Source organism: Hyperolius riggenbachi, chromosome 12 (assembly GCF_040937935.1).
Source record: "Hyperolius riggenbachi isolate aHypRig1 chromosome 12, aHypRig1.pri, whole genome shotgun sequence".
Lineage (NCBI taxonomy): Eukaryota > Metazoa > Chordata > Amphibia > Anura > Hyperoliidae > Hyperolius > Hyperolius riggenbachi.
Window position 1 is genome coordinate 147,915,651 of NC_090657.1, and position 144,179 is coordinate 148,059,829.

Sequence of the window (144,179 nt, forward strand, 5' to 3'; positions counted from 1 at the left end):
TTAGCAGCTTCCAACTTCCAGAGGAACTGAATACAGACTCAAAGTACTTCATACTGTCATACAGACAATCACAGCTTCCCCCGAAGCCAGACAGACATACACATGATACAGTCAGAAAAATGAAAAATATGGCTTCCACGAGATACAATATGGCTGCTATGTTCTGCATATTACCATGCATATCATCATCACCAAATAGATCCTCACAGGTTTTATCTACAGTAGCATCTTTATTAACTATATTGGCTGAAAATGGAGAAATAATTCATTGTTTCACTTTTTTCTTCTTATTCCCTTGGAAACGAATATAAAATGAAATAAAATAATTTTTACCGGTAGCAAAAAATAATTATTGGCAAACAAAAACAAAAACAATGTATAGCTCATTTATGTGTCATAAAGTTATTGCTGAGTTGAAGCAGCAATGACATGTAAAAATTGAAGTCAAGTGAGGGGAAGTGATTAAGAAATGAGTGAGCAAAAAACGGAGATAAAGTTATCAACTTCCCCCTCGGACACAACAGGAACATTTCTACCTGGTTTACACAGTCCATTACACTTCCAAAACAATCAGATATTGCTGGTTGGTAAAGAGGAGATTATAGGCTGTTTCCTGTAGCGTGGATCGGGGGGTTGGCCCTAGAGCTGCGCAGCCGCACTATGCGGACTGCGCAGCCGCGGCTAGCTCCGGCAGCCATCTTTGTGCAGGCAGGAGTGCGCGACCCGGGCCGTGCAGTCGGGAGCCGTTCGGGGGGCTATTGAGCGGCGGGGATCCGGCGGAACGGCACGGAGGGCGCACCCGTTTTGTAGATTTGGCCTCGGAAGTCCTTTAATGCTTTTGACCATAGCTTAAATTTGAGTTTAATACCAATTTAAATTAGTGAAATCCTTTTTTGTAAGTTTTGTATAAACATGACCTAAAACACGATCTGTTTTTCAACCTGTCTTGAAACTAGACAACGAGAACCAAACTCAGCAGATGACTCAAAAACAGTATACTTCATTTTTACAAAACATTTTATACATAATTCATTTTAAATTATTGTCTATTAAAGGCATATAAAAAGTGTGCCTGAACTTGGGCATTAAGCACCTGGCTGTCAGCTCAGAGCTGCAGTCAAGCTCTCTTACAGCTGTCTTTTACAACCTGGCACTGGTCTCACTCATGATCCTGCCATTGTTAAATAACAGCTGGAGTAATAGCACAATGTAGCGAGCAATACTGAAAACCTATAATGTCTATGGAAAGCCTTATGGATATCCTGCCTTCTTTTCAGTCCCTATGGCCCAATCTCCACAGCAGTCTTCATTCTGTGTGGCCCAACTCCGCTAAGCCTCAGAAACTTTATGTGTCATCCCAGCACTCGGTATTAATGAGATATTCTGGGATTACAGAGGAGCGATCAGAGTTGTAGGGACAATAAAGAATTGGTGGTGCTGCTCTTTTGATCTGTGTGTTAGGTGGCTGAGAAACATAAAAGACAAATATAAGTTGGCCAGCTGTAGAATCTCACCTGGTGGAGATGCTGGTAGACCCATAAGGGCAGTGGCGTACCTAAGAAGCCGTTGGCCCCAGTGCAAGTTTAGCATTGGGGGCCCCCAAGCATGCTATAGATAACAATTGATACAACACACCAAAACCAATCAAGGACAACCAGAGGTGTCAGAGGTGCAAGAAGGGGGTGGGAAACTGTGTGTTAATGACCACTACTATTCAAATCAACTATAGAAGTGAATATTATCAGCACAGGACAGGACCAATAAAGAGCTAATGCTGTGTTAGAGGGGTGGGCCCCTCAGGGCCCCTCTGGCCCAAAGGCACCGATGCGGTCGCAACCTCTGCACCCCCTATTGCTACGCCACTGCATACAGGTTTTCTATTATGTGAGCTTGTAACCCACTAGATTAGGGACTGGGCATACAAGCAGGTCTCTTTCTTCAGGTCTGTGTCGGCAAAGCTCCCTCGTTGCTTCTACTATCTGCACAAACCAACACTGCAGACTGCAGGCATTCTGCAGATAGGAGGGTGGGCTTGGGAAGTGAGTAAGGGGAAAACACTAGCACACTGTGTATGTCAATATAATACATTTTATTAGTCTTTGCAATGCATTTTGAGGGGTTCTCACCCCCACTTCATCAGGTAAATGATTCACCATTACCCATTTCTTTACACTAAAATTCCACATGCAGAGTGCACATAAGGGGGCAGGGAGGGTTGGTATTGCTATCTTTCTCCTGCAGTTGCATGGCTCATGTGACCTGGCTGACCTATGTTAGAGCTGGAGTCATAGTTGCAATTCACAGCTGGGGTTAACTGAGCCCTGCTTGACTCTAGGCCATTGGCATCCTTAGGGCTTCCTCACGCTTGTGACATTGGGCAGATTAAGTCTAGGATAAAAATGCCTTCCCCATCCTAAATTTGGCAAGATCAATTCTCTACAAATTAGCATCCAATCCAAATGAATGGCAGCTTTCAAAGATGCTCAGTGTCTCCAAGAACTCCAACTAGTGAAGAATTATTCAAGACTGGGGAACAACGAAAGAAACAGAACCAATAGTACATATAGGTAATGCCGGGAAAGTGGCATATTTAAGTAAAATGGTACCCATGGCAAACACTGGAATTGCCGCCCCCTCCCGACACACACACACAGTCGTTTATTTGGTTTTGTTTTCATCACTTGCAGTACAGGTGAATAGAAAGGGACTTTGACTTTATGAACCCATGTTTATCATTGCGGTGCAAATGTCAAGTGCAGGAAGGGACTTATGACATCACTTTCTGCATTTGAAATTCTCTGATCACTGTTGGCTGCTCTTCTGCCCTCTGGTCGCCGCTGATCTGAGGTCTGCCACTGCGAGTATGTTTGGGAGATGGGCTTTGCAGCACAGAGGGTGAAAAAAGTTGCAGGCAAGGCACCCATGGCACTACATTGCACAAGGCATGAGCCATGCCTGACTTCTATAGATACGCCACTGGTGGCTGGCCACATTCCTGTCCATGTACGAGCATGGTCATACAGCGCAGGGGAAAGTATGGCCCATGCCATGCGTGGTAGCACAAAGCCACTTCTGCTTGGCTTTTCCCTCTGTGGATGAGCAGCTTTGTGCTACTGCACCTGCGTAGTAAGACAGCACCCATACATGGTTGGGAGCATGGCACAAAGAAGAAGAGGATCCTGTCTAGCAGCGGTGGGGTGTACAAGGATATGGTAAGGCTCTGGATCATCCAAAGGTTCGCCTCTATAGATGTATTTGCCCAGACAAGCACATGACCAAGCACTGTTCTAGCGTAAAACAGCCGTTGTGCCCATCCTGTAATCCCTGCACCCAATTCTTCCCACCTGCCACTCCATGTTTATGCCGATGTGTACCCGAATTGCTTTTCCATTTGTCCAGAAAAAATGCACGTACAGACTGTGTACTATTACCAGAATACTATATTAAATAAGTCTAACAGACTTGCATTAAATATTTTTTTAAATCTCTAAAGAATCGCATAAAGAATATTTTTCCAACACTCCAATTCTTGGCAATTACAGCTGTGATCACGCTGTCTGAAACTTTTCCTTGTTGAAGCAATAGGAATGATTTCATGTATGAGTCGCTCTAGCTGGCATGTCCCCAGACAGGCTCTCCCTATTGAAGCTGAAGGTGTAGCTGACTTAGCCAACCCCAGTTCATGTGCTTACTGTAAAAGAAATTGAAAACCTCTCCCAGGTGCTTTGCATATAAAACCTAATATTAGAAGAGACAAATCGCAGTGTGGGATAATCAATCCAAGGGAAGCACAACAGAGAGCATCTGAAAGGAACCAATATGACAACTAATACAGCAAGTAAGTGTGTATATTTGGATGACAGCGTGTGTTACTTGTAATTGTAACACAGTGCATGAGGGTGGATGGATGGCGATGACTGACAAAAATGTTGTCTAGTCAGAGTATATATATATATATATATATATATATATATATATATATATATATATATACACACACACACACATATATACATATACACATATATATTTATATATATATACATATACATACATATATATACACATATATATATATATATATATATATATATATATATATATATATATATATACACACACACACACTATATATATATATATATATATATATATATATATATATATATATATATATATATATATATATATATATATATATATATATATATATACACACCATGTTTCCCCTAAAGTAAGAGATCCCCGAGAATAAGCCCTAGCAGGAATTCTTGCAGCATGCTTGAAATATAAGACTTCCCCTGAATATCAGCCCTAGGAGCAGCCCGCATGACACCAGCAAGTCATGCTCAATACAAAGCCTGGATACTGGAGAGCAGCAGTATAATGTGATTTCTACAGTCCTGTATATGTGTGGCAGGCAATTTGTGATCTTGTTGGAGCCAGCCCTCCTGATCTGTCGTGATAAGCAGCACTTCACCTTTTCCCCTTTTCCCAGGACCCACAGCTGAGCCTGACAGAGGCTCTAACCAACATGATCCGCAGAATCAATTTCTTGTAAGTGAGAGCTTATATCTGCAAACCACAAGCTCTGCGTTTCAGCATGGCATGCAGTATATACATTTTGTATAGGAAATACTACTTGATATGGCGCACCACAACCTACCAAGGACAGCTGCAGTATCAGAGAGGTATAAGCAGGGAGAGGAACAGTTTGTTAAGATTACTAATATTCAAAGTACACATAGACGTGATCATTACCAGCATAGCACCAATGGAAAGCTAATACAGCAGTTGAAGGCGGCCCCTGATGGGCAACTCTTGTCCAAGGGCTCTGGTGTGGTCGCAACCCCTGCATCCCCTATTGCTACACCACTCATTGTCCAATGACCAGTAAATCCAGAAAGGATGCCACTGTAATAGACCACAGGAAAGAAGACCAGAGCCTGGACCAGGAGTTTGGTGGTGTTGGGGGATAGATATGGGGCATAATTTGGTGATATTGTGGAGACGGAAGTTGCAGGATCTGGAGACATTTGAAGAAATGTGGGAGGGCATGACCCAAAGTCACAGGCAAAAGAGTGAAGGCGGCCTTAGGCTAAGATGCATGCATCGTTCCTTATGCACACGTCGGTGCCTTTCCACTTCGGCGCCTATGCTGGCGCCCAATTAGTCCACTTGTTGCATGTTACCCTTTTTTACTGCGACTGCACCCAAAGAGTTAAAACATGGTCAAGTGACCATACTGAGCTGCATTATGCATATTATAAGCCTGAGGCACTGCTTATACAAATCAGGGCTCCACCAAACTGAACCTGCACTGATATCAGTCTATTCAGCATGCCCCCTGCCTCATGTGACCATGAGATAACTTTAGTTTTTATTGGAAGGGCAGTACAGTATATGGAAAGGGGTGTGGTATGTGAAAAGGGGTGTGGTCTGTTCTTTCCTTGCCCAAAGAGTAGACACTGTCATACCTCCCATCTTTTTGCGATAAGAAAGAGGGACACTTAAGCCACACCCTTGTCACGCCCCTAATCACACCACCAGGACACCACTAATGATGCATACCATAAATATTTCATATGAAAAATGTGTTGTTGTAATTCAAACCACACTGGTTCTTTTTTTCCTGGCTCATTTGCCTTTATACTAACATCTGAATATGGTATACAGTATATCAATTTTAAGGATGAGAATAAAGTTTATAGTCAATTAAACACATTTTTTCCAGTAGAAACAAATACATGCAGGTATATTTACATAGATCTGTATATCAGTCCTGAAAGAGGGACAAATGAGAAAGAAATAGGGACAGAGGTACTGGGATCCCAAAGAGGGACTGTCCCTCCAAAAGGGGGACAATTGGGAGCCATGCCCTGTAGCGCTGTTTTGCAAGAGGAGAGGCTCAAGCAAGTGAGAACAGACTCAGATTGCTTAACCAAAATGTTGGCACATCACCCTGAGAAAAAGCACTTTACTTAGGACTAAAAATAAAATATTGTTGATATGTTTTAGGCAAGCTTGCTATTACTAATAACAAATATTCACCTTGTCTATCATTTACAAGCACAGCATTGCTTAAAACAACAATGGTATGTTTTTCTTGTGCACCATAAAGCACTATGCTACAGGCTGATGTGCTAATAGCATACCTCCCAACTATCCCTTTTTCAGCGGGACAGTCCCTCTTTTTAAACTGAATCGCTCTCTCCCTCTCTTTCTCATGTGTCCCTTTTTCAGGACGAATGTACAGATCTATGTACAGTGTTGCCCATAATTATTCATAGCCCTGGCAAATTGTGACTTAAAGTTACTTTTATTCAACCAGCAAGTCATTTTTTGACAGGAAATGACATAAGTGTCTCCCAAAAGATAATAAGACCATGTACAAGAGGCATTATTGTGGCAAAAAAAACATTTCTCAGCTTTTATTTAAATTGGAGCAAAGAGTGTCCAGTCCAAAACATTTTTAAACCCTTCACAAACTGTCACAGTCTGTGGGAAAATCCAAAATTCTATACCATTCCAAATAGTCCAAGCTGTTCTAAAGCATCATAATTACTCCAATTAATTGGAAACAGCTGTTTTAATCAATTCAACAGGTGAAAAACAGCAGTTCTTTGCAGTTGGTTTGTGGGCAGTCATGGCTAAGACAAAGGAGCTCATTGAGGACCTGCGGCTGAGCATTGTGGCTGCTCATACGTCAGGAAAGGGCTGCAAGGCCATTTCTAAATGTTTTCCAATTCCAGTGGCTACAGTGCAAAGTATAATTAAAAAATACAAGATGTTCTGCACTGTGTAAAATCTCAGAGGTCGTGGTCTGAAGCCAAAGGTGACAACTGTGCTGGTCAGAAGAGTAGTGAGAGAGGTTATAAAGAATCTGTCACCACCAATTGGTGAATCTGGGCTCTGCTAGTGGCAAATTCTCAAGGCAGACAATCCAACTGACACTATACACTGCTGGGTTCCACTGATACAGAGCAAGGAGGACACCACTTCTCCAAATAAGGCACACAAAAGCTTGCTTGGCCTTTGCAAATGCTCATCTGGACAAAGAAGAAGACTTCTGGTCTTCTGTGAAACAAAAAAAATGAATTGTTTGGTCACAATGATGTTTCCTTCATTTGGTGTAAAAAAGGAGAAACATTCAACCAAAAGAACACCATCCCCACTGTCAAACATGGTGGTAGGAACCTAATGCTTTGGGGTTGTTTTTTCAGCCAATGGACCAGGGAACCTAATCATAGTAAACAGCACTATGAAAAAAAGAGTAATACATAAGGATGCTCAACGACAACATCAGGCAGTCTGCGGAGAAACTTGGCCTTGGACACCAATGGACATTTCAGCATGACAATGACCCAAAACACATAGCAAAAGTGGTGAAGAAATAGTTAGCAAACAACAACATTAACGCTTTGGAGTGGCCCAGCCAGAGTCCTGACTTGAATCCAATTGAGAATCTGTGGAGAGAGCTAAAGATCAGGGTGATGGCAAGAAGACCCTCCAACCTGAAAGATTTGGAGCTCATTGCTAAAGATGAATGGGCATAAATACCTGTGGAGACATGTAAAAAGCTGGTCTGCAATTATAGGAAGCGTTTGATTGCTGTAATAACCAATAAAGGCTTTTCTATTGATTATTGAGAAGGGTATGAATAATTTTGGACTGGACACTTTTTGCTCAAATGTAAATAAGAGCTGAGAAATGTTTTTTTTTCAACAATAATTCCTCTTGTATATCGTGTTATTATCTTTTGGGAGACACCCATGTAATTTCCAGTCAAAAAAATACTTGCTGGTTGAATAAAAGTAACTCAGAATCAGAAATCATTTGAATCGCCACGCACGACTGAGTCGTGCCTGGAATTGGGTTTGGCACATACAATTGCTCAGAGAGAGATTGAGAGTAGTATCAACATAAGAAAATAGCATAGTCATGCAATCATACAGCATAAGGGCATAGTCATACAAAACACACAGTATAATCAGTACTACATATTAATATAGTTAGATGTGCAGCGGTATAGCGGTAGTCTGCAGGGTGCAGTTTAAACAGTTTTACACTAGACAGTCCATCAGTTGGCAACTGCAGCATTTGGGGCTGGGGGGGGGGGCAAAATTTGCCAGGGATCTCAATAATTATGGGCAGCACTGTAGATATATGTATTTTTCTACTGAAAAATATGTTTAATATACTGTACGATAAATGTTATTTCAATCATTTAAGTAGATACATTATTTATCTTTAAATGTTTAACCACTTCAGGACTCAGCCTTTATCCCCCCTTAAGGACCAGCACTAATTTCTAAGATCTGTGCTGGGTGGGCTCTACAGCCCCCAGCACAGATCAAATACCAGGCAGAGCGACCAGATCGCCCCCCTTTTTTCCCCCACTAGGGGGATGATGTGCTGGGGGAAGGGGTCTGATCGCTTCTGCCTGCGTGTGGCTGGTGGGGGGGGGCACCTAAAAGCCCCCTCCACCGCAGGATTCCCCCTCTCCCTCTCCTCCCTCCCTGCCCCGGAGATCAGAGGCTGCACAGGAACGGATCTGTCCTGTGCAGCCTCTAACAGGCTTCTGCCTGTCATGTGACAGCGATCCCCGGCCGCTGATTGGCCGGGGATCGCTGATCTAGTACAACGCTGCTACTGTTAGCAGCGTTGTAAAAATGTAAACAAAGCGGATTATTTCCGCTTGTGTTTACATTTAGCCTGCGAGCTGCGATCGGCAGCCCGCAGGCTATTCACGGAGCCCCCCGCCGTGAATTGACAGGAAGCAACCACTCGCGCGATCGGCTGTTTCCTGATTAATTAGCCTGCAGCCGGCGATGCAGATGTGCGTCGCTGGTCCTGCAGCTACCACTTTTCCGACGCGTGTTATGAGTGCGCGGTCGGAAAGTGGTTAAAGGATACCAGAAGTGACGTGACATGATGAGATAGGCATGTGTATGTACAGTGCCTAGCACACAAATAACTATGCTGTGTTCCTTTTTTTATTTCTCTGCCTGAAATAGTTAAATATCAGGTATGGAAGTGGCTGACTCAGTCCTGACTCAGACAGGAAGTGACTACAGTGTGACCCTCACTGATAATAAATTCCCCTTTTTATCTCTTTCTTGCTCTCAGAAGTCATTTTTTGCTAGGAAAGTGTTTTTAGTTGGAATTTCTTATCAGTGAGGGTCACACTGTAGTCACTTCCTGTCTGAGTCAGGACCGAGTCATCCACTTGCATACCTGATATTTAACTCTTTCAGCCAGAGAAAGAAAAAAAGGAACACAGCATAGTTATTTGTGTGCTTGGCACTGTACATGCACATGTCTATCTCATCATGTCACATGTCACTTCTGGTATCCTTTAAATGGAGAACTAAAGATGAGAGAGAGGATCAATGTGCTCTGAATTTTAAAGCTTTGTCTTTCGATATCAGGTATCAGTGATTAGGGGTGTGTCCTAAAGTGTCCATCTGTCCTAACTCAAAAAGTTGGGAGGTACATTGTGTAATAGTTGTGTCCAGAATGCTACATTTGGTTAAAGGACACCTATTACAAAAGTGTGTAAACATTGTATTAACTGTACTTTTCCCCCAGATAACACTTGGGCACTTTTCAGCACTTTGCTGATCGCCTGTGACCAGCAAAGTGCTGTTGCCAATGTATCCCTGTGGAATCTGTCTGTTCGGTTGTGATTGCGATTTGCATTTTACGTTCGTAGTGTGAACTTGAACTAGCCCTGAAAGATTTTTGGCTAACTCATCTCCTCATGGGAGATTCTCTGGGTTTTCTTTATGTTTTTTAAAAGCTCTCTCTCTGGAAAGGACTGACTGTACCACTTCCAGAGAGTGCATTTAAAAATGAACGATTTCCTGAGAATCCCCTGGGAGAAGGTGCTTTAGTGCAAAAATCTGTCACATCTGTCACATCACTACTGCCTACTGTAAGTAACAGGTACATAGGACAAAGTAATTTTTAGTGCATTTTACTCTGGGACAAATGTGCTACTAATACTAATATTTAAAATTTTACATATTTCCAACAAAGTCCTTTAAATGTCGGTTCACGCTGTATTTTTAAACCAAACTGATTCGGTAAAGCGGATCCAGTCTCTGCTTCACCGTATCCGTATGGCTTGGTCCACTCTGGCAAACTGATCCTTGAAAAACAGATCTGATTACCGGTTAATCGGATCCAATTTCCCTCCGTTTGCCACAAAAAAAAAAAAAAAAAAAAAAAAAAAAAAAACTTACCCAGGCATCTTCTTCATTGCAGCCAGGCGGTAGAGGGGGTTTCTTTCAGGCTTCTGTCTTTTTCCGTGTCATATGACTACACGCGTCATTTGACTAGTCACATGACATGTAGTCACATGATTCAGAAGGGAGCCTGGAAGAAACCCTTTCTACCACCCGGCTGCAATAAACACCTGGGTAGGTTTTAACCCTCCGTCACCTGCTCGCACCCTCCTGCTCAGCTACAGCCCGGTGCGGGTCCCCACATCCCCCAGACCCCCAACCCCAGTGGATTTTGCGCTCCGAACCGTCCGTTTCTTCACTGGTGTATGTTCCGTTCTCCTATTGCCCCCAATGCAGGGCTTCATCTTCCATTTCCGGTCAGCTGGGCTCAGCGGTCCGGAAAAATTGGTGCTTCAGCAAAGTTGCGTTCAGCTCAGTGGAATGTATGCAATGGATCCATATGAACAGATGCATGTGAACGGTTCCATAGTTTAACATTGGATCCGTTCGCATCTGTTCCGTTCTGTCCCGTTTACGGTCCACTTTTTAACGCTAGTGTGAATCGGGCCTAAAAGAATGAGTGTACTTATAAAATTATTACAGTACATCACTCTTAAAAGGAACCGGAAGTGTAATAAAAGTGGGAAGTTAAACTTAACTGGGGCTTCTTCCAGCCCCCTGACGTCCTTCTGGTGCTCCGCTGTCATTCCATGCTGCTCCATTCATCTGCTGGCCCCCTCCGAAAGCAGCGATGTTCTTCTCCCAGTAATGCTCCTCCTCTATCGCGCTTCCACGGCCAAGAGCTCTTTGTGCTTGTGTGGTAAGCTTGCAATTGCACAAGCACAGAACCCTCCCAGCTATGAGAGCGGGATCGAGAAGGCACGTGGCAATATAACAACCTACCAGACCATCACAAGGCTGAGTGGGGGCGGTACTTCCCCACATGTGCAGAAGGTGGTTGCTTGGATAGCAACCCCGACTTTTGAGTATCTCTATTACTATTTAAAACCTTTACCTTGGTTCCTCGACATACTACATTATTTTGGGCTCCCGGTGTCCCTGTGGTTTTCTTTTTTCTACATAACCCCAGGTAATGTATAGCTCCACCCCTGCCTACTCTCACACTACCTCTATCTATGTCTAACCCTTAGACACCTGGGCCCATATGCAATTCACTTTTTCTCCTGAGTTTTCTACTAGGTGATATTTTTCATGTTCGATTTATAATACTTTTTTTAGTACTTTGCAATGGAAAAATTACCAAAAAGTAGATGAAAAAGTACTATCAAAATTATTATGAGTATTTGCATATGGGCCCTAGCCCCTAAGACTTAACCACTCGAATCCCGCTGTCTAATCTTAACTAATCCACCCCCGCTGCCTAACCTCAACCACTTTACCCCTGCTGCCTAACACTTAACCATTCCACCCCCGCTGCTTAACATTAACCACTCCACCCTGTGCCATCCTCAAGAACTCCACCTCCATGCCTAATCTTATTCACCTGCTGCCTAAAGTTAACTACCCCCTGCCTAACCTTAACCCCCTCCACACACACAAACCAAATTTATCTCCCTAAACTACCTCCTGCCGCCTTAGGCAGCAACAGTAAAATCTGTGATTAACAACAATAAAGTGCCCGGTAAATAGTGGGTGCTAGGTGGCCGCTATTTATCGGGCGTCATTACTGAAATTCCGTGCCGCTAATCGCGGCTTTTACTAGTGCCGCCTATGGCAGCGCCATTTTTATCAGCATTTGTCCTGCGCCATTTTTATCTTCTCCACTAGATAGAGCTAAATTGCAGACCTCTTCAATACATATTGGGTGAAGGGTTTAATACTTTCCATTTATGTATTAGAGAGAAACAAATTCTATAGTCCTACCAGTTTCCACTAGAGCGAATCCGCATGCGAATTCGCATAACCAATACAAGTGGGTGGCCCTGTTTCCACTTGTCAGTTTTCATCTGCGTTTTTCTGTGCAGGCAGGGGCGTAGCAATAGGGGTTGCAGAGGTAGCCACTGCATCGGGGCCCTTGGGCCAGAGGGGCCCTGAGGGGCCCACCCTCAACTACAATATTAGCTCTCTATTGGTCCTGTGCTCATAATAATCACTTCTATAGATATTTTGAATAGTGGTAATCATTAACAAGCTGTTCCCCATTCCCTTCCTGCACCTCTGACACTGTGGTTGCCGTTGGCAGGTTTTGGTGTGCCGTATCAATTACTATGTATAGAGTGCTGGGGGGGGGGGGCCCCGTTGTAAAACTTGCATCGGGGCCCACAACTCCTTAGCTACGCCACTGTGTGCAGGATTTTTCTGCACGGCAGAGCCCGCAGAATTCGCCTGCGTGTGGAATGCAGGCGAATCGCAGGCAATGTATTTAATAGGGAAATCGTATGCGTTTGTTGCATGCGTTTTTTTCCCGCGATTTCGCATTGAAAGTAATGTAAATTGACACAGGCAGTGACATGGTTAAAATCGCATATACCCTGCCTATGCGAAATCGCGGCAAAAACCGCATGCGGAATCGCATCAACATACGATTTCGCCAGCGGTGATATGCGGCGATTCTGCACCGCAATAGTGGAAACGAGCCTATAAAGTGGCACTATGGAGAAGTGAGAAGAAAAGGAACGTTAAATTCAAATATCATGTTAAAATCTTCATTTCCCAGCACCCACGAGACCTGCATAGCAATGTTCCTCTGAAATATTCCTATTCACCTGTAGGGCAGCTGTAGTATATCACATAGACACATTTTTGGCAGAACTTTAGGCATCGCCTACATGAGTCTGTAAGTCGACTCCCTCTCTGTATCTATTTGCACATCACAAGAGCAGCCTTTCTCTCCTTTGTAAGACAAATTACACCAAGCATTGCTTTTTAGTAAGAGGACTTTTCGGTCCCTTTTAGCCCCTTATACATTCCTAGTGGTTTGGGTCACCGCCAGCGGCTTGGTTACTCTGTTGTACTGGTCCAAGCCCTATCCCATACAGCCATATCAATCCATACCGTGTACTGAGGAGGAGCAAAATTACAAAGCAGGCTGTCTACATGTGGGGTTGATGTGGCTGTGTCAAATTTAAAGAGAACCCGAGGTGGGTTCTTAGAATCCTATTAGCACACAGAGGCTGGGTCTGCATATAATGCCCAGCCTCTGTTGCTATACTGTCTCCCCCAGACTCCCCCCTGCGCCCTGCTATGGCCGCCAAACTAAACCGCCGTACTAGCGACACACAGCATGTCGCCAGCAGACTGTTTACATGTGCAGTGTCACTCTTGCCACTCCCCGCCTGCGTCCCTTCCCTCCCTGGTGATTGGAGGGAAGGAATGTGGGGGGGGGGAGCGGCGCAATACAGGAGGCGGGGGAGCGGAGAGAGTGACACTGCACATGGAAACAGCCTGCTGGCAACACACTGTGTGCCGCTAGCATGGCGGTTTAGTTTGGGGGGCATAGCATGGCGCAGGGTGGAGACTGGGGGAGACAGTATAGCAATAGAGGCTGGGCATTATATGCAGACCCAGCCTCTGTGTGCTAATAGGATTCTAAGAACCCACCTCGGGTTCTCTTTAAGGCTATAGGCTCAGGGTCGGACTGGGACACTAAGGGCCCACCAAGGAAGTTTCAGCCTGGGGCCCACCCCCCTCTCCTCCTCCCCCCCCCTTCCTCCCTCCCCCCTGCTCTTCTTCCCCCTCTTCCTCCCCCCTTCCTCCTCTCCCCCTCTTCCTCCCCCCTTCCTCCTCCCCTCCCCCCCCTCCTCTTCCTCCCCCCCTCCTCTTCCTCCCCCCTCCTCTTCCTCCCCCCTCCTCTTCCTCCCCCCCTCCTCTTCCTCCCCTTCCTCCCCCCCCTCCTCCCCCTCCTCCTCCTCCTCCCCTCCTCTTCCTCCCCCCCTCCTCCTCCTCCTCCCCCCCTCAAAATGCCCCCACAAAATGCAATCAGGTTGGTGGCAGATACCCCCACAAAATGCAATCAGATTGGTGGCAGATATCCCCACAAAATGCAATCAGGTTGGCTGCAAATACCCCTACAAAATGCAATCAGGTTGGCTGCAGATACCCCCACAAAATGCAATCAGGTTGGTGGCAGATACCCCCACAAAATGAAATCAGGTTGGCTGCAGATACCCCCACAAAATGCGATCAGGTTGGTGGCAGATACCCCCACAAAATGCAATTAGGTTGGTGGCAGATACCCCCACAAAATGCAATCAGGTTGGTGGCAGATACCCCCACAAAATGCATACAGATTGGTGGCAGATATCCCCACAAAATGCAATCAGGTTGGCTGCAAATACCCCTACAAAATGCAATCAGGTTGGCTGCAGATACCCCCACAAAATGCAATCAGGTTGGTGGCAGATACCCCCACAAAATGCAATCAGGTTGGTGGCAGATACCCCCACAAAATGCAATCAGGTTGGTGGCAGATACCCCCACAAAATGCAATCAGATTGGTGGCAGATATCCCCACAAAATGCAATCAGGCTGGCTGCAGATACCCCTACAAAATGCAATCAGGTTGGCTGCAGATACTCCCAAAAAATGCAATCAGGTTGGTGGCAGATACCCCCACAAAAAGCAATCAGGTTGGTGGCAGATACCCCCACAAAATGCAATCAGGTTGGTGGCAGATACCCCCACAAAATGCAATCAGGTTGGTGGCAGATACCCCCACAAAATGCAATCAGGTTGGTGGCAGATACCCCCACAAAATGCAATCAGGTTGGTGGCAGATACCCCCACAAAATGCAAGTCCCCCCCAGCTTGGAAGGGGGGGGAAGCGGGCACAGATCAGTGGGGAAGCCTCCCTCACTCCCTCACCTAGGGTCCCCCCCTTCCGCGCAGCCCCCTCCTCCAGAAGTGCAGCCAGCAGCGAGCGGAAAATAGCTTACCGAGCTTCAGATGATGCTAGCTCCACATGCCGCTGCTGCCCTGCTGGTCTCCGCTTCTGGAGGAGGGGGGTGCGCGGAAGGGGGGCCCCTGGGTGCCCCTCCCCGCCGCTCTGTGCCCAATTTCCCCCCTTCCAAGCTGTGTCCCCCTCCCTCTCAGCTCTGGGGCCCCCAGGAGGCGGGGCAGCCGGGGCCTACCGATGGGACCATCGGTGGTTCGGTGGCTCAGTACAAGCCTGTATAGGCTTGCTATACACCAGCGGTTCTAGATGCTAGCCTGGCTTACATGGACGAAAAGAGATAATTTGCATATTCAGTAGTGGTGCATTGTGTGTACCCACAAATGTTCACTCAGGCCTCGTCCCCATTGCAATCCGATAGCGTGTCCATTTGCGTTGGGCGCTTTTTGACGCAGTCTTTTTTCAAGTGCTGTGTGCTGGGCGTTTTTGCTAAGCGTTTTTTGTAAGCGGTTTTCCAGAGTGGGTTTTTAATTCACTCCCTGACACAAGTAAGGAAGTGAACTCTTTGATCCAGAACAGAATAAATACAATGTAAGAATTTATACAATGTAGTTATTCTTAACCACTTGAGGACCATGGTGTTAAACCCACCTAGTGACCAGGACATTTTTTATTAATATGGCCACTGCAGCTTTAAGGCCAAGCTGCAGGGCCGCACAATTCAGCACACACGTGATTTTAGCCCCCTTTTCCCCCAATAACAGAGCTCTGATCAGCTGTCATAGGCTTCAGCCTATGACAGCCGATCACTCGCCGGCCTATGGAGGGGACAGCCATGTCACATGACTGTCCCCTGTACAGCGCTGCTGCTGATCGCAGCGCTGTAGGGGGTAATTAGACAGCGGTTTCACCGTCTAACCATCTCCCGAGCAGTGATTGCCGCTCGGAGACTGAAGGCGGAGCGGAGTTCCGCCTTCTAAGCAGGAGATGTGCGCGCAGCGTGCGCGCGATATCCTGCTAGCCCCATAGACAGCCGTTCACTCCAATGGGTGTGGAGCGGCCCTGGGGCTGCCGCACTGATCACGCCAATTGGCGTGGAGCAGTCGGCAACAGGTTAAAAACATGAACACAATCGCTGCACAAAGCCATTTTGTGAGCGTTTTTCCTATACCTTCCATTCAGGATGAATCGTGCTGAAAATGGTCCATGCCATGCCACACGTACAGTATGTCAGCGGAAAGCAAACAGAACGCCCCAATGAGAACTATCTCATTGGAAAGCATAGTGTAAGCGCTTTTAGGGCGATTTGTACAAATCACCTGCGCTTAAAAAAAAATCCCAAAACCGCCTCTAGTGTGAACAAGCCATTATAGCTTAATTATTGCAAGTTTCCTTCTACTTTAAGAAGGCAAATTACACCAAGCATTGCTTTTTAGTAAGAGAGCTTTTTGGTCTCTTTTAGCCACCTGTACTTTCCTAGTGGTTTGTGTCACCCCGCGCTGCTTGGTTACTCGGTTGTATTAAAGTCTGATCATATGCGCTCTAAATTATGAGAAACCCCTGGAGATATGTAAAAGCTGACTCAGAATTTAAATTTTTTTTTTTTTTTTTTTTGCAAATGATGCAGAATAATATCCAGGTATTATTCTGCATTAACAAGCGAATGAAGCCTGTTGTCTACTGGGCCTGGGCCTCTAAGTTCCCTTGTTAATGTTTATAGAAAAATAAAAGTATTAACCCCTTCTCTACCACTGCTACGCTCATCTATGCCCCTTAATACCTCACTTGCACACCCGGGGCGTAAATATGCGTATTTGTACCTGTCCGCTTATGATCGCAACCAAGCTCCTCTTCATTTCTGTTGCCATCCTGCCAGTCCGTGATCGGTGAATGGGAACAACTGCCTGTAATGAATGATAGCTAGAATCAGCGAGATGCCGGTATTCATTCACAAGGTGAAACTAAACAACTCATACACAACACTTCCTGTGTACTGTTCACAGTACACAAAAGTTAAGTGTGGCGACATCTTGTGACCTAAAACTACACCAAAATACACTGTTCTATATAAAAATAAATACATTTTATTTTTTTCCCCTTTCACCCCTACCCCATTGTTACCAAAATAAAACTCTTGAAAAAAATTACATCATTTAAAAAAAATACATAAATATTTACCATAAAAACTTTTTAATATGTATGTCATGAGGGTAGATTACTGTTTTTGCAAATAAAGATTTGTAATTATTGATATAGCATAACACTAAATGGTAAAAAACAGACCTTTGTTTCCGAATAAAATATTATCGCCATACATGTCAGCTTTCTTGATTGATTATATTGGTTGAAAAATCAAATCAATCCACCGCACACCATTCAACCTTTCTAATAAGAGATCAGATATTTCCGTAGAGGCTGACCAAATGTTATTGAAAAACTTGATAAAATCTATCATTTTTTTTCTAGTTTCAAAAAAAATCTCTACAATTCTTTTATCGACAAAATAAAAAGTCAAACACTTTGTTTTAATCATTCATGGCCACCGCAAGGGTCCTTTCTCACTATGTTCATTCTGATGCAATCATATTTTAATGGGGCTTCCACACTGGGGATCTTGCATTGCTATGCGACAATTTCAGTTGAAATAATGCACAGCAAGCTGTGCGTTACTGGCATACACATGTGGTGTAAGCATGGCAGTGGCCCATCTGTACACGTGCACTCTATGCTGCTTGCAGCGCCCATCTCCGCGACCCCAACATACTCACAGCAGCAGTGGCAGACCTTAGATCACTGCCCCCTTCCTCTTCTCCCTTCCAGAGGGGAGATCAGTGAATGGGAACGGGAATGGGAGTTCCCATTCAAGTCCCCATGTCAATGCATCAATGAGATGCCTATGGTCATTGTAACAAACTGAATTACACTTGCACTCATTACTTCCTGATTGAGTACTGTTTGCACGCAGCAGGAAGAACATGTGTGAGGACATCTTGTGGCCAAATAGTAAAATTACACCTACATACATTTATTTCAATAAAAAGACCTACATATTTAAAATTAACTCCTAACTTCCCACACTCTCCAATAATCACCCAAATAAAAGTTTTGCATACATAAAATAAATAAATACAATCACAATTAATAAAAATTACATAAATAGTTATCTTAGGGACTGAACTTTTTTAATATGTATATTACTGTTTTTGAAAATATGGGCTTGTAAATAGTGATGGCCACAAAACCTAAAAAATGCACCTTTATTTCCAAATAAAATATTGCCATACATTGTGATAGGGACATAATTTAAATGGTGTAATAACCGGGACAAATGGGCAAATACAATATGTGAGTTTTTATTATGGTAACATGTTTTTTAAAAATATAATGGCCAAAAATGAAGAAAATGAATTTGTTCCATTTTTTCTTATTTTTTCCCACTAAATTGCATTTAGAATAAAATAATTATTTGCCAAAGGTATCATCCAAAGAAAGCCTAATTGATGGAGGAAAAAAAACAAGATATACCTGTAGATCATTTTGTTGTGATAAGTATTTATTTATTTATTGTATTTATAAAGCACAAACATTATGCAGCGCTGGACATTAGTTAAGGTTACAGGCAATATTTAGGGGTGACATACAGCAATAAGACAATACAGGAATACATGCAAACCAGGTCACCAAGCACAGTATGAATAAAAGTAATGCTTAGTAGTCACTGGATGGGAGCATGGAGATTAGGCAAGTTGAGCTCACTCCGTTCCATAGGATGGGTGTTCGGTAATGGAGGTGTGTGGACAGGTAGGAGACAAGGAGGAGGACCTTGCCGAAGGCTTACAATCTAGGGGGAGAGGTAGGGACACAAAAGGTAGGGGACAGGAGTTCAGCTATGGGTTTAGAGCACCAGTGAGGTGGGGTAGGCCAGAGTGAAAATGTGTGTTTTGAGGGCCGTTTTGAAGATTTTAAAGGAGGGGGGGAGGTAGGTAGTTCCATAGTGTTGGAGCAGCTCTTGAGAAGTCCTGGAGTTGTGCAGGCAAAGTTTATTGGAGGAGCAGAGTGAGTGGCTAGGTGTGTACCCCTGAGTAAGATTGGAAATGTAGGTTTGGCAGGTTTTGAGCCCAGATTTGTAGGCCAGACACAGTATCTGTAATCTGATTCTGTACTGGATAGGAAGCCAGTGGAGGGATCCCCAGAGGGGACTGCAGCGAGGCAATTCAAGTCATAGGGAGTTCAGACAGAAGGGCATTGCAGTACTCAAGGCGGGATATTATATGGGCATGGATGAGACGTTTGGTAGTGACAGAGGTCATGAAAGGGCGGATCTTGCAGATGTTACAGAGGTGGAAGTTGCAGGACTTTGTGAGGTTTTCAATGTGGGGAGTGAAATGGGGTGAAGGAGAGTGCGGAGTCCAGGGTGACACCAAGACAGCAGGCTTGAGAGGTAGGGTGAATGGCAATATGGTTAACAGTGACATGCACATCTGGGAGGGTCAGGGATGGCCAGAGTGGGAAGATCATAAATTCCGTTTTGTCCATGTTTAGTTTCAGGTACCTAGCAGACATCCAGGAGGAAATGGCTGATAGGCAGGAGGAGACCTTGTCCATGGTGGTGGTGGATAGGTCAGGGGTGTGGTAGTGAAAGTTATTGGCGAATGAAAGGGAGGAGTGCTGGAAAGGGAAAATTGCTCTGGTCCATAAAGGGAAAAACCCATCAGTGGTAAAGTGGTTAAAGCAAACCAACTAAAAATTAAAAGTCAAAACAAACATACACACACGTCAAACTTGCTTCCTGTGTAGTCTACTCATCCATCTCTTTCTCCTCTCCTGCCCTGTGTGCTGTTTGTCCACTGTGATCAATGGCATTTTTCATCTTTCATTTTGAAAGTGGCCATTACCCCATAACATCTTCCTGGTCAGCACACTGTTAAACTGTCATATCGCCCACTTGAGCCATAGGGAAGCATGGACATTACTTTGCTCATCAGTTTGATCTTTCAGTTGTAACTGACAGCCACTGATATATAACTGAAAGCAACCGATATATTTCAGTTCTAACAAAATCTTAAACTGGAAGGAATAATTGTAAGAAGAAAATGGTGAGGAACTGATGGTGAGGTATGTAAAATTCACTTGCAGAATATGGTGTTCATTTTAAATCCTTTTACTTGGTTCAGGTTCCTTTTAAGGGCTTTGACCTTTTTGTTTGGCCTAAAAGTCCATATGTGACAAAGTTTGAGTATGCATCTGCTTATTTATTGTAGCAACAATGCTCAGGCTAAATGCTACGCTAATAGCATTGTGTGAACTGGAACAAAGCCCATTCATTGATGTCACACCTGCTTTTATTCCAAGAACAATAAAACATTTTCAATTAAACCAGTCCGTCCTATTCTGCACTCCACAGTATAATTTCAAGGAGTTGTCCACTTTTAAATGAATACTTTTTGTATTGCCTGCTAGGAAAAGCTTGGCAAAGCTCATGGTTCCAATTATTCTTAAATACTTACTGACTTGATTCACACCTTTTACAAAGCCATAGAAGGCTACTGCCACAACTTTTAACCTATACGGTTCTTTGTTTTAGGACTACAGCTGAACAGAGTGGACTTCCAGCAAGGAAAAAATGCACCAGTTCACAGGACCGCAGACTACGACACTAGTGAGCTGGTCGTCAGGAGGGGTCAGGCCTTTGAAATTATTTTTGGATTCAACAGAGCAGTATGGACTGGGGATTTACTAAAAGTAATTGTACAAGCAGGTAAGTTAATTCAGTTTTGACTGTGCTAGTAATACCTACTGCTTTGTATTAGTATTAAAACATTACTATGGTGTTACCAAATATGGTGCTAACTCCTAGCACGGCAGCGCTAGCGTTTTGCACGCGTTATAACACGCATAATGTTTTTTGCGCGCAATCGCGAATTTTCATGCGCAATTGCAAATATTTGTATGCAAAAAATTTCACTATTGCGCACAAAATTTCACTATTGCGCACGAAAACCGTTGCGCATGTTATAACACGCGCAAAACGCTAGCACGCCCGGGCTATAAGTTACCACGGTTTAGTGAATCAACCCCATTGGCCTCAGTTCACTATGGGCAGTTTGGTAAAATCATTTAGGTGAGTAAAATACTGCATTTGGGTTTTTTACACTTTTAATCCAAATTCACTAAAGATTTTCCGCATGATGTACAAGTTTGGCAATTTACCAAACAAACAAACAAAATTAAATTCACCAAGCCCTGCTTGGTAAGTGTCACCAGTTGTGGAGCAAGTCAGCAGTCAGGAAGGAAGCTGTGTGCATGAGTTGGGGTTTTCTGTCAGTTGCTTCCCCAACATCTCTTTAGATGTGCTGCAGCCACCAGGGGGAGCTCTTCTGTAAAAGAGTATACAGATTTTCACATCTAAAGGGATGCACAAACGCCTCATAAAATGTCTCCTTCCCCCGCTCTGCCAGAATGAAGTCCAGCCTTCCAGGGTGTCGGAACAAGTCAGGATGAGAAGCAGGGCTGTATGGCTCTCCCTATTGGCTGCCTGTCAATGTTACGACATGGAGAGACCATGGTGAGAGTGGGTTATTAGCTGGTCAGAAGGAGAAAATGCTGAAAACTTTTGCTTGATTTACCAAATGCGTTAATCTTTGTGAATTGCAATTTCTTGACATTTCTTGAGGTAATTACTGCACAAGTCGGTAATATTAATTTTCTGTGTGGTAATAGGCTTAGTGAATTGGAATTTGGGAAGGTGATAAGTAAAATCAGCTGTTTGAATGCAGCAATGCTTAGTAAATTGAGGCCAAAGTACTAATTATTATTTTTATTTATGTAGCGCCAACATCTTCCGTAGCACTGTACAATGTACAAAAACATACAAAAAAGCTGGACGACAATAGGATCTCTAGCGAGGAGCGATGGTTCCGGGAGGCATGATACTGGAGATTAATAAGAAAATGTATGGTGGGGATAGCCTATGTAGAGATTTGAATGATAATGTTAGGAGTTTGAACAGGATCCTTGGGTGATTGACAGCAGGGCCGTTTCTACGGCCGTGCGGCCCGTGCCGCCGCACTGAGCGCTGCTGGGAGAGGGGCGCTGTGATGGAGGGGGGAGCCGCAGCCGCGGGGAGGGCAGCCCGACCTCTCCCTCCCTCTTCCCGGGCCGCCCTCCATGCGATCTCCCCTCGGACTGCAGAGTAATGCAGCAGGGAAGCGCTGTGCATAACTACTCACCTCGCTGGCTCCAAGCGCTGCTCTCTCGCCGCCAGTCTCATCTCTCCATACACGCTGATACACGCTGCTTCCTGTTTAGCCGGAAGCAGCGTGTATGTGTATCAGCGTGTATGGAGAGATGAGACTGGCGGCGAGAGAGCAGCGCTTGGAGCCAGTGAGGTGAATAGTTATGCACAGCGCTTCCCTGCTGCATTACTCTGCAGTCCGAGGGGAGATCGCATGGAGGGCGGCCCGGGGAGAGGGAGGGAGAGGTCGGGCTGCCCTCCCCGCGGCTGCGGCTCCCCCCTCCATCATGGGGGGCACCTACCTAATCTATACTGGGGCAGCTACCTATCTAACCTATACCGGGGGACACCTACCTAACTAACCTATACTGGGGGGCAGCTACCTATCTAACCTATACTGGGGGGCACCTACCTAACCTATACTGGGGCAGCTACCTATCTAACCTATCCTGGGGGGCACCTACCTATCTAACCTATACTCGGGGGCAGCTACCTATCTAACCTATACTGGGGCAGCTACCTATCTAACCTATCCTGGGGGCACCTACCTATCTAACCTATCCTGGGGGGCACCTACCTATCTAACCTATCCTGGGGGGCACCTACCTATCTAACCTATCCTGGGGGGCACCTACCTATCTAACCTATCCTGGGGGGCACCTACCTATCTAACCTATCCTGGGGGGCAGCTACCTATCTAACCTATACTGGGGGGCACCTACCTAACCTATATTGGGGCACCTACCTATCTAACCTATCCTGGGGGGCACCTACCTATCTAACCTATCCTGGGGGGGGGCACCTACCTATCTAACCTATACTGGGGGCCAGCTACCTATCTAACCTATCCTGGGGGGCACCTACCTATCTAACCTATCCTGGGGGGCACCTACCTATCTAACCTATCCTGGGGGGCAGCTACCTATCTAACCTATACTGGGGGGCAGCTACCTAACCTATATTGGGGCACCTACCTATCTAACCTATCCTGGCGGGCACTTACCTATCTAACCTATCCTGGGGGGCACCTACCTATCTAACCTATACTGGGGGGCAGCTACCTATCTAACCTATACTGGGGGGCAGCTACCTAACCTATATTGGGGCAGCTACCTATCTAACCTATCCTGGGGGGCACCTACCTATCTAACCTATCCTGGGGGGCACCTACCTATCTAACCTATCCTGGGGGGCACCTACCTATCTAACCTATATACTGGGGGGCACCTACCTAACCTATATTGGGGCAGCTACCTATTAAACCTATCCTGGGGGGCACCTACCTAACCTATCCTGGGGGGCAGCTACCTATCTAACCTATACTGGGGGCACCTACCTATCTAACCTATACTGGGGGGCAGCTACCTATCTAACCTATCCTGGGGGGCACCTACCTAACCTATACTGGGGGGCAGCTACCTATCTAACCTATACTGGGGGGCACCTACCTAACCTATATTGGGGCAGCTACCTATCTAACCTATCCTGGGGGGCACCTACCTATCTAACCTATACTGGGGGGCAGCTACCTATCTAACCTGGGGGGCAGCTACCTAATCTAACCTATACTGAGGGGGCAGCTACCTAATCTAACCTATACAGGGGGGCACCTGCCTATCTAACCTATACTGGGGAGCAGCTACCTATCTAACCTATAGTGGGAGAATTAACTTATCCAACCTGTATTGGGGGCACCTACCTACCTAGCAAGCCTATACAGGTAACAACTATACTGGCTACCTATATTGGAGGCACCTACCTAACTAACCTATACTGGGGGCATCTACCTATCTAACCTATGCTGGGGGCAACTGTTCTGGCTACCTATATTAGAGGCACCCACCTAGCTAACCTGTACTGGGGGCACCTACTACCTATCTATCTAATTTATACCGGGGACGCCTGCCTATCTAACCTATACTGGGGGCAACTATACTGGCTACCTATACTGGAGGCACCTACCTGGCTAATCTATACCGGAGGCAACTATACTAGCTCACCTATTCCTGGCTACCTATACTGGGGGGACCTATAGCTGGCTACCTATACTGAGGTACTTATTCTGGGGGAATCTATACTTCGTGCAACTAGACCTGGCTAACCTATACTGCGGGCACCCATACCTTGCTGCGGGGGGGGGGGGGGGGGTCGCAATTTTTACACCCTCGCCCTGGGTGCATTTTATCCTAGAAACTGCACTGATTGACAGTCATTGGAGGGATTGGCAAAGAGAGGTGGCATCAGAGGAGCCGGAGGAGAGATGGATGAGATAAGCAGCAGAGTTCAGTAGGGACTGGAGAGTTGCCAGTCTACTTTTTTGGTAGACCACAGAGGAAGGTGTTACAGTAATCAAGATGGGGAAATGATTAGAGCATGTACAAGGATTTTAGGAGCCACTTTTGTAAGGAAGGGACGAATTCTGGAGATATATTTGAGATGGAAGTAGCAGGAGGTTGTTAATGTGTAAATGTATGGTTTAAATGATAGCTCAGAGTCCAGAGTTACCCCCAGATGGTGAGTTTTAGGAGTTGAGGTTATAGGGGAAATTTATACATTGATGTTCACTATGGGTGGAGGAGCAGATAGAGTTTGAGGAAATATCACAATCTCCATTTTGCGCATGTTGAGTTTGAGAAAACGAGATGACATGACTGCAGACACAGCAGAGAGACAGCCAGGAACTCAAGATAATAGTGTAGAAAGGTCAGGAGCTGAGAGATAGCTTTGAGTGTCATCAGCATAGAGGTAATACTGGAAACCAAGAGAGGGTATTAATTGTCCCAGGCCAGATGACATATAGATGGAGAAAAGAAGCAGTCTTAGAGCATTGTGGTACACCAACAGATGGTAGGCCTGAAGAGCAGTTAGTGTTGGAATAGGAGACAGTGAAAAATTGTCCAGACAGGTAGGGACTAATCCAAGAATGTGCTAGGCCCTTGACACAAAGCAACGAAAGTGTGTGGAGAAGTAGAGAGTGATGTGATCGACAGTGTCAAAGGCAGAGGAAAGGTTGAGGAGTATTAGTACAGAAAATTGACCTTTGAATTTTGCAATGAGGAGGTCCTTTGCAACTTTGGTGAGGATTGTTTTAATGGAATGGAAAGATTAGAAGCCAGACTGAAGGGTGTCTAGCAAGGAGTTAGTAGACAGGAAGTTAGACAGTTCCTAATGGATGTGTCGTTCCAGCAGTTTGTAAGCAAAAGGAAGTTAGACTGGGTGATAGAGAGAACTGTAGGGTCCAAAGAAAGTTTTTTGATTAGCAGTGATATGATTGCTTGTTTAAATGAGGAAGAAAAAATGCCAGTAGAGATAGTGTGTGACACCCATAATACAACATTATACTAATAAAATATACATATTATACTAATATAGTAATACCAATTAAAAATAATCATTACAATTACACTAATCTAGCTAAATTCTCTTCAAAACACACAAAAATATGCTGATCCCACTTTCTGCCTTATAAGTTGGAGCTTAGTATCGTACTAGGTAAATATTGTGCTCATCTCTAAAGATTACCCATTAAAAGGTACAATGCCATGGCAGCACTGCCACACTTCACAACTGTGAATAATGTTTTATCGTATGAAGTCGGCTCTCTTGCTTTTAATGTTGAATCCCATCCAGGGCAGCGAGGGCACTATCTGCACAGAGTTTGTATGCTCACCCTGCGTCTGTATCCTTTGCACACTCCTGCTTCCTCCCACATCCCAAAAAACGTGTTAATCAGCTTACCTCTAAATTGGCACTAGACTACGATGGACGTATGACTACTGTAAGGATTAGTACACAGAAGATGCTGGTTGCCCGGCACTCAGTGATGGGGGGGGATGAATGGGTCTGCTGCACCATATAGTAGTATACAACCCCGTCCTGTTCCTTGCTGCAACTTGATTCTTGGTGTGCGGAAGCGTGCAAACAGGCTATTTAAATCATCAGTTCACATACAGTACACACAAGACAGTCCATGCACTGCTTCCTTAAGACACGTTTATTTTTCATTGGTTATCATCAGCAGGTGGATTGGCACATATGCAGTAACAGCTTATGTTCATATACACATATATTGAAATGATCTGACCTGTGTCATGGACGGGTGCGGGAGGGTGACCAGGGGGTGATAGGACTGCGCGACAGCCGTTTCGCGCCGGTGTGACGCTTGTTTACGTGCAGATGTCCTAGGGCAAATGGCGGCGTGCACGGGCTTCCGTATGTTACTCGGAAGCCCCGCCCAACACGCACGCCATTGGCCCATGAGTGCTGGATAGTGATTGTGCGAGAGGCTAAGGGGGAGGAGACCGGCCTGTGATGTTATATTGATTCAGTGGTTGCTATGCCAATAAGACACGCGTGTGCCATAATGACAGATCGCCGTAACTTGGCGAATTGAAACTAACGTGCATATTATAACATAGTCCTGTGTGAGTGCTCAAATTCATAACATTATTCGTGCATGTCACATTCAATTTAAAACTTTGGGAACTGGTGCGTTCATTGTGTCTTATAGAGGGACCCGCATCTCACTGGGCCAACGTGACTGTCTGTGCTGTGCCTCAATCTCCGCCTGCTTTCTATCTAAAAAACAACTTTATTAAGATATTCATCTAAAAACACCCTTACATTAAAATCACTATGAGGTTGGAAGGGGGGGTAAGGAGTGTCTTGTGTGTACTGACTGTAAGGATTAGACTGTAGGCCCCTCTGAGGGACAGTCCATGACAAGACTATATACTTTGTAAAGCGCTGTGTAAGATGTCAGCACTACTGTATATTAATAATAATAATAAAACTACTGCTATATAGCAATACTGTGCTAGTAAACATATGAAAAAGTACAACATTATATTATTATGCTAGCATTTAATAAGGTACCAAAACACTAGTATGGTAGTAAATCACCCGGTGTCAACAATTCTTCATTGACCAGTCACAAGTAAATAAAAGGCTTACCAGCCCACAATAGCCCCTAAAGACACCATTAGGTGAAACTAGTTGGGAAGGAGAGGGGCGGCACCATACTATCTCTATTTAGATAGAGTCCCACATGTAAGTTTTTATTTTTATTTCTTCATTGGTTTATGGACGATTTATCGAAATTAAACAGTCTGTACGTAGATCGGACTATTTTGTTTGTTTTATCCTCTACTGTTGTCCTAAACGGAATGATCTACTGGGAGATTATTTTCACCCTATGAGGTTCTTGAGGACCCCTACCTCTGCCAATGGAGATTTGGCGGAGCCATATAAAGCCTTGTAGTTCAGACTATTGTGGGCTAGTAAGCCTTTTATTTACTTGTCACTGGTGACTGAAGAATTGTTGACACTGGGTGATTTATTGCCTTGAAATGAACTTTAAGCGCTGATTGTTTCTTTACTATTCAATTTGGGACTTTGGACAGACCTATTTATCAGCAGATTTTACAAATCTATGCAGGCACTGGTTTTATACATTTTTAACACTAGTATGGTAAAACCTAATAATGTACAACACTTTGGTAGTATGGCAACATACAGGTGCAACGCTAGTGTCCAGGCCCGGATTTACATCACAGGAGCCTCTAGGCACAGATATCCTGGCACCCTAGACTTCTATGAACTTACAAACCCTAACGAACAGCACCAGAAGTGTGCTGTGTGGTCCAGCTGTCACTGTGGTGAACATTACGGAAAGTCGTGCGTAATCGCCAACGATTTTCGTATGGTCCAGCACCATTACTGTCAGTCCTGTGTAAATGTACAAAAGATGTCTTTTTCCCTCTCTTCTCTTAAAAGCAGAGCCCCTCACCCCCTCCACTTCCTACAGCTTTTCACACGTAGCTGGTGCCACATAGGTGTTACAAGCTAGGACCAAATGGTGGCCATGGAGTAGCTTCAGCTGACTCAGCAGATAACAATCAGTCCCTTTGCTTCCCGCCAAAAACTGTTAACAGACAATAGACCAATTTCATTTATTAATAATTCTTGATGTGATTATCGCAGTCAAAAGACAAATATATTTTCGGGTTCCTAAAAATCAGCTTAATAATTCATCCAATTTCTAACCTGTTAGCTGCCAGGGGGACTCAACTACTCCTTACTAGCAGACCACACGTGCTAATCTAACGGTATTTGGTGTCATCGGATCACACATCGGCTGCAGGTTACGAATCTGCCCTCGAATTTGCTGTGCGCCAATCCAGACAGAAATGGCGCAGGTTATTGGTAAATTGTGTCATTTTAGGCTTGCACAGAAATCCTGCCCCTTTTGCTGACCAGGAGGTAACTCCGCCCTAAACACACCTAGTTTAGAGGTAACCCAGCCCCAATTCTAAGATTGTATAAATCTGGGGCCGGCAGAGCCCGCCTTGTCCTTCGTCATTTCATCTGCTAAAGAAGAGCTTGGAGCATGCGTTCCACAGAGGGACCGACGCATGCATTTTTCCAAGGACTCTTAAAGCTCATTTAAACTAGACTCTTCGTTCTCCAAATGGACTGCACAGCCGTAACTAAGTAAGAACTTTCTAATTTTATCCCTTTTATTTTTAGCTATGCGTCTATGTGTTAATCTGTGTAAATGTATCTAATGCATTTTTGTATGAAACGTTTAAAAAATCGTGTAGCGGTTGTGACCTGTTACTGAACATACACAATCGTACCTATTCTCCTGAAACCGCTACCCTGTGTTTAATAGAAGTGTACCTCCGCCCCTCCGCTAGTCAGTTCATCAAATTGCGAAGTCACCCTTCCTGATGAGCAAAATTACAGTGTGAGAGGATTCTGACTGATTGATTGACCCCATCCACAGACCGGCCCTTGCGGTATGTGACAGTCACTTCTCCCTTACTTCCCTTGCCTATCATAGGTAGGCTGGTAGCTACAGGTGCCCCTTAGTATTAGGTAGCCAGAGCTATTCTCAGTATGAGGTAGCTAGAGGTGTCCCCAAGTATTAGGTAGATAGAGGTGCTCCCGACTGAAGGGAGATCTGGTCAGTGGAATCTCGAGAGCTGGGTGAATAACCTCTCATTTACACTCAGCTCGGGATTCTGCATAGGTAAGCAGGAGGGAAGCATTTGGGGAGGGAAGGGAGACGCTTTTCCATCAACAGGCGCCTGTAGGCATTCAGTACTATGGTTTTATAATTACATTAAGATAAACTTGACCTGAACTCTTGCACAGGACAGAAGGAAAACAGAGAAATGCATCCTGTATGAGTTTAGAGAATTTAGCCTATTTAATTCCCCCTCATTTGTGTCTAATCACAAGTTGTAATTTGATCTCTCCCCTGTGTCACATGACTGCCATGGCAGAGATGAAAGATAAGCTCATTTGAAAGCACAGAATGTTAATATGTCTGCTTTCGTGAATCAGGAAGTAGATACACTGCAAATTTATTGCAGGATTTGTATAAGCTGTAACAAAGAAATGTTTTTTTTTTCGTTTTTTAGGTTATTATGCCGCCCGTTGCTTATTTTTTAGAGCGGAGAGTTCTGAGTTCAGGTCCACTTTAAAACAAGTGTTAAAGCCTCTATAGAGATGCAGCTAAGCACCAGTGCTGAAACTGCTTTACAATAGTGGCCTTCAGAGAAGTCCCGATTATTTAGTGCTTCCTGTACCATGCTCGTTGAACACGAGCTTCCAGTCTGTCTTTCCATGTAAATTTCCACTGACTTCTGCTAACCAAGCCCAGTAGAAGCTGAATAGTTACCCTGTCAGCAGGTTTAACCCATTCCCGACCGCCTAACGCCGAAAGGTGGCAGCCCCAGGACCACCTAACGCTAAAAGGTGTCAAGAACGGTGGCCTGAGATTAGCGGGGAGCACGTGCTCCAATGTATGTGCATCCCCACTTTAGTTATGGAGGGCCTGCTAGCCCGTGATCGCAGCTAGCCAGCTAATAGAAAAAAATAAGATAAAAAAAAATGGCAGCAGCAATCAGACGCCACCAACAGAAAGCTCTGTTGGTGGCAACAAAAGGGGAGCAGATTCATTTGTGTGCGAAGGTGTATGGCTCTGCAGCGAGCTATTAACCATTTCTGCCCTCAGTCATTTTTCACTTTATGCATCCGAGCAATTTTCACCTCCCATTCATTTGCTCCCTTTCACTCCCCCCCTCAGACTCGTTCCTTCCTTCAACACCTTCAAGCAAGCCCTCAAAACACATTTCTTTAAAATAGCCAACCCCACATCTACCACACTCTAACTCTCTGTCAATCACCCTTTCCACAGTCCTACCTTATGTGTCCCCCCACCCTTTAGATTGTAAGCCTTGGCAGGGCCTCCCCCTTCCCTTAGTGTGTCCTTCTTAATTTTACTACCCCAGCAATTACACCATTCTCATGGACTAACTCGTACTTGTTTTGCCGGGTCTCTGTAAACCGCATTTTATACCCTGATTGTATGTATAACCTTGTGCTATGTTGTATAACCGTTTGCTACCTCTCTGTCTGTCACCCCTTGTTGCAATGTATGTATCCCTATTTATTGTCCAGCACTGCGTAGTATGTTGGCGCTTTATAAATACAATAAATAATAATAATAATTTGCCAATAACTTTATCACTACTTATCAGATGGATTGATCTATAATTTATTTTTTTCCGCCACCAATTAGGCTTTCTTTGGGTGGTACATTTTGCTAAGAATTATTTTTTTCTTAATATTCATGTTAAAATGCAACAAATTCATTATTTCTCAGTTTTTAGCCATTATAGCTTTAACCACTTAAGCCCTCAGTCGTTCACTTTATGCATCCGAGCAATGTTCACCTCCCATTCATTAGTCTAGAACTTTATCACTACTTATCACAGTGAACTGATCTAGATCTTGTTTTTTCCGCCACCAATTAGGCTTTCTTTGGGGGGTACATTTTGCTAAGAGCTACCTTACAGTAAATGCATTAACAGTAAGAATAAGAAAAAAACTGAAAAAATGCATTATTTCTCAGTTTTTGGCCATTATAGTTTTAAAATAATACATGCCTCCATAATTAAAACCAACGTATTGTATTTGCCCATTTGTCACAGCTACTTCACCATTTAAATTCTGTCCCTATTACAATGTATCGTGACAATATTTTATTTGGAAATAAGAGCATTTTTTCCGTTTTGCATCCATCACTATTTATAAGCTTAACAAACTTAATTGTAATGTTTTTGGTTTTTTTTTATTAAACATTTTATGTGGGTATTTTTGGGAGGGTGGGATGTAACTAGTGTTTTATTTGGGGAAATATTTGTGTATTGTAATTTATTTTTTTTTTACTTTTAGATGTAGTTTTACTTTTTGGGTTTATTTGAGTTTACATGACGTCACTTTAACCGTACAGGGTACGCTTAGAGGGACAGAGTCAGAAAATGCGAAGCTTCCGAGAGAAGCTGTCGCTTTTTCTGCGGGGGAGAGGAATCAGTGATCGGGCACCATAGCCCGATTCATTGATTCCTGGGCTAACGAATCCACGGCCGGGAGTGCGCGTGCACGATCAGCTGTGGGAGCGCGCATGTCCTCCTTGACGTTTTTATACGTCAAGGAGGACAAAGTGGTTAAAATAATACATGCTACCATAATTAAAACCCACATATTTTATTTGCCCATTTGTCCCGGTTATTACACCATTTAAATTTTGTCCCTATCACAATGTATGGCGCCAATATATTTGGAAATAAAGGTGATTTTTTTTAGTTTTGTGTCCATCACTATTTACAAGCTTATAATTTAAAAATATTATGCATTTTAACCTCCTGATCGTTACGCCGCTCCAGTGGCGTATCTAGGTAAGACAGCGCCTGTGGCAAATACTAAAATTGCGCCCCCCCCCCCCCCCCCCCACACACACACACACACACACACACACCTACAATCAACAGCATCCTGTCTAACCTTTTTGGACAGGCTAACTCCATCATGCACAAAGAACACCTGTGCACACACAAATACCAGAATGTAACAGTCACTATGAAATAAATTAGGCTATCCTTGATCCTCTGCCTCGAGTACTTTAAAGAGAGCCTGAACTGAAAATAAAAAGTCAAAATAACAATACACAGGCCATACTTACCTCCTGTGTAGTCTACTACTCAATCTCTTTCTCCTCTCCTGCGTCCCATTGTCCACTGTGATCAATGGAATTCTTCCGTCCTCCATTTTAAAAATGGCCATTGCCCCCTAACAGCTTGCTGGTCAACACACTGTTAAACTGTAATATCACCCACTTGAGCCATAGGGAAACATGGACATTACCTTGCACATTCAGTTGTAACTGACAGCTGCTGATATATAACTGACAGCAACTGGTATATTTCAGTCTTGAAGGGATCACTGTAAGAAGAAAATGGTGAGCTTCTGAGAGGAACTGATGGTGAGGTTAGTATGTAATCTTCATTTGCAGCTACTGTACGTCGTGTTTATTTTAAATATTTTTACTCACTTCATGTTCCCTTTAAGGCAGGGAACATACTTGACTGTTTTCATTCGCGGCAAGTTCCCACTTAGGCCTAGTGCACACCGAGCGGCTTTTTCAGCGTTTCTGCAGCCGCTTGCAGCTGCGGATCCGCTTGGTCAATGTATCTCAATGGGGTGGTGCACACCAGAGTGGGAGGCGTTTTGCAGAAACGAAAAATGCCGGGGTGAGGCATTTTTTGGATTTCGGATGCATTTCTGCCTCAATGTTAAGTATAGGAAAAACGCAAACCGCTCTGAAAAACGCCTGTTCAGAGCGGTTTTGCCGGCGTTTTTGTTACAGAAGCTGTTCAGTAACAGCTTTACTGTAACAATATATGAAATGTACTATACTGAAATCCGCTGCAGCAATCCGCAAAACGCTAGCAAAACGCCATAGAAAAATAAGAAAGGCGTTTCAAAATCTGCTAGCATTTTGCGGATCTGCTAGCGGTTTTTGGTGTGCACCAGGCCACAATGTGTTTTTCTTGCACAGAAAAACTGACATTCTGCATGATAATTCTGCTCATTGTGTCAGTTTTCTGTATCAATTACATTAGCTGTTGTCAAAAAAACGCATATGTTTTTCTGCATAGAAACACACTTGGTATGCAGAAAAACATGAGCTGAAAACTGAAAGGCAAGTGTGTTCCCTGCCTTAGCCATAGAGCCTGAACAAGCATGCAGATCAAAGGTCTATAACGCATCTGACAAGATTAGCTGCATGCTTGTTTCAGGTGACCAGAAAGATCAGCATGATTTCCATGCAACTGGTTTTATTTAAAAGGAAATAAATATGGCAGCCACCACTCTCATATGAATGAAAGCAATGAAACATTTGCAGTGACGATTACGGTATAACATAATAAAAGCCTGACAACCTATTAAATATCAGTAGATAGATACTGAGCTAGAAATATAATGAATTTTAACTATTGAGGGACACTGTATAAGAGAGACGTTGTTAAAACTAGTCACAGATATTCCAGCAGGGTAATGGTTAAAGTGCAGAGAGTGTCATGAATAAAAGTAAGTAAACAGCACAGTGAGATAAGGCTAAGGAATGTGTGAATGCCAGAGGAGAATTAATAGGAGACCTTGTAACCTCTCCAGACTGGGAGAATCTGCTGCTATCTCAGGGGACTGAGACATGATCTGTATTAGGGAGAGTGGTAAAAGTTCGGAGCTCACCTCTCAATAGCCTCTAATGTAGATATATGACAAAAACTGAGGCGGCCAGGCTGCTGGATGATTGTTACTCCCTTAGGGGGTGGGGCCCCCCTGTTTGAAGAGGGAGGTCGCCTGGGGCACATGGCATGCCTGCACCCTTCTAGATCAGCGTCTGCGCCGCTCAGGAGGTTTTGCAGCCTCAGAGTCCCCTAGTATAATTTTAAAAGATCGCACGCTTGTAAAACATTTAGATAGCACTAGGCTAGTTAGTACATGTGCCCGGCATCCCCCGGGTTGCTGCTGATCCCCCCCGATCCCGCACTAATACATTACCCAGCCTGGATCCAGCGATCAGCGCAGCCTCTCCGAACAGCTTCGCTCTTCTCAATGGGGAGAATTGTACAGGACGTCATGACGTCATGCGCAAACCCGATCCTCCCCATAGAGGGGACCAAAGATGTGCCGGAAGGCTGCGCAATCGCTGGAACCAGGCTGGGTAATGTATTACCGGGGGATCGGGGAGGGGATCAGCAGTAATCAGGGGGATTCCGGCCACATGTACTAGCTAGCCTAGTGCTAGCTAAAGGTTTTACAAGTGTGCGATCTTTTAAAATTATACTGAGGGACTCCTGGGGCCAGCGAGCGGTATGCCCGACACAATGTCAAGCATACTGCTAAGGAGGTAAAAGCGGAATGAAACCCAGCATTTCTTCTTTGCTCTAAATTATTTACAGCATATTATATACTACCACCAATTTTTTTTTTACTATAACAGCATTCAAACGGTTAAACACAGGATTTAAAAGCTCCCTGCCAGGAAAGCTGAACGCATCCGAATTGGAGATAATGTTATCTTGTATTTAATTGTATCAAGTGAGGAATGTAAACAAACACTTATCTGACACTGCAGACTCTCCTGAACACAGACAAAGTCTAAAGTCAAAAAGCATTTCAGCTTATATTTCAAGATGAAAAAAAAAACAGTTATAAATAAAATGCAAAGTCAGCTCTCAGAGCAAAAAAAGTGTACTTTGGGAACATAATTTCTAAATGAATAATAATACTTATGCACAAAAGCAAATTTGATAACCGTATGGCATATAAAAAGTAGGAAAACATGTTTTTATTGAATATTATGTCAGGGTTTTATACAGTTTTAAAGAAAAAAAAAATGGGAAAAAAATAATTTTTCAGTTTTCAGCCATTATAGCTTTAAAATAATACATGCTGCCATAATTAAAACCCACACATTTTATTTGCCCATATGTCCCGGTTATTACACCATTTAAATTATGTCCCTATCACAATGTATAGCACCAATATTTAGTTTGGAAATAAAGGTGCTTTTTTTCAGTCTTGCATCCATCACTATTTACAAGCTTATAATTTAAAACATATTAGTAATATAATCTCTTGACATGCATATTAAAAAAGTTTAGACCCTTAGGAAACTATTTAAGTTTTGTTTTTGTTTTTTCAAAATTAAAATTTTTAAAAATTTTTTTGTTAAATTTGATTTGGGTATTTTTTGAGTGTGGGGGGTAAACAGTTAATTTTAATTGTAATTTATTGTGTTTTATGTGAAAACAATGTATGTACATGTAGTTGTACTGTTTATCCACAGGATGGCCACAGTGATTTTTTTTTAAATTTCCCATCCTGTAAGCAAGCACTCTCACTTACAGGAAGTATAAGTAGGATGAGATTTTTTTGTGGGGGTGGGGTAGCTTACACCCCCCCCCTCTCCCGCCCTTTCTACCCACCAACAGAGCTTTCTGTTGGTGGGTTCTGAATGCTGTTGCAGAGTTGTTGTTTTTAAATTATTTTATTTTTAACTTAATTTTAAATACATTTGTCTATTTGTTTTATTTTCCTCCAACCCCCCCTCCCCCCCCCATCAGCCAATCAGGGCGATCCTTTCTCATAGGCATCAGCCTATGAGAGGGGATCGTGATTAGAGCCTCTCAAGGGGACAGCCGAGTGACATGGTTGTCCCCAGTACAGCACTGCATTAGATCGCACCGCTGTACAATGTAAATAGACGGTTTCGCCAGCCAACAGTCTGCTAGAGTCCCCTTTTTAAAGGGGACTCCCAGATGCCACCATGAACCCCTCCAGGGAGTCGTCGCCTCCATCTCCTCCTGGGACACCGGAGGTGGGGAAGTGCCCCTCCCCATGGAGCGCCCCATACCATAGACCATGCGGGCTGGTATAGCTAAGGGTGGAAAGCCCCACTCAGACGGGTTTCCGCATTCTGGCTATCCCAGCCTGCATGGGAGACAAGGGGTTAAAGAGGCTCATCTTTTTAAATTAAATTTTCCACACTCCCATCATAAAAAAAAGTGTAAAGAAAAATAGGAAAGTTGCCAGGGATCTTCATACAGCCATATTGCGGCTGTACAGCGATCCCTGGCCAAAGGGTTGCTGCTCTGGAGGGGCTTCCAGGGGGTCCCTATGCACTGCGTACGAACCCCTTGGAAATCACATGAAATTCATTGCTCTTTCTTTTGATATATATAAATTTACAGTACCGTTAGGTTTGCTACACTATCTGTCATTTACCACATTTAAATGTATACTTTTTTCCTATGAAATTTTAAAAATCGATTTTCTCAAAAACTATTGGATCTTTTTGAAAAAAAAAAATACTCATGCATCCACTGTCCTTATCCACATACCCTGCAAATTTGGTGTTTCTAGCATGTAAGAGGGCTGTGCTATTAACCGCTAAAGCCAGCGGCCGCTCACCTGCCTTTAAAGTGTATGGGAAAAATGCAAACGCTAATGTTTTTCAAAAAAATTAGTGTTCAACATGAATGGCGAACAGGCCAATATTTGCAGAATACTTCCCACTGGCGAACTGTTCGGGGCATTTTGTTTTATATTCTCATGCAATCTACACAGCATATAGTCCATGGACACTGATAGAGGCTGGAGGAACAAGAAAGTTAAAGAGAGTCTGAAGCGAGAATAAATCTCGCTTCAGACCTCATAGATAGCACGGGGCATGTGTGCCCCTACTAAACCGCCGCTATCCCGCGGCTTACCGGGGGTCCCTTCACCCCCCAAACCCACCCCGTACAGAGCGGAATCTCTTCCGCATCGAGGCAGGGCTAACCGCCGCAGCCCTGCCTCCCGCGCGTCTATCAGACGCATACCTCCGCCTCTCCCCGCCCCTCTCAGTCTTCATTCACTGAGAGGGGCGGAGGAGAGGCGGCGATGCGTGTCTGATAGACGTGACTGGAGGCAGGGCTGCAGCCGTTAGCCCTGCCTCATTTCACGACCAACTTTGCGACCATGTCTTGCGGGGGTGGGTTTGGGGGTGAAGGGACCCCCGTTTAGCGCGATAGCGGCGGTTTAGCAGGGGCACACGTGCCCCTGCTAACTATGAGCTCTGAAGCGAGAATTATTCTCGCTTCAGAGTCTCTTTAACTTTAGAGAAAAGGGGGGGGGGGGGATCAATACATTGCAAAGTGAAAAGTTAAAAAATAAAAGAGAGATCAAGAAATGATTGATATTTGCCATGTACTTTGTTATTGTTGTTTGATCCACAATGAGCCTGAATGTCATAATCTTTACTACTGGCAGGCATGAAGAAAACTAGACAGCACCAACTGCCATTATTTATAACCACACCCCCTAACAATGTGATAGACTAAAAAGTTGTTTTTTTATAGATATAAATATGCACAGAGGGAGATACTGTTTGCTTGTGGGTTGGAAACAGCTGTTATTTACCACAATGCAACACAAGTTCACAGACAGGAAACTGTCAGGCCCTAGGTTCTGACATCACACTGTGGGAGGGGTTTCACTACAATATCAGCCATACAGAACCCCCTGATGATCTATTCGAGAAAAGTTAAAGACATCTCATGGGAGAGGGGGCATCAGCTACTGATTGGGATGAAGTTCAATCCTGGGTTGCAGTTCTCCTTTTACTCGCTCAGCTTCAAGTTAGTGGGAATTTGCATGGAAAGCTGAATTTGAAGCTCTTTTTTTCTAATGTTGGTGTATTAAAGTGCTGAGTTCACACATTAAAAAAGAAACATGTTTTACCAGAATATAATTCTTGATGTGTAATGCTGCTTGGTCAGCCATGTCTCATGGCTCCAGTGTGTTTTATGGAAGAAAACAAAAATACTGAATTTAATGATTTGTTGTTTGTTTTTTACTGTCAGCGTCTACATCATCCACACAGAAGAACAGTAGAGCGGAAATGCCCCTTTCCAACTCTGGCGATAAAAATTCCTGGAGTGCAGTAGCTGGACGGAGCAGTGGCACTAGCAATGCCTTACCCGTTAACATTAATGTTCCAGTCAGTGCACTTATCGGCAGATACCAAATCAGTCTGGGAATTAACTATAAAGGATCGATTGTCAACATCAAAATTGGAAGCTTTGTTGTGCTGTTTAATCCATGGGCATCAGGTATGGGACCAGCATGTTCCGATGTCACCTGTGTTAAAGGACACCCAAGGTGAAAATAGACTGATGAGATAAACAATTGTATCTATCCTCCTCCTCCTAAAAAAATGACTTTTAGATATCCCACAGGTTTATTTTATATTTAAATCCACTTTTTAAGTTATTACTGATTGATTGTTTCTGCTCAATGACACATTCATTGAAGTATGCCAGAGCTGAAATCTATGAACTATTGCCCTTTCTATCTCTTTCCTGCTCTCAGAAGCCATTTCCTGCTAGGACCAGACAAACTCATGTATATACCTGAGGTCTACCACTTTCAGGCAGAGAAAGAAAAAAAAGAACATAGCATAGCTATTAGCGCACTTGGCACTGTACATACGCATGTCTATCTCATCATGTCACCTTGGGTATCCTTTAAAGTGCTCATTAACAGTACAATTTTTTCACCAAATGCGATCTTTCGATGTGATTTTTATGATCGAATTTTATCTAAAATTTGCCGTTTATGAAGGCAATCAATAAGGAATGATTCTTTGGTCGATTGCTTAATAGTATAAAATCGATCCGAAAGTTGGATTTTATGATCGTATTTGAAGAAAGAATCATTCAGTAAATGTGAACAATCAATAATTGCCTTCAGATTAGTTACGATCATCAAATCCCATTCATAAAAAGATCGCATTTAGTGAAAAATTGTACTGTTCATGGGTACCTTTAAGATAATACAGTACATGTTATCTTATGGTTGTACCATGTCTAGATTCATTCAATTGTTTTTATTTTCTTTCCTTTGAATTTGCATTTATTGTGTATAGAATGCAGTTTCAGCTTAAATCGGCTTAACCTGTGCCCCTTCCTGCCTCGATAAGATGCTTGTATTGGTCAACTGTCACTACCTGCACTAATGTGTGGAAAGCATTTGTTTTATTAGTTCAAGCAACTAGCCATATATATTCTTTAATTTCCAATACAACGCCATAAAATGACAGTTGGAAGCAGTACAAATATTTTTTCAGGCAAACCAGAAATCACTGGGGGACACACTTCTTGTATCCATGTTTATTTTTTTAGCTGGAGGTTTAAAACATAATTTAGGGGGAAAAAATACAGGAAGCAAATCCTTATTATCAGTCATTGGCCTTTTTTTCAATTCAGTTTTATAATATACTACAATAAAATAATAAAAAATGCCCTTCAAGCCACTAGTGACGTGAGCAAAAAAATAAGAATAACTTTGACAATACTTTTTCCCCTACTTTTTACTGTACTTTTTTATTTGCTGAGTTATTTTAAACAGAAGATGAACAATGATCTCCTAGGAGAAAACTTAGGAGAAAAAGTGAATAGAATAAGGCCATTGGCCATTATCTAGGTGATTATTTAAATGTTCTCTTTAATTTTAATGTACTCTTAAAAAAAAACTTTTCAGCACTCTGCAATTGAAAAAATAACAAGAAGTAGGTGGAAAAAGTGCTGTCAAAATTATTCTAGGACTTTCTTGCTTGCTGGTGGCATAAAGGGCATTTTATTGATACTGTGTTAAAATACCACCTAAGAGAAAATTTAGAAGAAACCAGTAATTGAATAAGGACCATTATATCTTCATATGAATTTACCATATTTGATGCATATTGCTACAGGTTTTGTTTTACATTTTCTCTCTCTCCAGATGATGAAGTGTTCATGAGTGATGAAGCAGAGAGAAAAGAGTATGTTCTGAATGAGACCGGGATGTACTGGTTTGGAAATGTTAACAGCTATGGATCACTAAAATGGGATTATGGGCAGGTAAATTTAACCCTTCCTGTTGGATGGTGTATTGGATTTACTTACAGTTAGCTGCACAGAAATGTGACCACATTCACTATATGACTGCATTATAAACACAACTAAACAAGAGTGTTTCTAGGTCAGATAAGTTATACAGTTATGAGACTGAGAAGGTATTTCTTTATAGCTACACTCTTTAAAGAGGAGCTGTCAGCCATACTATCTCAGAAAAAATATATATACTATAGGTAGATAAATACTTGCTCACATGACATATGTGATGCACTGTCCACATTTTGATTTTAGTGGTTTTTCTATAATAATAAAAAAATAAAACAAAAAATCCTTCCTAGGATTTTTGCATTTTGACTGTCTATCTTGAAGCCAATCCTGACATCATTTCCTCCCTTACTCTGTCTGAGTATCATTGCCCTCCAAGTCTTCAGACACTCCCACCCTGCTCTGCAGTTGAAAGTGCATTATCTCAGCATGAGAAATATTGGCCAGGGGTGGGAGGGAAAGAGGCTTCAACCAATCAGACTGCATTAGTTATGTCTGAAGGGAAAGTAAAGAAGAAAAAAGGAAACCCCAGCATGCCCTTTGTGCGGCAATGTACCAAATAAGAGCCATGGAAACTGGGGAATTACCTTTTATGAAGAAGAAATATAAGAGTGATTTTTAACTTTTGGATTACCTGGTTAGCATACTTATTACTTGTTTACCAGATAAAAATAAAGAATTGATTTTTGATTTTATGCCAGACAGTTACACTTTAATACAACTCATATGTCATAAGTGTTCCATATATGACTGTTTTCTGCTCTGTTTATTATTAAAACCTAACTCCGGGGAAAAATAATGGTTCATGATAGTGTGAAAAACTACTTTTGGGCTTTTATCACTGTACCCAGTTTCCAACTGGGGAGATTTCCCTTCACATCCTACCTGGGAACCTCTGTGGGCTCCCATGGATTTAATTTGAGCTTTCATGGTCCTAAATAGTGACGGTCACAATGATCAGTCACGACTACGTATCGCTACATTGTAATAGTCGTAATTATTTAACTGTACTTACAAATAGAAATTCAAGCTGCATTACTATTTTGATTACAGGTCGTAATTATGGCTGTGATCGATGTGCATGTATACATACACATATACATATATATACACATATACATATATAGACACATATATATATATATATATATACACATACACACACACACACACACACACACACACACACGTATATATATATATACACATATACCATGGGTGCACTGGGTGCCAGCATGGGTGTGGGTGACAGGTGTGGGAGGCAGGGAGGACAGCGGGAGCCAGTAGTATAGTGTCCGTGCGCTCTCAGCTATACTTAGTATAGCTGAGAGCTGCGGTGTGTGGTGGCGGCGGAGATCTTCAACCAATGTAAGAAGGTCACAAGATAGAGGATATTGGCATGGGACCTTTTCCCAAAGATATTGGCGTGGGAACATTTTTTTTTAAAGGTGCATGTAAGTATTTCTGGTTAATTTACAATATTAAAGGACTTTATTCATGGTTGTGTTTTTATTTCACTTAGCCTCTTTATGGTAAGGGGTACTTTGTACCCCTATACTCATTTCTCCTGGGAGGGGGTTGGGCATCTGGGGTCCCCTTCTTAAAGGGGTCTCCCAGATGCCACCATGAAACCCCCCCCCCCCGGGAGTCGTCGTCCCCACCTCCTCCTGGGGCACTGGAGGTGGGGAAGAGCCCCTTGTCCATGGATTGGACAAATGTTCCAGGGGGGAGGGAAAGGCTTGGCCGCCCCTCTCCACCGGAGCCCCCCATACCATGGACCATGCGGGATGGTATAGCTCCGGATGTGAAGCCCCAGTCGGCCGGGGCTCCGCATTATGGCTATCCCAGCCTGCATGGGGGACAAGGGGTTAAATATGCTTTGTAAGGGGACCTCACATTTTTTTTAAAAAATTCCCACGCTTTGAACATTAAAAAAAAAAGAAATAAAAAAAAATCCTTCAAATTTGGTGTTTCTACCATTTAAGGGGGCTTTGCTATTAACTGTTAAAGTCGGCGGGTTTTGCTTCATTAACGAACTGTTATTTAGTACGGCATTTACAACTTTACTTTTTTCCTTTGAAAATTTAAAATCTATTTTCACAAAAACTATAAGGCCTTTTTGAAAAAAAAAATATTCCCCTTGCTTGTCAAATTAAATATTGCTTCTCAACTGCCTCCTTCCCCCTTAATCACTGCAGACTCCTCACACAGGACAACAAGCTGCTTTTCCTCAATGATGACCTCTTCACCTCACTCTCCTCTCGCTGCTCCTCCTACTCTGACTGCATGCTGTTAGAGTAAACACAGTACAAACACGCTGCCCTGTAATCTCTGTGCCTGATGCAAATGTTTCACCTTGCTTCATGAGAGAACCGCCCCTGGACCCTGTCGGCGTACTCTGCCACAGGGTCAAATGAATGAAGTTTTTTGCATTGTGGTGTGATGCGGCAGAGCATCGTACGTATCACAACGCATTGCCCACGTGTAAAACTGTCCTTAAGCTCCCAGCATGCAAGAAAATATTCCAAATAAGTTTGTTACTTTTTAATATACTTTCTGGTACTTTTATAATTGTTAGTGGCTGGAATGTGTAATGGTTAAGGGCTGCCTCTGGTGCAGGAGACCAGGGTACAAATGTTGGTTCAGTAAGCCTGCACCTATTCAGTAGGAGACCTTGGGCAACACTCCCTAACACTGCTAATGCCTATAGAGCGCGTCCTAGTGGCTGCAGCTCTGGCGCTTTGAGTTCACCAGGAGAAAAGCGCAATATACAGTAAATGTTCGGTGTTTGTTTGTAAGTGCCAGTGTTCTGTATGATATGCTCTTGTGTATTGTATGCACCTATATTACATCAATAAAACATACAGAAACACTAGTGAAGCAAAAACAAGGAATTTTGATCGCGTGCATTAATTTGTTGGTTTTTTTTTGTTTGTTTGTTATTGTTTGAATGTTTTTCATAATGATTTTTCTGTTTTGCTCTGTTTTACACAGTTTCAAAATGATATTTTGAATATCACACTGTCTATGCTTGATAGAAGTTTAGACTACAAGAAAAATAGGAACACAGATGTCAGTCGCAGAAATGATCCTGGTCATGTTGGAAGAGTGCTCAGTGCTATGGTGGGTGTTGCTTAATTACCATGACCAAGTTCAATGACAATCTTAACCAAACTGCTTAAGACATAATAAATGTATGTTCTTCAGGTGAACAGCAATGATGAAAATGGAGTGGTTGTCGGGAACTGGAGTGGAGACTATTCTGATGGTGTGAGTCCCACCACATGGAATGGAAGTGCTCCCATTCTTCGCAAGTGGAAAGAGAGTGGACCAGTCAAATATGGACAGTGCTGGGTGTATGCAGGGGTTCTTTGTACAGGTGAAGTTTCTCCTACATAGGTACCCATTTTTAAATCATGGTTCATTGCCAAAGGTACAATCATTGTTTTTTTTGTTTTTTTTTTTAAACTTAACCCATTCAGGTTCCGTCGTTTTCACGTGAAAAATGTTCACCTCCCATTCATTAGCCTATAACTTTATCACTACTTATCACAATGCACTGATCTATATCTTGTTTTTTCCGCCATCAATTAGGCTTTCTTTGGGGGGTACATTTTGCTAAGAGCCACTTTACTGTAAATGCATTTTAACAGGAAGAATAAGAAAAAAATGGAAAAATTCATTATTTCTCAGTTTTCGGCCATTATAGTTTTAAAATAATACATGCCTCCATAATTAAAACTCGCGTATTGTATTTGTCCATATGTCCCGGTTATTACACCGTTAAAATTATGTCCCTATCACAATGTATGGCGACAATATTTTATTTGGAAATAAAGGTGCATTTTTTCCATTTTGCATCTATCACTATTTACAAGTTTAAAATAAAAAAATATAGAAATATTTCATCTTTACATTGATATTTAAAAAGTTTAGACCCTTAGGTAAATATTTACATTTTTTTTTTTTTTTATTGTAATGGTTTTTTTTTTATACTAAAAATTTTATTAGGGTACTTTTGGGAGGGTGGGAGGTAAACATTAGATTTATAATGTAAATGTGTGTTAATTCTGTTTTTTTTTTTTCAGGTGTAGTATTACTTTTTGGCCACAAGATGGCGGCCATGAGTTTGTTTACATGACGTCACTCTAAGCGTAGCACGCGCTTAGAGTGACGCATCAGGAAGAAGACGGCCAGAAAAAGCTCAGCTTCCGAGAGAAGCTGTCGCTTTTTCAGCGGGGGAGAGGAATCAATGATCGGGCTCCGTAGCCCGATACATTGATTCCTTGGCTACCGAATCCGCGGCCGGGAGTGTGCGTGCACGCGCACGAACGGCCGCGGGGGCGCGCGGTAGCGCGCATGGTTCCTTGACGTAGAAACTACATCCAGGAACCAAAATAGGTTAAAGAGACTCTGAAGCCTCTTTAAAAATCAGTTTTTAGCTCTTTATTTTTGTTAAGGATCTATGCCCGACCTAAAATGCTGTTATCCTGCGGCTGAATGAGGGTTTTATCACCCTCAAATCCCCAGAAAAAAAATTGGGGAGCATTTCCTGGAGGAGGCAGAGCTTTCTGCGGTAGCTCTGCCTCTCCTCGCATCAATCCCCACTGATCACCGCCTCTCCCCACCCCTCTCAGTCTTCTCTCACTGAGAGGGGCGGGAGAGAGGCGGAGGATCCATGGTGGGTTGACGCGAATGGAAGCAGAGCTACAGCGATAAGCTCTGCCTCCCTGGGCAGCAAAATCCACTACCAAGAAAGTTGTGGATTTTTGCCCTAGGATTTGAGGATGATAAAACCCTCATTCAGCCGCGGAATAGCGGCGTTTTAGGTCAGGCATAGATCCTTAAAGGATACCCGAAGTGACATGTGAAATGATGAGATAGACATGTGTATGTACAGTGCCTAGCACAGAAATAACTATGCTGTGTTCCTTTTTTTCTTTCTCTGCCTGAAAGAGTTAAATATCAGGCATGTAAGTGGCTGACTCCGTCCTGACAGAAAGTGACTACAGTGTGACCCTCTATTATAAAATACTTTCCTAGCAGAAAATGGCTTCTGAAAGCAAGAGAGAGATAAAAAGGGGAATTTCTTATCAGTGAGGGTCTATCTCATGTCACATGTCACTATGGGTATCCTTTAACATACATAAGAGCTAAAAACTGATTTTTAAAGAGGCTTCAGAGTCTCTTTAAATATGCTAAAAATGCATTATTGAAGTGTCTCCGATTTGAACTTTTTCTTACATCACCTCCTGTAAATACAGAATCAGTGGTAATTCTGTGCCTATACTGAAAGCAAACTAACTGCTGTGTGTGATGATCCCTGTTTCTAAAACATTGCCATTGTTTTCAAAGTGTTTCCTCTTCGTGTCATTCTCTCTGCACTGTGAGAAGGGTGGGCGAAGGTAGAGAAAACACAAGGGAGACTAAACACCAGAAACCAATAGCACCATATATTAAAACACTTAGGCTACTTTCCCACCAAGACGTTGCGTTTTAGGGGACGTTACGGTCGCATAACGTACCCATAACGCAACTCATGGTGGTGTTGAAGTTGGACTTCAGATTGAGCTGCGTTATGCTGCTCTCAAAGCAGCCGCTCCAGGATAGTGATAGGAAGTCCGGATCTTTTTAAGGATTCGGATCATTTAAATGATCCCATTGAAAAGATACGGATCTTTGAACCGAATCATTTGAATCATTTTACTAGGGAAGCAGACTGGGTGAAATGACTAGCAGGACAGGACTTTCCTTGCACTGTACATTCTGTATGTTCTGGTTTCTTCCAGACAGACATCCACTGTGAACCGAATCTTTCATTGTGATGATCTGGATGATTCGACTCACAAAAAAGATCCGGATCAAATGAACTATTCGTTCATGATCCGGACAACACTACAGTCCCACCACGAGTCACCACAGTGCAATGAATATTAATTAGCCATGTGGCTGGCTGCGGAGGAGGAGGAGGGGAGACCTCCTCCAACATTACTGAGCATGTGCAAACAGTCTAACGTTGCTTAGCCGAGTATAACGTACAGCATGCAGCACTTTGTTTAAACGTGCTGCGTTACTATGTAACACAACGTGTGCACTGTGAACAGCACATTGATTTTACAGTGCTGTGAGTTAGGCTGCGTTACTGGCTGCTGTAACGTGGGACTTTAACGTCCCACTGTGAAACCAGCTTAAAGGTGGCCACTCACCATACAATGTTTTTTTTTTCAATTTTTCTGATTGATTGCAACATTTAAAAAAATTTGACTAGAAGTCAAGAAAGAAATTTACCTGTAAAAAGCACCACTGTCATATCATGATTCCTTGATCGAAAGAACAAAGAACCAATTCAATGCAATTATATTCAAGAAATTTAAAAAGTTTATTAATAGCGTAAAAAGTGTTGTTCGACTTTAAAAACAATTCAAATCATGACAAGGAATGGACAGCCCATGTCATTCAACCACAGAGGATAGTCCAAATAAAGCAAGGACAAGACCTCTTCAGCAGGGGCTGCAATACAATCTTTTGTATTTACATGATCTATGGGAACTCTCCCATGTCATTCACACAGATCCTTCTGATGATGAAGTGGCTGTTTTAGTCACGCTATACATTAAGCAATTATTATTGCATGGACTCCTCTCCAATCTTCATTTCCTCTCATGGGTTTGTATGGTCATACAGCAGGTAGTATCATATCCTAGTATTTGCACTGCCATCAGGGCCGGATTTGTACTCTTTACCGCCCAAGGCCGCTGTCACCAGCCGCCCCCCTTCAGTATAGGTAGCGAGATGACCCCTTCCCTCTAGTATAGGTAGCCTGATTCCCCCCTCCAGTATAGGTAGCCAAATGACTCATCCCCCTTTCCCTCCAGTATAGGTAGCCTGATGATCCCTCCCCCCTTTCCCTCCAGTATAGCTAGCCTGATGACCCCTCCCCCCTTTCCTCTAGTATATGTAGCCAGATGACTCCTCCCCCCTTTCCTATCAGTATAGGTAGCCAGATGACTCTCTTAATTTCTCCTTTTCCCGCCCACCTTCAGTTTAGGTAGCCAGCTCGCCTTCACTCCGCAGCAGCCATCAGTGCCACTCTTTTATCCGCTCTTCTCCAGTGCAGAAGCTTCCTCTTCCTTTCCGTCTCCAATGCTGCCCAAGTCCATAGCCGCCGGCCACAATGCAAACGTGCACAGAGAGCAAGATGGCTGTTGCACAGGCAGCTAGCAGCAGAGTACTGCGGTCAAGCGCTTACCTGACCTCCATGCATTGCAGCATTTGCAGCTTGCAAATGCTGCACCAGTTTAGCCTGCTGGCTTTGGTGCCCTTCCTCCTGTGGTGCCCTAGGCCATGGCCTAGGGAGCCTTGGCCTAAATCCGGCCCTGACTGCCATTGCATTGGGGAATTATATATTTAATATAATTGCATTGAATTGGTTCTTCGTTCTATCGATCAAGGAATAATGATATAGCAGTGGTGCTTTTTACAGGAAAAAAATTTTCTTGACTTCTATCCATATCTGTTCCCTAGCAAACTGTGCATAGCCATATTTTTTTTGTCCTCATAGTGGTGCGCATCTGTTGCTCTTATTGTAATTCCATTTAAAAAAAATCTGACCAATGAACCACATAAGTGTGTTCAATTCTTATATATACACAGTACATTAATAAATTGACAATCTTCCCTACGCTATTCAATTTTCCTAAAACTGTATTTTAAAAAAAATCTACCCTTCCAGATCGACTTATATTGAAAAAAACAGGGAAATCTGATCGTATTTCTAACTTGAATTAAAAATAAAAAAGCTTTCAATATAACCAATCGTTTTTATCAAATTGCCGTAGAATCGGATCATTTTATTTTATAGTGTGTGGCCACATTTAGGTAGGATATGCACAGAGGGTCACTGATAAGTTTCAGGTTGCACAAGAACTGCAAGCACCAATAAGGCCTATGGAGGAATTCTTGTCCCATTTGGGGCTTGCGAGGGTCCTCGAAAGTTGTCCTGGTGCTTAGGCAGGTCCTAGGTATACGAGCTATGCTAAAAACCTCTCAACAAAGGTGTGATAAGTAGCAATTAGTAGATGGTGACACCCAAAAATTGAAAAAAAAATTTTAAAAACCCTTTAAAAAGGAGAGGTGTAGTTGTCTTACCTCTCCCATGGAAGGCAAAGTAGCCAATGTAACAATTGAATTTTTAAGAGTTTATTGCACAAATTAGGTCCGACAACACATTTCTCATACATTTCCCACTTCATCGGGTAAATAAAAATCCCATAAGTGCCTTCAGGCCGAGTCGATAGTTGGACTCGAGCCCCTCACATCATTTTCAATCAAGCAATGTCCCCGTTGTATGGATAATGTGAGTTATGAAAACTAAATAATGTGTATTACATAGTTTGCGTATTGCCTGGTAAAGTTTATGTAAGCTGTCCGCATACGCAAATGGTTCCTTCTTTTTAGTGAATAGGCCCCAATAAGAGCACGTATGAGCATGTATAAATGACCTAGTTTTATAGATACAAGAGTATAAGGTGAACTTATTTACAAATATGTATTTTCTTCTTTTGCCAGTCCTCAGATGCTTGGGGATACCTGCCCGCCTGATCGTCAACTTTCAGTCTGCCCATGACACTGATGGAAATCTGCGTGTTGATAATTATTATAAACAGAATGGGGACAAGGATGATTATAACACAGAAGACAGTGTTTGGTAATTTGTTCAACCTATAGGGATGACCTTCTAAAAATTTCTAAGGATTTGTGTACATGATAGTTTGTATTTATTTGTGAAGCACTTTGATCACACAGCAAAGTGATCCTAAAGAAAACCTAAGCAATAGACGTAGCCCAGAATAGGTAGCTAGATGAGAGCGCTGTAACAATCAGCAAGGAGATTTGGGGGCAGCCGGCACCACCATAGGGCGTAATAGGAATCACTCAGTGACTGATTTGGGTGCCATCAGAAGATGGAGCACAAATCACTACAAGAACACTGTAATTTGGCCGCCAGCAATAGCTGAAAGCCGAGTTACGTCTTTTCCCACTATCCATGGTGGCCTGGAGGGGGAATAGTAATTAACGCCGCTGAGACTTGTGCAGGAGCAGGGTAAGCCATTTATCACCTTTCCCCTGCACCAAAATCTCCCGGCGGCTATGTTATTAGTACGCATCCAGATGACCTTTAAAGTATAGGCAGCCAAATGTCCCTCCCCCTTCCCCAGTATAGATAGCCAGATGACACCCACCCCCATATTATAGGCAGCAAAATTACTTCCCAGTACAGGAAGCCAAATGCCCCTCAGTATAGGTACCCAGATATAGGGAGATGTCCTCCATCCCATGCAGAGTGTGCAGTGGAGGGGTGAAGTAACTCACCTCTCCAGAATCCACCAGCAAAGCACGCATTCCATATTCCTCTCAGGTGTTCCACCTCTATGGTGCAGCAACACCTGTCCGTGATAACTGGTCCCGCTGAGACAAAATTCCTGGGAGGAGGAAGACTGATCGCGTGTGTCCTTTGTGGCTGTTGAAAAGGTGAGTAACTCCACCCCTCCATGGTGCACTCTGCATGTGCCCATTTCCCTCATCTGCAAATTTGCTCCAGGAGGTTATCTGCCCCTCAAAACAGACCTGCGCAACAGCAAACGATGCTTGTGCCCACAGAAAAACTCTGAGTGCCCCCTCTGGCACAAGTGTCATAGGCACAATGCCGTTGGTAGTGTGAATCCTATTCAAATCTGTATCATATGAATTTTAATATGACCCTACTGGATTTGTAATAAGATGGATGGCTTCAAAGACAAAGTAGGGATGCTCAGTCAACCAAATCATCTTAGACTCGGCTCCAGTTTGCTTTATCTCATAGTATACAGTCTTCGCTGGGAACTTTTGAGAATATAGACACTAAGTTTTCACATACTAAAATGATTACTCTTTTGAGTTAGCAAATAAATGGTATTATCCTGATTCAAAAAACGTATCTGCTATAGCTTTAAAGCAACACTGAAGCATTTCTGAAAAAAACCAGTTACTTACCTACAGAGGGGGAAGGCTCTGGTTCCTATTGAGCCTTCCCATTCCTCTCACAGTCCCCTCGTTCCAGCTCTGTCACCCCGTTCAAATTTCCTGCCACAGGAGGCTTCGGAAGTCTTCAGGAGCCCGAGAACTTTGGAAAATGGGCAGCTGCGCATGTCCATGCTGCACACGCGCAAATGCATGAGAGAGCATGCTCGAAGATGCGCACTACAGAGCCGCCCATCTTCAGGAGCACTCAGGCTTTGAGATTGCTAACAGGGGTGACAGTGCTGGAACGAGGGGACCAGGAGAGGGACAGGACTTGACTGTAATATTTCTACAACACAATTGCTATTCCTAATACATTATTTCCCCCCATCAATACTCTGGCCAGTGTGCTCCTCATTGCTAAGAGAGCAGTAGTCCCCACTATCACTGGTCTTGCAATTGGTGGTGATGTTCCACTGCAGGATGGCTTGCATAGCACTGACAAATAGTGATGGCCATGTCTAGGAGAACTTATGGAGAAGCATGTGATTTGCTTGATCAGCTGATAGATTTGCAAAAAAACTCTTATTTGCTGTGATCACATCTTGCTTTAGCGCATGATCATGACTAGCAAATCCAAGACTTATCTATTACCTAACCACAATGATCACATGCTTCTCCATGAGTTCTCCTAGGGATGGCCATCACCAATGACAAATGTTTTAAGGTATTTTTTAACAATAGCAAAGTTTCCCTTCAATGCATTTTCTCTTTGTAAACACAAAATGTAGAGCAGAACCTCTTTTAAAAACAAAGAAAATCTTCAGTATTAACATTCTTCTGTGTTCTCAGGAATTTCCATGCATGGGATGAAGCTTGGTTTGCTAGAAAAGATCTTGGATCCGCCTATGATGGATGGCAGGTATTCGATGCTACTCCACAGGAAACTAGCCAAGGTATGTGATTCGCTGAGGTTACTGTATGTACAGTCCACGGACCTTCATCTGCTATGGTTGGGAAGCAGTGGAAAGCTTATGTGATCTAGCACACCTGCGTTGGATTATTTCAAAACTTGTCTACTATTGGAAAATAGCTTCCCAGACCTGGGACATATAGAAGGGAAATAGCAACCATGTAATTATAGTTTCATTTATATCATGGAATTGGTCTCTGACTGGAAAAGAATGGGTGGTCTCTCGGTGCAGGTGGATCAGTAAAGCAGTACCCAGGACATTCCACCCTCTCCACTGCTGGTAATGTAATGTAGAAGAAGAAGCACTAGAAAGTCTCTATTTCTTTCCGGTCAATACAATAAAAAAAATGTTAGAGTTAGTGTTGGGTGTCCAACAAAAAGAGAAGAGACCAGATGCAGAACATGTGACTAGAAGCACAGAGAGTGTAAGAGGTGCCAAGAAGTGTATAGAACCAAGTTAAAAACAAGAGAAAAGGGGGAGGTTCCTTACCTCAATAACAAATGTATATATAACTACAATGAATTTCTAATAAGCACAGGTAGTGAGTCTCTCAGGCCAAATAACGTACCAAAGAGTTCCAAAAGCCAGGTGCATGTGATTAAAAGGAATATGTAGCCAGGGTCATACAAGGATACATGGCTAGAGTCACTGCTAGAATACCAGTAGATGCAGAGCACCTGTCAGCACCAATGGAGGGAGAAATACTATGCATGCTGTGGATGTGGACAAACATTGTACTGTAAGTGGACCTAGAAATCAGTTGTACCCACCTCACCTTCTCAAAACTTTTGGCAAAGGCCCCTTTTCTTAAATAACTACCCTAAAGACAGCCATATGAGATTACATAAAATTGTTTAACCTTCCTGGCGGCTTACCGAGCTGCGCTCGGGCTATGCCACGCAGGAGGATTTCTCAGGCCCTGCTGGGCCGATTTGCATAAATTTTTTTTGCAACACGCAGCTAGCACTTTGCTAGCTGCGTGTGCATTCCGATCGCCGCCGCTCAGCGCTGATTCGCCGCCGATTGCCGCGCTGCCCCCCCCCAGACCCCGTGAGCTGCCTAGCCAATCAGTGCCAGGCAGCGCTGAGGGGTGGATCGGGACTCCCTTTGACGTCACGACATCGGTGACGTCATCCCGCCCGTCGCCATGGCGATGGGGGAAGCCCTCCAGGAAATCCCGTTCTTTGAACGGGATTTCCTGATCAAAGATCGCCGTAGGCGATCGAAGCAGGTGGGGGATGCCGCTGCACAGCGGCTATCATGTAGCGAGCGCTAGGCCCGCTACATGATTTAACAAAAAAAAAAAATTAAAAAAACACTGCTGCACTGCCCCCTGGCTGTTTCTAATAGGGTTAAGTACTTCTCTCTATCACAGGCCCACTAGTGGCCGGACCGCTCAGTGCCTTCCAATGTATTTCAACCCACAGACTGTCCAACCTCTTGGATGCAATAGATGCAATGAAACCGTTGGAATTTTGGCAGCAGACAGGCTAAAAGGGAGCTTGCGAGTTACAGTAACACAAATTACACACCATTTCAGGGTACAAAACTGCCACAACCTCTGCAGAAGGGCAGAGGACCTAACCTCACTGATTCTAATACCTGCGAATAGAAACAGTTAAAACACACTGTTTTATCTTCAAGCAGGCCACTGTACTGCCTCTGCTCAAGAAACCCTCCCTCGACCCCTCGCTACCCTCCAACTACTGCCCGATCTCCCTCCTCCCCTTCGCCTCAAAACTCCTTGAGCGTCTGGTTCACAAACGCCTGACCCAGTACCTCAATGCCAACTCACTACTAGACCCACTGCAATCTGGATTTCGGCCTGCCCACTCAACCGAAACGGCTCTCACCAAAGTGGTAAAGCTGAAGGTAAATACACCACTCTCCTCCTCCTTGACCTTTCAGCAGCTTTTGATACAGTAGATCATCCCCTACTCCTCCAGTCCCTCCAATCCATGGGCATTCACGATCTCGCCCTGACCTGACTTTCATCCTACCTCTCCAACCGCTCCTTCACGACCTCCTTCAATGAGTCCTCGTCCACCCCCAACCACCTCTCAGTGGGAGTCCCCCAAGGCTCGGTCCTTGGCCCCCTACTGTTCTCCCTATACACATCCTCCATTGGCAAGGTTATCTCCTCCATGGGTTTTAACTATCATCTGTATGCAGATGACACCCAAATCTATCTCCACACCCCTGACATATCCACCACTACCATGGACAAGGTCTCCTCCTGCCTATCTGCCATCTCCTCCTGGATGTCCGCTAGGTTCCTAAAACTAAATCTAGACAAAACGGAATTTATGATCTTCCCACCCCGGTCATCCCTGGACCTCCCAGATGTGCAGGTCACTGTTAACCACACTACTATTCACCCTACCTCTCAAGCCCGCTGTCTGGGTGTCACCCTGGACTCCGCACTCTCCTTCACTCCCCACATCCAAAACCTCACAAAGTCCTTCAACTTCCACCTTCGTAACATCTGTAAGATTCGCCCTTTCCTGACCCCTGCCACCACCAAACTCCTCATCCATGCCCTCATAATTTCCCGCCTCGACTACTGCAATGCCCTTCTGTCTGGACTCCCTAAGACCCGAATAGCCCCACTGCAGTCCATCATGAATGCGGCTGCCAGAATTATCCACTCCTCCCATCGCTCCACCAGGGCGGCTCCCCTCCGTGAATCCCTCCACTGGCTTCCTATCCAGTCCAGAATCAGATTCAAGATATTGTGTCTGACCTACAAATCCATCCACAAAACCTGTCCAACCTACATTTCTGATCTTACTCAGAGATACACACCAAGCCGCTCACTCCGCTCCTCCAATGAACTTCGCCTGACCGTCCCCCGCATCACCCAGTCCCATGCACGCCTCCAAGACTTCTCAAGAGCCGCTCCGACACTATGGAACTCCCTACCTCCACCCATTAGGGCAGCCCCCTCCTTCAACACCTTCAAGAAGGCCCTCAAAACTCACCTTTTCACTCTTGCCTACCACCCCTCACAATTGCTCTAAACCCACAGCCGAACTCTGGTCCCCTACATCTCGTGTCCCTACCTCTCCCTCTAGATTGTAAGCCTTTGGGCAGGGTCCTCACTCCTTTTGTGTCCTACCTGATCATGCACCTCTATTACTGTGCACCCATGCTATGCATTTGAGTGAACCTAACTTGCCTAACTCCATGCTCCCATCCAGTGACTGACTAAGCATTACCTTGTACTCATACTGTGCTGTGAGATCTGGTTTTCTTGTATTCCTGTATTGTCATATTGCTGTTTGTCACCCCTAAATATTGTCTGTAACCTAAATTAATGTCCAGCGCTGCGTAATATGTTGGCGCTTTATAAATACAACAAATAAATAAATAAATAAATCTATCTGGCTATACGGAACGTAGTAGCAACTCCTCAGAAAGCTAGGATTCATTCTGTGTGGCTGAATAGTAGGTGTAGCTGAGAAATAAGTGACTTTAAGAAGTATTTTATTATTAATGCAATATAAGTAACTAGCCAACCCGCGTCGTAGCATACGCCGCATCTATCTATCTAATAGAGTACGTGCCTCAACCTTAAAGCAAGAAGATGTAGGCTTTCCATGAGAAAATGTATGCGTGCTCAAACACCAAGTTTAACCCTAGCAAGGCTGGCTTTGCAAATCCGGCCTAATTGGCTATTCATGAGGCAATGCTCATGCAAATATGCATTTGCTTTCGCATGCCAAACTATGCAGGGTCCAAAAACCAATACCGCAAAGCGATCGCCCTGCGGGTATTAGTTCATGCTACATTAGCACTATCCAGGAGCGCCACGGGGAGGATTCCGAATGCCCCCATACAACCTGCGGGGGGGGGGGGGGGGACTGCGGGGTCCCAGGCTCTCTTACTGCCTGGGAACCACAGCGGCACCCCGGAGGGGGAGGCTGGGTGGCGCAGCTGCACCCCCCCCCCCCCAAGTGTGGTCAGCGCCGGGGAGAGCCATCTGCACCCACCTCCCAATATTAAAAACAGGCACTTACTTTAACGTCCATTGCGTTCTGCAACATGCACATTAACTTGGGGGCACCACATGAGAAAGGAGTGAAGCATGGGTCACCCCGAGCTGTAGAGCTCAGGGCTGGCTCACATACAACACTCCGGGGTGGGGGGAGGACAGGCGCAGACAACTCACTCCAGGGCTCACACCACCAGAGCAAGCCATCCACCACCTGCCTCCAAAGGATACAACTGCAAAAAATGCTTTCCATGAGAAAAAGTTTGCGTGTTTAAACACCAAGTTTAACCCTAGCAAGTCTGGCTTTCAAAATCTGGCCTAATTGGCTATTCATGAGGCAATGCTCATGCAAATATGCATTTGCTTTCGCATGCCAAACTATGCAGGGTCAAAAAACAAATACTGCAAAGTGCTCTCTCGCTGCCTGGGAACCACAGCGGCACCCCGGAGTGGGAGGCTGGGTGGCGCAGCCACCCCCCCCCCCCCCCAAGCGTGGCCAGCGCTGGGGAGAGCCGTCCGCACCCACCTCCTAATATTAAAAACAGCCACTTACCTTAACGTCCATTGGGTTCTGCTACATGCGCATCAATTTTCTCATGGAAAGCATTTTGTGCAGTTTGTATCCTTTGGAGGCAGGTGGTGGATGGCTTGCTCCGGTGGTGTGAACCCTGGAGTGAGTGCGCCTGTCCTCCCCCCCCCCCCCTCTGGAGTGCTGTATGTGAGCCAGCCCTGAGCTCCAAAGCTCGGGGTGACCCATGCTTCTCTCCTTTCTCATGTGGTGCCCCCAAATTAATGCGCATGTAGCAGAACGCAATGGACGTTAAGGTAAGTGCCTGTTTTTAATATTGGGAGGTGGGTGCAGACGGCTCTCCCCGGCGCTGGCCACACTTGGGGGGGGGGGTCGTCCACGCCACCCAGCCTCCCCCTCCATGGTGCCGCTGTGGTTTCCAGGCAGTGAGAGAGCCTGGGACCCTGCGGTCCCCCCAGTTGTATAAAAAGGGGGCATTGGGAATCCTCCCCGTGGCGCTCCTGGAGGCCTGGAGCACACCAAAAACTGCTAGCAGATCCGCAAAATGCTAGCAGATTTTGAAACGCTTTTTCTTATTTTTCTGTAGCATTTCACCTAGCATTTTGCGGTTTTGTAAAGCGTTTTTGGTGTAGTATTTCATATATTGTTACAGTAAAGCTGTTACTGAACAGCTTCTGTAACAAAAACGCCTGCAAAACCACTCTGAACTGCTGTTTTTCAGAGCGGTTTGCGTTTTTCCTATACTTTACATTGGAGGCAGAAACGCCTCCGCAATCCAAAAAATTCCTCACCTCGGGAGTATGCGTTTCAGCAAAACGCCTCCCGCTCTGGTGTGCACCAGCCCATTGAAATACATTACCCAAGCGTATCCGCAGCCGCAAGTGGATCGCAAAACGCTGCCGAACCGCTCTGGTGTGCACTAAGCCGGATAGTGCTAATGTAGTATGTAGCAGGGTGACTGCTTTGTGGTATTGGTTTGTGCATGCATTTGCATGAGCATTGCCTCATGAATAGCCAATTAGGCCAGATTTGCAATGTCAGACTTGCTAGGGTAAGGCCTCTTTTCCATGGACTGTGAATAGGCAGTGAAATGGCTCTCAAACTCTCACAACTGCTCACTGCTGCCTGGTATCTGCTCACTGCTGCCTGGTAACTGCTTGTTGCTGCCTGGTAACTGCTTGTTGCTGCCTGGTATCTGCTCACTGCTGCCTGGTAACTGCTCACTGCTGCCTGGTAACTGCTTGTTGCTGCCTGGTATCTGCCTGGCTATCTGCCTGGTATCTGCTCACTGCTGCCTGGTAACTGCTTGCTGCTGCCTGGTATCTGCTCACTGCTGCCTGGTAACTGCTTGCTGCTGCCTGGTAACTGCTTGTTGCTGCCTGGTATCTGCTCACTGCTGCCTGATAACTGCTTGCTGCTGCCTGGTAACTGCTTGTTGCTGCCTGGTATCTGCTCACTGCTGCCTGGTAACTGCTTGCTGAGCACACAGCTCAACAGTCCGTGGAAAAGAGGCCTTAAACTTGGTGTTTGAGCACGCATACATTTTCTCATGCAAAGTACTTCTTCTTCTTGTTTGAAGGTTGAGGCACTTAGTCTATTACAAAAAATGATTAAAATCAACAATTAAAGAGAAAAGTAACCCAGTATAAAATAAAAGGTAAGAAAATAAACGAATACTTAAGTTTCAGGTGAAATATCCATTTGTGGAACAAGTTAAAGTCCATCGTCTCAGACCAAAGTTCAAGCAAGATGGCCACTGGCTCAGTCCTCAGGCCAGCAGCCTGCTCTCGTTACGTTGTTATGTGGAGGACTGCCCCTCCCTATTTACATCCTGGTTTTATTGAAGCTAGTTTTGGGGTGGGACAAAACCTGCCACCTCTGGTTTACAAACCAATCACAGTCCAGCTCCTTGGAGAGAGATCTTTAAGTTTAACGGTGAAACACTAAGTCAGAAACGATAAATGCTATATTTGTGCTGATGACAGATTCATAATCCTCAGAATATGACAATTCTTATGATATCAAACTTGGATAGCGTCACATGTTCTGGCACTAAGCAGCTGAATAACTTAATGGCTGGGTATGTCAACAGCATAAATTTGATATTAAAATATTCAGCAGATCCGCACCAGCAGAATTATATAATTTCCATACCTATCATATAAACAGTATTCCTTTAACAAGCAAAAATTATATAGCACATTAAAGCTGGCCATACACTGGCCTGATTTGCCGCCGTTTCGACAGCAGATTCGATCACTGGGATCGAATCTGCTGCCAATCGTTCCCGCAGCACGGCGAATTTCGATCCATTTCATCCGATCCCGCTCATCGCTCCGTGCGGAAAATTACCGCCGATCGCCCGCGGGTAGGGAGCGCGTCGCTAGCGGCGTTCGAGTGCCCGACGACCGACGCAATCGAGCCCGTATACATTACCTGCTCCGCCGGCGCGACTCCAGTCCCCCGGTCACCGCTGCTCTGTCTGCGCTCTAGTCTCCAGGTCCGGCATGCCTCACTTCTTCAAGCCCGGCAGGAAGTTTAAACAGTAGAGGGCGCTCTAATATATACCTTTATACTACATTCATCTCCAATAGCAGTAGAATGGCTCCAGCAAGTCTAGGAAAAAGCAAACCCTGAATAGGCCCCCTACTGTGGGCTTCCTAACTGCTAAAGTCATTTAGGACACATGGTCCTAGTCAGATGGTTATTCACACGTAACTGGGAAGTAAGGCTTCTTTTGAAACAGTTAATTATACAAACATGGCCTTATCAGAGAGCAAAGTATTTCATGAAAAGAAGGCTCTATCAGCTACAAAAGGGCACAGACCCCAAGGCTCGGCAGTCTGCTATACCTAAACATACAATTTGGATTGCACCGTTAACCCCAATCAGTGCAGAAAACCGATTGCGTTTTTTATGGCTCTTCCATGACACTCTCCACAACAAGGACTTTAAGAATTCCCGGAATGTTTTTGAAATAATATTTTTATTGATTTGGTTTCAGTAAAAAGACATACAACAAACAGCGGCAAACAACAATGCCACAGCATTGCTCTGCTATTCTAGATGATTATCCACTATCTAGTACAATTTCCATATATACAATAATATGAAGAGTATGATTGGTCTTGGTCTAGCTGCACTATCCCCAGGGGTCCACCAAATGAATCTTCAACAGCCATACAGGCTTCAGTAACTTATCCTCAAGCTTCACTTTATGATATCCATCGACCCCAAACTTTCCTGAATTATATGTGCGATCATTCCAAATCTGAAGGGAGGGGGGGGAGGGCACATCCTCACAAGTTTGCCTCAGGCAGAAAAAAGTCTGGAACCGGCCCTGTCTGTAAGCAATCATTTCAGGGGTAGAGAGGGCATCTCCATCTAGGTATGCCAGTAGCATGGCAGGGATGTTGATCTGGAAATTTTTCTGTAACTCAAAGCGTATCAGTGACCAGTAATGCTGAACAATTGTGTAGTGCCTGTGTAACGATTGGTGTCAGCACACAGAGAGATAATCTGATTATTGGTGATCTGCAGTATCACCAACAATGCAGATATATGCCCGATTATTGATGATCTGCAGAATCACCAATAATACAAGTATAACTAACCTCTGGACACCTGATAACGTGTAAGTGTTTGGTGCAACAGTAGATGAGCATGGACCACCTGAGGAGCAGGTGGCCCTTGACCGTATGAGGAGTATCTCCTTAGCAAAGGGCTGGAGATACCAGAGAGCCGGTGATTCCCTGAACTGCTGGGAATCAGACTCTACTGCAGTCAAAGGACTCCAATGGAATAGAGTCCCTGACTGGACTGCAGAGAATCCCCTCTGAGAGGCAGGGAGTCTCTGCAGCTACCTGATACCTAATTGGATGGTGTCACAGGTAGTACAGACAAGCTGATCACCCAAGGAGTGAGTGACAAGTAAATGATAGTGTCCTACACCTGAGGTGATGGTGTAGGAACTAATAATCCCTCACCAGTGGCAGAGCCCACCGGTGCGGGTGCGTAGTCAGACAGGCAGAGTTTGGCAACAAGCGGACAGGTACAGTACAGGAGCGAAAGGCTGATTCAACGTCAGAGGCAGGCAGGGTTGGCAACGTGAATCAGATAGGCGAAGGTACAGAATCGATAATCAGAAGAATAGTCAGAGGAAGCAGAAGGTCATAACAAATAATACAATACAAATTAGTACTTTAAGCTATCAACAGATCTGACTAAGTGTGGATCCCCAACTCCAGTTGGTTCTAGCACACTTTGGGAACTGTCTAGGGTCTGAGCGCTAACACACTCAAGCATTCGCAACAGCAGACGCGGAGGTACTCACAGGCCTGCTCTATATATACCCAGCCACGCTCCACAGCGCCGCCCCAGTCCCTCAGCCAATCCGGAAGCTAGTTGGAGTCAGCTGACCGTCGGATCAGCTGACTCCCCTCTTAGCTGCATAAAGGTCCTGTCGCTGTGCTCGCGCGCGTGTAGCCCTCAGCCTGTGAGCAATGGAAGGTCCAGGCATAACTTGAGCATGTAACCGCGCGGCAGAGGCCGCAGGCTGATCCGCGGAGATAGCCGCCATGTCGCTTGTCACAGCGGCGGCATCTCCGCTATTTCTTACAGCCTGACATCTGGAATCTTATATCATAGTTAAGCAGGCGTATCTGCCAACCATGCAGGCATACAAGTATCTTCTGACATCTTCATTGTCTTTCTCAGTCTACTGATAATTTGTAGGGATCTAATACTGTACACTGAACCTACCATTTCAGTACCTGAGAAGTGGGTGTGGGGTCTTCCCTTCTCCAGTGCCATAACTCTAACCAAAACCCCTTTACTTGCCACCACTCCCCCAATTACTTCAAGTATATCCGAGGCAACATGTCAGATGATGAGATCAACGGGTTATTTTCCGACATGTGACAGCTTCTATCTTGTCAGTACCTTGTGGAATATAGTAGATCTCATGGATAAGCAAATTACTGTCATAAAAGTTTCTCTATTTTAGTTTCACACTTTATTATATTCACAAAAAAATATTTTTCTTCTTCAAAAAGGTAGAAAAATTCTTTGTAAAACAGCAGAAGAATTTGTGGTACAGACATATAAAAAGCAATACAAAAAGCAGATCATAGACACTGAGTGCTTTGTTTGATGAAAAAAAAGGTAATTTTAGTTCAGGCGACGACACTAGTCCGTTTCAGGTTGTTGACCCTTCGTCAGGCCTTTACAAAGCATAGAGAATTATCTTAACCAGAGAATATGTACAGTCATAAAAGACCAAAAAAGAATTTGATTAGTAAAGAGGTATCTGTTCCAACCAGGCACTACCCGGCACCTGACTGATGGCTGACATAGGGAAACTCAGCTGCAAAAACAATTTTTCCACCTTTTTGAAGAAGAAAAATAATTTTTTGTGAATATAATAAAGTGTGAAACAAAATTTTTGGAAACAGATCACTATTTTGTGGCTTCACTTGATTTAAATCGATCCTCCTATAGAGAAACCTGGTACTATTTGAGCATAGTGGTGTGCTCAAGTGTGGATTGTTACACTAACAAGAGTTCCTTTTTCTGTTACCTGGGACTCATTCCCAACCATATTGAAACATAAAAGTTTCTCTAGCAGAATACAACTTCTGGGGGCAGGGGGTGGATAGAAAAAGGTCAATAGTTCATGTATGTTAACTCTGGGACACTTAAAGAGAATCTGTACTCTAAAATTCATACAATAAAAAGCATACCATTCTATTCATTATGTTCTCCTGGGCCCCTCTTTGCTGTTACTGCCACTCCCTGCTGCAATCCTGGCTTGTAATCGCCAGTTTTAGGCAGTGTTTGCAAACAAAAAAACATGGCTCCTAACCAGCATGTAATAGGCTGAGAGAAGCTCAGTCTGTGACTCATACAGAGGCTGGAAGGGGCGTGGAGAGGGTGTGTATAGCTTCTGCCTATGACAGCAGAGCAGCACATTCCTGCCTCAGCCGACAAAGCTGACAAAGGAAAGAAGATTAGATTATATAATAGAGATAATGCCGCCACTGTGCAACTAGGAAAGGCTGCAGTAAGACAGACCACATTAGAACAGGTATAGGAACTTATAGGATAGAAGAAATAAGGCTGACAATTTTGTTACAGAATCTCTTTAACAGGCTGCCATTGGGTGTGACAAAAGCTCTTGAGAGTTTAACAGATCTAACTAGTCAAAGAAATAAGGTCAGAGTGTTCATTATTTGATACTACTATTAAAATTCAAATACTTTGGTCACATGAGAAGACCAGATTTTTTGGAGAAATCCTTGATGCTTGGAAAAACTGAGTGCAAAAGAAGAATAGGATTGCAGAGGCTAAGATGGATAGACAGCTTATGTGAAGCTATGAACATACCTAAACAACAGCTGAAAAAAGCAGTGATTGACAGATACATCCAGCATGCAAAAGTACACATGGTCACAAAGAGTGGGAGGTGAATAAACAAATATGAAGGAGAATACTTTGAGAAAAAAAATGCTAACGTTAGATACTTCAATGAAGGGAAGCCTCTGGGTGATCTAGAGGCTTTTCAAATCCTTCTCCACCCCACATCTACTTTCCGGGACAGTCTTCTTTTTCATGGCCATGCTCCCATACGTGGACAAGCACAACCGCAATGCACACGTGCAATGACAGCCTCTGCCTGCACAATAACATGGAGTTGCTCATATACGGAGGAGCAAACATATTTGATAAGATCTTGTGAAATATGCTCAGAGGATCCCAGAGCTGGATTGGTGGGGTGAATGAGGTTGAGGAAGCTTCTGAACTATCCAGAGGAGTCCTTCTATTGAGGCAAGTATCTAAATGTTGTATTTATTTTTTTCACAGTACAGTTAAAAGTGATCTGACCTTATCTTGAAAATTTAAAAAAAATTTAATTATCCATAGGTAGCAGTTTGTGCACCCATTTCACTTTGCAGGTGTCTATTTCCCGTAGTTGTAACTAGGGTGCAATAAAGTAGTCCTGGCACTGTGATGGGTGCTTAAAGGAGTTTTCCGGGCTATATAAAGAAAATAAACGCTACTTACCGGGGGCTTCCTCCAGCCCCAAGCTCTCAGCACATCCCTCGCCGCAGCTCTGCCCGCAGCTGTTCGCCGCAGGTCCGCCCCGGTCCCTGGCGATGACGTCAGAGGGACCTCCAGGTCGCTCTGTACTGCGCCTGCGCAAGCGGCGCTGTCAATCACCACCACGTGGGCCGGAGCGGACTGCGCAGGCGCAGAACTACTGCGCAGTCTGCTCCGGCACACGTGTCGGTGTTTGACAGCGCCGCTCGTGCAGGCGCAGTACAGAGCGACCTGGAGGTCACTCTGACGTCATCGCCGGGGACCGGCGAATGGCTGCGCGCAGAGCTGCGGCGAGGGAGGTCCTGGGAGCTTGGGGCTGGAGGAAGCCCCGGTAAGTAGCGTTTATTTTCTTTATATAGCCCGGATAACTCCTTTAAAAAGAGGGTGGCACACACCCCACTACTTATGGAAAAACGGCAGTATAGGGCAGCGAGAACAGTATATATTTTTAAAGTAGAATTAGTTTGACTTTGAAATGGTCACAGCAAGCACTGCTGGGATCCTGTCCATCCATCCTCGTGACTCCTGAACGGTGCATGTTTTGCAGGCAACCGCCCCTAAGCACAAGTGGAGTAATTCGTGTCTCAGCTAGCACTAATTCCACGAGACACTAATTCTAATTCCATGAGACACTATTTACTCCACCTGTGTGGTAGCAGGAAAAAAAGGTGCCGGCTTAGGGTGGACGAAAAGGGCGCCACCATAGACTCTAATGCAATTATCATTAATATGGCGAAAAAAGCAGAAAAAAAGGACATCGCAATAAATATGGTGAACAACATTAGAACATTACAGTTTTTGAAGTAGGTTATTGTTTTAGAAGCTTGCAACGTTATATTTTTTCTCATTTTATTTTGTTTGTATGCACAGATTTGATGTTAACAAAGATATTATCGTTACGATGTGTAAAAGGATGTTTCTGCAGAGGGAGTGGTTAGTGTTAGGCACCACCCAGGCAGCGGTTAGTTTTAGGCAACACCAGAGGGGGGGGGGGGTAGGGTTAGGCACCACCAGGGGAGGGTTCTGTGTGAGAGTAGGTGTTAAGCTGTATTGTTGAATTACTTAATACTTTTTAACGTTAATATATTTTCGTTATTATTTCCCGTTTGTTTTAACAATGGTATTTATCGTTAAGCAAGCTTGACAACGTTATCAGATTTCGTTATCCACTGCCACCATTTTGTTATCCAGCCGCGCCCTTTTTTCATGGTGCCCTTTTTTTATGCATGCACCTGTGCATAGGTGAGGTTGTTTGCAAAACATGCACCATTGGGGAGTCACAAGGACAGGTTTGAGAAACACTGTTGTATACTATATCTTCTCTTTCTTTCCTAAAAGCAGGTTTATATATTTACTTATGTTACATATTTAAATATACCTCCCAGTGATGTAACCACAGACTATGTCCTGATGCGGAATATGGTGTGCCCCCCACCCCCCTTGCCACTGTAGCTGTGGTTCATAGCTCAGACTGGGACCAGATGAAGCTCGACGCATGTGCAGTCCACTCCACATGCCCCCCATGTAATGTGCTCTGGAATGGCTGTGCACAGCAGCCATGGGCCTGCGCAGTTTGAAAGCAATGGAAACCGTGCATGCTCAGGACGCTCCCGGCGGTGGCTGCTGCACACTATTGTGCATGCTCCCTGGCCAATCCTGAACCGAGGCAACAGTGGCAATCCTGAACGGAGGCAACAGTGGAAAGATGCCAGGAAAGCCTACACATGCTTAGGCAAGTATACAGTATCTGAAAACCCTGTATTCCCCTCAATTTTTCCCTAGTGTACCTGTCACAAAAACAAAAAGTTCAAAGTATTGCCCATCTCCCTCACCGTTACAGTGCTGGGACCTCCCCAAAACATTTTGATAAGGGCTTGTTGTGCACCCACACTCCTGTCCAGGTATGAGCACGGACGCACTACACACCTGTACAGTAGCACGGAGCCCGCTTTTGCTACTGCAAAGGCATGGGCATCTTGTATTTTTAATTTGGGTGCACTTCAAAGGACTTACGAGGTGACATGTGACATGATGAGATAGACTAGGCTGACCATGTGTCCTCTTTTGCCCGGACAGGTCCACTTTTTCAGACCTGTCCGGGCTGTCCTCCCGGATATTTGATCTGTCCGGAGAGCCGAACACACTTGCAGAGATCCATTGAGGCTGAGATGAGCCAAACACTGCGAGTCAGTGGCAGAAGAACAGCTTGCAGAGATCCACTGAGGCTGAGATGAGCCGAATACAGCGAGCCCAAGGCAGAAGAACCATTTGCAGAGATTCTCTGCAAACGGTTCTTCTGCTGCTTGGGCTCGCAGTGTTCATCTCAGCCTCAGTGGATCTCTGCAAGTGGTTCTTCTGTTGCTGGCTCACAGTGTTTGGCTCATCTCAGCCTCAGTGGATCTTCTCTCTCTGCAAGCTGTTCTTCTGCAGCTTGGGCTCCCAGTGTTCGGCTCATCTCATTCAGCTCCTGACTCAAACGGCTCTTCCTTGGGCTAGGCAGTGAGTCAATCCCTTCCTGCTGCTCTGCTCCACCTCCAGCCGCCCCCATCCACTGAGACAGAGCAAATTGCAGAGCAGAGGGGTGGAGACAGCCAGAGACAGCCTGAGTTCAGTGGGACTCACGCTGGGCTGATCACTGGTGCTGTTTGTGTGTGACCTGTGGGAGCAGCTCAGCAGCACAGCCTGAGCCCTGAGTTCAGTCTGTCAGTGTCAGTGAAATTGATTCAAGTCACGCTGGTGCTGTGTGGCCAGCCTGTGGGAGCATAAGGGCCTGAGTTAGCAGTGAAGTCACTCTGCTTTGTGGGCGGTCTGTGGGAGCATAAAGGCCTGAGTTAGCAGTGAAGTCACTCTGCTGTGTGGCCAGCCTGTGGGAGCATAAAGGCCTGAGATTGTAAGCTATACTGGGGCCATATTCCTATCTAACCTATACTGGGGCCATATTCCTATCTAACCTATACTGCGGACATATACCTTGTCCGCACATTTGTGGGGAAATCTGCTGCCAATCTCATTGCATTTTGTGGGAAATTCTTCTGCGAATCTGATTGCATTTTGTGGTTGGCCGGCCCTCCACCATGTGGTCTGGAAAAAAAAAACGTCCCTCCATGCCCACGAAGTTGAACAGCACACTGCTAAGGTCTTGTATATTTGGCCCCACCCATGACCACGCCCACATGCTGTTGTGATCGTCCTCTTTTTGGAAATCAAAATATGGTCACCCTAAGATAGACATGTGTATGTACAGTGCCTAGCACACATAACTATGCTGTGTTCCTTTTTTTCTTTCTCTGCCTGAAAAAGTTAAACATCAAGTATGCAAGTGACAATTTCTGTCTGGGTCGGGACCGGGTCGGACTGGGTCAGACTATAGCATAACCCTCACTGATAAGTAATTACAACCATAAAACATTTTTCTGTCAGTAAATGGCTTTTAAGAGCAGAAAAGAGATAAAAAGGGTCCATTATTCATAGATTTGAGCTCTAGCATACTTCAATAAAGGTGTCATTGAGCAGAGACAATGAAACAGTAAAAACTTAAAAACTAGGTTTAAATATAAAATAAAACTGTGATATCTAAAAACGTCATTTTTAGGAGAAGTAGGATAGATATAATTGTTTTTCTCAGAAGTTTATTTTCACCTCGTAAGTCCTTTAACCACCCTGGCGTTCTATTAAGATCGCCAGGGCGGCTGCGGGAGGGTTTTTTTTAAATTAAAAAAAAACTATTTCATGCAGCCAACTGAAAGTTGGCTGCATGAAAGCCCACTAGAGGGCGCTCCGGAGGCGTTCTTCCGATCGCCTCCGGCGCCCAGAATAAACAAGGAAGGCCGCAATGAGCGGCCTTCCTTGTTTTGCTTAGATCGTCGCCATAGCGACGAGCGGAGTGACGTCATCGACTTCAGCCGACGTCATGACGTCAGCCGCCTCCGATCCAGCCCTTAGCGCTGGCCGGAACTTTTTGTTCCGGCTACGCTGGGCTCAGGCGGCTGGGGGGACCCTCTTTCGCCGCTGCTTGCGGCGAATCGCCGCAGAGCGGCGGCGATCGGGCAGCACACGCGGCTGGCAAAGTGCCGGCTGCGTGTGCTGCTCTTTATTTGATGGAAATCGGCCCAGCAGGGCCTGAGCGGCAGCCATCGGCGGTGATGGACGAGCTGAGCTCGTCCATACCGCTAAGATGGTTAAGGTGGCCATACACTTATAGATTTGCAGTAGATTTGACTATCAGATTTCTGTCAGATGCCTGTCAAGTCGAATCTGACAGGAATCTGATGTGTGCCACACACTAGGAACAGATTTCCAATAGATTTCAGAAGGAAATGTATTGGAAATCTAACTAAATCTAACTAAATCTAACTAAATGCATTATTGAACCATTAGATCCAATGCAACTCTAGGGGCCATCTAGATTTTCCATCCAGTCACAGAGATCAAATCGATCGAAGTCGGCCGCAAATCCATTGATCTGATTCGATAGAATCAATTTCCGTTCGATTGAGGGCTGAAATTGACCAGTGTATGGGCCCCTTTACCCAGTATCATTCTCACTGAGAAAACTCTCTGCTTTAGGTGGACAGAGCAGAGGCCTTTCTGGGTGGCCACGGGGAAGTGAATGGAGGGAGGCGGAGCTGCACACTGACACAGCTCATGCAGCTTTTCCTTGAGCTGACAGCTGAGCTCTCATAAGCAGAGCAGATGTACATGATTTTAGGAGAAGACGAGAGCTCCTACGGTGAGATGACATCAGGCAGACATAAAGCACTCGACTTCTTTTCTGCATATGACATGCAGGGGTGTTGCTAGCCCCAAAGATCAGTGGCATGTGCCCTGGATCTATTCTGGGGTGCCCCTGATGTCTCCCAGGCAGAGCCAGGCACCGGGCAGCGCGTACGTTAAAAAGGGGCGCTGGGAAAAAAGGGCGCCGGGTTTTTAACGATAAGCATGGATAACGTTTAAAAATGTATTGTACGGTATTTCGTTTAAAATTAATGTTTTTTAAAGTTATAAATCATTAAATAATGTGCATTAAATCGGCAATTGTAAAAACGTTAATCTTTCGTTAAAATACTGAAACGTATAATAACGTTAAAAAAAAAATTACTAAGTAACCCTCCCTGTACCTACCCCTAACCCCTAGACCCCCCTGTTGATGCCTAAACCTAAGACCCCCCCTGTTGGTGCCTAAGTAACCCTCCCTGTACCTACCCCTAACCCCTAGACCCCCCTGTTAGTGCCTAAACCTAAGACCCCCCTGTTGGTGCCTAAACCTAAGACCCCCCTGTTGGTGCCTAAACCTAAGACCCCCCTGTTGGTGCCTAAACCTAAGACCCCCCTGTTGGTGCCTAAACCTAAGACCCCCCTGTTGGTGCCTAAACCTAAGACCCCCCTGTTGGTGCCTAAACCTAAGACCCCCCTTTTGGTGCCTAAACCTAAGACCCCCTGTTGGTGCCTAAACCTAAGACCCCCCCTGTTGGTGCCTAAACCTAAGACCCCCCTGTTGGTGCCTAAACCTAAGACCCCACTGTTTTTCGTTTAAAAATAATGTAAAAAAAAAAAATATTGTACGGTTTTTCGTTTAAAAATAATATTTAAAAATGTATAAATCATTAAATAATGTGTAATCATGAGAAGCAGTAATAAAACATTAAGTCTCCGGGCGCCGCTTTTAAAACGTTATTTTTCACCGGCGCCCTTTTTTCCTATCGGGCGCCCATTAAACGATATTTATTATAGGAGTGAATGGCGGCGCCCGATTTGTCCACTAGCGTCAGGCGCCCGAATTTACTGTTTCCCCGGGCAGCAGTACTCAGCTTTGGCCAATTTATCTCCAGATTCTGCATAAATATTTTCTTTTGGGCTTCTCCCCTAGTGTCTGAGAACTAATCTAGAGTGACCAGATGTCCCGGATTGCCCGGGACGCGTCCCGGATTCGGGGTCCGCTGTCCCAGGCTGCATGAGGTCCCGGGAAACGTCCCGCTTTCAGCAGCGGGACGTCCCAGCCGCGGGACTCTGGCCACTCTATCCTCATGAACTGGCAGCGGCGTCTATAGACGCCATGCCAGTTCATTGCCCGCAGCCCCGCTCCAGCCTCTTTAGTCTTCCGGTGTTCCGACACCGGCAGGCCAGCAGGGCTATGGCAAGATGGCTGCCGAAGCCCTGTACTGGAGACTATTTGTGTCTCCAGTACAGGGCTTTGGGCGCCATCTTGCCGTAGCCCTGTCAGCGCGGGAGACGAGCAGGAGGAAGGTGGTCCCGGAGCAGCGCGCCAGAGGCCGGAGACTTCTGCCAGGTGAAATGTTCGCCCGAATTGCGTTAATTTTGTACTGACATGTTTGCCCGCATTGCGTTTATTTTGTACTGACATGTTTGCCCGCATTGCGTTTATTTTGTACTGACATGTTTGCCCGCATTGCGTTTATTTTGTACTGACATGTTTGCCCGCATTGCGTTTATTTTGTACTGACATGTTTGCCCGCATTGTGTTTATTTTGTACTGACATGTTGCCCTCATTGCATTTATTTTATACTGACATGTTGCCCGCATTGCGTTTATTTTGTGCTGACATGTTGCCCATTGCGTTTATTTTCTGGTGCCCGGGGTAACTGTTACTGCATTTATTATTTAACCTTCCTGGCGGTAAGCCGCCGGGAGGCACCGCTCAGGCCCCGCTGGGCCGATTTGCATAATTTTTTTTTTGCTGCACGCAGCTAGCACTTTGCTAGCTGCGTGCAGTGCAGTGCCCGATCGCCGCCGCTACCCGCCGATCCGCCGCTATCAGTCGCGCCGCAGCCGCCCCGCCCCCCCCCCCAGGCCCCGTGCGCTGCCTGGCCAATCAGTGCCAGGCAGCTCTATGGGGTGGATCGGAATCCCCTTTGACGTCACGGGGGAAGCCCTCCAGGAGATCCCGTTCTTTGAACGGGATCTCCTGATCGCTAATCGCCGGAGGCGATCGGAGGGGCTGGGGGGATGCCGCTGAGCAGCGGCTATCATGTAGTGAAACTTTGTCTCGCTACATGAAAAAACAAAAAAAAAAAAAAAAAAAAAAAAAGATTTGCTGCCCCCTGGCGAATTTTTAGCAAACCGCCAGGAGGGTTAATGGTCATAGATGGCTATGTTTGCTGCTTTGTGGTTACGGTAAACTAATAGCATCACACGTTTCTGCACACCCATGATGCAAAGTCTTGTTTGTCCACATCATGGCGTAAACACTGCTTTCTTATGCCTCGCTATTACATCATTACGTTAGCTCTGCCCATACAATGTCATGGCCACGCCCATTTTTCACAGCGGCGCAGCCCCCCCCCCCAGTCTTTGTCGCTGCACGCTCCTCAGTCCTCCCCACTTTTCGCCGCGGTGCGCCCTCCCTCCCTGTCCCAGGTTGGACCCACAAAAATCTGGTCACTCTAACTAATCAGACGCTAGAGCTCCTAGCATCTGATTCTCAGTTGCTAAGGGGAGAATTGCCAGCTACAGAGGATGTCTCCAGACTTGGAGAGCAAATGAAGGAGATGCTCCACTGTGCTACTTCCACTGTGCTACTCTGCTGGGGAAGGGGGGAGGGGGGTCTGCAGCAGTGGCGTAGCTAAGGAGCTGTGGGCCCCGATGTAAGTTTTACATGGGGCCCCCCAAGCACTCTGTACATAACAATTGATACGGCGCACCAAAACCTGCCAATGGCAACTACAGTGTCAGAGGTGCAAAAAGGGGATGGGAAGCAGTTTGTTAGTGATTACTACTATTCAAAGTATTTATAGAAGTGATTATTATGAGCACAGGACCAATAGAGAGGTAATAATGTAGATGAGGGAGAGCCCTTCAGGGCCCCTCTGGCCCAAGGGCCCCGATGCGGTCGCTACCTCTGCACCCCCTATTGCTACGCCCCTGGTCTGCAGGAGGAACAGTGAGGACACATGCACAATGATGCATGCTCCCTGAGGCGGCTTCCAGGCACCACAGCTTCCAGCATAGTGCCACAACCCCCAGCATGCCCCATAGAGGCACCAGAGCACCTAGCAAGCCCTAGAGAGGCACCACAGCACCCAACATAGCACCACAGCACCCAGCATGGCACCACTCAGCACTCAGCATGTCCCATAGAGGCACCACAGCACCCAGCATGACACTACACAGCACCCAGCATGCACCCAGCATGGGACCACAGCACCCAGCATACTCCATAGAGGCACCATAAAACCCAGCATGGCACCACAGCACACAGCATGCCATATAGAGGCACCACAGCACCCAGCATGGCACCACAGCACCCAGCATGGCCCTATACAGGAACCAAAGCCCCCAGCAAGCCCCCATAGAAGAACCACAGCTTCCTGCATGCCCCCATAAGGACATCACAGCACCCATCACGGCACCACAAGACCCAGTATGCCCATATAGAGACACCACTGCACCCAGGATAGAGTGGAGGGGGTCCACTATAAGGTCAAGGAATTATATGAGGGGATTGCCAGGCAATAGAGAGACTGTTCTGTCGGTGAATAGTTCACATCGAAAAGTGCACGTTCGCATTCTGCCCCTCAGGCAAACACATGGAGTGTTCGAACCCCCCCCCCCCCCCCCCCACCTATACATTATAATGCAGCCAAACTTTAACCCCTCACCCCACATGGCAGCCAATAAGCTATCCCTCCCACCTGGACCACCTCCCCACCTATCAGAAAGCCAAAACAGCAGCCAGTTTGCAGTCTGTGTTTGGCTTCTGTGCCAGGCAGATCAGGGAGAGTATGCTGCAGATAGGGAACGCGTTAGTCAAGCCTGTGTTCTGTGCTCCAGTGGAGTTTCTTGATGCTACAATACCAATTCACCATATACATAGCTCCAGAGCACTTCTAAAGGCTTTGTTTTAATCTTGTGATGTTGATGTTCAATGTGTCCACACAATGCACTTTAGCGTTTGCAGAAAGGTGCAGTCACTGCTTAGTGCTACAGTAGTTCACCATTCTGAAGGCTGTTTTTCTTTTCTTGCGATTGTTATATAGCAATCCTGTGTGTCCAGTGGACACATTAGCTGTTGGAGACAGGTCTGCTGGTCCTAGTAGTGCACAGACCATAACCCAACAATCCTTCACCACCACTACTGGCATTTAGTATCCACTAATGCCACGTGTATTAGGCCTCAGTGCAGAATCAGAGTTTTTTTGGTCACTGAACTACCTAAGCCCGACTGTAGGGGCCGGAAAACCACGATCACCTGCACTCCCACGAACTTGCGTACAAGCACAGCGGCCACTACACACCACTACACAAAATTTGCTGCCAAGAGGACTAACATTTATGTCCTGGAGGTGTTAACTAGTAAAAACAATTATTTTCTCACCTGACGTTATCACTAAAGCTCTTTGCGGTTGTTTGCGGTGCGGTAAATGTGGCATTTCGTCTGACAGTGTGAACCGGGCATAACCCTCACACTACCTTATCACCGTGTATGCATGCTGGACATTTTAGAGCACTGTTAATTTCACAAATTTAGTACTGTACAGTGAGTTCTTCCCTTTAGAGATTAAAACAAGACTCTACGTCAACTATGTAATTTTTGGTGGGACTTTTGCCATGGATCCCCCTCCGGCATGCCACAGTCCAGGTGTTAGGCCCCTTGAAAATGTCATGTTTGCTACATCACTACCAGGAAACCTGGCAGTAGACTTTCCCAGCGGAAAGCCAGACCAGCCAGCACAGAAGCCAGGTAACTCTGCCTAGTTATGTTTAAGTGACACTACCTATTATTTTTATTTTTTTTATTATTAATGGAGGAGGGGGGGGGGTCATCCAACATTTTTACTGGGAAGGCTTAGTTAGACTGCTGTTAAGGGAATGTAAATGTGGCTCCACCCATGACCACACCCACTTTCTGGTGTGCGAGTGGCTACATCCATTTTTCGTTTGGAGTGCCCAAACGTGCCACTATACACTTACCGACAGTGTAGAGACTTGTGGGAAGTTAATTCTACAGGCTGGGGCACACACGGTCCCCCTGAAGATCACAGGCTCGGTCGTGGCTGAGACCACTGTGACCGTGGACCCTACATCACTGATACCTCCAATAACATGAAACCTAATGAGTGTTCTCTCACATCCAGGTATCTACTGCTTAGGACCGACTTCACTGAAGGCAGTGCACGAAGGGGATGTTGACAAGGACTATGACACAGTATTCGTGTTTGGTGAAACGAACGCTGACATCGTAAACTGGCTTCTAAACCCAGATGGAACTACCAAGCTACTGTACTCTGCATCAGCTGTTGTTGGCCAATTCACCAGCACCAAAGCAGTTGGCTCCTTTGACCGCCAAGATGTAACAAACGGTTACAAATATCCTGAAGGTAACCTTTGTGATGACTGTTATGTAACCCAAAAGTTTGCGATCCATGCCCTCATTCCCTAACAATGCACATACAAATATTTGATACAATGACAAGACAGAACTTCTAAAGCCTTAAGGTGAACATTAAAGGATACCAAAGCCGAATAAAATAGGATAAACGGCTCCGTGCTTCCTACATCGTATGCACTTGACATCATGACTGAGGCATGCACAGAGCGCTCTCGGCCGTGAGTGTGCGCTGTAGGACGCACGCAGCCAGACAAGCGCCTGCGCACTAATGCTCAATTCTTGTGACCCGGAAGAGGCTGCCGGGGGGCATTTAGGTAGGTTAGGAGGAGTACAGAGGAGAACGTGGTGAGTGGTGGGCATCAGGACAGCTCAAAATACATGAATGCTCCCCCCGTTTCTCCTACTTCATTCAGCTCTGGTATCCTTTAAATGAAAATGAAACGATGAGATAGACAATGGTTTATCTATAGTCCTAATCTATAATCTAAAATTAAAAGAATTTTACTAAAATCCCTAAGTCTTACTTTTAGGGCTCTTTCACAGTGCGACGTTAGTGCGGCATGCTGTGCGTTATACACTTTTTAGCTGCTTTAGACTGTTTGCACATGCTCAGTAAGACCTAGCGACATACTCTTCATTGCCTGTATTTTCTACTGTATATGCTGTATGTGTTGGTAACGCTGCGGTGTGACGTTTTGGCCGCGTTGCGTTGTTAGTTTGCGGTGCGACTTTAACATTGCATCGAACCGCAACGTCCTAATGTGAAAGTAGCCTAAGTGTTAAAGGTTATAATCTATGTTTAAATTTTTCACTGTCTAGGGTACAGGAGGGTTAGGTTTTAACGATATTCTCTTCTTAAGGCCTGTTTCCACTAGCCCCGCGCATCCTCAGAGATGCACAGCGGCACTTCCTGTTGTGTGAGTACGCAACCGAATCCCAGAAGCCATGCAATGCACGGCTATGGGATTCGCTGCCACACGGCAAGTGATTCGGACGGCTCCTGCATTAACCCCTATGGCAGTGTTTCCCCCGTGTGATTTGCTTGTGGGTAAACTGCGGATTCGGCCTGATTTCTGCACTAGTGGAAACGGGCCCTAGAGCAGACAAGTCTTGAACTGCTGGACTTTTTATATGTTCCCTGCACTCATGAGTTTTAAAACCTCTAATTAGTTATCAGTTCGGTAAACACCACTATCCAACTGTAGAGAAAGTGTCATTTAGAGCCCTAGATCGGTAAAGGAAACCTTAAGCAGGTATTCTTGTCCCCTCCCCTCAATTGTGCCACTGTCACCCCAACTAAAGTCCATGACCCAGCCTCCTCGAGCGTTCTGTGCATGTGCATGATTGAGGAAGCACGGGGCTGGTAAGGGATCAGGATGACACTGAGGGGTCTCATATACTACTGGGGGGTGGAAGAGGCCTCTGGTAAGTAACTTTTTTGCCCACTTAAAGGGGCACTATTCCTAAATTCTGCATTTTCTGCATTTTACTGGATTTAATATAAAATATAAGCAATGATAGTAATATCTGACATATGTATAGTGGCTGATTATAACCGATTTGTACACTTACATTACTAATCTCCACTGAGGGAGTCACGTCAGAAGGTACATTTACCTGATGCCGATTTAGATTAAACCATCAGTCTGCAGGAGGCAACTGTACCAGGTGTGTCTGTGGCTGGTACGTTTCACCCCCTGTTCAAGGATTGGTACATTTTCTAATTGCACTCTCATGCAGCCCTTCTGCCTATATAATAGCAAATATATCGGCGCCAAGGAGCAATGGAACCGCCGCTGAGAAGAACAATGTCCAAAAGTTCAGAAGTCAGGCATACATCAAAGGTTAGTGCATGTTTAGAAAGTCATTGTATGTAGGGAGTGATAAATTCTTCACCACAATATATCAAATGCTCAGAGGTAGGTATCCGCCAAACATCAAAACAAGAAAAGGCTTACCAGCTCCCAACAACCCACATTATAAGGTTGTAAAATGGCTCAGGTCACAGATAACGTCCAGGGAACATCAGACGTTGTGAAGATCCAGTGGACATCCGTATGGAGGTAAAGTTTCAGGAATTTATATAGGAAAACAAAAACGACAATATCTAAGTGTAACCCATTTATTTAGATAACATTTCTTTAAAAGGCAGTAGATATAAAAACAATAACTCACATATGGGGCCCAAAAACTGGGAACCCCGGAAGATTAGCGCACATGTAATGGTCAATCATAGATCAATAGACAATAGTGCCGTCTGTTACCTTCCCGACCGGTTTCGCAGTCTTGCATCAGTGACGCAAGACTGCGAAACCTGTCGGGAAGGAAACCGGCGGCACCATTGTCTATTGATCTACGATTGACCATTACATGCGGGCTTATCTTCCGGGGTTTCCAGTGTATGAGCCCCGTATGTGAGTTATTGTTTTTATATCTATTGCCTTTTAAAGAAATTTTATCTAAATAAACGGGGTACGCTTAGATATTGCAGTTTTTGTTTTCCTATGTAAATTCCTGAAACTTTACCTCCATACGGATGTCCACTGGATCTTCACGACGTCTGATGTTCCCTGGACGTTATCTGTGACCTGAGCCATTTTACAACCTTATAATGTGGGTTATTGGAAGCTGGTAAGCCTTTTCTTGTTTTGATGTTTGGCGGATACCTACCTCTGAGCATTTGATATATTGTGGTGAAGAATTTATCATTCCCTACATACAAAGCCCTTCTGCCTAATGGAGCTGTAGTACAGCGCAAGACAGCGCCATTCGGCTCTGTAAATAATGCTGCCCGCCGAAGGCCCCTTCAACTGCTAAAGCACATGTGTCCTCAGCACTAGTGATGCTCAAATACCCCTATTTAAAATTCGAGTTTGGTCGAATTCGAATAGTAAATTATTCGAGGTCAGTCGAATATTCGAGTCGAATAATTTTTACTATTCGATTCGACCTCGGACTTCGAGCTCACTATTCGAGTCGGTATTCGAGCTCACTATTCGAGCTGACTATTCGAATTGGCCTTAAATAGCTTCCAACACTTGTTTTGAGGGTGAATGATGCAAGAAACATCTTTTTTTCCAAGTAACAACAGCAAGTGATTATGTGGGGATGTTCCTTTTAAAAAAAATGTGGAAAGAGAAGTTGTGTCCTAAATTTTGTTCAGTAGTGTTACTGTATATACTTGTTCTTCTTCTTCTTTATCTTTCTTCTTCTTCTATATCTTCTTCTTCTATATCTTCTTCTTCTTCTTCTTCTTCTTCTTCTTCTTCTTCTTCATCATCATCTTCTTCTTCTTCTTCTTCTTCTTCTTCTTCTTCATCATCTTCTTCTTCATCTTCTTCTTCATCTTCATCTTCATCTTCTTCTTCATCTTCATCTTCTTCATCTTCTTCTTCTTCATCTTCTTCTTCTTCTTCATCTTCTTCTTCTTCATCTTCTTCTTCTTCTTCATCTTCTTCTTCTTCATCTTCTTCATCTTCTTCATCTTCTTCATCTTCTTCTTCTTCTTCATCTTCTTCTTCTTCTTCATCTTCTTCTTCTTCATCTTCTTCTTCTTCATCTTCTTCATCTTCTTCTTCTTTTTCATCTTCTTTTTCATCTTCTTCTTCATCTTCTTCTTCATCTTCTTCTTCATCTTCTTCTTCTTCATCTTCTTCATCTTCTTCTTCTTTATCTTCTTCTTCTTTTTCATCTTCTTCTTCATCATCTTCACGTATTTCTCTTTTCAATTTTTTTTTAAAGAAATGCAGCTATTTTTGAGCGTAACAAATAGCTGGTGGGCGCACGCATGTTGGAAGCGCCATTGTATGTGCTCCCTGGCAGTGGAAACACAAAGACAGCAGGAGGTAAATTCAGCAGCAGGAGGAGGAGGATGAGTGTGTGGCAGCAGGCAGTCAATGAGGCAGGCAGCTCGCCGTGACATAATAGCCCTGGTACCTAGCGGTGATACCAGGGCTGTAAATAAACACAACAGGAGGTCCCAGACAGCGGTCGTGCAGCCCACATTGTGTCCAATACACAACTGGGACAACACAGTTTTCAACCCGGGCACCTCAGAAAAATTAAACCTTTTTTTTTTTTTAATGGTTTTTTGGTTTTTGGTTTTACAACCAATATAGCTATTGTTTGACGTAATAGCTGGTGGCAGAGTGGCAGCAGAAGAAGGTAATGCTGTGTACCCTGGCAGTGGGAAACACAGACAGACAGCAGCAGCAGGAGGAGGAATGGAGGAGTAGGCGAGCAGCTATTGTTTGACGTAATAGCTGGTGGCAGAGTGGCAGCAGAAGGTAAATCATCTGTGTACCCTGGCAGTGGGAAACACAGACAGACAGCAGCAGCAGCAGCAGGAGGAGGTGTGGAGGAGCAGTGTGAGTGTGGCAGCAGGTAGGCAGCGTGACATAATAGCCCTGGTACCTAGCGGTGATACCAGGGCTGTAAATAAACACAACAGGAGGTCCCAGACAGCGGTCGTGCAGCCCACATTGTGTCCAATACACAACTGGGACAACACAGTTTTCAACCCGGGCACCTCAGAAAAATTAAACCTTTTTTTTTTTTTTATGGTTTTTTGGTTTTTGGTTTTACAACCAATATAGCTATTGTTTGACGTAATAGCTGGTGGCAGAGTGGCAGCAGAAGAAGGTAATGCTGTGTACCCTGGCAGTGGGAAACACAGACAGACAGCAGCAGCAGGAGGAGGAATGGAGGAGTAGGCGAGCAGCTATTGTTTGACGTAATAGCTGGTGGCAGAGTGGCAGCAGAAGGTAAATCATCTGTGTACCCTGGCAGTGGGAAACACAGACAGACAGCAGCAGCAGCAGCAGCAGGAGGAGGTGTGGAGGAGCAGTGTGAGTGTGGCAGCAGGTAGGCAGCGTGACATAATAGCCCTGGTACCTAGCGGTGATACCAGGGCTGTAAATAAACACAACAGGAGGTCCCAGACAGCGGTCGTGCAGCCCACATTGTGTCCAATACACAACTGGGACAACACAGTTTTCAACCCGGGCACCTCAGAAAAATTAAACCTTTTTTTTTTTTTAATGGTTTTTTGGTTTTGGTTTTGCAACCAATATAGCTATTGTTTGACGTAATAGCTGGTGGCAGAGTGGCAGCAGAAGAAGGTAATTCTGTGTACCCTGGCAGTGGGAAACACAGACAGACAGCAGAAGGGCAGTACACAGCAGCCCACTGTAGGTGTAAAATGTGTGGCTGCAGGCGACGTAATAGTCAAAGTGAACCAGGCTGGCTTAGTGAGCAGGAGCCAGGAGGTGGTAAAGGGTGGTAAGGCACATTAACGATGGTTCCGGCAGCCAGTTCATGTCCCCCTCTCGCCGACAACAGGGGCCAGGAACTCGCCTTCCACCCACGCCTGGTTCATCTTGAGAAACGTCAGTCTGTCCACAGACTTGTGAGACAGACGTGAGCGTTTCTCGGTGACCACGCCACCAGCTGCACTGAAGCAGCGCTCGGACAGCACGCTGGAAGGGGGGCAGGACAGCACTTCCAGGGCGTACTGCGCCAGCTCGCTCCAGATCTCCATGCGCTTGACCCAATACTCCATGGGATCAACAGGGGCATCGCTGTCAAGCCCGCTGTACGACCCCATGTAGTCAGCCACCATGCGGGTCAGGTGCTGGCTGTGACCGGAGGAGGATGCTGCTGCATGCATCTCCTCTCTAGTCACTGCTGCCGGAGCCTCTACAGTCCTGTAGAGCTCGTGGCTGAGAGACAGCAGGTCTGTGGGGCGCTTGCTGCTGCTGGATGCAGGCACCTGCTGCTGCCTCTGTGCTGGCTGCTGGACAGTGGGGGCGGAAGGCTGGGGGAAGGCTTCCTCCAAGCGCTCAACAAGGGCCTGCTGCAAGCTCCTTATTTGTTGCGCTGGGTCTCCTCCTGCAGGCGGCAGGAACTGGCTCAACTTCCCCTTGAGGCGTGGGTCCAACATCATGCTGATCCAGATCTCCTCCCTCTGCTTCATCTGGATCACCCTGGGGTCCCTGCGCAGGCACGTCAGCATGTGCGCTGCCATTGGGAAGAGGCGGGCCACGTCTGCTGGCACATCGACGTCAGTGCTGTCCTCATCCTCCTCCTCTGCCGCCTCATCCTCTCTCCACCCCCGCACCAACTCAGCTGCGCTGTGCTGATCCCCCTCATCAGCAGCCAGGTCAGGGACCTCCACCAAGTCCTCCTCCTCCTCCCCCTCAGAGGTGGACTGCGCAGCTGGTTGCCGCTCCTGCTGGTCCAAGGCTGCCGCTCCCTGTTCCAGCAAAGCATCGAGGGCCCTGTTCAGCAGAGAAACCAGGGGCACCCACTCGCAGACCATAGCATGGTCCCTGCTCACCATGTTTGTGGCCTGCAGGAAGGGAGCCAGCACAAAGCACACCTGCTGCATGTGCCTCCAGTCATCATCGGGGACGATGGACGGGATGTTGCTGGTCTTGTCCCTTCTCTGAGCTGCGGAAACAGTGGCCAGGGCAAGGTACTGTTTGACAGCGCGCCTCTGTTCAACCAGACGCTCCAACATCGCCAGGGTGGAGTTCCAGCGAGTCGGAACGTCAAGGATCAGCCGATGGCGTGGCAGATCCAGCTCCTTTTGCACGTCTTCCAGGCTCGCACAGGCTGCAGCCGAGCGCCGGAAGTGACGCACAACATTCCTTGCCGTTTCCAGCAGTTCGCCCATCCCCTGGTAGGTGCGCAGGAACTTCTGCACCACCAGGTTCAGCACGTGGGCAAGACAGGGGATGTGGGTCAGGTTTCCCCTGTCTATTGCGGCAACCAGATTGGCCCCATTGTCGGCCACCACCTCTCCGACTCTGAGGCCTCTGGGGGTCAGCCAAATCCTCTCCTGCTCCTGGAGTTTGGCCAACACATGGGTTGCCGTCAGCTTGGTCTTCCCAAGGCTGACCAAGTGCAGCAGCGCTTGGCAGTGGCGGGCCTTCACGCTGCTGCTGAGGCGGGGGGTTTGGCCAGGTGTGCCGGAGGATGGCAGAGGATCGGAGGAACCTGCTGCAGTTCCCCTGAGCCTGCGGGGTGGCACCACCCACTGTGTTGCTGCTGCTGCTGTGCCCGCTGCTGCTCTCCCATCCTCACCCCCTTCCACCAAGCTGACCCAGTGGACAGTGAAGGACAGGTAGCGGCCTGTCCCAAAGCGGCTGCTCCAGGAGTCCATGGTGACGTGGACCCTTTCACCAACCGCGTGCTCCAGCCCTCGCTCCACATTGGCCATCACAAAGCGGTGCAGTGCAGGAATGGCCTTGCGGGCAAAGAAGTGTCTGCTGGGGAGCTGCCAGTCTGGGGCTGCGCAAGCAAGCAGCGCACGAATGTCGCTCCCCTCCTGCACGAGCGTGTACGGCAGGAGTTGGGAGCACATGGCCCGTGCCAGCAAGCCGTTCAGCTGCCGCACGCGACGGCTGCTGGGAGGCAGAGCCCTAACCACCCCCTGGAAGGACTCGCTCAAAAGGCTCTGGCGTGGCCTTTTGCTGACACGGGAATCAGCAGACACAGCGGAGGAGGCCACTGAGGACTGGCTGCCAGAACAGGCCTCAGTGTCGGCGGCAGGAGTTGCAGAGGGGGGAGGAGCAGTGCGTTTCCGCACTCCTGCTGGTGCTGCTGGAGGAGCAGGAGGGCGGGTGGCTGCTGTTGCTGCTGCTGCTGCTGCTGAAGGCTGTGCAGTGATGGGTGTGGTGCCACTGCCAGCACCAGATGCCTTCAGCCTCTGGAACTCCTCATGCTGGTGGAAATGTTTAGCCGCAAGGTGGTTGATGAGCGAGCTGGTGCAGAACTTTAAGGGGTCTGCACCTCTGCTCAACTTCCGCTGACAGTGGTTGCAAGTGGCGTACTTGCTGTACACAGTGGGCATGGTGAAATATCGCTAGATTGGTGACTTAAACATCCCCCTACGGCATGGAAGCGCTGCTGCCTGTCTCCCTGTGGTGGTTGGGGGGGGGGCTTGGGTGCGGCTGGTGGTGGTACTGGCAGATGCTGCTGCTGCTGAGCCTGAGACACCAGCAGGCTGTGGGACCTGCCTACTGCTGCTGCCAATGCTTGCAATGATGCGCCTCCTTGCAAGGCCCACAAGAGCATCCTCCTCCTCCTCCTCAGAGCTGCTGAGGACGACATCCCCTGGAGGTGGTGGCACCCAGTCTCTGTCTGTCACCGGGTCATCATCATCCTCCCCCTCCTGAAACATGTCCTGCTGGGATGAGGACCCCCCAAACTCCTCTCCTGATGCATGGATGGGCTGCTTGACTGTCGCCACAGTCTTGCTGTCCAATCCCTCATCCCCCAAAGTGCCCATCAGCATCTCCTCCTCAAGATCGCCAACAACAGCAGACAATTTACTCATGATGCCTGGGGTCAAAAGACTGCTGAATGACAGGTCGGCGAGTGACGGTGAACTGGCCTCCTCCCCAGACCCTGCTGGGCGGCTGCTGCGAACAGGGGTGGTGGTGGTGGTGAGGGTGGAGGCCTCGGATGCAGAGCTGATGGCGGGCTGCTCATCCTCCGTCATGAGTTGCACCACAGTGTCTGCATCCTTTTCCTCAATGGGACGTTTCCGACCCGGCTGGAGGAAAATGGGAGCAGGTGCTACACGCTGCTGCTGCTGTGTCTCTGCAGCGTGAGTTGCAGATGCTCCTGCTGGGCGGCGCCCAAGGCGTCCACGGCCAGTGGCTATGGGAGGAATGTTAGCCACTGACGCTGCTGCTGCTGCTGCGGAACTGTGCATGGTGGCGCGCCCGCGGCCGCGGCTTGCCACAATGCTGCTCCCTCTCCTCCTGATTCCCTTGCTGCCCTTCCCCTTGCCCAAACCGCGCTGGCTGCCACTTCCAGACATCTTAAATGTTTTGGGCGTATAGACAAAAGTTTTGTAAAAGGGCGGGTGAAAAGTGGGGTACTTTAATGGAGTGGGTTGGTTGGTGAGGTGACTGAGTGAGTGTCCCCTAGTACAGTAAGTAAGTAGTAACAGTCAGGAAGTACAACTAGCAGTTACAATAATCAGTAGTAATCACAAGTAAATTTAGTGTGTGTACACTCAGACAGTGAGTGCACGCACGCAGGAGCTAGTAGCCTATGAACACAGTGACTGAGTGTCCTAGACTCCTAGTACAGTAAGAGTAAGTAGTAACAGTAAGTAGAACTAACTAATTACAATAATCAATCAGCGATCAGAAGGAAATGGAGTGTGGGTGGTGTGTGTACACTCAGACAGTGAGTGACCGCATGCAGGAGCTAGTAGCCTATGAACACAGTGACTGAGTGTCCTAGACTCCTAGTACAGTAAGAGTAAGTAGAAACAGTAAGTAGAACTAACTAATTACAATAATCAATCAGCGATCAGAAGGAAATGGAGTGTGGGTGGTGTGTGTACACTCAGACAGTGAGTGACCGCACGCAGGAGCTAGTAGCCTATGAACACAGTGACTGAGTGTCCTAGACTCCTAGTACAGTAAGAGTAAGTAGTAACAGTAAGTAGAACTAACTAATTACAATAATCAATCAGCGATCAGAAGGAAATGGAGTGTGGGTGGTGTGTGTACACTCAGACAGTGAGTGACCGCACGCAGGAGCTAGTAGCCTATGAACACAGTGACTGAGTGTCCTAGACTCCTAGTACAGTAAGAGTAAGTAGTAACAGTAAGTAGAACTAACTAATTACAATAATCAATCAGCGATCAGAAGGAAATGGAGTGTGGGTGGTGTGTGTACACTCAGACAGTGAGTGACCGCACGCAGGAGCTAGTAGCCTATGAACACAGTGACTGAGTGTCCTAGACTCCTAGTACAGTAAGAGTAAGTAGTAACAGTAAGTACAACTAACTAATTACAATAATCAATCAGCGATCAGAAGGAAATGGAGTGTGGGTGGTGTGTGTACACTCAGACAGTGAGTGACCGCACGCAGGAGCTAGTAGCCTATGAACACAGTGACTGAGTGTCCTAGACTCCTAGTACAGTAAGAGTAAGTAGTAACAGTAAGTAGAACTAACTAATTACAATAATCAATCAGCGATCAGAAGGAAATGGAGTGTGGGTGGTGTGTGTACACTCAGACAGTGAGTGACCGCACGCAGGAGCTAGTAGCCTATGAACACAGTGACTGAGTGTCCTAGACTCCTAGTACAGTAAGAGTAAGTAGTAACAGTAAGTACAACTAACTAATTACAATAATCAATCAGCGATCAGAAGGAAATGGAGTGTGGGTGGTGTGTGTACACTCAGACAGTGAGTGACCGCACGCAGGAGCTAGTAGCCTATGAACACAGTGACTGAGTGTCCTAGACTCCTAGTACAGTAAGAGTAAGTAGTAACAGTAAGTACAACTAACTAATTACAATAATCAATCAGCGATCAGAAGGAAATGGAGTGTGGGTGGTGTGTGTACACTCAGACAGTGAGTGACCGCACGCAGGAGCTAGTAGCCTATGAACACAGTGACTGAGTGTCCTAGACTCCTAGTACAGTAAGAGTAAGTAGTAACAGTAAGTAGAACTAACTAATTACAATAATCAATCAGCGATCAGAAGGAAATGGAGTGTGGGTGGTGTGTGTACACTCAGACAGTGAGTGACCGCACGCAGGAGCTAGTAGCCTATGAACACAGTGACTGAGTGTCCTAGACTCCTAGTACAGTAAGAGTAAGTAGTAACAGTAAGTACAACTAACTAACAATAATCTATCAGTAATCAGAAGGAAATAGAGTGTGTGTACACACAGACAGTGAGTGAGTGCACACACGCAGGAGCTAGCTAGTAGCCTATAAACAGTGACAGTCAGTGAGTGTCCTACTCCTAGTACAGTATAACTACAATACTATTAGTAAAGGACAGCAGAAATACTGGTATAGATGAGAGAAATAAACAGAGGACAGCTGCCCACAGAGGCAAGGCCCCCCTGAGGCCTAAACCTGTAAGCTTGCAGCAGCTGCCTGTCTCTAATGTAACACACAAGCTACTAACTAAAATACAATGTCTATCTAACTAACAACAATATAGGTGTATATGGCAGGTGTAGGTGAGCAAAAACGCTAGGTAAATGATCACAATAGAGCACTTGCTAAGCCAAAGCACAAAGGAGCAACTCTCTCTCTGTACAAGTCTCAGGCAAGCATGGAGAAACGGAACATGGCGGCCGCTATTTATAGGGTAGGGGCTGGCCAGGGTCCCCCTCTGTGATTGGCTGCCGTCAGAGGGCCTGGGAGCCCTCTGATTGGCTCTAAGGACATCAATCTGGGCTATGACGCTATTCGAGCTCGGTACCGAGCTCGAATAGCGCCGTTTGCTCGAATAGCTCGAATAGTGAATGGGCTATTCGAGTGTACTCGGATAGCCCATTCGAATAGCTACAGCTATTCGGAGCTCGAATACCGAGCTCGGATAGCTGAAAAAGAGCTCGAATATTCGAGCTACTCGAATATTCGAGCTACTCGAATATTCGAGCTCTGCTGAGCACCACTGCTCAGCACTGCAGTTGGGGATCTTGCATACAGACAAGGTGGTCTCCACGGCAATGGACAACAATAGGTGCCTGTGGCTGTGCCAGTAGCGGGGGCTTCAGCAGGCAGCATTATTTACAGAGCCGTACGGCGCTGTCCATGCCACGTGCACCACGAGAGTGCAGTTATAAGATGGGGCAAAGGCTGGTAAGCCTTTTCTTGTTTTGATGTTTGGCGGATACCTACCTCTGAGCATTTGATATATTGTGGTGAAGAATTTATCATTCCCTACATACAAAGCCCTTCTGCCTAATGGAGCTGTAGTACAGCGCAAGACAGCGCCATTCGGCTCTGTAAATAATGCTGCCCGCCGAAGGCCCCTTCAACTGCTAAAGCACATGTGTCCTCAGCACTGCAGTTGGGGATCTTGCATACAGACAAGGTGGTCTCCACGGCAATGGACAACAATAGGTGCCTGTGGCTGTGCCAGTAGCGGGGGCTTCAGCAGGCAGCATTATTTACAGAGCCGTACGGCGCTGTCCATGCCACGTGCACCACGAGAGTGCAGTTACAAGATGGGGCAATCCTTTTATGACAAACAGGTGGCGGAATGTTCCAGCCACAGGCACAGCTGGTACAGTTGCCTCTGCAGGCTGATGGTTTGATCTAGATCGGCGTCAGGTAAATGTATCTTCTGACATGAGTCCCTCAGTGGAGATTAGTAATGTAAGTGTACAAATAGGTTATAATCAACCACTATAAATATGCCAGATATTTCTATCATTACTCATATTGAGGACAGCAGAGTTAAATCCCCTAAAGACCAGGCCATTTTTCCACAAATGGGCCACTGGAGCTTTAAGGCCAAGCTGCAGGGCCGCACAACTCAGCACACAAGTGATCCCCCCCCCTTCTCCCCACCAACAGAGATTTCTGTTGGTGGGGTCTGATTACACCTCAGATTTTTTTTTTTTGTAAATATTTATTACTTTATTTTTATAATAAATGTCACTATTTTTTTTCAACCCTGCCCTCCCCCCCCCCCCCCCACCAGCCAATCACTGTGATCGCCTGTCATAGGCTTCATCCTATTACAGCTGATCACTCCTGAGCTAATGCAGGGAAAGCCGTGTCACACGACTGTCCCCAGTACAGCTCTGCCTTAGATCGCAGCGCTGTACTAAGTAAAAAGACGGCAGTTTTGCCATCTAACAGTCTCCCGAGCGGCGATCGCTGCTGGGAGACTGAAGGCGGGACGGAGCTCCACCTCCCAAGCAGGAGATGCGCACGCAGCCTGCGAACTCCTGCAGTAGCCGGCCCCAGGACTTGACGTGGTCGTTAGGTAGTTAAATCCAGTAAAATGCAGAATTTAGCAATAGTGCCCCTTTAAGGATTCCTAGGGACTGTACATACACTTTTATATCAGGAGGTCAAATGTCACTTCAGGTACTGTTTAACCTCTTTTGGACACAGCACACTGAAATAATCCTGTTTGCAGCTTCTTATTTCTTCAAGAGTAAAGATTTCAACAATCCAGCTCCATGGACTACCGCCAAGATTCTGTTGCCGCTAAACTCATATGGCTTTGTACAGCTGAGCTATGTGCACTGGCTCTTCACCCTGTGATCACCATGAGCTAATCACTGCGATTACAAAAAAAAAAAAAAGTCTGGTCCTGTGGGTCCTTAAGAAGTTAAAGCCAATCTGAAGTGAAATACAATTATGAAGGACTTGGGAATACTGGTTGATAACGAGTTAAACACCCGTATTCTGCAATGCCAAGCAGCAGCAGCTAAAACAAAAAAAGTTCTTGGATGCATTGGTTGGATGCAAACTGGAAATAAAATCACAAGATATTAATATACTACTCCCTCTGTATAATTCACTTGTAAAGCCACATCTGGAATATGGGATACAGTTTTGGGCACCACACTATAGGAAAGACATTAACATACTAGAAAAGATTCGAAGACAAGCAATTAAATTAAGGCCCATACACACGTCGGATTTTAGCGAACGACCCGTCGTTTGAACGTTCCGTCGTTCGGACGTTTTCGCGTCAAATCCGACGTGTGTACAGACTATCGTTCGGGTGATAAGACTGGTTACCAGCGATCCGCCCGGCGGATCGTTGGTAACCAGTCTTATCACCCGAACGATAGTCTGTACACACGTCGGATTTGACGCGAAAACGTCCCAACGACGGAACGTTCAAACGACGGGTCGTTTGCTAAAATCCGACGTGTGTATGGGCCTTTAAACAGGAGATGAAAGGTCTCACTTGCCAAAAAAAGTTGGACAAACTGGGTTTATTTAGCTTCGAGAAAAGACAGCTAAGGGCTGACCTGATTAACATGTATAAATACATCCCAGGGCAATACAAAAAAGATTGGCAGATAAGCTTTCTGTGCATAGGCTTGAACAAAGGACAAGGGACACAATCTGTGTATTAGAGGAAAAAAGGTTTTGCCATCTATTTAGGAAAGGGTTCTTTACAGTAAAGTGGCCCATACACTTACAATTTTTCCGCCAATATACAGCAGATTCCATCCCTGTGATCGAATCTGCTGTGAAATCGTTGCGCAAACGCTGACCGAACGATCGATTTCCGTCTGAAATCGATCGTTCCAGTTGATCTGTCCACATGGAAGATTTTGCTCGATCGCCGGCGGGTCGGGAGTGCATCGATAGCAGCATTCGAATGTCCGCGTTCTAATGTATTTCAATGGGATGGTGCACACCAGCGGTTTGAGGTTTTTTCCAAACCGCAAACGTGCCTCCTGCTGCACGTTTGCGGTTTTCAGAAGCGTTTCATCCTCAATGTAAAGTATAGGAAAAACGCAAATCACTGTGGAAAACGCTACATTAGAGCGGTTTTCCAGGCGTTTTTGTTACAGAAGCTGTTCATTAACAGCTTTTACTGTAACAGTATTTGTAATCTGCTACACAAAAACGCTCCCAAGAACGCTAGGCATGTTTAGAAAACGTCTCTAAACATGCCTAGAATCGCTCTGAAATCAGCTCCAAAAACAGTTTTGACGATCTGCTAGCGGTTTTGGTGCACACTGGGCCTTAAATCATGGTTTAGCTCTCCTTAAAGGACAAATGAACTGAGTGTGATATGGAAAAAAAAAAACAATTCAAAACGTATTCCACTGCGCTCAGTCAGATAGTGCTTCCACATATGCTTGTTAACCCACCAATGAGTGCTGCTCCTGGTTTACTCTGGGATTAGGGTAAACGTGCTGATAAAAACAGAAAAAAGAGAAAAGAGAGGAGCGCTCTCCATGGAGACCGGATCCTTAGGATTACCACAACTACTGGCCATAGTGTGGAGGTAGCCGGATTGGTGATTTTACATCGAGGACACGGTGATACATAACATTGTGATGAGCTTTGTTTTAATTTTAACATTGTGAGTTTTATTCTTTGTCCTTGTGCAAGAAGCACCATTAAAAAAGTGAATGCACCAGAGAGCGTTCCTCTCTTTTCTCTTTTTTGAGTGTGATATGGAGGCTGCCATATTTATTTCCTTTTAAACAATACCGGCTACCTGGCTGTCCTGCTGATCCTCTGCCTCTAAAACATTTAGATATAGCCCCTGAACAAGCATGCAGCAGATCAGGTGTTTCTGACATTATTGTCAGATCTGACAAGATTAGCTGCATGCTTGTTTCTGGTGTGATTCAGACACTACTGCAGCCAAATAGATCAACAGGGCTGCCAGGCAACTGGTATTGTCTAAAAGGAAATAAACATGGCAGCCTCCATAGTCTTCTCACTACAGTTGACCTTTAAAGGACTTAATTCATTGTATAACTCTCCTTAACTGACTTAAATCATGTTTTAGCCCCCCTTATGTATGTATCTCATGAATTATCTCTCCTTATTTGGTTATCTCCTGTATTAGCACTCCTTACAGTTAGGGCTGGTTCACACTGATGCTTGGTGGCGTTTACCACCAACCGTTCGGAACTCGACGGCTAAACGCTCCCATTCAAGTGAATGGGAGCATTTAGCATCACATGGTTACCGGCGATTACCGGCGATTGCGTAAACTTGGCATTCTGATACCGATTTACCATGTTGTTTCAGCCGGCCCTAGAAGCTGCATGCGGCGTCCAGGGTCGCCTAGCCATGCGGCTTCATGTCACCTTGCGGGGACGAAACACGGCCAACGCGAAGCCAACGATCGCCGTACCGCTGCCCCCAAAATGAGACGTCACAGGACGACGCGGCTTCCGGCCGCCCAAAGCGTCCTGCCGTCTGTGTTGTGAATCAACCCCAATGTATTTATCAACTGCCTTAACAACTAATATTCTCCTTTTCTTGCAGGTACCCCTAAGGAACGAGAAATATACCAGAAAGCTAGAAAAATAGTCCAGCCACCTACTACAGGTTTTTCAGCAATGATGCGGGAGTCAGCCCCAATACCGCTAAAACCAGACTTTTCTGGGAATTTCAAAAAGGGTGGCAAGACACAAGTCGGTGAAGATCTTGTAGTCGGTCTGACTTTGAAAAACTCTGTCGCTAACCCACAGAAGATAAAGGCCAATATGAAAGCTATAGCCATTATATATAACAATAAACCAGTGAAAGACATCCTTACTTTATCCAATTCCATCTCCCTGGGACCTAATGAAGGTGAGATGGTACACATTATTTTGTAACAGTGGTAATACACTATATGCACTATATACTGTGTGTATTTACAGTATGTTTTATGCTGTGTTCTAACACAGCTGGGAATATGAACAATCAGGACTGGATGTACCATAAGGCACTGTAGACACGTGCCTACAGGCGCCTAATGATAGAAAGGCGTCTCACTTCCCTCTCATAGTGCCTCCCTTCCTCCTTCCCTATGCTGAGTCCCTAGCAGAGCATAAATGAGAGGTTTCTCACCCAGCCAGAGCCAGCACTACCATAGAAGCAAAAGGGGCAATTGCCCCAGGGCCTCCGACCTCTGCTGGGCCCCCAGGTGGTCTTTCTAATTGCTCCCATATGCCTGCATGTTCAGCTCAGTTGCAGTGGCAGGCAGGCCCACACTGGCCAGGGGGGAAGGGGGGCCATCTCCCCCCAGGCCGCCTTTCATTCAGTGATTTAGGGTCTGGTGTATTCAGGTTTGTTGTTGTAAGGCAATGTGAAACACTAGGCTTGCTGATAAAAGTGCAATTAGAGGACAGGCAAGCTGATAAATATACACAGAATGACTCAGAGCGCCTGAAGGATCCATGGGAAAATATCTGTCAGTTTCTCCCCATTGTTATAATGACTGCATGTGTGGATAAGGTGTTAAACAAGTTGAAAAGTTTTTGACAGTCCCTAGACTCAAGGAGGGCTTACAGACTTGTGTGAGAGACCAGCATGGACAGGAGTCCTATTACAGGCAAGTAGCCTCTGTGTGTTGTGAGAATGCAATACAGATGAGCTCTCTGCTCCATCTCAGGCTATTCTCAATTTCTCAAATCGACAGTGATTTGGAAAGCACTTGACTAATGTTACCCTACGAGGGTGTTCTCACAGCAGCGTTGTGACTTTTTCAAAATCACAAACACACTGCATGTAGCATTTTTTTTTTTTGGAGCGATTCATTAAAAAATAGCTCTGAAAATCGTTTCACAAAATTGCACTCACAAATTGCTAGCGATTGTTATTGTGATTTTGGCTTGCACCAGCCCAGAGAGAGGAGGAGTAGAGAGAAATTCTCTCCACTCCTCCTCTCTCTGGGCTGGTGCAAGCCAAAATCACAATAACAATCGCTAGCAATTTGTGAGTGCAATTTTGTGAAACGATTTTCAGAGCTATTTTTTAATGAATCGCTCCAAAAAAATGCTACATGCAGTGTGTTTGTGATTTTGAAAAAGTCACAACGCTGCTGTGAGAACACCCTCGTAGGGTAACATTAGTCAAGTGCTTTCCAAATCACTGTCGATTTGAAAAATGCATAGAAGCACTCTTGGTGTTCACCAGCCCTCCTCCATTCAACTTTGTTTCCCTTTTCCCCTGGTGCTGGGTGTCTGTGTCTTCTTGTTACACAGGAAAGCAAAATAAAAGTGCAATCCTGGTGATTTTTTTTTAAATGTCTGAATAGTTGACTGAATAGCTTGTTGGAACATGGCATATGTAGCTTTGTGGGACATTCTTGGGCGACATTTAATTTCTTTACCGATTGATTCTGCTGGTATGTCTCTGTTCTGGTCCAAGGGGGGTGTCCACCAACAAATCTCTGCAGAGGGGCCTGATGTAGTTACACCCCTACCAGGGGCGTAACTAGAAATCACTGGGCCCCCCTGCGAATATTTGGATGGGGCCCCCCCCATAGGTGCCAAATAATCGTAATGGGGCAGCGTTTCACTGTAAATTAATTGTAAAGTGGGCAGCATTTTACCAGACAATCGTAATGTGGGCCAGAAAATCGTAATGTGGGCAGAGTTCACCAGAAAATCGTAATGTGGGCCTTTAGAAAATCATAATGTGGGCAGAGTTCACCAGAAAATCGTAATGTGGGCACCAGTCACCAGAAAATAGTAACGTGAGCAGCAGTCACCAGAAAATTGTAACGTGGGCAGCATTTACCAGACAATCGTAATGTGGGCAGCGTTCACCAGAATATCGTAATGTGGGACAGAAAATCGTAATGTGGGCAGAGTTCACCAGAAAATTGTAACATGGACAGCATTCACCAGACAATCGTAACTTGGGCAGTGTTCACCAGAAAATCGTAATGTGGGCCAGAAAATCGTAATGTGGGCAGCGTTCACCAGAAAATCGTAACGTGGACAGCATTCACCAGACAATCGTAACGTGGGCAGTGTTCACCAGAAAATCGTAATGTGGGCCAGAAAATCGCAATGTGGGCAGCAGTCACCAGAAAATCGCCATGTGGGCAGCAGTCACCAGAAAATTGCAATGTGGGCATCAGTCACCAGAAAATCCTAATGTGGGCAGCAGTCACTAGAATATCGTAATGTGGGCAGCAGTCACCAGAAAATCCTAATGTGGGCAGCAGTCAGTCACCAGAATGTCGTAATGTGGGCAGCAGACACCAGAAAATCCTAATGTGGGCAGCAGTCACCAGAAAATCGCAATGTGGGCAGCAGTCACCAGAAAATCGCAATGTGGGCAGCAGTCACCAGAAAATCGCAATGTGGGCAGCAGTCACCAGAAAATCCTAATGTGGGCAGCATACACCAGAAAATCGTAATGTGGGCAGCAGACACCTGAAAATCGCAATGTGGGCAGCAGACACCTGAAAATCGTAATGTGGGCAGCAGACACCTGAAAATCGTAATGTGGGCAGCAGACACCTGAAAATCGTAATGTGGGCAGCAGACACCTGAAAATCGTAATGAGGGCAGCAGACACCTGAAAATCGTAATGAGGGCAGCAGACACCTGAAAATCGTAATGTGGGCAGCAGACACCTGAAAATCGTAATGTGGGCAGCAGACACCTGAAAATCGTAATGAGGGCAGCAGACACCAGAAAATCGTAATGTGGGCAGCAGACACCTGAAAATCGCAATGTGGGCAGCAGACACCTGAAAATCGCAATGTGGGCAGCAGACACCTGAAAATCGTAATGTGGGCAGCAGACACCTGAAAATCGTAATGTGGGCAGCAGACACCTGAAAATCGTAATGAGGGCAGCAGACACCTGAAAATCGTAATGAGGGCAGCAGACACCTGAAAATCGTAATGTGGGCAGCAGTGACCAGAAAATCGTAATATGCCCCCCCTGGGGCCCGCTCGGAGTTTTGTGGGTGCTGGAGGGGTGGCAGCATGAGGGGAAAGCCTTGCCCACAGTCGGCGGGGAGAGGGGTAGTTCCCCCCTCTCCCTCACCTCGGGGCTCTCCCCTCTGTGCTCCCCTCCAGCTCGTAAGTGTCTGTGGGGCTGTGGTGGGCAGCGAGCGGCGGGCAGATACATACCTGCTTCCGTGCGTTCCATTGGAGACTTCTCCCTCTAGCGGCTGACGTCACTTCCGGAAGTGACGTCAGCCGCTAGAGGGAGAAGTCTCCGATGGAACGCACGGAAGCAGGTATGTATCTGCCCGCCGCTCGCTGCCCACCACAGCCCCACAGACACTTACGAGCTGGAGGGGAGCACAGAGGGGAGAGCCCCGAGGTGAGGGAGAGGGGGGAACTACCCCTCTCCCCGCCGACTGTGGGCAAGGCTTTCCCCTCATGCTGCCACCCCTCCAGCACCCACAAAACGGCCCCAAGCGGGCCCCAGGGGGGGGCCGGGCCCCCCCGCGGGCGCAGGGGCTGCAGGGCCTATTCCTACGCCCCTGACCCCTACCCAGCTGCCTTGTAATAACTCACCTGTCACTGCAGCAGCTCCATCCTGTACTCCCTCTTCAGCCACCCTGCCTGCCTCTATGACCCTGTGCATGTTATTTACACGTAACATGTGCCGGATGGAGGAGACACAGGCAGCAGGCAAAGCACAGGAGGGAGCAGCTGATACAGGTGAGTTATTACAAGGCAGCTGAGCTACACAATGTGCGGGGGCCATGGGAGAAGTCTATGCGAGACCACGAGGGGCAGCAGTCGGTTCGGGGGCTGACTTCGCTGGGGGGGATGCAGGGGGGCCCCCAAGTTACTTTTGCCCCAGGGCCCCAGTGTGGCTTAAAACGGCCCTGCACCCAGCTCTCGGCATTTCACAGATGAGATCTCCCTTCCGTTAAAGGCATCACTAGTTACTTAATGCTCAGGGTACCTCTGGCTTCTTAATACTAATGGGCACTTGTAGCTACCTATGATAGGCAAGGGAAGTAAGGGGAAAATTGAAAGCTTGCCCAGCCAGCACACTTGCGTTGCAGTTCGGCAGGGGTCTGTAGGTTCATGGAGAGTAAAGTCTAGGGAGCCAGGACATTTGTGCCGGTGATGTAAATGGGAAGAATTGATGCACTTCTAGCTGCTAGATGGAGGATGGCCACCTGGCAGGAAAGAGAAAGCCCCATCTACCCTACCTATGTAAAGCAGTGTCAGGGGCAGAAAGAGTTTTCAAGCAGTGCAGAACTAGTTGGCACTACTTGTTTTTGTGTATTCTTACTTTATACCGTATAAGCTAAGTGATGAGCCATATTTTTGCATCGTAATTTGCAATTACCATGCGAAATCGTAATGCGTAATTTAGTAAATTTGTAATTCCATATTCATTCGTAATTTCACATCATAATTTCACATTAACTCGTAATAACACATGATTTCGCGTAATTATGCCAAAAATGAATAATTTATGCCTTTTTTTGCAATTACGAAATCACTATTACGATTGTAATGGTAATTACGAAAATTATGTGCAAGCAAAATTTGCCACTTATGATCATCACTATAAGCTATAAAAAATGAGTTTCTTCGGTAAACGCTTCACTTCTGCTCTAGTTTTCTTCTAGCTTATCTTAATAGTCTACAATGGCCTCAATTCACTAAGCAGTTTAGACTAGTCTACTGATGGTTTTTAGTCTATTGAAGGCTTGGTCAGTTGCATCAAAGGAGAATTCACTATTACCAAATGTTTTAGACCTGTTTTTAGACCTGGTCTAAACCATTTGGTAATTAGGTGGGTAAAGCAGGAGAAATGATCAAAAGATGCAATTCACAAACGAATAGCTATGACTGACATCCTTCTCCTCTGATGAGCTCTCCTCTGCATACAATTTAACTCCTGCATCATTCATCCAAAAGGTTCCATCCTCACATCTAAAATACCTCACAGAATTACTTTACCTACAGAAATCAGCTGGTCTAATCTCTGTCAGAAAAAGTGGGCGTGGTTAATCCTAGTTTGCCTTTGTGAATTGTGTAATTACTGAATGTTATGCTGGGAATACACTGTTCGATCCGGCAGCCGATTAGCCGCCGGATCAACCCCCGTCACGTCCCCGCTCGTATCGATTACCACTCGTCCCCGCCGGCGCTCCTTATCAGCTGCTCGATTCCCTGCCATTATCCGCCGGTGGGGATCGAGCAGGTGGGGGGGGTCGAGCAGCGTGACGGACCAGCTGAATATTATCAGCTGGCCGGATCAGCTGCTCGATACACAGTACAGAAACGTACCGTGTATCCCCAGCATTAGACCAGATCTAAAAACAGGTCTAAAACATTACACCAAACCATCAGTAGACTAAAAACCACTTGTAGACTAGTCTGAACTGCTTAGTGAATTGAGGCCATTGTTTCTGAGGTCTCGTGACCACTATAGTGTAAAGTCATACAGGAGGACTTATAGTGCAGTAAATTTAATTTTGGTTTGTTTTAGTTTGTACATTTGTAAAACGGAATTTTTTTTTAAATGTTATCACTACAATATGAAAACGTAATTTTACAAATACCGTAATATGTTTGCATCCACGATACTCAGAAAGCCTAGTACTGATCAGTTGATTTGAGAAGTCCTTAGTGATGTAATTGCTTTGCGTAAGTTACAGATTTGTCATGCTACTAAAATGACAGCTGCAGGAGTGAAATCCACTAGACAAGACACATAACTTTTATATCGCACTTTTTTCCTTGGTGGACTTCAAACGCCAGAGCCACAGCCACTAGGGGGTGCTCTGTAGCAATGTTAAGGAGTCTTGCCCAAGGTCTCCTTCCTGAATAGGTGCTGGCTTACTGAACAGGAAGAGCCGAGATTCAAACCCTGGTGTCAGAGCGGCAGCACCACAACAGATTGTGATCAGTTTCATGCTGAAATCGATTCACAATCTGTTTGCAGTAAAGGCAGCCATACGATGTCTCTCTAATCAGATTCAATCAGAGAGGGATCTATCTGTTGGTCGAATCTGATGGCAAATCGACCAGTGTATGGCCACCTTAAATCTTACATGTCACTTTAAACAGCAGATCTGTAAAGGAGACCAGAAACAATTCATGAGCTAGTTGTGCCCTGTTTAACAAAAATAAACTTGCTAGAACAACAAGTGTGTACTCAGCAAAGAAAGAAAAAGGTGAGTGCTTATAATATTGTACAGAAAAGTTAGTTTATTAGGTAGTCTCATAATCAGTGCTGCTCATCTGGATTCCGGATATCCGGGTAACCCGGATATCCGAACTTTTTTCAGCTATCCGACCGTATTCGCATTCCGGATACCTGGGCCCAAATCCGGATAGCAAACCACGGATATTTGGTCACATACCCGGATATCCGCGGATACCGTCGGATATCCAAATCTGGGTACGGTAACCATGGAGATGACGCCCATAACGTCATTGAGCCAATCACAGGGCTCCCAGCCTAAGCAACCAATCACAGAGGGGAACCTTGGCCAGTCCCTCCTGTATATAAGAAGTGGGGCCATGATGAGAATCTCGTCTTTGCTTTGTTACTACCATTGAGAGACAACTCCAGTGTGTTTGGCTAAGCAAGTGCATCATCACACTGTTAAACCCAGCGTTTTTACATATAAACCCCTTCACTACACTACTGTTATATTGTGTTGTAGTTAGCTAGTCTGTGTAATTTGTTAGCGTCAGTCAGACTTTGAGCTGCAGCAGCTGCTAGGTCCTGTGTCTGTGTGTGTGCTGTACACAGTCCAGGCCTCCTGCTGCTGGCTGGCCTGCTATTAGCCTTAGCTAGCTAGTAGTTACAGTATAAGCAGGTAGGATTACTGTGTTATTGTGTAGTTACTGGCTGCAGTTCTATAGTTGTTACTGTTACAGAGTCAGAGTAGTACTGTGTTAGCTACTACAGATTATTGCAGTGCTGCTGTGCTGCTGACCGAGCAGTGAGCAGTGTCAGTGTGTCTTGTTCTACTCTGCTGTCTGTCACTCCGTGCTGATTCAAAGTCCAAGCCCCATATTCATAGCCGACCTTTGACCTCAGCGACTGGAGCAGTTGCTCAGGGCGCCGGCTTCCAATGGGGCACCTATAGCTGACTACCTATACTGAGGGCACCTACACCTGACTTCCTATACTGAGGGAAGGCACATACTCCTGGCTACCTATACTGAGGGCACCAACACCTGATTTCCTATACTGGGGGCACCTATGCTTGGCTACCTATATTGAGGGCACCTACACAAGTTCCTAAATTCCTATACTTGGGGCACCTATACCTAGTTACCTAGCAATACTTAGTCTGGGGGCATTTTATTGGGGGGGGGGGGGGGCGCACTGCAGCTATAACGCGTGGTGCAAGTTGTCGGGTCTATGCTATCATTCCAAATGGGGAAGGGGCCTAACTGTCCTACTGATTATTTTTATTAATATTCCTGAAAGGTTCTAGCCTTCATTTTTAAATGTATGCAGGATAATTCACTCTTTCCATCCATTTTGTGGTTATTAATAGTATTTTTCTATAATACATATGTGATGTGTCACAGATCTGAACATTTGGTGTGATGAGATTGGGAACCACTGTCCTAGGAGGTAAATCGAAAGTTTGGCTGGCCCTGCCCATATTAATAAAGTACAAGTACCCCACATCATCTGTGACATCACATATCTTGTACCATGTCTGGCACTGGCAGCAAGGCCAAGAGGAGAGGGAGCAACATCGCAGCCTCCGTCAGCAGTTCTGCCGCTTCATTCTCCATTACGCCGCTACCCACTGGCCATCCAGCTGTTAGGGGGAGTCACGCTGCAGAGACACAGCAGCATGTAGCAGCCATTTTCAGCGGCGCAAATTGGAGGAGAAAGACGCCGCGCCTGTGATGCAGCTGATGGTGGATGACGAGCAGGCCACCGCCACCAGCCCAACAAAACACATTCTGGACGCAATGGGCTTTGGGGAAGAGTCTGAGATGGTGACAGTAATTGTTGGGGGGGGGGAGTCCGTCGTCCATGATGTGTCAGCAGAAGAGGAGTTTGGGGCGGGCTCATCATCCCAGCAGTTGTTCGAGGAGAGGGGATGTTGATGTCGATGATGACGAGATGAAGGACCAGGACTACCATCCACAGGAGGGGGATCATGTCAGCTCTGACTGAGGAAGAGGATGATTCAGTGGGTCTGGCACGGAGGATCAGCATTGCAGGGATTGGCAGGAGCAGCAGTGGGCATGGAATGCATGACCCACAGCCTGCTGCTTCATCTGCCACTACTACCACCAGCTGCACCACTCAACCCCAGGCCCCAACCACCACTCAGAGAAAATCAGCAGCAGCATCCCATTCTGGGCGACGTAAGGGGCAGGGCAAGTTGCAATCCCCAATATGGCAGTTTTTTCATCTGCCCTCACTGGAAAGCAAGTTTGTGACTTGTAATGTGTGCCATGTGAAGATGAGCAGAGGGTCTAACCCCTCCAACTATGGCACCTCCAGCTTCATCAACCATCTTGCCAATAAGCACAAACCTGAGCATGAGGAATTCAAGAGGCTGAAGGAAGCTGGTGCTGGCCCTTGCAGTGGTCAGAGCACCATAACCCTCTTTGCCACGCCTGTCAACACTGAGGCCTGTTAAAGCAGCCAGTCCTCTCCTCAGTGGTCTCCTCTGCTCCCTCCTCGGCTTCCCGTGCAAGCCCAAAACACCACCACCACCAGACCCTGCTGAGTGAGTCGTTCGTGGTCAGGGCCCAGCCTCCCGGCAGCCATCACATACGCCAGCTGAACGGCTTGCTTACACGGGCCATGTCCTCCCAGCTCCTCCCATACTCGTTTGTGCAGGAGGGGAGCCAGATACGTGCGCTCCTGCCGCCAAACTCCAAGAGCAGGAGAGGAGTTGGCTGACCCACAGAGGCCTGAAAGTCTGAGAGGTGGTGTCCGACAATGGGGCCAACCTGGTTGCCGCCATCCACCAGGGAAACCTCACCCACATCCCCTGTCTGGCCCACGTCCTGAACCTGGTGGTGCAGAAATTCCTGCTCACCTACCAGGGGATGGACACTCTTTTGGGAGCAGCAAGAAAAACCATGGGTCATTTTCGCCACTCGGGTGGTGTCACAGCGTCCCATGCAGCTGGAGCTGAACCTCCCACGGCACTGGCTCATCATAGACATTCCAACACTCTGGAATTCCACCCTGGCAATGTCTGAACGTCTGGTTGAACAAAAGCAGGCTGTCAACCACTACCTGGCCAAAGCCACCATGGAGGCCAACTTGTCTGGGACCGCACCAACCACCCAGACATCATCCGCCCTGCTGAGTGGGGAAAAATGCAACTGGTGTGCTTGGTGCTGGCACCCTTCCTGGAGGTCACCAACATGGTCAGCCGGTACCATGCATCGCTGTGTGAGTGGATGACCATGGTGTGCATGCTGGACAAGGCCCTCGATGCTCTGCTGGAAGTGGGAGAGGCAGCATTGATCCAGCAGGAGCAGCAGCCACCTGCACAGTCCACCTCTGTGCGTCAGGAGGATGAGGTTGAGGACTTGGAGGTCCCTGACCTTGAAGAGGAGGGGGCACAGCGGAGTGCAGCTGCAGTGGTGCAGGGGTGGAGAGAGCAGGAGGAGGATCAGGAATCAGAGGAGGAGGACAGCACTGTCAGCGGAGCAGAAGATGATGTGTCAGCTGAGATGGCAGCCCTCTTCCCCATGGCAGCGCACTTGCTGCAGTGCCTGCGCAAAGACCCAAGGGTGAAGCAGATACGTGCTCGGGAGGACATCTGGATCACCCTGATGCTAGACCCATGGCTGAAGGGGAAGCTGGCTCAGTTCCTGCCTGTAGGAGGAGACCCTGTGCTCCGAATGAGGGACTTGCAGCGGATTCTGGTTTGGCGCTTGGAAGAAGCCTTTCCCCAGACTCCCAACCCCCCTCCCCCCCCCCCCCCCCTGCTGTCACAGTCCAGCAAGCAGAGCAGCAGGTGCCTGCATCCAGCAGCAGCAGGCGCCCAACAAACCTGCTGTCTCTGACAAAGGTGCTCTACACCACGCCAGTATCGCTGCCTGCAGGGGAGGTGCCTGCAGCAGCATCCGTCTATCAAAGCCAGAACTAGCACCTGACCCGGATGGTGGCCGACTACATGGGGTCCTACAGCGGGCTTGACACTGTCACCCCTGTGGACCCCTTGGATTACTGGGTAAAGAACCTGGATATCTGGAGCGAGCTGGCGCAGTACGCCCTGGAAGTCCTGGCTTGCCCCCCTTCCAGCGTGCTGTCCGAAAGGTGCTTCAGTGCGGCCGGTGGCGTGGTCACCGAAAAGTGCTCTTGTCTGTCCACCCAGTCTGTGGACAGACTGACTTTTCTGAAAATGAACCAGGCTTGGGTGGTTGGCGAGTTCCTGGCCCCTGTTGTTGGCAAGAGGGGGAAATGAAGTGGCTGAGTGGGAATCACTATGCCTGCCTTACCACCACAACCTCCTGGCTCCAACTTCATTGATAAGCCAGGTTCAATTTTTTTTTACAGCCGTGGTACTACCCTAGGTGCCATGGTTATTATCTGAACACAATTGCTGTGTAATTTTTTGGGAGGTGTCTGTGCTGTCAAAGTTGTGGGGAGTCCCCAACTGCGGCAGTACGACCGCTTTCTGCGCTTTCTGGAACCTCTCCTTTTTAATGCTTTACCTGTGCTGTGATACCAACACTAGGTGCCATAGTGAATTATTAACTGAACACAATTGCTTTGTAATTTTTTTTGGAGGTGTCTGGGCTGAAAACTGTGATGTCCCAGTTGTTCGGTTGGACTTTGGACACAATGTGGGCTGCACGACCGCTGTCTGGAACCTAGTCCTGATGTTAATTGAAAGCCATTTTTTTTGGGGGGGGGGGATTTTAAGTCCCCACATCATCGATTAGTGTTTCTCTTTACAAAAAAACATGATGCTACATGCCTCATTTACCCTAAAAAAACTATTTAGAAGCAATTTAAATGCCACTTCGGGTTTTCTATCCGGTTATCCGAATCCGCCGGATACTGAGGTCGGATATCAGATTCGGATTGAAAAAATTTGAACTCTGATATCTGACCCGGATCAGATACTGTATCTAGGTATCTGGATCGGAATCGGATCCGGATTAGTGTACTAGTTAAGAGCTCTGCCTCTGCCTTAGGAGACCATTATTTGAATCTTGGCTCTTCCTGTTCAGTAAGCCAGCACCTATTCAGTAAGGGGACCTTGGACAAGACTCCCTAACAGTGGTACAGCATATAAAGTGGAACCTAATGACTGCAGCTCTGGCACTTTGAGTCCGCCAGGAGAAAAGCGCAATATAAATGTTCTGTGTCTTGTCTTGTGCATACGCTTCATTTGGAGGGATAACGCATTAATTGGTATTTACAGAATACTTTAGACTACTACCTCACCTCCTTGTTCAATCTCTCCCTTTCCACAGGCATCTTCCCCAAAGCATTCAAACAGGCCACTGTACTTCCCCTGATGAAAAAACCCTCACTCGACCCATCCCTACCCTCTAACTACCGCCCAATCTCCCTCCTTCCCTATGCTTCTAAACTCCTCGAATGCCTAGTCCACCAGCGCATTACCCAATACATCAACACCAATACCCTACTTGACCCCCTACAGTCTGGATTCCGACCTGCACACTCAACTGAAACAGCCCTCGCCAAGGTGGTCAACGACCTTACTCTTGCCAGGGCCAAAGGCAGTTATTCCATCCTGCTCCTCCTTGACCTCTCTGCAACTTTTGACACTGTTGACCACTCCCTCCTCCTCCAATCACTACAGTCCATGGGCATCTATGGTCTTGCCTTAGCCTGGATCTCCTCCTACCTATCCAATCGCTCCTTCACCACTTCCTTCAATGGCTCCTCCTCAACCCCTGCCCCCCTCTCAGTTGGGGTCTCCCAGGGCTCTGTTCTAGGCCCCCTTCTTTTCTCCATATACACTTCCTCAATTGGCAAGCTTATCTCCTCCCTGGGCTTCAATTATCACCTTTATGCAGATGACACTCAGATTTACCTCCATACCCCCGATCTCTCATCCACCACCATAAACAAGGTCTCCTCGTGTCTCTCAGCAATTTCCTCCTGGATGTCAGCTAGGTTCCTAAAGCTTAACCTAGACAAAACTGAGCTCCTGATCTTTCCACCCCATGCTGCTGCACCCATCCCAGATTTCCACCTCACAATCGACAACACAACCATTGTATCTACCTCCCAGGCCCGCTGTCTGGGTGTCACCTTGGACTCTGACCTCTCCTTCATCCCACACATCCAAAACATCACCAGAGCCTGCAATTTCCACCTCCGTAATATCTCCAACAAGGTCTCCTCGTGTCTCTCAGCAATTTCCTCCTGGATGTCAGCTAGGTTCCTAAAGCTTAACCTAGACAAAACTGAGCTCCTGATCTTTCCACCCCATGCTGCTGCACCCATCCCAGATTTCCACCTCACAATCGACAACACAACCATTGTCCCTACCTCCCAGGCCCGCTGTCTGGGTTTCACCTTGGACTCTGACCTCTCCTTCATCCCACACATCCAAAACATCACCAGAGCCTGCAATTTCCACCTCCATAATATCTCCAAGACCCGCCCCTTCTTAACCCCAGACACGACCAAACTGCTCATCCATGCCCTCATCATCTCCCGCCTTGATTACTGTAATTCCCTCCTTTCTGGCCTCCCCTGAAACGCACTGCCCCCCTTCAATCAGTGATGAACGCGGCTGCAAGACTCATCCATTCTTCGCACCGCTCTGCATCCACATCTCCCCTTTGTGAATTCCTGCACTGGCTCCCTATCCGTTTCAGGATAAGTTTCAAGATTCTATGCCTGGCGTATAAATCTGTGCACAAAACCTGCCCTACCTACATCTCGGAGCTTGTTCACAAGTATACACCAGGTCGCCCCCTCCGTTCCTCCAACGACCTTCGCCTCACCACCCCATGCATTTCACACTCCCATGCCCGCCTGCAGGATTTCTCAAGAGCTGCCCCCACCCTCTGGAATGCCCTTCCACCACCAATCAGACTTGCTCCCTCTTTCAACACATTCAAGCAAGCCCTCAAAACCCACCTCTTTATGATGGCCTACCCACCTCCTACCACACAGTAACTCTCTAAGGAATATTTAACAGCCCCACCTAGTGTTTCCACCCCTCCCTTTAGATTGTAAGCCTCTGGCAGGGTCCTCCACTCCCGAGTGTAATCTACAGGATCATGTGCTCCTGTCCTATGACAGCCTGTACTTGTATTACTGGGCCTACCTAACCAGCCCATATTGCATGATCATGTATTTTGTACAATTTGTATGTATAACTTTGTTCTATGTGTATAACCCTATGTATGTCATCCTTGTATCATTGTATATATTTATTGTCCAGCGTTGCGTAATATGTTGGCGCTTTATAAATACCGGTACAATAAATAATAATAATAATGGTTCCCGAACAATTGCAGACCTATTTTAAGAATGTCACCCGCATTTGTAAAATATTTAGCGAATTTAAAAATAAAGAACAGATATACCAAATGAGGGGCTTGATTAATTAAGCTGCGCTGCTTTAGCCGTATCACGCCTGCTACTATGGTAATTAGCATAGTTGCAGTACTATGTAGTAACTAAGTTAATTAACATGGTAGCGGCTGCTAGTGAAGTGTTGCAATGCTTCACAGGACCACCCGCATTTAAAGCTACGCACGTTGCTATGTAAGCAACCAGCGTAACTAAGGAAGGTACGCTCCTTACATTGCAACGCACGCTGCTATGTAAGCAATGGCGTGTCAATAGGGGTTGCAGAGATTGCGACCGCATCGGGTCCCCGAAGGGTCCACACTCTATCGCAGTATTAGCTCTTTATTGGTTTTGTGCTGGTAGTAATCACTTCTATAAATGCTTTGAACAGTAGTGATCATTAACGCACTGTTTCCCATCCGCTTCTTGCTCCTTGACACTGTGGTTGCCCTTGATTGGTTTTGGTGCACAATATGTATTTTTATGTATAGAGTGCTTGGGGGGCCCAATTTAAAACTTGCACTGGGGCCCACAGCTTCTTAGCTACGCCACTGTATGTAAGCTGTGCATCGCGGCACCCCTTCTTTTTAACGAGCGCTCCCTCACATTAAGCTTAATCAAGCCCGAGGTATTTTACCAAACAGTTTTGATTTACCTAACGGCTCATAGTGAATTTAGGCCAATATCTCAAATGTGTTTTAGATGTTGTAATAATATTTCTATAGCTTTAAGATATTGCCTAGATCAGGAACTTGTGTACCTAGGGGAATAACAATATATTTTTTTTTCTTTAGAAGAGAAAAAAGAACACCTTTATTTACCTACTGTAGTTTTCTGAGTCATGTGTTTCCCTGACATTTGCCTGTGCATTTATTTTTCAGAGAAGAACACACCACTAACTATACCATATAATGACTACAAAACAGCCATAACTCCTGATAACATGATCAAACTTGTGGCTATCTGTGAGGATGAAAATGGTGCAGTCCTGCTGGTGGAGACTGCAGTCAAACTAGAGAACCCAGAATTGCTAATGAGGGTAAGACTTTTCAGGCAGCCCTAACTGTGCCACATATACACGCAGCAGGGATGAGTAAAATTACCAGCTTCAATTTTGCATATTTAAAAAAAAAAATTCCCAAGTGCTTTTTAGGCTTCTTTGGGTTCTTTCTTGAAGGACACCAGAGGTGAAAATAAACTAATGACGTAAACAATTGTATCTATTCTCCTCCTAAAAATGACTTTTTAAGATATTCCACAGTTTTATTTTATATTTAAAAGGGACTCAGAACTGTAAAATTAAAAAAGATTTTATTCATACCTGGGGCTCCCTTCAGCCCCATCCGCTCCAATTGCTCCCACGCCGCCATCCTCCGCTGCCCGCAGCTTCGGGAACCGGGTCCCGTCACTGACGTTAGTCCCGGTCACTCGGTCAGCTATGCAAGAGAAGTGCGCTTTTTGCGTATCTCTCCAGCAGCTGCTGGAGACATACGTAGAGGGCACACCTCTTACGCCACTGTCTCCGACTGACAGAAGTGCAGGGGCCCGGTTCCCGAAGCTGCGCGCAGCAGAGGATGGCGGCGTAGGAGCAATTGGAGTGGATGGGGCTGGAGGGAGTCCCAGGTATGTATAAAATCTTTTTAATTTTACAGCTCTGGTACACTTTAAATCTACCGTATATACTCGCATACAAGCCGAATTTTTGACCCCCAAAAAGAGGGTCAAAAGTTGGGTGGTCGGCTTGTATGCGAGTCTTCCCTGGTGGTCTGTGGTCCCCGCTCCCCCCGCCGCTGCTATTACTTGTTTAGGCAGCGCCTTCCTCTTCCCCGGCGCTTCCTCTTCCCCACTCTCATGCGCGTATGAAGTGATCACAGCAGCGCGCCCGGCGCTGCTGCTGTGACGCTGTAGGGGGCAGGAAAGAGCGGTTCCCCTGGTAACGGCGATACAGATCGCCGCTACAGGAAGCCGTGCTCTTTCCTGCCCCCTGCAGCGTCACAGCAGCAGCGCCGTGCGCGCTGCTGTGGTCACTTTATACGCGCATGAGAGCGGGGAAGAGGAAGCGCCGGGGAAGAGGACGCCGCTGCCTAAACAGGTAAAACCAGCGGGGGAGCAGGGAGCTATACTGGCCACTACCTACCTATACTGGGCACTATACTGGGCACTATACTGGCCACTACCTACCTACACTGGGCACTATACTAGCTATACTGGGCACTATACTGGCTATACTGGGGCACTACCTACCTATACTGGGCACTATACTAGCGAACTGGGCACTTTACTAGCTATACTGGGGCACTACCTACCTATACTGGGCACTATACTAGCTATACTGGGGCACTATACTAGCTATACTGGGGCACTATACTAGCTATACTGGGGCACTATACTAGCTATACTGGGGCACTATACTAGCTATACTGGGGCACTATACTAGCTATACTGGGGCACTATACTAGTTATACTGGGCACTATACTAGCTATACTGGGGAACTATACTAGCTATACTGGGCACTATACTAGCTATACTGGGGCACTATACTAGCTATACTGGGGCACTATACTAGCTATAGTGGGCACTACCTACCTATACTGGGCACTATACTGGCTATACTGGGCACTATACTGGCTATGCTGTGCACTATACTAGCTAAACTGGGCACTATACTAGCTAAACTGGGCACTATACTAGCTATACTGGGGCACTACCTACCCATACTGGGCACTATACTAGCTATACTGGGACACACTGGGGGGATCACGCCGTCTGCACCAATCCAGCATTTTCTACCCCCGGCCTATATGGGGGTCAATCATTTTCCCCTGGGTTTTCATGGAAAAGTTGGGGGGGGGGGGGTCGGCTTATATGCGGGTCGGCTTATGTGCGAGTATATACGGTACTTTTTAAGTTTTTACTGTTTTACGGTTTTACCTCAATAAAACATTTATTGAAGTATGCCAGAATTAAAATCTATGAACTATTGACCCCTTGTATCGCTTTCCTGCTCTCAGAAGCCATATTCTGCTAGGAAAGTGTTTTCTAATTGGAATTTCTTATCAGTGAGGGTCACACTGTAGTCTGACCCATTCCTGACATAGACTGGGACTGCCACTTACATACCTGTTTAACTCTTTCAAACAGATCAAGAATAAGGAACACAGCATAGTCATTTGTGTGCTAGGCACTGTGCATACCAATGTCTATCTCATCATGTCACATGTCACCTCGGGTATCCTTTAATATTTATAAAAACTGAACCTCAGTAGGTTGAAATGGTCACTGAACACTTGGAGAGGAGGTGTTCAATAGAATAAGGATCTAGAAAGAAAACTGCTCAAAAGCATCACTGCCAATCCAATAGCATCCAAGGCTTGGTGGAGCAGGGAAACAGAAAGCCGCTTCTCTTGGATACATGCAATAAGAGAATCCACTAGCCATCCATGTAGTCCATAAAAGCCTGCACTGTAAACATTCTGCAATGGAAGCCCCAGCAAACAACATTAATCGTCCTGCTAGGGCTCTCCATTGCTCTACTAAACTGGCCAATGGGAATCCTCACTGTGGAGCCTCAGAGGGAAGTTTGAAGATGGTTTCATTTCAGAGTGTTTACAGGACAGAGAAGAGCGGCGATAGGAAGTGAGGGTGCAAAAGCTGCCTGGCAGCAGTGCGCTGGATGTTAGAGGAGTGTTGGGTGCTTAAAACCATAGCAGCATTGAGTCCAGCGGAGGTGTACCAGGGGTCTAGTCCTGGGAAAAGAAGTGAAATGGGCGTGGTCAAACATAATGTGGGCGTGGTCACGGGTGGGGCCAACTATACATGACCTTAGCAGTGATGTAAAAGGTCTGCCGGGGAAGTTTGAGCTCTGCCGTAGTGTATCCCCCCAAAATAGATGCAATCTGACAGCATTTCACCAAAAAGACACATAATCTGGTAGAAGTTCCTCCAAAATACAGATAATATGGCAGTGGTTCCCCCAAAATAGACAATGTGGCAGCAGCAGTTCCCCCAACATACACATAATTTGGAAGCAGTTCCCCAAAATACGCAAAACCTGGCAGTGGATCACCCAAAATACACGTAACACCCAACATACATATAATCTGGCAGCAGTGGTCCCCCAAACATACACAATCTGGCAGCAGTTCCCCAAAATACGCGTAATCTGGCAGCAGACGTTCCCCTAACATACACATAATCCGGCAGCTGTTGCCCAAAATACATAACAGCGGTTCCACAAAAATGCAGATAATCTGACAGCAGTTCCCCCAAAATAGGTACCCCCAGCATAGGTAGCCAGGTCTATAGGTGTCCCCAGTATAAGTAGCCATGAGTATAGTAGTCTCAGTATGTGTAGCCAGAGGTTTATGTGCCTAGTATATGTAGCCAGTGGTATATGTCCCCAGTATATGTAGCCAGGGGTATACGTGCCCAGTATATGTAGCCAGGGGTATATGTGCCAGTATATGTAGTCAGGGGTATATGTCCCAGTATATGTAGCCAGTAGTATATGTGCCCAGTATATGTAGCCAGGGGTATGTGTCCCCAGTATATGTAGCCAGGGATGTATGTGTCCCCAGTATATGTAGCCAGGGGTATATGTGCCCCAGTATATGTAGCCAGGGGTATATGTGCCCCAGTATATGTAGGCAGGTGTATATGTGCCCAGTATATGTAGTCAGGGGGTATATTTGCCCAGTATATGTAGCCAGGGGTATGTGTCCCCAGTATATGTAGCCAGGGATGTATGTGTCCCCAGTATATGTAGCCAGTGGTATATGTCCCCAGTATATGTAGCCAGGGGTATACGTGCCCAGTATATGTAGGCAGGGGTATATGTCCCCAGTATATGTATCCAGAGGTATATGTCCCCAGTATATGTAGCCAGGGGTATATGTGCCCAGTATATGTAGTCAGGGGTATATGTCCCCAGTATATGTAGGCAGGGTTATATGTCCCCAGTATATGTAGCCAGGGGGTATATGTCCCCAGTATATGTAGCCAGGGGTATATGTCCCCAGTATATGTAGCCAGGGGTATATGTGCCCAGTATATGTAGTCAGGGGTATATGTCCCCAGTATATGTAGGCAGGGTTATATGTCCCAAGTATATGTAGCCAGGGGGTATATGTCCCCAGTATATGTAGCCAGGGGTATATGTCCCCAGTATATGTAGCCAGGGGGTATATGTCCCCAGTATATGTAGCCAGGGTTATATGTCCCCAGTATATGTAGTCAGGGGGTATATGTGCCCAGTATATGTAGTCAGGGAGTATATGTCCCCAGAATAGGTAGTCAGGTGTGCCCCCAGCAGGAGGGGAGCAGCGCAGAGAAGAGGGAGAGCTGTGAGCAGCGGTGGGGGAGGGTGGACATCCCCCCCCCCTCCCTCACCTTGGGGCTCTCCTTCCCTCGCTCTCCCCTCCAGAAGTAATGTGCGAGCAGCCGGCAACGGGCAGGACTTACCTCTCCTCGTCGTCGGAACACTGGATCTGCGTGCCGCAAGTCTGGTCTGGTCCAGACCAGAGCAGTGGCACGCAGATCCGGCGCCGGAACGAGGAGAGGTAAGTCCCGCCCGCTGCCGGCTGCTCGCACATTACTTCTGGAGGGGAGAGCGAGGGAAGGAGAGCCCCAAGGTGAGGGAGGGGGGGGAGATGTCCGCCCTCCCCCACCGCTGCTCACAGTTCTCCTTCCACTCCGCTGCTCCCCTCCACAAATGCCAGGGGGGACGGCGTCCACCCTCGGGAAATAGTAAGTGGACGCCGCCCCCCCCGCGTCCACGCCCCACTCGACCCCTGGGTAGTACCAACAGGAAGTTTAGACATTCAAACAAGATTACAAAAGGAAAAAGAAGAAGGCTATATATTGAAAAATGCAGTGCACAAAAGAAGATTTAATTAGAAGAAAGAAATACAACATAGTCCCTGTTATTTAGGTTTTTGGGGGTGTTTGCCAGCCCTAAAATACTCACCAAGCCTCTAGCAACGTCCTGAAGCTCCTAGCGGCTTCTGGTATCTGTGCACAGCTGACACACTGGGAGCTGTGCAAGGAGGACTTCTGAAAGCCACCAGGAACACGCTATAAGCTACAGAATGTCGCTGGAGGTTCGGTGAGCATTCTATCCTGCAAGGGGGTATGGTTGTGCTTTATCGTCCGGTTGCTCAAGTAACCGGCGAGCACATGTATCCGGCATCAAGCAATCCCCACTGGTGCCAGATATTGGGGACTCTGCTGTATAGAGCTAAAAATATAAGAATATTAAGGTCTATTAAACTATTATTAACAATAAATATGTAGGGGGTCCTAAATTACACCCAAAACTTAATTAAAAAGTAATGGATGGGCATCTTGGGGTTCCTTTATTTAAAGTCTCCCAATACCTATCCTCACATGCTTGGGGGTAATTGCATAAAGGTGGGGAAGAGTTCCTTGTCCATGAAATGGATGGGGCTTTGTAGGAGAAGGGAAGACTATAAAACCAGCAATTGCATAATGGGAAAATAACCCACTTGAAGATAAAATCATCAAAGTGAGATCATCATAGTGTAAACTGCAATTGTGTCAGGTGATGGTTACATCACTGCTGGCGAGTTCTACAACTGCATGGGGCCCAAGGTGATCCATGAGATAAGAATGGAAAGGAATGGTAACTCATAAGATAAGTTCAAACTATAAGCCGAAAACAAAAATGCAGGTTACAACACATGCATTTTGCAGCTTGTTATGCATATGCATTTTAATGCACATTTTGCATATAAAACACAGTGACTCTACAGATCGGCAAATTGGATTTGCCAAAAACAGAGGCGCCATTCGTGACCTTGAGACTATACTGTGTACTCATATCTGTTTATTGCCTGAGGAAGCGGGAACATACCTGTGAAACGTGTTGCACTGTTTGTTTTTGAGCATATTAATAAACCTGTTGTCATAAAACTGACGGTATCTTGTCTGCTTCGGGGAGGCGAGTCCACCGCCACCTCCTGAGGGATTTTAAGCCTTTTAAAACCTTTTATCCTGCTGGCAACTCTGTTCACTCTTACAAGATCGGCAAATTGGATTGTCAATCAGTGTACTGCCAGTCACTGGGTAAGTGTAGGTGATGAAAAAGAGTAATACTCCTTCCTGCTTAGTGCTCATAGAGCAAGATGGAAGTGCACAGCCTGCAACGCAAATAGAACTATCCTCCTACTCCTAAAAAGTGATGGTCATGTCTAGTAGAACTTATGGAGAAGCATGTGATCCTTTAGGTCAGGTGATTGATTTGCTAGTCATGATCATGTGTTAAAGCAGAATGTGAATCAAATCTTTGCAAATATATCAGCTGATCAAACAAATGACATGTTTCTACATGAGTTTTCCTAGACATGACCATCACTACTTCTAAAATCACTTTTTTGTTTTGTTTTGTTTTCTGTGTATCAGCTAAGAAAAAAAAAAGTTTAATGTTGTATTGTCTCATATGCTGACAGTCTTTCCCTGTCCCAAAAGCTAAAATATATGAACTATGGACTTTTTCTCATCTACCCTCTGCTCTCAGAAGCTGCTCTGCCAAGAAAGTGTTTTATGGCTGTACTTCCTTATAAGTGAGAGTTAGGCTATAGTCTGATTTAGTCCTGACTTGAGAGAAAGTGCCACTTGCATACCTGATTGTTAACTCTTTCAGGCAGAAAAAGAAAAAAAGGAACATAACCTAGTTATTCATTTGCTCTCATTGTACATACACGTCTTTCTCATTAGATCATATGAAACCTCAGGTATACTTTAAGGATAAGTATACCTAACACTGTTCAGACTAATTCAACCAAAAACTGAACAAAATAAATTCTAATAACGATCAGGATGATAAGTGAATTTAAACAGCGTATAGAAGCAAAGTGGTGAACAGAACATCCGTTTCATGGGTCAATTAAGCTTGCTTCTTACCCACTCTAGATTCAGATAATGTGCAGGTGTGACCACCTGATACCTAAAGTTTGAAGAGAAATAGATACCAGACTACAATTCCCAGAATTCCTGCATTATTATAGAAATGTGTTAACATTAGTGGTCTAGATATTGTAGTGGAGGTGTGAGGAAGGCTTGACTGGAGGTGTGATGAAGGTGTTACTGGATTTTAATGAAGGTGTGTCTGGAAGTATGATGCCAGTGTGACTGGATTTTTGATGAAGGTGTGACTGGAAGTGTGTAGCTGAAGGTGGGATGAAGATGTCACTAAAGGTGTGATAAAGGTGTGGCTAGGTGTGTGATGAAGGTGTAACAAGAAGTGTAATGTAGGTGTGGCTGGAAGTGTAATGAAGATGTGACAAGAGGTGTGATTGATATACAGATGTGGATGGAGGAGTGAAGAAGGTGTGACTAGAGTTGAGGTAGGGCATGATCTGTGCCCACATATATTTGCATGGGTGCATGAAAAAAGGGCGCCAGGAAAAAAAGGGCCCAGCTGGTTAACAATTGGCACCAGTGGATAACAAAATCTCAATAATGATAAACATTGTTAACGAAATTGGTTAACGGTAAATACCGTTTTAAAACAGGGAGATGAAAATGAAAAGATATGAAAGTTAAAAATCTGTAACGATTGGTGTCAACACGCAGAGAGCATCTGATTATTGGCGATCAGCAGTTTCACCAAGAATGCAGATATATACCCGATTATTGATGATCTGCAGTATCACCAATAATCAGATATATTGCTAACCTCTGGACACCTGAGATATGAGTGTTTGGTGTAACAGTACCACTTTGAGTAAGGACCACCAGAGGAGCTGGAGGTTAGAAGAAGAAGGGAATTCACCCCAGACTGTGGGTGAATCCCTATAGCCTAAGGGCTCCCTAGGAGAGGGACCCAGGCTGGGTAGCAGGAAGCCCTGCAGCTAATATGAACAAGCTTGCCCTAACTAGGTGTGAGGGCCTATTCTCTATGCCCTGGAACCGGGCTAAGGTATAACATAGAACTGACACAGTATCCTAGTCTTGGGTGTGAGGTCCGTAGTCACAACACCCTGGAACTGGTCGAAAGCATAACATAGAACGGACACAGTATCCTAATCTTGGGTGTGAGGTCCGTAGTCACAACACCCTGGAACTGGTCTAAAGCATAACATAGAACTGACACAGTATCCTAGTCTTGGGTGTGAGGTCCGTAGTCACAACACCCTGGAACTGGTCTAAAGCATAACATAGAACTGACACAGTATCCTAGTCTTGGGTGTGAGGTCCGTAGTCACAACACCCTGGAACTGGTCTAAAGCATAACATAGAACAACAATACAAGTAATCTGGCTCAGTGTGAAATCCCAGGTCCTCCTGGTTCTAACACACTGTAGGATCTGACTGAGGTCTGAGTGCTAACACATAAAGCATTCACAATGGCAGACAACCAGCAACTGACAAGCAACCTGAATATATAGTTGCTGGAGTCTGCCGCCCCGCCCGAGCCACTCAGCCAATCATGAGTCCAGCAGAGATCAGCTGATCGTCCTGATCAGCTGACACTTCCCCTGCTGGTATAAAGTTCCTGACTTCCGGGCCGCGCGCGCGTAGCTCTCCATCCGCTTATGTGAACTAACAGACCCAGCCACTCCAACCGCACGCTGCAGCGTACAAACCGCTGCGTTAAACAGCCGTCTTGCTGTCAGTACATGCGGCGGCTTTTCCGCGTCCTCTCGTGGTGCCAGGCGTACCTCTCCGAATGCCAGCCGCTGCGCTAGACACGGACTAAGCCGCCTTGCCGTCAGTACACGCGGCGGCTTTTCCGCGTTTCCTCACAAAATCGTCACGTAATTCAACAATACAGCTTAACCTAACCCTGATCTCACACAGACCCTCCCCTGGTGGTGCCTAACCACCCCCCGTTGGTGCCCAACCCTAACCACCGCCCCCAGCACAAACAATCTTACAATCACAGAAACAATAATATATTTGATTAAAAAAAATGTGTACTTGCAAACAAAATATGAAAAAAACTATAACAATGCAAGCTTCTCAAACGATAACATATTTCAAAAACTGTAATGTTCTAATTTTGTTAACGATATTTATGTGGCTCCTTTTTTTGCTTTAGGCCCTGTATTAATGATAAATGCATTAGAGTCTATGGCGGCGACCTTTTCGTCCACTAGCCGCCGCCGCCCTTTTTTCCTGCTCCCATTTGCACTAAAAACAGTCATTTTTGTCTCATAAATTTGGGAGACAAGTAGTAGAAGTGTTAATACTACAGTATAATAATTATAATGATAAATAGAGCAACAATAAGAACAGCAACATTAAAGAGAGATTGAATCGAATACAAATTGCTATTTTTACCTCGTAGTTCGCTTCAGGAGTCTCAGTAAAGGTAAACCGCCGTATCCCCGCGGCAAAACGAGGGTTTTATACCCCCAAAATTCCCGGTGGAAAATCTGGGGAGCGCTTCCTGAAAGAGGCAGAGCTTTCTGCTGTAGCTCTGCCTCTACTGAATTCAATTGCCGCGGATCTCCGCCTCTCCCCTCCCCTCTCAGTCTTCCTTCACAGAGAGGGGCGAGGAGAGGCCGAGATCCGCACAGCGATTGATGTCAGTAGAGGCAGAGCTATAGCTCAAGCTCTGCCTCCGTGGGCAGCAAAACCACAACTTTGAAAGTCGTGGATGTTTGCCCTGGGTTTTGGGGGGTATAAACCCTTCGTTTTGCCGCGGGGATGCGGCGGTTTACCTCTACTGATACTACTGAAGCGAACTACCAGGTAAAATAGCAATTTTTATTTGCTTCAGAGTCTCTTTAACAATAATAATTAAAATCATAATAATAATACTATAATGAACAATAATACTATTCATATTTTTTTATTTACTTAAAGCCCTTACATGAAGTCAAATACGGAGAACCTGTAACTGTGGATGCCATATTTACTAACCCCATTGAAGAGGAGGTCCATAACATAGTAATGATTGTAGAAGGAAGTGGCCTTATTAAAGATCAACTGGTTATTCAGTGAGTATATATACTTTTTTTTGGGGGGGGGAAAGATGGATTTATCTACTGAAATAATTGTCGTGGTTAATGAATGTACGGTGGTCAGCACAAAACTGAAAAGACCACCTATTATCTGCACAGTACTCTTTTTGCAGTGTGACAAAAAATCTACTCTTCTCAGAAGCAATGAGATATACCAGATCAAATAAAGTTTACTTCCTCCATAATATGAATACTATGCACTGTAACTCTATTGGCACATCTCTGGCCTTAGATGGTGGGAGAATTGTTTATCCTTGATGGTTACCCATAACCTCCAAGTAGAGAGACCAGGAGCCCAATAGGTCAGTATCACTGGACAAGGAGATATCTATAATATTACTTGTATAGGTAATATACTCACAAGAGTGGGTTGCAACAACTTGCAACCACTTTCTGTGGGAGAGTAACCGCCCCACACTTGGTATCCCAGGACTGTTGGTGCACATGCTGGTTGGTAACTCTCCTGATTAAGTTCTGAGGATGCGGAGGTCCTTGTAACTAAGACCCCTTTGTGTATAGGCTGTGCTAGGATCTCTGATGGAGGCTCCCTTGATGATATACTACTGCTAAATGTTATGTAAATGAGAAGTGTAGCTTCTTACCTTCTCAGCAGGAGAAACCATAAGTAATGGAAAATAAATATTTATTCATGCAAAACTTTAGTATCCTAAGTGCCCCGGGCATGTGACCAAAAAGTTTTATAGGACCCATGAAACGTGTTGTCTATTGTGCATGAATAAATATTTTTATGTTATAAATATTATTTTATTTTTGGCCACTAGATTTTCCCACACTATCCTGTGTACTGAACAGTACACAGGAAGTAGTGAAGAACTCTGTCTTTTACTTTCGTTTTGTAAATGACCATCGGCATCTCATTAATGCCAGATGATCATTCACTACTGGGACTCTGATGAGATTGGTGAATGGGAACACGTTTTTCCCCAATCAGTACTCTGCCAGCAGTGCTGAACAGGTTAAGTATAAATATACCAACACTTTAATTAGGATTTCAAACTACTGTGTAATTAAAAAAAAAATTGACCTCTCTCTTTCACTATATGTACACATTTTCTAATAAAATATTATCTTTTTTTTGCAGCGTGCCCATCATGAAGAAGAGCGAGAGGCTCACACTCCAATTTGAAATATTGCCATGCAAGCAAGGTGAAAAATGCATCTTGGCTGATTTTTCATCTAAGAAGTTTCCAAATGTGAAAGGTTTTCATACTGTTGTGGTGCCTGCAGGAGGAAAGCACTAGTTTGCTGTCTGGGAATAACAAGACCTTTGTTACAAGCGGCACTTTCATTACTATGTTAAAACATCATCACTTTTACATGTTTTGTAGCTATGTAGAACGTTGAATAAATGAATGTACAGTTGCTAAAAAAAACCTAAGTTTTCATGTTCAAAGTCTCAGCAGATTCAAGTGTGTAAAGAAGGCATTACCGTACTCCTGAACTTTATTTTAGTGTGCCGTTTAAAAAAAAAAAAAGCCACTGCACAACTCACCTATTCCAGGTTCCCACTGCCGCCTCTTCAATCCTGTCAGCTCTCCCATTCGGCAGCAGTATCCTTTCGTAAATACTGGCATTTTCACAGGAATGATGCTGACCAGAAAGTACTTCAGGGTCAGTGCCGTTACAGTGAAGATGCCAGCGTTTACGACAGGACACTGTGGCAGAACGGCAAAGCTGAAAGGACGGAAGAGGTGGAGATGGGCGAGTTGTCCGGTTACTTCTTTATTTTAACTGGGCATTACTGATTAAGCAGGAGGGACAGTGCAAGTGGACGTGAGGGGAGGAAGGGGGTTTCTTAGGAGGAGAACTGCCACTTCCTCCCCACCCATATTTGATGTTCTCTAACAGCCGAATATGGTTGGAAACACTAGACAAAAAGGATGGTGATGTGACATATGTCACAGTACCACATTTACAAAGGTATATATATATAAAATGCAAACATCCCCTCAGTTCGGGGATATTTTTAAGTAACGGTATGGTTGAGTGGCAATTATGTAGAGCGGTGTATATTGCAAACATAAAACAGATGTCATCCATGAAATACACTTGTCTATATAATTGCGTTTTTAGGAACCTTCATGAATGGGAGCTTTTGTCCACTGACACACTGAATAGCAGTTTGGCTGAAAATAGATTTGTGGTGCAATGCTTTTTTTGAAAATATAATAGTCCTATAACCTGATAAGTAACAGGATGAGATACTTTTTATCTCTTAAAAAAAATACATACATTTTTAGATTGGAGTGAAAGTAACATATGATTTTTAAGGGAAGGTCCAAGCAAAAAAAAAAATGAGTTTCACTTACCTGGGGCTTCTACAAGCCCCATGTAGCCATCCTGTGCCCTCGTAGTCACTCACTGCTGCTCCAGTCCCCCGCTGGCAGCTTTCTGACCTCGGAGGTCAGGGCCGCATTGCATACATTTTTACGCATTCCAGCTAGTGCAGGAACAAAAATGTATGCGTTGCACCACTAACGCGTAAAAATGTATATGTTAATGTTCCTGCACTAGCGGGAATGCGTAAAAATGTACGCAATGCGGCCCTGACCTCCGAGGTCAGAAAGCTGCCAGCGGGGGACTGGAGCAGCAGTGAGTGACTACGAGGGCACAGGATGGCTACATGGGGCTGGTAGAAGCCCCAGGTAAGTGAAACTCTTTTTTTTTTTTTTGCTTGGACCTTCCCTTTAAAAATTCTTCCCAGCAACATGTAGAAGCTTTCCAGAGGCGCCAATAGAATAAAAGTCACTTAAACGAGCTTAAAACCGATGGGGCAGTGGTGGACCTATCCCATCCATGCGGACAAAGCAAAAAAAAGAAGGACTGTGGCATCAACAGTCAAACAACAATTTATTTATACTCCACAGTAAAAAATAGGCAACGCGTTTCACAGGCTCAATCCCGCTTCATCAGGCCTATCAAAAAGGAGCATACAGCTTATCAACATCAAAACCACACTGAGCGTCTTTGATGTTGATAAGCTGTATGCTCCTTTTTCATTGGCCTGATGAAGCGGGATTGAGCCTGTGAAACGCGTTGCCTAATTTTACTGTGGAGTATAAATAAATTGTTGTTTGACTGTTGATGTCCTTCCTTTGTTTGCTTTGCCCGCATAGATGGGATCGGTCCACCACTGCCCCATCGGTTTTAAGCTCGATTAAGTGACTTTTATTCTATTGGCGCCTCTGGAAAGCTTCTACATCTTGCTAAGTCCACCCTTGGTGGAGGGTTGTACCCATCTTTCTCCCATCTACAGAGAGCGACTTTTAATCCTGAGTGGGGGTTAGGTTAATCTCCCCACCTGCCTTCCCAGTGGTTGCCTAATGGTAACCCTGGTTTGTGAGTATTAAATTGTTCTATTACTCATTATTAATTTTCTGCTATACAATATCACACTATTGGGCTCTTGGTGTCTCCCCTCCCTTTATTCTTCCCAGCAACGTTCACCTTGACAAGCAAAGCTTATGCAAAGCAACTAAACTCTTACACAGCTAATGATGATGGTGCTTTTTATTAAATCACAGATGTTTCCAATATGGCTGAAAGACTTTGTAAATGCTGACTCAATTTCCTTAGTCCATAATACAGATTATGCCAAGAAGTATATACAATATAATGTATCTAATGGCCTTTACAAATAAACCTATGATGACAATCCTGAGTTGTGTTTGCCTGACTATAAATGGAACATATTTTTTTATCAGAGACCACAAGCTAAATGCATCAACCTAAATCTGTATAACTAAAGTACAGATATGCCCGTTAGAGCTGTGTATAGTTATGCAATTTTAATAAATGTTAAAGGATACGCGAAGTGACATGTGACATGATGAGATAGACGTGTATGTACAGTGCCAAGCACACTAATAACTATGTTGTGTTCCTTTTTTCCTTTCTCTGCCTGAAAGAGTTAAATATCAGGTATGTAAGTGGTTGACTCAGTCCTGACTCAGACAGGAAGTGACTACAGTGTGACCTCACTGATAAGAAATTCCCCTTTTTATCTCGGTCCTCTGCTAGGAAAGTGTTTTATAGTTGGAATTTCTTATCAGTGAGGGTCACACTATAGTCACTTCCTGTCTGAGTCAGGACTGAGTCAGCCACCTACATACCTGATATTTAACTCTTTCAGACAGAGAAAGAAAAAAAGGAACACAGCATAGTTATTTGTGTGCTAGGCACCGTACACACACGTCTATCTCATTATGTCACATGTCACTTCAGGTATCCTTTAAGCTGGCAAATTTTTAATTAAACATAGTAAAGCGCATTCAAATACTTCTATAGGTCATATTCAGGTGCGGACCTTAAAATGTGCTTTATCATTAGTGGAGGTGGGCATAGGATCTTATTTGTGCATAAACTAGAAAGTTAAAAAAAGGAAAAAAAAAGTAATTATGTTTGGTTTAAATCCTTTGTGCAGTGATGTTACTTACCTAAGTACAGCAGGATCTTTAGGCTATGTTCTCAGTGCTCAGGTTTTTTTTATTTTACAGAGAAAATTGCAGTCAATGCGACGTTCACAGTACATGCGGTGCGAGTCAACGGGTTATGCAAAAATAACACCGATCCTGCTCTGCGTTTATGCAAATAAATGCGTTGACGCACTCAATGTTTGTCTAACAGGAGGGGACAGAGGCTGCACTAAGCAATTATAAGGAGTGCAATAAAAATTGTAAAAAAGAAATTAGGCAGGCAAAGATTGAAGCTGAAAAACAAATCGCTAAGGATATCAAATCTAACCCAAAAAAGTTTTACAAGTACATTAACTCTAAAAAAAGAAAGGTTGACTGTATAGGACTCCTAAAGGATGAGGATGGGAACTCAATGGTGGATGACCAAGGTAAGGCAGAGTTATTAAATGCTTTCTTTGCTTCTGTCTTCACAAAAGAAACAGCACTGTTGCAAACTACAGAGGCGGAAGAGTCTCAATCTTCTAACTGTAATATTAAATACTTAACGCAGGAAGAAGTGAAGGCAAGACTAAATAAATTAAAAATAGACAAGGCACCTGGCCCGGATGGTATGCATCCTCGGGTCCTAAGGGAATTAAGTTCAGTTATAGATAAACCCCTTTATCTTATCTTTTGTGACTCTCTTGCAACTGGCAGAGTCCCAGTGGATTGGCGTACAGCCCACGTTTTCCCATTATTTAAGAAGGGCAAAAAATCTGATCCAGGAAATTATAGACCTGTAAGTTTAACATCAGTTGTATGCAAACTATTTGAGGGGTTACTAAGAGATACTATACATGACTTCATAGTAGAAAATAATCTTATTTCTCAGCATCAACATGGGTTTACTAAAGACAGGTCCTGTTTGACTAACATGCTCAGCTTTTATGAGGTAGTGAATGCTAATATGGATATTGGGAATGCTGTAGATGTGATATACTTGGACTTTGCAAAGGCCTTCGACACTGTTCCCCACAAAAGTCTGGTGCAAAAGTTGAGGATGCAAGGACTGGGGAAGAGTCTGTGTTCATGGATAGGGAACTGGCTAATGGACAGAAAACAAAGAGTTGTGGTCAATGGATCATACTCAAAATGGGAGACTGTTAGCAGTGGGGTCCCACAGGGGTCTGTTCTGGGTCCAGTGCTCTTCAATTTATTTATTAATGACCTAGTAGATGCAGTAGTGAGCAATGTTGCTATTTTTGCAGATGATACAAAATTGTGCAGAATCATTAACTCTCAGGAAGATAGTGTCATATTGCAACAGGATCTGGATAGGATGGCTATATGGGCACATACATGGCAGATGAAATTCAATGTTGACAAATGTAAGGTCATGCATTTTGGACGTACTAATGGTCTAGCACCATACAAAATAAATGGGATACAGTTGGGGACATCAAACTTGGAGAAGGACTTAGGAGTACTCATTGACAACAAGTTAAATAATCGTACTCAATGCCAAGCAGCTGCAGCTAAAGCTAACAAAATTTTGGGATGCATTAAAAGGGAAATAAAAACTCGAGATGCTAGCATAATATTGCCCCTGTTTAACTCTCTAGTAAGGCCACATCTGGAATATGGAATTCAGTTCTGGGCACCACATTACAAAAAAGATATTGCAGTTTTAGAGCAGGTGCAGAGACGAGCAACAAAATTGATGCGTGGGATGGAAGGTCTCACTTATCGAGAAAGGTTAGATAAACTGGGTTTATTTAGTCTAGAGAAAAGACGCCTTAGAGGGGATCTAATTAACATGTATAAATACATCAGAGGGCAATATAATACCTTGGCGGATGAGCTTTTTGTCCCTAGGCCTTCTCAAAGGACTAGAGGACATGATCTGCGCATGGAGGAAAAACGTTTTAGCCATTTATTTAGGAAAGGGTTCTTTACAGTAAGAGTGATTAAGATGTGGAATGCATTGCCACAGGAAGTCGTTATGGCAAACTCTATACCTGCATTTAAAGGGGGCTTAGATGCTTTCCTTGCGTTGAAAGACATCCATGGCTACAATTACTAGGTAATGCCTAATGATGTTGATCCAGGGATTTTATCTGATTGCCATCTGGAGTCGGGAAGGAATTTTTCCCTTTAGGGGCTAATTGGACCATGCCTTGTAAGGGTTTTTTCGCCTTCCTCTGGATCAACAGGGATATGTGAGGGAGCAGGCTGGTGTTGTACTTTATACTGGTTGAACTCGATGGACGTGTCTTTTTTCACCCAAAATAACTATGTAACTATGTAACTATGTAACTAAGGTAGCGCTGGCATGTTTAAATTTTTGTGTTGCGTCGCACTACGTTATATGCACTGCACATGCTCACATCCGTTTTTAAAAAGGCGGAGCTTTATACTCAAATGTGTGACACAAATGGCGCACATTTATGATGCAATTTTGATTGTTATGCCTCCATTATATCGCATGCCACCGCATGTGTAGCAACGCAATGCGTGTTGGCACGGTGAACCAGCACCGTTTCTAGGGGCGTACGAGGCGTGCCGCCACGGTGAGCACTGATGGTGGGGGGGGGGGGGGGGTCGCCGGGATGGATGGGATAGGTCCACCATGGTCCACCATGGAGTAGCGCTGGTGGCTGCGCGAGATGAGGTGTTCTGTGTTAAATAGTCAAGCACGTCCTGACAATCTTGGGAAATGATGGCACGTGCCTTCTTCTAAACACTGTACTTTGGGCCATGGCGGCACAAAATCACATCAACACGACCTCGCACAGACCTGCCGGTGCCAGGTGGCCTTCCTCTGGGTCTGCCTCTACCTCTTCCTCTATCTGGTTTGTCCATTTTGTCCATCTCGGGGGGATGCTAGGTATTTCAGTGAGGTGGGTTCACTGAACACAAAAGGTAGTTATATGCAGTGAGGTGGGTTCACTGAACACAAAAGGTAGTTATATGCAGTGAGGTGGGTTAACTCAACACAACAGCTAGTTATATGCAGTGAGGTGGGTTAACTCAACACAACAGCTAGTTATATGCAGTGAGGTGGGTTCACTGAACACAAAAGGTAGTTATACAGTATGCAGTGAGGTGGGTTCACTGAACACAAAAGGTAGTTATACAGTATGCAGTGAGGTGGGTTCACTGAACACAAAATGTAGTTATATGCAGTGAGGTGGGTTCACTCAACAGAAAAGGTAGTTATACAGTATGCAGTGAGGTGGGTTCACTGAACACAAAAGGTAGTTATATGCAGTGAGGTGGGTTCACTGAACACAAAAGGTAGGTAGATACATTGAGGTGGGTTCACTGAACACAAAAGGTAGTTATAGGCAGTGAGGTGGGTTCACTCAACACAAAAAGGTAGGTAGATGCAGTGAGGTGGGTTTACTGAACATAAAAGGTAGTTATATGCAGTGAGGTGATGCAGTGAAATGGGTTCATTGAACACAAAAGGAAGTTATATGTAGTGAGGTGGGTTTACTCAATACAACAGTGAATCCACCTCACTGCATATACCAAGCTGTTGTATTGAGTAAACCCCACCTCACTGCATATAACTTCCTTTTGTGTTCAGTGATCCCATCTCACTGCATCTACCTACCTTTTGTGTTCAGTGACCCACTTCACTGCATATACCTAGCTGTTGTGTTGAATAAACCCACCTCCCTGCATATAACTTCCTTTTATGTTGAGTGAACCCACCTCACTGCATATAACTACCTTTTGTGTTGAGTGAACCCACCTCACTGCATATAACTACCTTTTGTGTTCAGTGAACCCACCTCACTGCATATAACTAGCTGTTGTGTTGAGTTAACCCACCTCACTGCATATAACTACCTTTTATGTTCAGTGAATCCACCTCACTGCATATACCTAGCTGAACATAAAAGGTAGTTATATGCAGTGAGGTGGGTTCACTCAACACAGCAGCTAGGTAGATGCAGTGAGGTGGGTTAACTAAACACAACAGGTACTGGGTGTATGCAGTACTGGGTATTACAATGTGCAGCTCCCTGTCACACACACAGGTAGTCACTGAATGTGCTGGGCTGCTGGTAGTGGCACACACACAGTATGAATTATTAAGGCTGTTTATGCAACACAAGTGTCAGTGGGACACACAGAAGAAAAAAAATAGATCACAAGAACAGGATTAGCTCTGAAAAGAGCTGTTGTGGGGTGCTATTACAGCAATAAGATTCAGCCAGGAGCAAGCTAACAAGCCAAGAGCCTAACTAATCTTTCCCTAGGAGAAAGTCTGCAGCAGCTCGCCCTAATCTGACTATTGCAGCCACACGAGTGAGTGTAATGGTCGGCGGAGCCTGCCTTATATAAGGGGGGAGTGGCTCCAGGGCTGAGTGTAGCCTGATTGGCTACAATGTGCCTGCTGACTGATGTAGAGGGTCAAAGTTGACCCTCATAGAGCATTATGGGACTAATCGATCTTCCGGGAGAGTTCGGCAAACGTCCTGCACGTGTTGAGCTGTAAGCACAACCCCCTTCCTGTGGATGTCAGGCCCTAATACCACCCTCATGGAGTCTGTTTCTGACCATGTGAGCAGACGTGCACATTCGTGGTCACTGGAGGTTTTGAAGAGCTCTGGCAGTGCTTGTCCTGTTCCTCCTCACACAAAGGCAGAGATAGCGGTCCTGCTGCCGGGTTGTTGCCCCCACTACAGCCTCCTCCACGTCTCCTGATGTACTGGCCTGTCTCCTGGTAGCGCCTCCATGCTCTGGACACTACGTTGACAGACATGGCAAACCTTCTTGCCACAGCTCATATTGATGTACCATCCTGGATGTGCTGTACTACCTGAGCCACTACTAGAGTGAAAGCACCGCCAGCATTCAAAAGTGACTAAAACATCAGCCAGAAAGCATAAGAACTGAGCTCTGTGGTCACCACTTGCAGAACCACTCCTTTATTGGGAATGTCTTGCTAATTGCCAATAATTTCCACCTTTTTTCCATTCCATTTGTACAACAGCATGTGAAATGTATTGTCAATCCGTGTTGCCAGTGCTGCCTAAATAGACAGTTTGATTTTACAGAAGTGTGATTGACTTGGTTACATTGTGTGAAGTGTTCTGTTTATTTTTTTTTGAGCAGTGTATTAAAGGCAGAGGATCAGAAGGACAACCAGGAAATGAGCATTATTTAGAAGGAAATAAACATGTCATCCTCCATAGATTGTAAACCCCTCTGAGGGAAATTTAAGTGACAGGTCAATATACTCTGTACAGCACTGCAACAGATGTTGGCACTATATAAATACTAAATAATAATAATAATAATAATAATAATAATAACCCTATCACTTCAGGCTCCCTTTAATCATTGCTTAGTGGTTTGCTGAACACAATAAGCATGTAGCCCCACCCACCTAGAGATTCCTTAGCTAATGTTAATGAGAGACTGATGTCAGTAAGTTCAGCTTTACAGTAGAGACTCGTAGGGTCACATACACAACTCTAGTAAGTGCGTTGTATAAGGTACTAGTGTTGCTGTAAAAACAAGATGAAGACACATACGTTTTTTGAGTCATTTTACAGTGCTGTCTTTCCTTAGAGTAAAGAGGCTTGGCTCATTTCAGTGGTGTAGCAATAAGGGGTACAGAGGTAGCGACCGCATTGGGGCCCTTGGACTAAAGGGGTCCACCCCTCAAACACAGTATTAGCTCTTTATTGGTCCTGTGCTGTCACTTTTATAGTCGATTTGAATAGTAGCGATAATTAAAGGGAAGGTTCAGGGACAATAAAAAAAAAAATCCACATCCACTTACCTGGGGCTTCCTCCAGCCCGTGGCAGGCAGGAGGTGCCCTCGGCGCCGCTCTGCAGGCTCCCAGTGGTCTCCGGTGGCACGCCCGACCTGGCCAGGCCGGCAGCCAGGTCGGGCCTATTCTGCGCTCCAATCTGCGTCTCACTGGTGCGCGCTGACGTCATCGGACGTCCTCCGGGCTGTACTGCGCAGGCTCAGTGAGACGCAAATTGGAGCGCAGAAAAGGCCCGACCTGGCCAGGTCGGGCGCGCCACCGCAGACCACCGGGAGCCTGTGGAGCGACGCAGAGGGCACCTCCCGCTTGCCACGGGCTGGAGAAAGTCCCAGGTAAGTGGATGTGGTTTTTTATTTTTTTTTATCGTACCTGAACCTTCCCTTTAACACACCCCATCCCATCCCCTCCATGCACCTAACACACTGGTTGCCCTTGATTGGTTTTGGTGTGTTGTATCAATTGTTATCTAGACAGAGCATGCTTGGGGGGGGGGGGGGGGCATTGCTTAACTTGTACTGGGGCCCATAGCTTCTTAGCTACACCGCTCATTTGATCACACCCACAGACAGCTGGGAGAGAGATGCTTGTATAGCTTCCCAACTATGGTGGAGCCCACTAAAATCTTGTATGAAAGCCTTGAGAAGAACTGCTTGCTTGCAGAAGTTACAAGTACAAGAAAGGTACACTGTTAAGCCCGGTTCACACTGCAGGATCAAAACCTGATCCATGTAAAAACTGATCTGTCTAAACCAGTGATCTGCAAACTTGGCTCTCCAGCTGTTAAGGAACTACAAGTCCCACAATGCATTTGCATTTATGAATCATGGCTGTGGCTGTCAGACTTCCACAATGCATTGTGGGACTTGTAGTTCCTTAACAGCTGGAGAGCCAAGTTTGCAGGTCACTGGTCTAAACAGACCAGTTTTTAAAAAGGCATCAGCTTTTCATCCGTGACCCTTGGCTTTGTTAGCGCATAGGCAATGCGAAGCATCCATCGGTCCAGAAAAATCACTCGCACCCCAAACCTGCGGAACAGGCCGAACTGATTCATTCCAACTGAGCAATGTTAACAGATTAACCACTTCGCAATCCAAGATTTTTTCCCTTTTAAGATTCCCAACAGTTTTGCCATTTCAGCTGTCACTATTAATGCAAGTTTATTACTTATGCTATCAAAATGATACCAGTCACACGCCCCCTAGTGGCCGGACCACACAATGCCTTAAAATCTGTTTCAGCACACAGATCAGCCAATCTTGTGGACCCAATCATTGAGCTGAAACCGCTGGAATTTTGGCAGCAGACAGACTAGAAGGAGGCGTGCGAACTATAACACACAAAATACTAGGCTGCCACCATCTCTGTTTAAATGGGACAGAGAAGCCCGGTCTGGCTGACTCTAAGACCTACAGATAAATCGGTTAAGACACACCCTATTCTTGCTAATAACACTTCTCGGTAGCGAATCTTCAGAAGTCTAGGATTCGTTTTGTGTGGCTGAATAGTAGGTTTAGCTCAGAAATCAATAAATGACTTTAAAGTCTAATTATAAATGCAAAATAAATAAATATATACACAATATCATTAAAATCAACAATTATAGAGACAATAGTAGCTCAGTATAAAAATAAAGAGGGAAGAGGTAAACGAATACTTAAGTTCAGGTGAAAAATGTCCCTTTGGGAACTCTGAGCACATGGAAATGTCCTTTGTTTCAGTTCCGGATAATGGCCGCCAGCCACATGGTCCTCTGGCTAGCAGCAGGCTTTCGAAACGATAGAATATGGAGGACTTGGGGAGGAGTCCCCGTCGAGTTCTTTTGAATGACCCACATTTTTGGGTGGGGTCTCAGGATCAGCCCCCGGGCTGGACGTGGTGTGTTTACCCTTTTGGGTGGAACAAAGCCGGCCCCCTCAGGTTTACAAATCAATCTCAGTTCATTCCTTTGGTGAGAGATTTTAGATTTACCCGTAGAACACTGCAATTCAAATGCCATATTGAAATGCCATATTTGTGCGGATGACAGATTCATATTTTTCAGAATATTACAATTCTTATGACATCAGACTTGACTACCATATTATGTTTAGTTCCTGAGAGGTTTAATACTTTGTTGGGGCTTATCCCTGGCACCCTAAGACTTATATCATCTGATTCGTGGTGTCTTGATGAACATTTTGATACAACTCCCATGACTGTCCTGGGCACAGTATTCCTTAGACATGCAAAAATCATGCATAGCATTTATTTTCCCTCTGCCCCACGCGGAGTCAAGAAGTCTGATCTCCTGCAGGGTTTATCCTGTCCTTACAGGAAGCAGGCAACACTTTGCCATGTGGGTTTACTGCTGGGAAACTTTCACACCTAGGCGTCAGAGGTCCCTGAAGGAACTTCTTTTGAACAAGTTAATTACACAAACATTAACTTCACTGGTCAACAAACATACTTCATGAAAAGAAAAAATGTCATTCTGATCGCTGCAATGACTTTGCAATCTAACCAGGAAGCGATCAGAAAACCGACTCTGTGAATCTTCCCGAGTCGCCTGCGCATCTCACGGCTATTCCGTGACAATACCTATGTAGTTTTTTTTCAGGACAATCTAGGCTTTCTCTAGCTAATATTTGTTTGTGTTAGGAATCATGTATTACATTTCTCCTGCCTGCTGGTGGCAGTATTGACTATTGACTTGGCCTATCCTGGACTTTTGCTGTGCCACCAGCAGAGGGCTTTATAGAGATTCAGCAGCCCTGGAGTTCTGCCCTCCACCAGCAGGTGGCTGTATGCTGCCAGTGCAAAGGACTTGAAATTCTTGGTCAGGCCTGTAGAGGCGTGTGGTGGGACTTTGATCAATTACCACCAGCTGCTTCCTGTTTCATGGACTATTTAAGACTGCCTTTTCCTCCAAGTAATTGCCAGAATGTTTCCTGTAGGTCTGAGTTCCTGGTCACTCCAGTTACCCGATTCCTGATCCTTGTAACCTGTTGCTGAACCTTGCTAGTCCTAACTTTGCCTCTGCTGATTCCTCTGTACCTTGTTTATATCTGATTTACCGCTGCTGACCCTGATACTCCGTATTGACCTGTCTTTGCCTGCTCCCTGTGTTATTGCGCTATTGTGTGTGTGTGTGGGGGGGGGGGGGGTGGATGTGTGTATTAAATATATATGTACACACACACATACATATACACACACACACACACACTATCCTGTGTATGTTCGCTTGCACATAGTTAGTCAGGTAGTCAGCGTTTGGTTGTATGTGTGCACACTGTCTGGTTTGTGGAAGTTTTGTGTTTGGATCATATTTGCATTATTGTCATTGCATTCTCTGGTTGTCCATACATAGCTTGCTGTGCATGTGATTGCATTAAGGATGCTCATTCGGATTCCGTGGAAATGCAATTTCTGAAATTCCGATCGGAAATTGCATTTCCGCACCGGAATGCGGAAATCGGTAATGCAAGTGCGGTAGGCGGATTTCCGCCGGAAATCGCGGAAATTCTACCCGACAAGAAATTCTACCCACAAGATTCAGATTGTTAAACCCTGAAAATTTGGTGTTTCTAGGACTTAAGGGGGCTTTGCTATTAACCGCTAAAGTCGGCGGATTTTTACTGCAATGTAAAATGCAGAAAATCTGCATCTGCCTATTTTCTGCATTTTACATTACAGTAAAAATCCGCTGACTTTAGCGGTTAATAGCAAAGCCTCCATAAGTCCTAGAAACACCACATTTGCATGGTTTATTAATCAGACTCTTCTGAACAATATGCAAAAAAAAGTTTTCAAAAAGACCTTATACTTTTTGAGAAAATCAATGTTAAAGTTGGGCGGAATTTCCGCGATTTCCGGCGGAAATTCCGCATTGGAATGCGGAAATTGGTAGCGGAAAGCGGAATCGGTAATTGGCAATGGCGGAATGCGGATTTACCGCAGAATCGGAAATTGGCATTCCGACCATCCCTAGATTGCATCTAATTTGCATTATATTATACACTGCTCACCAGGGCTGTGGAGTCGGAGTCGTGGAGTCGGAGTCGTGGAGTCGGGCAATTTTGGGTGCCTGGAGTCGGAGTCGGGAAAAAATGCACCGACTCCGACTCATAATGAATTTGTAACTGTAATTAAAATAGAAAATATGATAAAATGTTCTATTTCTCAGAGAATAGTCATTAAAAATAATGTATATATACAGTATATATACAGTAATAGCTGTGCTTAGTCCACAAAAATGAAATAAACCAATCAAAATTAGTTACTTGTGCTGCTTCAATAAAGCAGTCCCCGTATTTTTAAGGTCAGATATACATATCTGATTGTGACTGTATATATGATGTGTACACTGGAATCTCTTATATATACTAAATAAAATCTATGCTGTAAGAATAAAGCCTGATGTGTAGCTGTGTCACTAATAGAGATGGTCAACGAGATGGAAATAATTCTGCATTGATGCTGATTTATGCAAATGTATGCACTCCCTTTCCTGATGAAATCAAATAATTTGATATGTTGTTAAAATTTGGTTTGGGGACTACAAATTAAAGGGTAACTGAGACGGATGAAAAGTAAAGTTTTATACATACCTGGGGCTTCCTCCAGCCCCCTTCAGGCTAATCAGTCCCTCGCTGTCCTCCACCACCCGGATCTTCTGCTATGAGTCCTGGTAATTCAGTCAGTCAGCACTGTCCGGCTGCATGCCGCTCCCACAGCCAGGAACATTCTGCACCTGCGCAATAGTGCTGCACAGGTGTAGTATGCTCCTGGCGGCGGAGTGTGTGCATGCGCACTACGCCCAACTGGCTCAAGTACCTGGACTCATTGCAGAAGATCCAGGTGGTGGAGGAGGACAACGAGGGACTGATTATCCTGAAGGCGGCTGGAGGAAGCCCCAGGTATGTATAAAACTTTTAATTTCATCTGTCTAAGGTTTACTTTGTTACACAGTAGTACTATACTCTACATATGCACTCCCCACAGAGCTGCAGGGAATCCACTGAGAATGTTGTGCACATTGAACACAGAGGTGTTGTCTGTTTACAATCTCCTCATTCCCCTGCAGAGTACCTGCACATCATTCTTACATGTACCCACACTTACATTGCCTAGGGCCTGATAGATGTTCTTTGTTCCGGTTTGTACCTTTTACAAGTACTCTTACCAAGGACTAGTTTTAGTCTAAAGGGAATAAATATAGTAGTCTACATATCCTTCTCACTTCAGTTGTCTTGTAAAATTCCTAAGCGTTGGCAGTTAAGAGACGAATTTCATGTTACATACTTTTAATCAACAAAATTGTAATATGCAAATTAGAGGAGTCGGAGTCGTGGAGTCGGAGTCGGTGGAATCCTAAACTGAGGAGTCTGAGTCGGAGTCGGTGGATTTTTGGACCGACTCCACAGCCCTGCTGCTCACAATAAAACCTTACTTTGCACCTTATGTTATGGTCTTGTCTGTAGCGCTGCACATTGTGGTCACCACCTTTTCCTCCATTCGGGCCTCATAACAGTTTACAAGAATTATTTAATTCTATAGGCATTTTAACTACTTACTGCACCTGGTGCAGTATAGTCACGGCCTGGGAAAACTTCACTTGAAGTCCCAGGGCCGTGAATACATGTTAGCGGTGAGATGAATGAATGGGAATGCATTAATCTAAGTCCCCGTGGCAATGAACACCGGCATCTATTAGATGCCTGCGTCTTTGGATCTTCCTGAAGTTACAGTGTCACGCATTACTTCTGATTCACTTACTTACGCACGTGAATCGGAAATAATGAGTGAGGACATCTTGTGGCCAAATAGTAAAACTACGTATAAACATATTACTTAATAAAAAATACCAACATTTACATCTAAGATTAACTATTTCCCCGCCCATACTCCCCCATAGTACCCAAACTTTTTTTTGTATAGAAAATAAAAAAAATTACATAAATAGTTGCCTTAGGGGCTGAACTTTAACAGGTATGTCAAGAGGGGTTACTGTTATTTTTTAATTTGCGGGCTTATAATTAGTGATGGATGCAAAACTGAAAAAATGCACCTTTATTGCCAAATAAAATATTGGTGCCATAAATTGTACTAGTGAAATATTTTTAAACGTTGCAATAACCGGGACAAATGGGTAAATAAAATGTGTGGATTTTACCCACAGTAGAATGTTTTATTTTAACACTATAATGGCCGAGAACTGAGAAATAATTTTTTTCTATTTTTTTCTTATTATTCTAATTAAAATGCGTTTAGAATAAAATGATTCTTAGCATAATGTACCTCCCAAAGAAAGTCTAATTGGTGGCAAAAAAAAACAAGATATAGATCATTTTGTTGTGATTAGTAGCAATTGGCGAAAAAATGGAAGGAGCGCTGACAGGTGAAAATTGCGCTTGTTCTAAAGGGTTAAAAAACCCTCAGTGGTCAAGTGGTTAACCCATTCGCGTTCCATCGTTTTCACTTGAGCAATGTTCACCTCCCATTGATTAGCCTATAACTTTATCACTACTTATCACAATGAATTGATCTATATCTTGTTTTTTCCGCCACCAATTTGGCTTTCTTTGAGGGGTACATTTTGCTAAGAGCCACTTTACTGTAAATGCATTTTAACAGGAAGAATAAGAAAAAAACGGAAAAAATTCATTTCTCAGTTTTCAGCCATTATAGTTTTAAAATACATGCCTCCATAATTAAAACTCACGTATTGTATTTGCCCATATGTCACGGTTATTACACCGTTAAAATTATGTCCCTATCACAATGTATGGCGACAATATTTTATTTGGAAATAAAGGTGCATTTTTACAAGTTTAAAATAAAAAAAAAATATAGAAATATTTCATCTTTACATTGATATTTAAAAAGTTTAGACCCTTAGGTAAATATTCACATGTTTTTTTTTTTATTTACATGTTTTGTTTTGTTTTCTATTAAACATTTTATTTGGGTATTTTTGGAAGGGTAGGATGTAAACAATATTTCTATAATGTAAAAGTGTCTTGAGTTTTATTTTTTTTACTTTTAGTTGTAGTTTTACTTTTTTGAGTTTGTTTACATGACGTCACTCTAAGCGTAACATACGCTTAGAGAGACGCATGGGGGAGGCAACAGCCAGAAAAAGCTAAGCTTCCGAGAGAAGCGGGGGAGAGGAATCAGTGATCAGGCACCATAGTCCGATTCACTGATTGCCTGGCTAACGAACCGCGGGCCAGGAGCGCGCATGGTTCCTGGACGTTTCTACGTCCAGGAACTAAAATAGGTTAACCACTTCCCTACCCTGGTCATTTTCACAGTTCAGCTCGGCTCTGATTACTTTGGCAATAACTTTATAAAATTATCACAACTAAATGATCTATATATTGTTTTATTCAGGACAAATTAGGCTTTTTTGGTTGATATTTGTTTTTATTAATGACCTTATTTTGTATATATTTTAAAAGGAAAAAAGTGAAGAAATACACAATTTATCCACTTTCATACATTATAGCTTTAATGTAAATAGCTTTTATTGTACATTAAACCCACACATTTTATTTGTCAATCTCTCCTGTTTATTTAAACAGTTCATTTGTTTTAATATGTATTAGTAACACATTGGGCTTGGTTCACAAAAGAGTGCTAACTGTTAGCGCGGCTGTTTTCGCGCCAATTTTTGTGTTTGCGCACTGTCGCGAATTTTTACACGCAATTAAACATTTTCTCACGCAAAATGCGAATTTTCACGCAAAATCGTTAGAGTTTTGTGCAAAAATTCACGTTTGCGCACGAAAACGATAACTATTTAGTGCAAAAATGCGCATTTGCGCGTGAAACCGTTTAATTGCGCACGAAAATTTTCACAAACACGGCTGTGCTAACAGTTAGCACTCTTGTGAATCAAGCCCATTGTATATACCCTACTCTCTTGTTGCATCTCTCTGCTCCGGGAATGTTTGTTTTACACTTGTTAACACATTAATCCTGCCATTGAATTCCCTGGGAGGAAGAGATGGGTTTGCTGTCATTCCTTTACAACTGTGTAGCATTGTTATCAGCTCAGAGATAAATAAACAGTGTTATCTAGGATTTTGTAGGGAAAGGAGTGCAGAGACTTTTTTTCACATCATGAGCAGGAAGTGGTTAAAGGGGAAAAAATAGGCATAAGTGCAAAAAATAAAAAACAAATTCATACTCCACCCTTCACAACTTTCACATTACGTTGCAATGCCTCCTGGAACATTTAATAGCATGACACAAGCGATTTCCTGGTGAATTAGAACTAGTAGGTTTTGCAGGTTTTCTTCCTGTTTTTTTTTTTTTTTCTTTTTTTCATCACGGAGGGTCAGGGAGGAGAGAGGGGTCTTGAAATTAGGAACCATCGGGGGGGGGGGGGGGGGTCTTAGGGTTAAGCACCAACAAGGGGGTTGTTAGGGTTAGGCACCAAGGCGGAGTGGTCGTAAGGTTAGGCACCACCAGGGGGTCTTAGGGTTATGCACCACCGATGGGGGGAGGTTAGGGCTAGTCATAGGTGGTGGGTGTTCTTTGTTAGAGTAGGGTTAGCTATAGTAAAATATTGTTAACAATTACCAACATTTTACTAATGAAAATTAACACTTTAAATAGTATAATATTGGCAAATTTACCAATATTGTACCATCAGCACTGTTGTATGGCGCCCGAGATTCACATATGCAATGAGACTAGCAGAGGACCTAGTTATCTTACAGGGATCAAAGTTTATTAGAAGAATACAGAACAAAGAGATGCTAGAAATATAAGAGGAAACAAAAATGGACACAGAGCTCCATCTAGTGGAATACTTTGAATAAGGCTACTAAAAATAAGCATGAATCATACTTACAATTTCATGGTTGCTAACATGTTTGGCAACTGTTGCAAAGGTGTGCAGACTGCAGAGCATGAATTCAGATGTTCCCACTCAGCCTCATGTATGCAGTGGTCAATATCAGTACCTTTTCTCTAGTGATTATGTGTGGATAGGTTGGAGCTCTTCCATTATTACTCATCCCAGAGGAGCCACCTAATGGTTAAGAAGAGAAAATACATTGCCAAGATTTAATTACAAGTTGTAAATGTATTTTTATTCTGTGTATTAGAGACTTTTCCAAGGTCATGAACTTTTGTCCCTCAGACCCTATAATCTACTGTTCCATTTCCAAGAAGAAGCACAAATTGACTATAGAGTGAGTAGAAAATATTCAGTGCAAACTGCATATCCTCATACTGCTCAGACTTGGAACCTGAATATGGAAATAATTTATGGTACTTATCTTCACAACCATATGTATAATAGAAGAAATAAATAAGCTAGCTTAAACAAAGGTAAAGAAAGTCTACATCCGATGACTAACAACCCCTCAGGGGAGTGGCCCGCGAGATCATATTCAACAGGGTTTGTTGAATATGTCCAGAGGGTACCCGCGCTGGAGTGCTGAGGTCAAGGGAAAATGGGTGAAGCCTCTGGATTTCCCAAAGGTCTTAAATATCTATCTTTTCACATCTTCTCACAGATATACTATAGGCTACTTTCACACTACACAAGTCACCTTGCCCTCTCCCCTGCCTGAACCGCTCTACAGCCCCCATGCGTGAAAGACTTTGATATTGTCCCACTTGAGAACAACTACCAAGCTAGAACTACTAAGCTAGAGGCGCCCCAAACACGGCTTTGCATATAGAGCGGCACTTTACTTGGCCTGAGGAAGTGGGCTAGATTCCACAAAACGTGTTGCCTGTGCTTATTACTATTAAACTGCTTTATCTAAAGTGATTTGTCGTCTATGAGGTAAGCCACCTCATCCTTTTCAATTTTATTGTTTTTAAAGTGTTTTATACACGCACTGGGCGCCTTTTTCACCCCTTGCTGTACCTTACTACCCCCGCTCTTCAGTGAGGGGAGTCCCACATACCTAACCCAAGGTGGATTTCTACCACCCCACAGGGTTTACAGTGTATGAGATTTTTCAAGAGAGCGACCGCCCCCAGGATTGCTGGTATACCTAAGTGGAGTCAGGTTAAGACACTCCACCTGCGTGAAGTGGTCGGTTGCTCCTTGTGCAACCCACCTTTGTGAGTATTCCTTTGTCCAACATCTTTTTTCATACATTCATCTAATCTGTGACATACTGCACCATTTGGGCTCCCATTGTCTGTTTTTTTCCCCAATACTTCATATTTTACCAAAATGACCGTACGTATTCAGAATACTTTCGATCCGGGTCCCTGGTAAAACAGTGGAATACAATCAATTTTTTTTATTTTTTTTTTACAGGGATAAGTCCAGGCCTCAGCTATGTATAGCAAAAAAAGAGAGATTGATGGTGGACTTTAGTCTACTAAATATTAGCTGCACAGGTTGCTCAGTTGGCTGTCTGGCATAAGGTTGTTGATCCTTTGTGGTGTATTACAGAAAAACTCATCAGCCCCCCTTTGCATTCACTAATTCACTCTGGTTTGGTGCTAGCCACTAAATAACCCTGTTTTTCAGCATTTTCATAGGGAGTAGTATATAGCCAACTCTCAGGGAAAGCTTTATTCACCCCATTGCCCTCTCTCCTTAATTCTGGGACATCCCTTAATTAGCCAGCATTTGAAAATACAAAGGCGTTTAGTTGGTTGCAAAGTAATGGTTATGTCTATGACCTAATGACTGACATTGGCTAATTTTTTTCAGGTATTAAAAGATAATATGCCAGCATAGATGCCACCAGGACGGTTTAGCACTGGATTTGATAACTATGCTATTTGTTTGCTTGATTAGCAATGAAGAAAATAATAAACCGCATTACAACCGAAAAATGGAAAAGAAGTTGCACACTGAGCTTGATCTAGATAAACGAAATATAGTATGTAAACATATTAAGCTAAGAATACTATTTCGGTGTCCATGGAACTCAAGATTTTTACAGTTTACTCAGATTTAACCTACTTGATTAAGTGACTCATTACTATTACGTGTGACTTCCAAATGGGAGGATGTTTTTGAGTATTAACTGGAAGGGGAAAAATGGGAGAATATCTTTATTTTTTTGACGCATAAGTATTCTATAGCAGCCACCTTTCAAGAACGTAACTACAAGATTTTAGCAAGATGGTGCAGATGTCCCACGCAGACAGCAAAATATAAGGAAGGGGAAACTAACATATGTTGGCATTGCCAGCCAGGCGGATGTGGGCTCGGACCTTCACATCTGGTAGCATTGCCCACTCAAACCATTTTGGAAAGAGGTATTGGCTCTTGGTGAATGCCTGCATTTAGTAAAACTCCAATTTAAACCATAAATAGCTCTACTAAATTTGCTTCCAGGAAAAATCTCTAGTGCTCTCACTGGAACTTTAATGATTATAGCTAAACTTTTAATTGTGCAAAACTGTAAGAGTCTGTCTATTCCTATTATGCTTCAGGTTTTCACCAAATTAAATGATCTGTAGACTGGATGATTTATTCCATAGTGTGCATGATAGAATGGAAGCTTTTTTTGCCAAATGGGCTGTTTGGTTTGAATATAGGAATTCAGATTCAGAGACCTATTGCAACAGTCTCTGCCTAATGGACCCCTGTAAGATAATTGGTATGACATTTATGAAGATATAAAGGAATTCCTCTTTCTGTCCTATTTTCTCTTTTTACTTCACTTCTCTTATTTTTCCTCTTTTTCATGGTCTCTGGACCCTTTTTCATTTTATTTATTTTAATTTTATTTATTTATTTATTTATTTATTTATTTTTGGGGGGGGGGGGGGTAAATGGAAGAAAGGTACTGTATTCCATCATTATGATGAGTATTGAACAAACCACGCCATTATATGTTTATTTCAAAAGATTTTGAGCATTCGCTGCAGTTCCTTTGCCAGAACGGTTATTACTACAGTTGAATATAGTTCAGTACAATTTAACATTGATCCTGATGGGATGTACCTGTTTAACCACTTCAGCCTACAGTGTTGTTCACCTTATGCATCCGAGCAACTTTCACCTCCCATTTATTCGCAAAAAACTTTATAACTACTTATCACAATTAATTGATTTAAATCTTGTTTTTTCCGCCACTAAATAGGCTTTCTTTGGGTGGTACATTTTGCTAAGAATTATTTTTTTCTAAATACATTTTAACAGGAAGATTAAGAAAGAAATGGAAAAAATTCATTATTTCTCAGATTTTGGCCATTATAGTTTGAAATTAATACATGCTACCGTAATTAAAACTCATGTATTTTATTTGCCCATTTGTCCCGGTTATTACACCATTTAAATGATGTCCCTATCACAATTTATGGCGCCAATATTTTATGGTGCATTTTTTCAATTTGCATCTGTGATGGATGCAAATTGAAAAAATGCACCATAAAATATTGGCGCCATAAATTGTGATAGGAACAAATAGTGCTTATTTACAAGCTTATAATTTAAAAAAATATAATATACTCTCTTGACATGCATATTTAAAAAGTTAAGACCCTTAGGTAACTATTCATTTTTTTATTTTTTTTTATTGTAACTTTTTTTATTAAAAAATGTATTTTGGTAATTTTTGGTGTGGGAGGTAAACCGCTAATTTTAAATGTAATATAATGTCATTATTTAAATTTACTATTTATTATTTACTATTTGGCCACAAGATGGTCACAGTCAAAAAAGTCCTGGAAGCGAACTATCTCGCTTCCAGGAAGAAGAAAGAGGATGGAAAAAATTTTTTGCAGAAAGACCGCAGCCTCTGATAAGAGACCGTCGGTTTTTCTGCGGGTTACATAGATCGATGAATGGGAAGTATATTCCCACTCATTGATCTGCACGCTAATGGCAGGTGGCAGGAGCGTGCCTCAGGCTGCAGGAGCAGCACAGTCTATCTGGATGGATATCCGTCCAGAAAGACTTAAGTGGTTAAAGGGAATCTGAAGTGAAAATAAACTTGATATAATGATTTGTATGTGTAGTACATCTAAAGAAATAAACCATTAGCAGCAGAGATAGGAGTCTAATATTGTTTCCAGTACAGTAAGAAACTCCAGTTATCTAAGCAAAAAAGCTTATCTGAGCTCCATGACTTTCAAAGTGGCAGAGCTCTGTCTTCTGAAGCTTACTATCTCAAGTGTCTGTCACGGTCACATTTTTTTTTCTGCAGAGTAAAGTTCAAAAGTTCATAAGCCTGCTCTGTGAAATCATTTAAAATGCCGAGTATAGTGTGTAAATTGCAAATATTAAAGAATTATGCAATGTTATTTAAAAAAAAAACCTAAATAACCGAAAATAAAAATAAGACTATTTTCTTTGCTACTAATTTTCTATTACTGTATATACTCTATTATAAGCCGAGTTTTTGAGGCCAAAAAAGTGGCCCAAAAGTGGGGGTCTCGGCCTATACTCGAGTTACTCGTCAGTGGTGTCCCCCCCTCATGCAGCCCCCACTGTAATTGACACCACCAATAAACAGAAAAAGCTATGGGCTGACCGTCGGCTACTTAAGGCTAGTTACACACCAGGACGTTGCGTTTAGGGGATGTTATAGGGCACATAACGTGCCCCTAACGCAACGCCTGGTGCTCTCTGGTGTGGACGTCGGAGTAAGCCACGTTGTGCAGCTCACTCTGGCGTCCGTGATGCCGTGATGCGTACTCTTGGACGCGTGCGGTATCACGTGGTCCCGCCCGGCCAGTCGCCGCACAGAGCGGCCGCTCCAGGAAGTAAACACTGCACGTCACTGAGTGCAGTGAATATTAATTAGCCATGTGCCCGGCCACTCTCCCCTCCTCCCCAACATGACTGAGCATGTGCAAACAGTCTAACGCGGCTTAGCCGCCTATAACGTACTGCATGCAGCACTTTGCTGCGTTACAATGTAACGCAACGTGGGCAGTGTGAACAGCCCACTTGTGTTACATTGCTGTGCGTTGGGGGAGCGTTACAGGCGCACATTAGTGTGCAAGAAGCCTAACCCTACATGTGCGCATTGCAGCAGGCACATTTTTTTGGCAGTGTCACCCTGCGCCAGCGAGCCGCTAGACAACGTCTCCCAGCTCTGAGGTGTCCCCCGTTCCCCTCCCGAAGTGAGTCTGACATGAAATGCAAAGCAGTGCAGCTTAATTTCCTCACCGCCAATCCATGCCCACTGCCAGGTGTCCTCTGTAATCTAAGTCCGCCAGCTCTGAGGTGTCCCCTGTTCTCCCCGAGTGTGTCCGTAGTAATATGGAAAGCGTGCAGCTTTTATTGCTTTCCGCCGATCCACAGACGCTGCCAGGTCTCATCTGTAAGCTACGTCCACAGCAGTCTTGTTGCTATGACGCCATCTAGTGACGACTTTCATCACTTGAGTCACTGCAAAGATCGATAATGATGAGACTGCTATGGACTGAGGAGACCCAGCGGTGGATCGGCGGAAAGCAAAACTAGCGACTCCACTTTGCATAATACTGTGGACACACTCGAGGGGAGAACAGGGGACAACTCAGAGCTGTCGGACGTAGGTTACGGAGGAGACCCGGTGGCGGCCATGGATCGGCGGTAAGCTGCACCACTTTACAAATCACTATAGACACACATGGGGGGGGAGGGGGAATGGGGGACACCTCGGAGCTGCCAGACATTGTCTGGCAGTGCAGTAGGAGGTAACATGGCCACCATTTGTCGTGCAAAAATGTGCACATAACTTATCTCATCCGTAAACTCCAGTGTGTGTCACCACCTGATCTACTGACCACAGTGCAATCCCCAGGATTGAAGCAGTTCTGCTGGGAGTGGGCACATCTTTTTTCCATATACAGGAGACTAGTGTTTACAGGATATCTGCTTATCTACACAGTAGTATGCATTAAAGAGAGACAGTCAGTTCTGAGTCTGTGATGGTCTGAATTTTCTTTCTGAATTGAATTTTAACAAGGTCCCTAGTATAATTTCCACCTGCACCACTCCTACATTTTCGACCTCCCCCCCCCCCGGCCTATATTCAAATCAATCATTTTTTCCAATTATTTCAGGTAAAAATTGGGGGGTCGGCTTATACTCGGGTTGGCTTATACTCGAGTATATACCGTAATTATCTGTACTACACATACAATTCATCAATTTTTTTTTTTTGCTTCAATGTCGCTTGAAGGTGTTTGTCACACTTTCCCTAGTGGCAGGACCGCACAATGCCTTTGAATCGGTTTCAGCACACAGACCAGCCAATCTCATGGATGCAATGGATGAGCTGAAACAGCTGGAATTCTAGTAGCAGACAGACTAGGAGGAAGCGTACGAACTATAAAACACAAAATACTAGGCTGCCACCATCTCTGTTTAAATGGGATAGAGAAGCCCGCTCTGGCTGACACGAAGACCTGTGGATAAATTGGTTAAAACACACCCTATTCTGGCTAATAACACTTCTCGGTAGCAAATCTTCAGAAAGCTAGGATTCGTTCTGTGTGACTGAATATTAGGTTTAGCTGAGAAATCAATAAATTACTTTTAGAAGTCTTATTAATAAATGCAATATAAATAATATATACAGAAAATCATTCAAATCAACAATTAAAGAGAACAGTAAGCCAGTATAAAATAAAAGGGAAGAAAATATGTATACTTAAGTTCAGGTGAAAGTGTCCTTTTGTGAAGTCTTAGTGTCACGCTCGGTGGGGACGCCGCCATTGCAGAGAGCGCCGCTTCTGCCGCTTCCGCATCACAGCCGGCGGCGGTCCCCGTCTCACAGGCGTGGGGTACGCCATGCTCAGGTCTGTCGGCTACACATAAGGTCAGGGCTACGCGTGTGCACACCCAGCGGCAGGACCTTTATGCATTGAAGAGAAGGGTCAGCTGACTCGCCAGTCAGCTGACTCTACGGAGCTGTATGATTGGCTGGACTAGTGGGCGGGTCTGGAGAGTGATCTCAGGCATTTAAGGATCCACTGGTCAGTTGCTCCTTGTCTGCTGTTGCAAATACTTCGTGTTAGTGCTCAGACCTTTGATAGCTATAATTATAAATCATAATTATTGTTGATTTACTGTGTATGACCCTCTGCTCGTATTTCTGACTCTGATTTGTGCCTCCTGATTCTGTACTTAGCTATCTGACCTGTTGCCGATTACTGCCTGTACCTTTGACTCTGATTTCTGCCTCCTGATTCTGTACCTTATCTGTCCGACCCGTTGCCGACCTCAGCTTCCTTTTGACTACGATTAGCCCTACGATTCTGTACTGCCGTTGGTTGAACGATCCTTACCAACTTTGCCTGTACGACCATTCTACTAGCGATAGTCCCTACAGCCAGGGGGCTATCACATAGGAGTACTCCTGTATACTGTGCATTAATCACCTGTGATCACACTCTTATTAAAGTACTGATTGTGCTAGTGAGCCTTCCGCTGATCTACTATCAGAAAGATACTGATTGCTTTTGTCTAATATATATCTGCATTAGTGGTGATGCTGAAGATCACCACATAATCACATAATTTTCCAGAATTCTCCAGTAATTCAGCAGAACTAAGCACCACATCAAGGTAACATTAACTTTGTTGTAACTTACTTGTATTGCTGCACACTATTGCTGTCTAACTAGATCATCTCTGCCTTTGAATCTGAACTGCACAGTGTACAAGCCACCCCACCAAATACATACAAACTGCACTGATAAACGACTAAACGCTGCTCCATTGCCCTAGGTAAGCCCACCACCAAGTATCCTCCAACCTCTGCTACACCATTTTCCCTACCTATTTTCACCACCACTCCCAGTGCAACAGTATGTATCCCCAACACATCATTATGCGTACCCCCCTCATACCTCCTCCTCTTTCCCTTGATCACCCGCCCTATTGGTGCCTCATGTTCTGGCTCCATCTGCTCCTCCCCCTGCTTCCTTGTCCACTGCTCACCACACATCCTAACCCCAGGCCAACTCTGGTCTCCCAGCCCCCCCATTCCCCTCCTCATACTTCCCACCTCACCCACCACAACCAAATTCACCCACCAAGCCCCTCTCCCTGCCGCACCTCCCACCATCCCCATTCCCACGAACATTCTCGCCCCAATCTCATTCCCATCCGCCCCATACTCAGACAATCTCTTCCTCTATCTGTCGCTCTCTGGAATGCCAGATCTATTCGCAACAAGCTTACAACTATCCATGACCTCTATCTCAAAAACCCTCACCTTTCTTGCCCTTACGGAGACCTGGCTCACCCCCTCTGACCTGCCTGCAGCTGCAGCCCTATCCTACGGGGGTCTACACCTCAGCCATACCCCAAGACCAGATAACAGGCCTGGGGGAGGGGTGGGCCTACTCCTCTCCCCATCCTGCACCTTCCGTGTCCTTACCCCTCCCCCTTCTCTTTACTTTACCTCCTTTGAGGCCCATGTTATCCACCTCTATCATCCCCTCCCAGCCATTATTGCAGTCCTATACCGCCCTCCCCCCTCCAGTACAATATCGCACTTCCTAGAAAACCTTGCCTCCTGGCTCCCACACATCCCGTCCTCTGACCTCCCAACAATCATCCTCGGAGACTTTAACATTCCAATTGATGAGCCTACCACCTCTGCTGCCACTCAGCTTCTCTCGCTCACCAACTCCCTTGGCCTCACTCAGCATACTAACGCCACAACCCACAGTGCTGGTAATACTTTGGACCTAATTTTCTCCAAAGCCATTGCACTTACCAACCTGGACATTACACCATTCCCCATCTCCGACTACCACCTCATCACCTTCACCCTCATCCATCCAGCACCCCCTGTCCCCCTCCCCAAACTGGGGAGCTCAATACAACAGTAACCTCTCCGCAGCCTTAGACCATGCTGCTCCCCTGACCTTTCGTACCAACAGTCGCCCCAACCCCCAACCTTGGCACACTGCCCTCACAAAAAAACTACAAAAAATGAGACACGAGCTGCAGAACGCAAATGGAGAAAATCCCGCCACAACAATGATTTCCTGGGATACAAGACCAAGTTGCAGACGTACCATACTGCCCTCGCTGATAGTAAACAGATATACTTCACTCACTTGATCGCTACCCAAGCCTCCAACCCACGTCGTCTTTTTGCCACCTTCAATGCCCTACTTAACCCCAACCTCCACCATCTCAGCCACTGACCTATCAAACTACTTTATCAACAAAATTACAACCATCCGGAGGGATATTTCTCTCCTCCACTCTATCGCCCCCACCTCCCCACCACATCCGACTCCTGCCTCTTTCTCCTCCCTTACCTCCTTCAATCCTGTCACGGTGGAGGAAGTCAACCAGCTGCTGGCAACTTCACCTGCCACTTCCTGCCCCCTAGATCCGGTCCCATCTGATTCTCTGCACCCACATTTTTCTGATCTGGCCCCTGTCCTCACCCATCTGTTCAACCTCTCATTCTCCACCGGCATCTTCCCCTCCATATTCAAACAGGCCACTGTGCTTCCCCTGTTAAAGAAATCTTCACTTGACCCTGCTCTGCCATCCAACTACCGCCCAATCTCTCTCCTCCCTTTTGCCTCAAAAATTCTTGAATGCCTGGCCCACCAACGCCTGACCAACTTCCTTAACTCCAACTCCCTTCTCGATCCCCTGCAGTCTGGTTTTCGCACAGCCCATTCTACAGAAACAGCCCTCACCAAAGTGGTAAACAACCTTGCCCTTGCCAAAGCCGAAGGTAAATACTCCATCCTGCTCCTCCTGGGCCTCTCCTCGGCATTTGACACTGTCGACCACTCCCTCCTCCTCCACTCCCTGCAGCTAATGGGCATTCAGGACCTAGCCTTAGCCTGGATCTCCTCCTACCTCTCCAACCGCTCCTTCACAGTATTTTTCAATGGCTCCTCATCCACTCCTACACCCCTCTCAGTTGGTGTTCCTCAAGGTTCCATCCTAGGACCACTACTGTTCTCACTCTATACTGCATCAATTGGCAAAATCATCTCCTCCATGGGTTTCAATTATCACCTGTATGCCGACGACACCCAGATATATCTCCACACCCCACATCTCTCCTCCTCTACCATGGACAAAGTCTCTGCCTGTCTCTGCCTGCCTCACATCCATTTCCTCCTGGATGGCTGCCAGGTACCTGAAGCTTAATTTGGACAAGACTGAGCTTCTAATATTCCCACCCCGCACAGCTGCACCCCTCCCAGATCTGCACGTCACTATTGAAAATACTACTATCCACCCTACCTCCCAAGCCCGCTGTCTAGGCATTACTCTGGACTCTGAACTTTCCTTTACAGCCCACATCCAAGGTATTGCCAGATCCTGCAACTTCCACCTCCGCAACATCTCCAAGATCCGCTCCTACCTGTCCCCTGACACCACTAAACTCCTTATCCATGCCCTTGTCATCTCCCGCCTAGACTACTGCAATTCTCTTTTATCTGGCCTCCCCTCTAACCGTACTGACCCACTTAAATTGGTAATGAATGCGGCAGCCAGACTGATACATTCTTCTCACCGCAGCGCCTCTACAACTCCGCTCTGTAAAGCACTACACTGGCTCCCCATCAGCTTTAGGATCAATTTCAAAATCCTGTGCTTGGCCTACAAATCAGTGCACAAGACCTGCCCGACCGACATCTCTGATCTGGTCCACCTCGCATAACTCAGTCACACGCACGATTGCAGGACTTCACCAGGGCTGCCCCTACTCTCTGGAACTCTCTCCCACCAGCCGTCAGACTCGCCCCCACCTTTAATACCTTCAAACAAGCTCTCAAGACTCACCTCTTCACGCTCGCATACCCCCCTACACCAGCATCATAATATGTTCTGTTAGACCCCCTCTCAAAAGACGCACCTATTGTCTCCACCCCACCCTTTAGATTGTAAGCCTCTGGCAGGGCCCTCCTCCCTAATGTATCCAGCTTGATTATGCAATCTTACTCACAACCACCCCTCTTGTAGACTCGAACAGTCTCTATCTTGACCTATGACACTGTATTGTTATCAAATCATTTGCATGATCTTGTTTTGTTGTGAGTTTCCGTCTGTTCTACCTGTATGTTAACCCATTTATCTATTGTGCAGCGCTGCGTAATATATTGGCGCTTTATAAATACAATAAATAATAATAATAATAAATCAGATATTTGTGCTTTCGCTGACACTTTGTTACACTTTGCATATGGAAAAGTCCTTTGTTTCATTTCAGGAAAATGGCCGCCAGCCACATGGTCCTCTGGCTGGCTTGATCAGGGG

At 45.2% G+C, this 144,179-nt stretch overlaps 1 protein-coding gene across 1 annotated transcript; it reads left to right on the plus strand.

Annotated features, from left to right (window-relative positions):
- Positions 1-3,710: 3,710 nt before the first annotated feature.
- Positions 3,711-115,202, plus strand: LOC137540875 (protein-glutamine gamma-glutamyltransferase E-like). Its single transcript, XM_068262063.1, has 13 exons — positions 3,711-3,838; positions 20,666-20,839; positions 38,080-38,328; positions 39,998-40,116; positions 43,153-43,281; positions 43,366-43,537; positions 48,727-48,865; positions 51,010-51,113; positions 72,845-73,087; positions 88,862-89,170; positions 103,701-103,858; positions 113,651-113,784; positions 114,911-115,202. The coding sequence occupies exons 1-13, from the start codon at positions 3,820-3,822 to the stop codon at positions 115,068-115,070; spliced, it is 2,109 nt and encodes a 702-aa protein (XP_068118164.1). The 5' UTR covers positions 3,711-3,819; the 3' UTR covers positions 115,071-115,202.
- Positions 115,203-144,179: the final 28,977 nt, after the last annotated feature.

Excerpts from the sequence above, each read along its gene's own strand:
- LOC137540875 (XM_068262063.1), top strand. Across the intron at positions 38,329-39,997 it reads GTTTAATCCATGGGCATCAG|ATGATGAAGTGTTCATGAGT; the intron begins GTATGGGACCAG and ends CTCTCTCTCCAG. Across the intron at positions 51,114-72,844 it reads TCCACAGGAAACTAGCCAAG|GTATCTACTGCTTAGGACCG; the intron begins GTATGTGATTCG and ends TCTCACATCCAG.